This window comes from Amphiprion ocellaris, chromosome 4 (genome assembly GCF_022539595.1).
Source record: "Amphiprion ocellaris isolate individual 3 ecotype Okinawa chromosome 4, ASM2253959v1, whole genome shotgun sequence".
Lineage (NCBI taxonomy): Eukaryota > Metazoa > Chordata > Actinopteri > Pomacentridae > Amphiprion > Amphiprion ocellaris.
The window spans coordinates 26,780,148-26,894,185 of record NC_072769.1 but is presented as its reverse complement, the minus strand read 5'-3'; the positions used below and the strand labels follow the sequence as shown (position 1 = coordinate 26,894,185).

The 114,038-nt window shown below is 39.5% G+C and overlaps 7 protein-coding genes and 2 long non-coding RNA genes across 11 annotated transcripts; 5 read left to right on the top strand and 4 right to left on the bottom strand.

The window, feature by feature from the left end:
• Nucleotides 1–749: 749 nt before the first annotated feature.
• LOC129348682 (uncharacterized) lies at nucleotides 750–5,594 on the bottom strand. 3 transcript variants are annotated; one of them, XR_008601315.1, is made up of 4 exons: nucleotides 5,496–5,594; nucleotides 4,495–4,595; nucleotides 1,398–2,638; nucleotides 750–1,075 (listed from the first exon to the last, which is right to left on the bottom strand). It is a non-coding gene; the product is annotated as an uncharacterized LOC129348682 (long non-coding RNA). The 3 variants fall into 3 exon arrangements; XR_008601314.1 differs by lacking the exon at nucleotides 750–1,075 and adding an exon at nucleotides 1,138–1,334; XR_008601316.1 differs by lacking the exon at nucleotides 750–1,075 and adding an exon at nucleotides 1,139–1,293.
• A 402-nt stretch (nucleotides 5,595–5,996) lies between these two features.
• LOC129348811 (uncharacterized) lies at nucleotides 5,997–7,169 on the top strand. The gene is made up of 2 exons (XR_008601507.1): nucleotides 5,997–6,159; nucleotides 6,326–7,169. It is a non-coding gene; the product is annotated as an uncharacterized LOC129348811 (long non-coding RNA).
• An 8,395-nt stretch (nucleotides 7,170–15,564) lies between these two features.
• On the bottom strand, nucleotides 15,565–54,260 carry dchs2 (dachsous cadherin-related 2). Its single transcript, XM_023293766.3, has 20 exons — nucleotides 52,191–54,260; nucleotides 49,256–49,447; nucleotides 48,903–49,134; nucleotides 46,583–46,819; nucleotides 41,682–42,710; nucleotides 40,451–40,638; nucleotides 39,137–39,236; nucleotides 38,885–39,045; nucleotides 37,877–38,717; nucleotides 36,914–37,153; nucleotides 31,228–31,362; nucleotides 28,108–28,317; nucleotides 26,404–27,264; nucleotides 26,207–26,320; nucleotides 25,182–25,393; nucleotides 24,916–25,067; nucleotides 22,509–22,639; nucleotides 21,817–22,103; nucleotides 20,338–20,479; nucleotides 15,565–19,177 (listed from the first exon to the last, which is right to left on the bottom strand). Exons 1-20 carry the CDS (start codon nucleotides 53,934–53,936, stop codon nucleotides 16,578–16,580), a joined length of 9,810 nt encoding a protein of 3,269 aa, XP_023149534.2. The 5' UTR covers nucleotides 53,937–54,260; the 3' UTR covers nucleotides 15,565–16,577.
• Nucleotides 54,261–55,095: 835 nt separating this feature from the next.
• LOC118469156 (uncharacterized) lies at nucleotides 55,096–58,063 on the top strand. The gene is made up of 5 exons (XM_055009942.1): nucleotides 55,096–55,791; nucleotides 55,859–56,059; nucleotides 56,270–56,475; nucleotides 57,392–57,532; nucleotides 57,706–58,063. The coding sequence occupies exons 1-5, from the start codon at nucleotides 55,655–55,657 to the stop codon at nucleotides 57,912–57,914; spliced, it is 894 nt and encodes a 297-aa protein (XP_054865917.1). The 5' UTR covers nucleotides 55,096–55,654; the 3' UTR covers nucleotides 57,915–58,063.
• Nucleotides 57,544–64,751, bottom strand: plrg1 (pleiotropic regulator 1). Its single transcript, XM_023293590.3, has 15 exons — nucleotides 64,613–64,751; nucleotides 64,294–64,400; nucleotides 61,892–62,028; nucleotides 61,628–61,681; nucleotides 61,450–61,543; nucleotides 61,249–61,339; nucleotides 61,064–61,162; nucleotides 60,871–60,963; nucleotides 60,192–60,341; nucleotides 59,992–60,093; nucleotides 59,499–59,601; nucleotides 59,278–59,386; nucleotides 58,516–58,655; nucleotides 58,204–58,397; nucleotides 57,544–58,117 (listed from the first exon to the last, which is right to left on the bottom strand). Exons 1-15 carry the CDS (start codon nucleotides 64,619–64,621, stop codon nucleotides 58,058–58,060), a joined length of 1,542 nt encoding a protein of 513 aa, XP_023149358.2. The 5' UTR covers nucleotides 64,622–64,751; the 3' UTR covers nucleotides 57,544–58,057.
• Nucleotides 64,752–68,212: 3,461 nt separating this feature from the next.
• fgg (fibrinogen gamma chain) lies at nucleotides 68,213–72,055 on the bottom strand. Its single transcript, XM_023293491.3, has 9 exons — nucleotides 71,916–72,055; nucleotides 71,787–71,834; nucleotides 71,513–71,699; nucleotides 71,308–71,392; nucleotides 70,568–70,698; nucleotides 70,123–70,256; nucleotides 69,517–69,704; nucleotides 68,743–69,020; nucleotides 68,213–68,593 (listed from the first exon to the last, which is right to left on the bottom strand). The coding sequence occupies exons 1-9, from the start codon at nucleotides 71,976–71,978 to the stop codon at nucleotides 68,409–68,411; spliced, it is 1,299 nt and encodes a 432-aa protein (XP_023149259.2). The 5' UTR covers nucleotides 71,979–72,055; the 3' UTR covers nucleotides 68,213–68,408.
• Nucleotides 72,056–86,186: 14,131 nt separating this feature from the next.
• lrata (lecithin retinol acyltransferase a) lies at nucleotides 86,187–88,123 on the top strand. The gene is made up of 2 exons (XM_023291798.3): nucleotides 86,187–86,745; nucleotides 87,593–88,123. Exons 1-2 carry the CDS (start codon nucleotides 86,221–86,223, stop codon nucleotides 87,743–87,745), a joined length of 678 nt encoding a protein of 225 aa, XP_023147566.2. The 5' UTR covers nucleotides 86,187–86,220; the 3' UTR covers nucleotides 87,746–88,123.
• A 642-nt stretch (nucleotides 88,124–88,765) lies between these two features.
• si:dkey-30k22.5 (lecithin retinol acyltransferase family protein) lies at nucleotides 88,766–92,480 on the top strand. The gene is made up of 2 exons (XM_023291804.3): nucleotides 88,766–89,265; nucleotides 91,747–92,480. Exons 1-2 carry the CDS (start codon nucleotides 88,780–88,782, stop codon nucleotides 91,900–91,902), a joined length of 642 nt encoding a protein of 213 aa, XP_023147572.1. The 5' UTR covers nucleotides 88,766–88,779; the 3' UTR covers nucleotides 91,903–92,480.
• Nucleotides 92,481–106,697: 14,217 nt separating this feature from the next.
• npy2r (neuropeptide Y receptor Y2) lies at nucleotides 106,698–111,417 on the top strand. The gene has a single exon (XM_055009529.1). It carries the CDS (start codon nucleotides 107,088–107,090, stop codon nucleotides 108,192–108,194), a length of 1,107 nt encoding a protein of 368 aa, XP_054865504.1. The 5' UTR covers nucleotides 106,698–107,087; the 3' UTR covers nucleotides 108,195–111,417.
• The last annotated feature ends 2,621 nt before the right edge of the window (nucleotides 111,418–114,038 follow it).

The window sequence follows — 114,038 nt, the reverse complement described above, 5'->3', positions numbered from 1 at the left end:
GAATATTCCACCTGAAATGTAGACCTGAGAAGTTGGTTAGGAAGAATATACCATCCTAAACATTCTTAAATGTAGACTAAGACGGTTTGGAAGAAAATTCCACCTAAAATCCTCCAATATAGACCTAAAAGGTGAGTTTAATGGTATATTCCACCTAAAATTCACTACTGTAGACCTTGGAGGTTGGTCTGATGGTATATTCCACCCAACATCCTTTAACATAAACTTAAAAAGTTCGTTCAAAGGAATATTCCACCTAAAATCCTTCAATGTAGACCAAAAAAATCTTGGTGTAAAGGAGTATTCCACCTTAAATGTAGACCTAAAGGATGGTTTGGAGTAATATTCTACTCTAAAATCTTCCAGTGTAGACCTAAAAGGTTGATCTGATGGTATATTGTACTCAACATCCTGGAACATTTACCTAAAAGGTTGGTTTAATGGTATATTCCCAGAAGAACCCTTGAACATCAGGCTTAATGGTATATTCCACCCAAAATATTTGTACACATACCAAGAAGTCAGTGTAAAGGAAATGTAGACCTAAAAGGATTGTTTAAAGGAATATTTAAAGGATTATTTTCATTATTTAATAATCTGTTATCAGTCAGAACCCTGGCAAACTTATGTTCATCAGTTTTTTAGTGGAAGTCACAAATAAAGGAACTCTTGGTTTTTCCCAGCGTTAGTGAGTCAAAAGCTGCTGTTTCAACACAGAACGTTCACATGCTTCCACAAACCTCTCAGCACTCAAACACCCACAGACAGGAGGCCAGCTGGACCGAGGCTCGGCGGCGTCCTCAGACCCACGAGTCGGGGAGTCAGTGAACTTGTTGGTCCGGTTTGAAGGCCTCCATGTGGTCCAGTAGAAGTCCATGTAGTCGGTGTTGGCTTTGAACCGCAGCGACTGGCCACCATCAGGTGGATCGGCTCGTCCTCGTAGGGCTCCTCCTGTAGCCTTGAGGGAACCACAGGAACATTCAGTAGCTGTTGGAGTTCTTCCTGTCAGGCTTGTGGTAGAACGGCTCTGAAGAATCTTGTACTTGTCTTATCTGGAACAATCTAACAGCCTAAACTGTTAACAGCGGTGTAAAGAAGCAAACACACAGGCATAGATTAGGACTCAAACTAGATTTATTTTAGAAAACAAATCAACTTAGAGGCATTTGTTCACACGTGTGGCTGAATAGGAGGCCATCCAATCAGATTTGAGGTCTTCACTCTGTAGGTTGGTTGTTCGGTGAGACTCTTGGACCTCCATCAGCTGACATGGATGTTTGATGATCTTCTTCTCTAGTGCCAGATGATTCATCCATGAATTCAGCAGCTACAGGCTGAAATGAAGCTCATGCTGCAGTTATTGAATTCCTGTTCTAGATCAAATGTTCAGAGCTCACCTTGAATGCAGCCATCTGCTGTCTGATAGTTTTTCTCATTGTAGTCTTCAATAAAGTCTTTTTCCTCATGTCAGGATGTGGTGAGACTCTTTCTCAGTCTCTGCAGACGTCCCTCATTGTGCATCTCCAGAGAAGAAACAGAAAAACTGGTCACTGCTTCAGCATCACAAACGCTCTCCAGCATTGAGAGTGTTTTAGGAATTCATTCATTGTGTTGTGAACTTTGAAGGAGCAGAAACTTTACAGCTGCCAAAGATATGAGCTCCAATTCTGGATGTTTTAGGAAATGAAGTTCATCAAATGAACACTTGATTATTGCTGATAACGCTCATTAAATTACTGAAGAAATCTAACATAAAAACCTGTAAACTCTCAGGCAGCTTTTGTTAAAGTTTGTCTATAATTCTATCATCATGTTCTGGAACCAGGACTCTGCAGAAGTTCCTTCAATCAGATACTTGTGTGTTTCTATTTAAGGCCTCAGGTTTGAACGTACAGCAGAGGATTAGAAAGGAGTGATTTTAATGTTTAAATCAGTATAAATACTTCATGATCAATATCAGGACAGATGTTACAATTCCAGCTGTTGCATTAGACTGCAGTTATTCACAGAGAAATTAAAACATCACATTCCTCATAAAAACTAGATGGGACTTTTATTAAATAAAGTGTTGGTAAATAAACAGTGTAAAAAGTGCAAAGCAGCTCCATTAAATCAGGAGATGTGAGACTTCCACAGCATGGATCACCATCTGCTGTGTTGATTCATAGCTGAATGTCAGAATGAACTGAGATAGAAAAGCTGCTTTGAGCTGCAACATTACGGTCTGACAATCCAACACCATCACAGTTTTCATCTGGTTGTTTTGCTTCAACATGCTGTGAAGTTCAGTTTTTACCTGAATCAATACAGAGATTCTATTTCCAACCAAGACTGGAATAAAAATTAGAATGTTATGAGGTTATTAATGCAAATAAATCCTTTCAGATGGAAGGATTTACTTCTAAGTTCTAATTCAAGTTTCAGTTGGAGCACATTGCATTCACAAAGAAAAACAGCGATACTTTCATAGCAACATTTAATAAACCTAAAGCTTCCCTGTTAGCACATTGGTGGAGTTTGTTACTGAGCATCTGAACCTTAAATCCAGTGAGACGACCATCTTCAGTCGAGGCCAGTCAGAGAACTTCAAGACCTTCCATCAGCTGGACCAGATGTGGCATCATCTCCCTCTGAACATCTGGATGACAGGAGAAAAGACAGAAATCAAACACAGATCACAGAAATACAATTTATTCACTTTCATCATTTTAGAAAAGTAGCATGAACTTTATTAAAACTTGACAACATCAGTAATGGAAGTAAATGTTTTTATCTCGTGTTGAAGCTAAATTTAAAGTCAATTTTAATGACAGTTTATCCTGAGAGGAGTGAGAATGGAGCTTTTCTTTCCTTTTTAGAATATTCCCCTCAAAATATTCAGTTTATTATTGGCTTTAGAAGCATTTTTCTTTACTTATTTATTTTTAGATACCTCAGACTGATACACTTTGCTGGTTTGCAGATAATTTCATGTACAATGACAATAAAGATCTTCTATTATAACATATTTTGCTAAAACAAGAACTGCAAACCTTCTCAACCATCTCTCAGTCTGCAAAATTCCAACTGCGACCAAGAATTATCTGATGTAGTTATTATTATAATCTTTACTGAACCAGCCCTGGAATTAATAAAAATCTGTATATGGATATGATTTTCTCTGATGGGACCACTATGGAAGCTGTAGTAACAATTAACTATCCTTTGAAGGGAAAGATTAGGTCTTCAGGTGGATAAAAAAATGCTCTCCCTTAAAAACCAAAAAAAAAAAAAATGCATCCAATAAAGTAAATCTCTTCTGCACTGCACACATACTACACTTTTGTATAACTCTGGATGTCAGAGTAAAGGCAGACTGATCCACCGATCAGCCACAACATTCTGACCACTGACAGCTGAAGAGAACAACATCCATCATCTTGTTCTAATGCAACGTTCTGCTGGGAAACCTTGACATTCATGTGGATGTTTGACATGTACCACCACCTAAACACTGCAGGACAAACAACCCCCTAGTCTCCATGGCAACAGCAGTCCTTGATGCCAGCTGCCTCCCTCAGCAGGACAAATTAAAACTGCTACTACAGGAGTGGTCCGAGGAACACGACAGAGCTAAGCTGTTCACCTGGGTTCCACACTCCCCACATCCAGATCTGATTGAGCATCTGTGGGATGGTCCAGGATCAGCCTGGTCTAGGTAGGACCCACCCTGCAACCCACAGAATCCACAGAATCCACAGGACATCCCCAGAGGTTCTGATGAACCACTGGGTCAGAGGAGTTTTAGCAGCATAAAGGGACCAACACAGTATTAGTCAGGTGGTTATAATGTTATACTGTTATATTGTCATGCTGATTATATGATCAGTAAATGTTACCATCAATTATAACGTCCACATTGATCAGGAAAAAAACAAACTATCAGTTCATTCAGAAACTGTGGGGTTAAACCTAAAAACACAGACCTCAACAGCAGTTTGTTTCAAAGCAGAACACCAGCTGGTTTTCACTAAAGAAGCTTTCAGAGCAACAATTAAATGACAGCTTTGTTCTCATTAAGTTCAGAGTCAGCCAAAATAATGTACACACATCAGGAAAAGAAAAACTTTTATAAATATTTCATCTGTATAAGTACTTCTATACATATAGATTCCTCTTTCTAAGTTTGATCAAATCACGATAACTCTGTGTCCTGTTGTACGATGTTTTCCCAACAGATGGCATTACCCTCATGAATGGAGCATCAACAAGTGACGTCTACAACACAACAGAAATGTCTGGAAGCCAGTGGCCACCACTTTGAGCACCTCTTGTAATTGTAGAGGCCAAAGATAACTTTTATTAATCTCGTGATGTCTGAATAAATTTGGTATTGAAATATTTATGCTAGTTTTTCTTTTCCTGATGTGTGTGAACAATATTTTGGCTGACTCTGTATAATGGGTTTCTGACAGGTCACCAGGCAACATCTTTTTAGAATAATGACAAACATACCTGCATTCTACAGGAGTGATTTTCCTCATGTGCAGGTAAAGATGTGTGAGGAGCTTAGAGATGACAGGAGCAGGAGTCATCCTCACTAATTCAGCTTCCACCTAGAAACAGAAAGACCACAAACAAACACACTGATATCTTCTCAAATGTTCAACCTCACAGCCTCAAAATATCTGTTTAGGAAGTGTTGTGTTTCTAAATTCTGCTGAAAGCATTGGTAGACATTCTCTTACAAGGTTGTGTAAAAAGCAGCCTGTCCTCTGAGCTACTGAGAAATTTTCCTGAACAAAGTTTCTATGTGTAAATCAGCTCAACAAAAACTAAAGCCTCAGTCAGAGATAACAGGTATTGCAAATTATAAACAACTTTCTTTGTTAACTCAGACTTTCTGCTTCAACCTCACATAAAAAGGGGAGTTTAACTCGTCAGGTGACTGAAAATGAACGGCTTGTGCAGTTCTAGATCCAAAAGTAGGATGTTTCAACTCATGTTTTACTACAAATACATGTAGTAATAAATAAATACAATGGCTGGTTGCTAGTTTATTCACTATTAATGTCATTTTATATACTGGATTGAACTTGAGCAGTGGAAGAGAGAAGGAATTTAAGAATTTAATGAAATTATGGAGATTCAGAGAGGTAATGTTGTGCAATGTTAAGCGCGGTTTAACTCAAACCAGCTGAATGTTAAACTTCAGTGCAGCTCAACAGGTTTCAGTTAACCTTAAAGTAAAATAACTTTTTTAAAAGCTAAAATACACAGCAGAGAAACACAGGTTGAGACGGTCATTCTAATAATGACAGCTGGGGCAGCAACTAACAGGTGTTCAGTGGTAAGTTAGCCACCTGTGTTGATTAGCCCGCTAGCTAACTTAGCCGCTTAGCTAGCTAACGCGTCTGGACCAACTGCTCAAACACGACAAAACACAACTCTTCACAAGTCGCTGACTTAACGTACAACCAAACAACGCTACTGGTTAGAAGTATTTATCTTCTTACCGTGTTTTACTCCAAAAACAAGATCAGCAGCAGCCAGAGATGCTACCAGACGTGCCGACCATAGATACATAGAAGACTAGATACGCTAGCGCGCTGTCTTCTATATCTAGCTATGGTCTGACCAATGACTGCTCTCTGGCTCCGCCCTCTGAGAATCTTGTCGTTTGGCTCCACACTTGCTGATGACCACTTCCGGTCTCAGAAAATGAAAAAAACGGACCTTTTTTCGTTTCTGTCTCTTACTGATTTTACTTTCTTGTTATTCTAAATATAAAACGAAAATCAAAGCATTAAAAAAAAAAAATCGTATATCCCTTTTTGATCATGAAAAGGAAAAAAGCCTTGTATTTCAATTTTAATTTTTGTATTTTAAAACGAAAATCAAATAACCACTCGTTTTTTGTTTTTCAATACTTGTTTCAGAACGGAAAATCCAATTACCAGATCCGTACACGGACCCACCACACACACCTTTGACACACTTCCACACATTAGTTGAGGAGCCGCGAAAACCTGGTCGTGCCAAACTATTTTACATCTGGCGCGAAGCTCTCCAGCAAACTACAGCATCGGATGAAGAGTCCAGCCACTCGTCTGGCCCGGATTCTGCCACTGCCGCGGATGAAGCCGATCTTATCGAAGGAATTGATCATTCCAGTGACATGTAAGTCTGTATTCATGAGAAGTTGTTTGTTTTGAGTTGGAGAAAAGTAAAGAAAGTGTAATATACATGGAACGCCGCCGAAAGCATTCCGCGCAAAATACGCATCATTTTTACAAGTCATGTGCTGCGCACAGCTAACGTACCACGTAACTTTTTCTGTGTGCAGCATTTACAATGTTGGGAAGGAGGAGGAGGAGGAAGAGGAGAGAATGGAGGTCTCCTGCTGTCCTGGTACCCAGCGAGAGGTAGAGGGACAGACCGTCCTCCAGCCAGGAGACGCTGCAGCAGCCGCTCCACCAGCGAGCGCTCCGGGCCAGAGGCGCTCCCTACAGCTGGCTGGAAAACTGAGAAGGAACCTGACAGCTTACCTTCTCTGCCACATTTCCTGCCGAAAAGGAGGCCAGGTGTCCAGCCGCCTCTGTCAGAATATGTGGACAGCCCTTCTCCATCAGACCTGTCCAAGTACTTGGACCAGGAGACCATCAAAATACTGTTTCTGATTCAACTCAGTAAAAACGATTTTCTTTTATTTTCAAATGCACTTTTTATGGTCTGACTATGGTTTTGTACATAAATATGTGTGTTCATAAGTATCTGGCACACTTAGAAATTTGATTGCACTATTGTAAATAATTTGTTTTGATGTTGATGTTGTCTCTGCAAATTTTGCAGTTGTTTATTTTCGTTTTTGTTTTTTTTTTTTAACAGGTTACAAAATTGACCATATCTCAAAAAGTAAATTATGTACAGACTCCACATAAATTTCCTGTGGTTCCAAAGGATATTGTGCAACTTTTTTACATTTACAAATCTGAGGGATACAGCTATGCAATTTCTGTATTTTGAAGTATATGTGAAAAAACAAAAACGATTTTCATTTTTTAAAGGTTTATTGCACTTTTAAGCAATTTTTTGTAGTAGTTAAGACATAAGTCAATACATATTATTAAAATTTGGGATATCAGGGTTATTTTGATGTAAAGCAAATAAAAATACTCCAAAAAATGGCACTACAGCATGTAAAAATGTGAAAATATGTCCTGGCGGACTTGCACAATGGTGGGTCTTAAAGGGTTAAACACACAAATGCGTTATGGTTCTACAATCTGAAGATTATCTGCAAAGTAACGGGATAAAATGAGCTCCACATGGAACATTGTGCTTTCTCCTGCGCGACCACTTTCTTTGGCTTTGGTACCCACAACACACACACACACACACACACACACACACACACACACACACACACACACACACACACACACACACACACACACACACACACACACACAGAGCTTTTCCTTCTGCATCCCACATCTGTGTCTATGGCCCTAATTCTTTAATACCTCTCCCCTTCCAACCTCCCTGTGCAGCCGAGCCACTAATAGGCCCATCAAAAAAACTGCTGGGGCCTCTGACTCCTGCTATGCCGAGCTAACCGGTGGAGACTTTTCTGGTCAGTGGATGAACTCATGCTTCTCCCCACCTGTGTTTATTTCACGTGGTTGTTGTGGCTTGATTGTGTGTGTGATTGTGTACAAAGGAGGGCAAAGTGGTTCAGAGAGCAGCTTTGGCGATACTTGCCTCAGGGGCCTGAAAAAAAGTGTTTGGACATGTGCTCTGTTTGTTTGTTTCAGTCTGTCCTTAATTTATGCATGCTGTTGAGGTTGGACAAGAAATCCTTTAGTTTTGTTCTCCTTTGTTGAGCAGGAGCACAAACCCTCCACTGCCGGGAAGATCAATGCTGGTTTCATTTTTTACCTGTGATGTTGAAAGTCTAACTTGGTGACGCTGAAGGACACTCGGTTTGGAAAAACTTGACCCTGGCATCGTTGGATCCCCTCCATCCTCCTGATGCCCTCAAAGACAAAAATGGACGGACTCTTTTTGGACAAGAAGGGAGGAAAGCTGTCATCGCAGCCATTTGAACCTGAGGTTGGGGCATAAATCTCCACCTTCGGGCCAACCTTGACATTCTTTTCCCAGATGGTGCCTCCCCTGCTGTGGACTCTGCCCCGGAGAGGCCTGGCATCTCAGATAGACCCATCCATCACAGCAGAACCAGGCCCCTTATACTGGGAGCAGAGGCCCCTGTAGGGAGCACCTGCCCTCCTGTTTTCACCTTGTGGCTAAAACAACCCCCAACCGCCCCCCAGCGCTCTTCATCCCCCACCGCTCTCCTGGTAGGTTAGAGGTCATCTGAGGGTGTGAGACGACTCTGCATGTCCAGAGACACTCTTTTAATGTGACATTCACACTCAGGTCTGCGGGTAAATCTATTAGGGCTCATGTTACAGTCAGGTCAGGGGTTGAGATGGTATTAATGTTAACAGAAGGCCACACAGGCTACAGAACAAACAGAAACGTGAAAACAATCAGCGTGGAGTCCAACTTTTTGCACACAAAGATCAAAAACGACAAAACAGAAGGTTTCGGAGAATGAAAGGGAAAGCTGCAAAAGAAAGAAAGCTACCTCTTCACTACAAACAGCTTTTGCACAAAAGAATCGTACTTCTCCTGTTTTCAGTACATCTGTTTTATATATTGCAGCCAAAAAACATCGCTGATTTGATTGGACCCAAATGTGACGCTCGAGGCTCTTTCATACATCCAAAGACTGTTTGACCCTCCTTCTCTTGCCCTCCACCAACAAAGCTCCGTTTCCCCTCGTTCAAGGGGCTCCAGGCCTGACAGTGTGTGTGTGTGTGTGTGTGTGTGTGTGTGTGTGTGTGTGTGTGTGTGTGTGTGTGTGTGTGTGTGTGTGTGTGTGTGTGTGTGTGTGTGTGTTTGCGTGTATATATATTTATCTACTAATCGCTGAGGTTGGTGGTTCAATCTCTGGTCCCTGTGCATGCCCAAGTGTCTTTGGAGAAGACACTTAACCTGACAGCTGGCAGACGTAGTTGCCATTGATGTGCGAGTGGGAAAAAAGCTTCAAGCGCTCCGAGTACCATTGAGGTAGAAAAGTGTTGCATAAGTGCAGAACCTTTAGCTTCGATTTACGGCAACAACAATGGCTGGTGTCAAGTGGAAGACGTGTCTCTAATCATATTTTTGTGTGTTTTTACTGAGAATGAAGAGTTCACAGCCAGCTCTGCGAGGCTCTACTGTACATACAGATTTGGAAATAATTATTAGAGCAATGGTTCCTTCACTGTATCGCTCTTTATTAAACACCAAAATGACTGATCCCTTCTCTTAGGCGTTACTGAGTAATAATTTAGTTAGAATTATTGCACTGACTTTACATATACAACTTCTGCACAAATAACAGTGACTTAAAAATGTCTTCCACCATCAAGCATGACTTTTGAAATGTTTACAGCTTCAATATATCATAATTTATTGCATGTTTTAAACTATTCCAAGAATTTTTCATGTCTTTTAGAAGGTGTTTCCAAAATTTCCAAGTTGAAGCCCTGTTGTGTCAGCTTTGCACAGAAAGCAGGAGGTGGTTTAGCAGTTATTTCCAAAGCTGTAGATGAATTGCGTTCTGAGCTAAATGCTAATATATTGATGAAATGTTGACCAACACAAGTAACACTGAGGATCTTGGGAAAGTCTTCTGTTTTAAAGGTATTTGGTCAAAAATCAAAATAAATTACAAATTAAAACTTAAAGCAAGCCGTCTATAGTTTCAGGTAAAACCTTGCCATCATTACGGTGGCACAAATGTAAACTTTTCAGTCCTTGACCTCCAAAATAACTGCGACTGCGAATGAAATAGTTTTCACATAAATGTAGTGGAGTAAAAGTTATTTTCCCTCAAAGATGAAGTGTAGAAAAAGCATAAAATAGCATAAAATAGATGCACTTTTGAAAATACACTGAGATAAACAGATATAATGCAAGTTGTTTTGGAATTAAAAATCTTTAGACATGAAAAACAAGCCTTGATAAGAGTTTATATAAAAAAGAAACCAAGCAACAAAGCGGGCTCTACATGCTGCATGCTCCCCCTCCTGGGACTCTTGTTCCCAGCTCTGCTCAGTTATCCCACATCATGTCTACATTAATTTCCATCAGAGGCAGGCAGAGCAACACACTCTGGCATATATCGTCCCACACACTTGTCAAACATCTGAAAAGCATAGAAAGGATGTTCCACATGTTTCTGATAAAAACAGAGGTAAGCTATGGTCACAGAGTGCAGTTTACTCACTCTGAGATTAATTCTTCATGTAAATCTCATTGTTATCTCTTTGTTAGGATTCTAAATACCAGTGGGAAAATGGTTGTATTATCAATAAATCCCAAAAATGAGTGCCTATTATTAATAGATCACAATGGTTAACTTTTCTTTCTTCTGCTGACAAATGTGCCCCCTTTTGTTTTACAGAAAAAAAAATGTCGAGAAAAAAGAAAACAGAAAGATTTTGGACTGTTTCCAGCTCACAAATGAAGCATAAAGCATGCTCTCAGTGGGACAATGTTTATATGATCTTTCAGCAACACAGCTTAGACGAACTTACAGATTTATGGAAAAATATCAAGACGCTGCACATATGTTGATTGTCTGAAGTCAAAGGGTCCAGTGGTGATTTATGACGGTGAGGATGATGACTTCTATTTTTGCCACAATCCTCCTGATAAAGTGTAAACACAATCTAAAGAACAAAAACACATACATTACAGCGCGTCTAAGAAACTGTAACTGTTGATTATATTGTAAATACAACAGGGATGAACTCATAAATGTTTGAACGCTTTTTAATCTCGTAAAGCTGTTAGTGATCAGTGTTTTGCTTCAGCGTCAACAGTCCGTTCTTGTCACTTGCTTCTAAAAAAGTTCCCTCCTCAAAGAGTATTTCTATAAAACCAATGTCCTGAGGTATTCAGCTGTACAAACCGCAGTCTCTCCATTGAAGATCCTGCCAGCTGAATGATTATGTTTTTTAAAAATTACTATAATGAGTCGTAAACCACTTGATACTGCATGGCTAAGTGAAATTTACCCACCTCTGGTATAGACGATGGATGGATGGATCTCAACAAGTACTGGACAGATTGCCACAAAATTCAGTACAGACATTAGTGTCGAATCACAATAGCTGTAGAAGTGCATTAACTTTTCATGTATTTCCACCATTAGACCAGTTTTTTAATGTCTCAGATTATTTGGTTTTTGTCCTACATTTTGTGCCCTTTCCTTGAGTGGAATTTGTAAGGAATATCTCAAGCTACAAATCTTCATTACATACACAAGTTTTTTTTGACAACTCTCTGGCACGAAAACATGAACAAGAATCCGTCCGCTATAGATACACTTAATTAGATTTTACATTTGTTTCTGTTAAAACCTCTAAACACAAATGAATCTGCAAGAAATGTGTCTACAAACATTATGCATATTGTCATCTAGTCCATCAAATCACATTTTTTGCCAAGAGGAACAGCTCGTGATCCATCAAAACCTTCACCACTGGATATGAAATCCATTTTAAAAATCATTTATTTAAACACCAGCTGTCGCTCAGACTACACTTTCCTGCTCAGCGACTGTTTTTCTGCCAGTTGAATGGAACCTAAATTCCATCTGTGCATCATATAGCCTCCAGTCTGCTGTGATACAAGCCAGAAACCACAATGCAGAGCTTGTTCTGAGGCCAGTATGTATCTCACTAGACTGCAAATAGAGACACATATGAAATCCAACACAGGATGACAACGCAGCTGTGTTTTATTTATCACAGCGCATCTTCTTCCAATTGACAATCAGACCGGACTATGAGATCTTCTTCTCTTCTTCTGACAAGTGAGGATCTAGTACAGATGACTGTATGTTATGATGGAGGTAGGAGACCATTATTCGCCTTGAGTTAAGTTCCTGGCCCACAAGATTCAAGCTCAAGATTCTTAAAGTCATTCATTTAGAGGAACGCTGCAGAAATTAGTTACATTTTAAAAAGGAGTGTTGCCCTTAAATGAGCAATAAAACTGACTTTGCCTTCAGTCTTAATAAAATCTAAATAAACAGTATTTACCCTTGCAATTAGCTGATCACACACAGATCTTTGACTCAAGGAGACATTATGCATCACATAAAGATTTCATTCAGCGTTTTTTAAATACAGTACCAAATCAAAACAAGTCATCTCAGGGCACTTCCCATATGAAGGTCAACACCCTACAACACTTGCAATATTATAGAGAAATCCACCATTCCCAGAATTAGTACACAATGATGGCAGTTGGGAAGAAAAACTCACTTTTAACAGAAGAAAACCTCCAACAGACTCGGGGTGGGTGGCCGTTTGTTTCGACCTCTTGTAGTTGTTTTTGATCCAACAATGTGCTCTTCATTTAGCCTCCAAACAGCAACAGACCGTCTTACTTTGTACATCAGGGACAGTTTGTACAGAAAACAACTAATACTGCCCTGTAATCTATTTTTGGAAAAGAAAAAAGAAGACAGTCATTCATTTGATTTGATTGTACATTTGACACTGCTGAAGTGTTGCAGATGCAGTTGTTGGAACATAGATCGTACTGGTGAGCTTTGCCTTCTGTCTCATCTCCCTCTTCACTATGGAAGTTCAATCCACAATGTACAACAGCTGTGGATGCTGCCCTGATCCATATGGCCTTTTCACACCCTATTTATCTGTCAGTCTTGCACAAGAATCCGAGATACCTAAACTCTTTAACTTAGGGCAGCATCTCACCTCAGCATAGCCCCCAGCCTCAGATTGGAGAGTCTGACTCTAATCCTGGGCAAACTTTGCTGCAAAAAGTTCTGAAGGTCATGGTCTTTGTCTTAAAACAACCTATTTTTTAAATTAACATGTTGAACACTAACTACCAAACCTAACTTCTGTTGGTTATGGTGGAGGTTAGGCCTCTTTCCAAACACAAAACAACAAATATTACTGGTACAAGTTGACAGGGGTATTTTCACACACCACCACACCACCGGTGTTTTCCAACATAGGCATGTCACTAGTGGGTCACATGACAGACGGTCTACCTTTATGGTACATGTCCACAGGATCTGCAAGTTTAACACTTTCTATTCATTGTCTATCTGAAATGATTCACACTGCATTCTGGTAGTGTTGTGTCGCATTTCGAGCAATGGACATTGTGTTGCCAGCTTGCTGCTCACATCTCATTTGCATAAAACAATCTAGATCTCAGTTTAATGCGAATAAGGAGAGTCGAGCAGAGGTCCAGCACCTCACGAAACTTTCAGAAAACCTCTAAACTAACAGTTGCTGAGGCAGGTTGAAGGCTGAAGGCACTTTAGAGTCCTGTAAGGATGTCAAACCAACACGGCTGCTTGCTCACAAACTTTCTTTTATTATAAAAACAGTTCAGTGTAAAGCATTTCTGAAAACATTTGAGGTGAGAAATAAGCTGCTGAATCTGTCCTCGTTTGAGTTCAAAAACAGCTAGTTTAGAGGTTTTACAAAAGCTTCGCGAGGCGTCAGACCTCCGCTCGATGCACCTCATTTGCATAAAGTTGAGGTCTAGGCTACTTTATGCTAATGAGGTGTAGGCAACGCAACGCTCCCTTGCTCAAAACGCGACTCTACCAGAATGCAGTGTGGAGTGTTCACATAGACCATGAATTGAAAGCTTTAAACTGACGGATCCTGGCAACAGGAACCATCAGACTGAATGCAGAAGCAGTGAAATCATTAGACCATCTCCTTGTCAAAATATAGTTTTTAGATGTTCATTTCAGTATTGTTGAAAATTCCCTAAATTATTTGTATTTGTAGTTGATTAAAATATCACACTAAAACCATCTAATATCTGAGCATATAACATAAACAGTACGGAGTGTGGGAGGATTCATCTGGCCATGTTCAGGACTCCTGATGTTAAGTTGTCTTTAGCATGCATTGAACATAATCCAGAAATCTCTCTTTGTGCAAGTGCTGAACAATCTTATTGTACTGGAGACTTCTTGACCTTTCTTTGCCGATTTACTCGCCCGATTGAGTGACAGGCGGCGTGAATGGATCAGTTTAACAGCTCTTTACACAACTTGTGTCGACTGTGGAGCTCTGTGCTGAGGCACAGAAGCTTGTTTGGTCAGATCACCTGATATGGTGAGAGATCTCTTCCATCACCGGAGCCACTGAAACCACAAATATAGAAGAGTGTGGAGCTTGCCAGAACCCACCGAGGTGAAGAGGAGAGACCGAATTGAGTCAATAAATAATTGCGCAGCTATCAGTGACTACGTACGGGTCACATTTGGCAAGTATGGCTCGAGGCCCGACTGTTTATTATCTTTCATGAAGCTATCTAATAAAGACTTTAGCTCCTCAGCTTCGTCAGCTCCTAAGTTCCCCGAGGGCAACACATTTGGATTAACAGCAGACCAAGTGGAGCCACGTTGGAGCACTTTGGATTTCTTTACTTTTCTTGGAGAAGCAAAATATTCAGATTGCTGTTCTTCTTAAACAAAGGAGGAGAAAATGCAATGATTGCTCACAATCAATGAGATATTTTCTGATCCAACAGTAAGGATTGGGTTGTTAAAAAACTGATGGACACTGGTACCAAATAATCACACTGAGTTTACATTTAACACATACTTCTCTTTTGAATCACTGCAGATGCAGATTCACAGGTTGTAAACCAGAGATCAGCAAACACTCAGGCAGGAATCTGTGATTGTCAATAGCGTTTAAACTTGACAACATCTTTGGACATTGCATTTCTTTCTGGAAACACTGGAGAATGAATGATTTGATTGTATTAGTGCAATCTGAGGAGGCAGCTCATCACTGCTGTTCTAAAGCCAAGCCAAGGAGTTTGGCATCACTACAGATGAAAGTGATGAAAGTGAAATACTGAAAATGCAGTAAAAGGTCTGAAAACTTACAAAGCTCGTCTGGGTCTAGCTCAAAACACTGCTCTTTAACTGACTGGAACTCCTCATTTATACTTCAAAAAACATCCTATTAATGAAAAATGCATGATTATCAAAGTAAAAACATGCACAAAAAAGCTATTTAACACAAAAACAGAAAGCGAGAAGCCCCAGAAAGAGTAATACGGACTGCATTTTGAATTGATTTGAACTTTGGATACTTGTTGAGAAAAACACTTAAAAACATGCCAATTGAAAGCAAAATCTAATTCTTCGAGAGGCACTTCAATTCTGATAATCCCTAGAAACATCGCAGTAAAATGTTTGCCCTTTCTGGTAAAATTCCGTCTAATGATCCCTTTAATCTTATAATTTTTTGGTATAATTTTTATAGCTAGTTCTATCATTGCCCCACTAAAAGAATATTGTCTGTTGTTTACGCATTTTACTTGTCATTTACAGTAAGAAGTCCTGTCTTTGAACATTTCAAAGTACACATGCATGTACATGTAAATAACTCCTCCTGGAAAACAAACATTTTAAATGCTACATGCAAGAAAAATACAGAAGAGAGGTTCTTTATTGCAAATCACTTCTTTGCAAATTTATTAATATTTAAAGTCTTACAATTCTCTGGAAATTGTACATAAAGTGCTGTTTATTAACGGGGTATCCAGTCAGCTGACAGTCAGCACAGACAGAAACAATCATAGAGCAAACAGACCATTTCTGTTCATGAGGATAAAGTACAACAGCCAGAATCTGGAACTGGTTTATGAACAGCGACAGCAAGACAATATAACTCCATTTCTGGAATCTGAACAAAATAACTGTCAGTGAAGAATCCTTTCTCCTTTCTTTTGGTTTTGGATGAAGTCTGCATACATGTACACTTTTTTCTAGCTTTAAAAGACTGAATATGATATTAAATTCAGCCCTAAATCAAAGGAATAAAATAAGTTCTGTATGTCATTGGATTTTATTGACGTTTCATTGGCAGAATACATTAAAGAAGAAGGAGGCAAGAAAGGGCCTGGATTTAAAACACAATTTTTTTTATGATTCCAGGAAGATAGACAAAACCACATAACAATGTTGCCTTTCTTTGGTTATTACAGTTAAACCAACCGTATAAAAGTTTCCATTTAGAAGCTGCAACCAACTGCAATAAAAAAGTGTTTCATTTTCTGCACATATAAACATGTTTACATTAAAATATTCTTTAATTAATTGAAGACTAGAACATCTGCTCTCATTCAAACTGTTGCATTACAAGAATATAATGCAAGACAGGCATCAGTTCAGGCTTTTCCAAGTATTTGTTTAGTTTTATTACAGAAGCGAGTTATGAAATCAAGCTCAACCTAAGTAATTAAATCACTATATTATGTTCATATCACCCCCCTCGAGTTTAGCCTCACAAAACTGTTATGTCTAAAATCATTAAAATGAAAATGTGATAATGATGGAGTCCAGGAGTACATCAGAAATAAATCAAAAAATGAACCGTGCAACGTCCCTTAAAAATCCTTCAGATGGCAAATTAAGGGTGAAATTGAATGTCACAGATAAACTTGGCCAAAGTTGGTGTTTATACCTGTATTTCTGCTTCCAAAAGGCTTGCAGTGAGGGGCCCTGAGTCAAGTCTGATCCCCCCCACCCCGGTCTCTGAGACCACTGGTGAGGCACTGGGGGTCCTGATGGTAAGAGACGACAGTGATGGAGAGAAAGTGGGCGTCATAGCTGATGGGGTGAGTCCTGTGTTTCTGGCTAGAGGGGAATAAGTATACTTGCGGTAAGAGGGCTTCCTGCTCAGCGTTGGCACTCGCCCTGGCTTTCGTGGGGGAACAGTCCTAATGCCAGGCTGAGCCACCCCAGTTATAAGAGGCGGTGGGTACATGAGACAGCTTGACTCTGCTGCTAAGTCCTCACGGCCGCCTTGAAGCTCCTCATCAGGGAGCATCCCGATATCTGTGAATACAGATGCCAGAGTCTGGAAGTGTGGCTCCCAGTCTAAAAGGTAGTCCCAGTTGTAGCTTCCCTGCAGCTGCTCCTCCAGACAAACCAGTGAGGACAGACAATCCTCGGAGGCTTGGGCTTCAGAAAGGGGGGGGTATCCTTTCGTTCTCACGTTCTCCTCCAAATCTCTCACCCTGAGTATTGCAGGAAGTAGTCCCTCACCTCCTCCCTCCTCTTTGAAGTGGTGGAGACTTTCTGTGCTGGGCATCCCTGAGACTAAACATTTAGTGACTGCTAAAATGTGCTCCGGTCCTACATCAATAGAGTGACAGGAGATATTATCTCCAGGCAAGGCAGAGTCCGGGATCTCTGTAGTCTGTTTGCTGGGTTCATCTCGTTTCCGGCAGGGGAACTCATTGATCCACTTAATCTCCTGGTCCTCAGCTGTCTCACCTTCTGCTGATCCACGGCCACTTGAGTCTGACGGATTGTACGGGAGTGCGATGTCCCTCTTGGTTACTAAGAGGCTGGGTCGTGTCATCTCCTGCAGAGATATGTCACTTTGGCCATTGGATCTACTGATGGAGCCTGAGCTGGGGTTCAAGTGTGCAGCAATGGTAGCGGCCTTTTTGATGGCAGCTTCCTTGAGCTTGTACCTGAGAACCAAGCCCACAAAAATAGCAAGGACAAACACGAACATGATTAGTGAGACGCTCAGACTAAGCATGTGTGCATCGAGAGGAACCCCGGTCAGTGCTTCTGCTGAGCTGGAGATGTTGACAAAAACTAGGCATGTTGTGGTCCTGGAGCCCAATCTGGGACTACCTGCAGACACAACCAGTTCCACCACGTCGTCATTGACGTGGCTGCCTCTTCTGCGAAACACAGGACCTGACACAGAGATGGCACCAACCGTTTTGTTAATCGAGAAGAACGGCGACGAATTCACAAGAGAGTACTCCACCAGCCCGTCCACCCCGCCATCATGGTCCATCGCCATCACGTAGCCAACCGTCTCTCCGAGTTTTACGTTTTCTGGCAAGAGGAAGTGGTACTGCTTTTGGGTGAAGATGGGACTGAACTCATCCACTCCCTTGATGACCACCTGTACTCTCACTGTCGCTGCTTTGTCACCTTTGTCCCTGGCCTCCACGACAAAACAGTACTCGCTCTCTCGTTCATAATCAAAAGTTTGTCTGGTGTGAATGTCGCCCGTAAGAGGGTCGATGGCAAAGGCCTCCTTCCTCTCTGGGCTGCCGCTGCCATAGTCCATGAAGCAGGAGGACAGAATAGAGTAGGTGAGCTGGCCATAGGTGCCTAAGTCGTTGTCAACCGCATGGACAGAACATGCGTGGGTGAATGCTGGGAGATTCTCCAGAACAGAACAGTTAACTGTAGGGAACATGAAATATGGAGTGTTGTCGTTCTCATCCAGCACTGTGATGAAGACAACTGTGAAAGCCACCTTATGCTGTTCAGATGACTCGCCACCATCTGATGCTCTGATGGTGAGGGTGTATTTTGAGTCTTCCTCATAGTCCAGCAAGTGGTTGACCACCAAAAGGCCAGACTGAGGGTCAAGCTTGAGATGGCCTTTGTTGTTTCCAGATATAATGTCATATCGCAAAAGGCCGTTGATTCCCAGGTCTGGATCCTGAGCGCTGATCTGAACCAGTTTGGTACCTATCTGGCTGTTCTCACTCACCTGAGTGTGGTACTCAGTGCTGGAAAAGACGGGGGCATTGTCATTGCAGTCCGTCACTGTCACCATGATGATGGCCGAGCTATTCAATGGAGGTGTTCCCCGATCAGACACGCTAACAGTTAGCGCATAGCTCTCCATTGTCTCGCGATCCAAACGCTTGCACAGAACAAGCTTTCCTACATGTTTCATCTGATTCTCAACTGGAATCATCTTCACTTCCAGACAGAATCTTCCCTCCTCATTTCCCCTGACGATGCTGTAGTCCAAATGGGTGTTTTCAGGGCTCCAGTCTTGGTCTTCGGCAGACAGCGTTAGCAGGGTGGTGTCTGTGGGTGTGTCCTCCGGGACGGTGAGCGTGTAGATGTCCTGGTGAAACAAAGGTTCATGATCGTTGATGTCCACGATCAGCACGTCTATGGAAGTGACAGTAGAGCGCACAGGGTCGCCTCCATCTCTAGCCTCAACCAGTAGATGGATCAGGTTGCTGTTTGTGATGGCCTTTAATGCTTTGTTGGTGAAAACAGAACCTGCAAGACAAGAAATGGAGTAAAGAATATCTTATTCTTAAGGAAATATTTGGTATTATATCAAAACCAATACGGAAACACCTAAAATGTGGTCTCACTAGTGTAAAACTACAAGACCTTTCGATGGATTTTACATATGGTTTGAAAAACACCCTGACATGTTTCTCTGAAGAACAAGAGCTGTAAAATATGTCTGCATGTGTGACAATATATCGAGAGTAACATCAAAATTGCCCTGGTCATTAGACACTGCAGTGCAACATCATTTCCCATGTAACTATTCCTAAATGAACTCCATGTGTAGACTGTAAAAGCAATTTTCTTGTTGGATGGCAACAAAGAGTTTGTCCATCCAATTTATTATTCCACTTCACTGCCACTTAAACTTTTCTACAAGATGACTGTATTCATTCTGAGGCTTAAGTTTAAAGAGGCATCATCCACTGTTTGTGACACATATGAGCATGGAAAAACAGAGGCTCTCTACCACAGAAAGCACCACATTAAACTTTCTGGATTATAGTTAGAGTTTTATTCAACAATGATGCAAATTTCCACCGGTGCTCCTCACCGCAAAACGAAGCAAATGCACTTCTCTGATGTTAAATTTGGGGTTCAAACATAATAGAAACTCATAAATCACTCTTGAGTAAAAAAGGCTACTTTGATTTCACGATTTATCTTCTTTCTTGGGTTTAAGGATTTTTTAAAAGGGAGAAAATGGCATAGGCATGGCTCATCTGAAGCACTATATCTCAGTGACTTAATTGCCTTCTCATTCCCCTTGTCCAAGGAACTCACTTGCACAAGAGTTGAAAAACATAAACAGTGGTGAAATAAGCTGCTGCTAGCGGAAAGAAAGCCCCCAGAAACCTTAAATATTGAGTGCTGAGCTGCTCACTACCATGCAAAGACTTTCTCTGTGCCCTTTACTTTGGCATGTGCCCCATTAACTATGCCAGAAAAACTGATTTTAATGGACAGAATAAAATTGATGGATATGAAAATCAAACCACCAGACAATCACAAGTCATAAAACTTGTAAAGCAAGAAGAAATGTCTTTTGCAGGACTATATATTGTTTATAGAACATACATTATACGGTGATGTTTTGCTGTCTGCTGTGTGTCAGAGCTGTTGCACAGTTAAACTGATCTTACCATTGTCTGGATGGATGTAAAAGCCTTGCAGTGGAGATGAAAGCAGTCGGTAGCTGATTTTGCCATTGAGTCCAGAGTCTGTGTCGGTAGCAGACACTGACAGAACGAATGTGTTTGCTGAAACCAGCTCCGACAACTCCACCTTAAACAGGAAATGAATAATGAATCACGTCTTGGTGTATACTCTACATCCAGTCACATACCATTTTCACTTCATGAAGGGTTATAATTGTTTTATAAATGGTTAACAATGATTTAATAATGCCATATGAATAAGAATAACTTTTAGGTCAACTTTTGGCTCATTTATAATCTTCTTTTTTAGAGGGATAACTCCTATAACAGATAGTCTACATGTTTAGGTGGACAAATGAGCTGTAAAATATCTGGAGCAAATTTTATTTTTTACCAATCAAATAAACTAATTTAAATCAAGACGACTTGCTGGATGATTAAAGTGGAAAACATTTTATAAATAATTTACAACCACATACCTGATGGCCCTCCTAGTAACCTCTTACTAAAGGGTCATTCCACTCAACTTTACATCAGGTTCAGTTCAGTTACTCATATTGAGGAGTGTATTCAGCCTGTATGATGCTTCTATAGCTCTGAAAAGAGTTTTCGAAAGTCTGTCTTAACATTAAACCTTTCATGATAGGGATACTTCTGATTTAGGTTGAGACTTCAATTTCTAAACTGAAAAAATAAATTAATTGGATTGGTGGGGATGGAAACTATGACCATTTAAGAAACAAGGTGGGAGACTAATGAAAGACCAGCTGCCGTATGGGAAATGTAGGTTCCAGGGTTTTTTTCTTTTTTTTAAAGATTGACTCATACAGTCAGGTCCATAAATATTTGGACATTTAGGCTCTGTACACCACCACAGTGGATTTGAAATTAAACAATCCAGATGTACTTCAAGTGCAGACTTTCAGCTTTAATTTGAGGGTATTTACATCCAAATCAGGTGAACGGAGCAGGAATTACAACACATTTTAGATGTGCCCTCTACCTTTTTAAGGGACCAAAAGAAATTGGACAACTTGCTGCTCAGCTGTTCCATGGCCAGGTGAGTGTTTTTCCCTCCTTATATCAATTACAAGGAGCAGATAAAAGGTCTACAGTTCATTTCAAGTGTGGTATTTGCATTTGGAATTTGGATCTGACTGTAGTAGGAACTAGAAGCTAGAACGTATAGACTCCTAGATATTTATGGAAGTGACAGATCAAATCACTTGGACGAAATCTTATGTGACTTAATAATAATAATAATAATAATAATAATAATAATAATAATAATAATAATAATAATAATAATAATAATAATAATAATAATAATAATAATAATAATAATAATAATAATAATAATAATAATAATAATAGAAGCTTTCTTGCAGCTCAAAAAATACTAGCCTTATTTTAGAATCTCATGAATCATTTCTGCCTTCAGATTGATCAATACATCATCTGTACCTGGTAGGAGACCTGGCTGAAGACCGGAGCGTTGTCATTGATGTCAAGCACCTGGACTTTAACATCTCCGGTGGTCTGATGCAGGGAATCAGACGCCCACACTGTCAGAGTGTATTCCGACTGTTCCTCGTAGTCCAGAGCTCGAGTCAGAGTGACGACACCGGTGTACCGGTCTATGGCAAAGGGAGCACTGATGCTGCTGTTGTCTGAGAAGCTGTAGGTGATGGTTGAGCTCAGGTCAACGTCGTTTGCAGACACCTGGGTGACCATGTAACCTGCTGGGAGGTCTAGTTAGAGAATAACAAATAACAAAGTTACTTTAAAAGCACTGCACTCCCCTTTAAATCTTGTTCTACAATGAGTCCTAATAATTCCAAGTCAAAGTCAACTTTATTGCACAGGACATAGTCAGAATTAAAATGTCGTTTCTCTTAGACCCCGGTGCAAACATGCAAGGCACAGTAGAAAAACAAAAAGAGACACTAAGAAACAAGTAATGCAATAAAATTGGTAGTGCAGTAGTGTAGTAAAATACTGCTTGGCTGGTGTGCATGCAGATAGATATTTACAGATGGCAGTACAGTATATTTACAGATGCAAAAAGCAGTGCAATATATCGTAATTGCAATGAGAACGTAAAAAGTGTCTATCATTCAGTGAAATGTCAGAGCGGTTAGAGGAGTGAGGCTTACTCTCAGCTATAACCACAGGCTCCATGGGTGGGATGGCAGGACTGTTGTCGTTGACGTCCACCACTTGGACTCTAACGGTGGCGGTGCTGCTGAGCGAAGGTTTCCCCCTGTCTGCTGCCTGCAGAACCAACCTGTAACATCGAGCAGCAACAAAACGATCCTGTTGATCCAAATGCGTATTATGGATGTACTGGATGTCTGTTCTCCCTCTGCTATCCTGCTCCCACCACCACCCTCATCATCGATCTCACCCCAACCGGTCAAGGCAGATGGCCACCTTCCCTGAGCCTGATTAGGTCTGAGTGTTTTTTTCCCCTCCCTATAAAAGTGTTTTCTTTGGTTCCTTCCAAGCGTCGCTGACTGCTTGCTCATTAGGAATTCAAAGGCAAATTTGGATTGTTGGGTTCTCTTTTCCTTGTTTAAAATTTGAAATGTCTGTACCTCACTATGTGAAGTGCTATGAGATGACATATGTTGTGAAATGGTGCTATATAAATAAAACTGCATTGAATTGAATTACAGTTTTTCTCAGTCGCTTTGGTACATTTCTCGAATCATTCTCAACATTTACAAAATAGTAAGTGCATTTCTCAAAACAATTAGTACAAATAGCAAAACACCATGGATTACCTGCAAAAACCAGTCTCTTGTTCAAAATCCTTAGTTCATCTCTCAAAAGTAATTATCTGTGCCAGTGAACATGTCAGTGTCATCAGAATGACAAGTCTTTGTGTCATTGCGTTTGGATAAGACAGTCAGATTGCTTAGTCATGTTGTCATTATAACAGTGTTCTCTGGAGGATGTTCTGATGAAAACTACGGCTAAAATTTTGATGACAACTGTTGTAAATTGTAAGTTCCATCTTAGTGTATGTAGGAGATTGATAGCAAGAGACTGGACAAGATTTACATTTATGCTTTTACTGTTTGTATTGTAATTTGTTGACAGACCACGTCATTGTGATACAGAAAGGAAAACAGCGCTGCATAGCACAAAGAAAAACTAAAGTAGAAATGTGAACATAGGACAGTCTCCTTAGGGAAAACTGTACATGCAGTGCTGTAGGAATTACAGTGCAGTCTTCCTACGCCTCCTGATGTTCCTGTCTGTTGGGACACAAATTCTCATCAACATCATGAACATCTTCTCTTGTGTCTTTGAGTGATTTCAGAAAATCCTAACCCATCACACATTTCCCTTCGTTCAGAAATTCAAGATTCACCTGGGAGCAATTTACCAATTCATGGCCAGATTTAAAAAAGAGTCTAATGGAAATGTATAGAAACATCCTTGACTTATTCTGACAACTTGTTCAACCATTTTGCATGTAAAGACTTGTGTGATGAACTAATGCCTAAATGTTGTGGGGGGTGAGACTATTCAACAGAGACCCCTTATAATACATTTTGATCAACATGACAATTGATAATGTAGGAAACAGCAGAGAATTGTACATAATCATTTGCATGGATGAACCAAAGCATTTGCAACTTGTTCAATAAATGAGAAACTGCTTTTTTGATGTGCACAAGTGACACAATGATGTGAAGATTGAACAAGTAGTTTGGAGAATTTCAATTCTGATCTGAGAAATCTACCAAAGCGACTGAGAAAAACTGCTGCATAATTTAATTCAATTCAATTTGGTAGGAAATGTACAAGATACAAGTAAATATGAAAAACTAAAATGAGCTGTTCCAGACATTTGCACTTTTTTCTAAAATCAGAAACTGTACTTTCAGTTGAGCAGATTTCTGACTGCTGTACCAGGCTACATTGTGCAAAGCAAGAATTACAGAGCAGTCAAGCAGTTTTTCTGATATAGCAACAGCATACCTAGATTACATTTTACTTTCACTGTGTCAATAAATCTGTCCAACAACTTTCTTCTAGGCTAAAATATCAGGATTCTGTCATAATGAAATTACTGGATCAGGATCAGAGGCCCATTTCAGCAAGTTTGCAAAATGCAGGATGTGATCTTTAACATCCTTCTTATCTATTTACATGTGCACAAACATTTTTCTTATTAAACTAGTTCAAATTTATATTCTGCATGAGCTTGCAGAAGCCATATAGAGATAACTAATGTGTTTGTCATTTGCGCATTAACATTCCTGCCAGACACAGTAGGAACTTTTAAACTAGTACAGAAGTCTTGTCTCAAAACAACTGCAACTCCATGCACAAATGCCAAGAAAGTAATTGTGTTATCCTGGATAAAATACTCTCACATTTACAAACAAGTACATTAAAAGATACACTTTTAATCCAGCTGCTGCAGAAGTTAGGACGCAGGATGTTGGCTCTTTATTTTTATAAGTAGAACCGTAAACTGTTATAGTCATCCTTTAAATGCCACACGTGCAATAAAAGTTGAACATTTAATGTAAAGTTTGGGCGTACTTGTACGAGGGAGTGATCTCACGGTCCAGTAAAACGTTGGTAGCCAGGATGCCTCGCACCGAGTCCAAAATGAATGCTTCATTATGGTTACCGGAGAGGATGGAGTATTCAATCTGTCCATTCATACTGCTGTCAGCATCAGATGCAAAGACCTGCCCGAAACATGGGGAGTCATCAGCATCGATGGGATCATTTTACACAAGTTTATCACAATGAATTAAATTATCTACACGCAAAGTTAAAGAGGGCTAAAACACTGAGTTTACCTGCATAATGTAGGTGTTGTGCACTTGTCCCTCCCAGACGGCTGTTCTGTAGCTGCTGTATTCAAACTGTGGTGCGTTGTCGTTGACGTCCTGCAGGCTGATGGAGACTGTGCAGTGAGCCGTCTGCAGCCCACTGTCAGCCAGCACCACAAGCTTTATCTCAGGACTCACCTCAAAGTCCAGAGAGTTGTCTTTCTGCACTCGGATCTCACCTGCATAACACGGAAACATGGTAAACAATCAAACTGCAGCCTGAACAGCGTTAGAGAAAGTGTGGCTCAGTTTATATCAAGGCAAGAGTGGATCTAAGTGTATTTTAAAATGCATTTAATAATATATTTCAAATAATAATAATAAAAGGACCTATATTATGCACACTTACAGGTTTATAATTGTATATGTTTAATACTTTTACATGATTTTTCTCATTTTTCTCTGTCTGAAACATGCTTTTTCAGCCCTCATAAGACGCAAGTTTGCGAACCTTCTATGTATAAAAAGCTAAATAACACACTCAAGTAAAGTGGAAAAAATCTACAATGCATAATATGGGCTCTTAAACATTTGAGAACATGTTCTGCTGTGATTGTGGCCTTTTTCTTTTTGTCCTTGTGATGCCTTGTTTTACCAAATAACGGAAAAGTGAAGGTAGAGTAATGAAAAGACAAACAGAACTTTTGATCTGCTAACAAAAGTGTTGAAAGAGAGTACTTTTAGGTTCAAGTTGTTGTGGTGAACGTTCAGCAGAATACTTTGTATTTGAGTCTGCTCGTTTACTTTATGTAGATAGGAATCCAAAACAAGTAGAATATGATAAAATCAGACAGGCAAAATTATATATCTTAACATAGGGAGATAAACCAGAAATGGCTCGAACTGGTCAAAAAACGTTTTCTGGATATTTCTGTGGAAAATAAAATGGATGAATGAATGAGAATTTGTGCTATTTGCTTAACTTCAGTAAGCAATTCGATAATCCTCACCAGTTAACTGGAGACAAAAGCAAAACTTCATAGGTTTATTACCTGTGTGACGGTTTATTGAAAAAATGTGATTCTCATTGCCACTAAATATGGTGTATGTGACTCTTTGTCTGCTGTTGGTTTGGTCACTGGCCTCCACTTTTGTGATCCAAGTACCTTGAGAAAGAGAAAGTGAAAAGATCGATGAGGTTTTTAATGTTATCAGTGAAAACAACAGTAACAGGCCTGATAAAACGTACCGGATCTGCTGTTCTCCTTGACTGAAGCGTTATACACTTTGTTTGTGAACTGGAGTCCTTCATGTTCTCCCTTCAGATGGATGAAAACCAGGCAGGTGGAGGTCAGAGCAGGATGTCCTCTGTCTGAAACCTCAACCTGCAGCTTCCTCCCAGAGAAACCTGCTCTCACTCGCCTCCTCAGTGAAATCTCTCCTGACTCGCCGTTGATGTCGAACAGATTTTCCTCATCGGACAACGTAAACTGAATTGTCCCATTCTCCCCCTGGTCACTGTCTGTTGCCTCCACTGTGGTAACTATCTGGTTCGGCAGAGTCCTCATGGAAACCCACGCGTTAAAGGGATTCTGGTCACAGACTGGCATGTTGTCATTCACGTCCTCCACCTGTATGGTCACTGATGCCACAGAGCTCAGCGGGCCCTGAGAGCAGCCGTCAGTGGCCACAGCTCTGAGGGTGTACTGAGCTCTGCTCTCTCTGTCCAGAGACCTGGTGGTGAGAATCGCTCCGGTGAAGGCATCTATTGAAAAGGCGCCCTGGCTGCTGTCGTCCGTCAGGGAGTAGGTCACATCCCCGTTGGAGCCCTCGTCAGGATCGAAGGCACCGACCCGCAGGACCTCAGTCCCTGCAGGTAGGCCCTCGCTGATGGAGGCGTGGTAGCTCTTACGGCTGAAGGAGGGGACGTTATCGTTCTGGTCCAGCAGCACCAGCTGCAGCTGAGTGGAGGAGCTGAGTGGAGCAGGGCCATAGTCCCGGGCCTGGATGGTGAGAGTGTAGTTCTGAGCTTCTTCCCGGTCAAGGAGCTGCGTGGTGCTGACGTCTCCTGTGTGGCTGTTGATGGTGAACCGACCTCTGTAGTCCTCACCTGGAGACAATCAGAGATGTGGTCACAAGAGTCGTTTCTGATATCTTGGAACATTTCTGCTACATAGTCCAACACGAGCAGTTAGATGATTGGAAAGTTTTCTAAACACTCACTTCCAGGTAACACCTGAAGTCAGTGCACCTGAGATGCTAGTAATAATCCATATATATGTGCGCAACTATGGAAGTACATTAGTTCAACATCGATCCATGAAGTCACTGATGTTTAGAACAGACAATTTGTGAAAGTCTTTTTCTGTTTGTCTTTGGTTTTCACTCCAGATAAGTCCGGCTAGTCTCAGTTTTTTGCAATGCTGCTGCTACAGTACAAGATCTCAGTAATTATTGTGCAACACTATGATCAACTTAAAAGAAAGCCAGAACCAAGTTGTAACAAAGTGGAAAATGAATAATTTGCTTGAAGTGTTGTCACTTTCATTTCTACAGGACATTTAAAACAACAGTTATTGAGCTAAAGTGTTTTGTAGTAGAGAAATACAATATTAAATACAAATTTAAGTATCAAGGCTAAGACCCTCAGCTGTTATTTACAATGTGAACCCTGGTAATTTAAATATTACACTAAAACCCTACAGAAATACAGTATATACATAAAATACTAATGTATCTGGCTAAATTAAATATAAAGTAACTAAAGTTACGACCCTACAAAAACAAGCACAGGTGCCATAATCCTCTGGCAGAACCAGGCTTAGGGAGGGCAGACATCTGCCTCGACCACTTAGTATGAGAGTAAAGGAACACCAAAAGGACAACAAACAAGAGATGGAGAGAGAGGAAAAAGCACAAACTATGGAGTGAAAACAGCATCTGGGTTCTTCACCTAGTATGGAGTAGTGTATTGTGCCGTTTTCTCCATGGTCGGGGTCGGAGGCCTGAGCAGTGTGGACGACCCCCGGAGGAAGGTTTTCCGGCAGGCTGATGCGGAATGACGACTGCATGAACTCTGGAGGGTTGTCGTTTTCATCCAGCACAGAGCACAGCACTGTGGCGGTGCCGGAAAGAGGCCGAGTGCTGCTGTCGCGAGCCTGAACTGTAAACGGGAATCAGAAGGAATTTACTCTCATGTTTTATCATCTATCTTTTTTTTCTTGCTGGGTCACAACATTTCAAAAACCCTCGAAACTATATATTCCATATTTTGCTGCTTTCTTGTTATGAAGAACAGTTTCTGTCAATCTCTGTCTTTCCCTTAAGATTTTTTTTTTTTTTTTTACCATTTTGCCTCATTCAGTAGAGATTGAACACAGATTCAGTCTCAACCAAAGTGATTGACTGACGTCAAACTATCGGTAAATAGCTCCAAGTGGCTGCAGCCTCTTATTATAATAGCTCAGTCAGCAGCAATTCGTTATTAAAAGCATAAATATCACATGTAACAGGGAATAGAAATTGACAGTTTTTGTCTGTAGTCTAAGTTTCAAAGCACAGCAATGAGACACTTATTGGTTCCATATCTGCTGACCAAAGACTGAGGCCAGATTCAGCTTTTAATAGCGGTACAAATTCTACAAAAGGAAAAAAAATCCTGTCAACATAAAGTATCCAGAGACAGCTTTTAATATGAACCGAAAAGAACTTTCCAAATTCATCTGCAGCCAGAGAAAATTGTCTCCACATACTTCAGTATTTCCCAATAAGCTCTGTGTGACTCTGGCACGACTTCAAGACGTTCAGACTTTCCTGTTATTATATTTTATTATTGGATTTAATTGTTCATCATGCTGGTGACTGAAAAAATATTATGCTAAAACATCTGACAGCATTTTTATCACTAAACACTGCCGAATAAGTTCACTGTAATTAGTGCGTGTACCCATGTGAGAGTAAAAGCAAACACTTCAAAAGAGCGAGGCAGTCAGCAGAGGTTAGATATACTGTAGCTCAGCCTTTTAAAAGTCTACCGTTTCCTTAACATAAATCAATCTGCTGAATAACGCTGCCCTCATGCAAAAGGCAGACCTTGAATTCTTTATGACTTTGGCTGTGAAGCATGACAAGAGGGAGGGCAGAGAATGAGAAACAGAGAGGGGAAGGGAATAAGAGAAATGTCCATGTTTGATAGAGACTGTAAAAGGCTACTTTATGTGTTTGGTTTCAGCTTTTTTTAAGACACTGTTTGATATTTTTGTAACCCTTCAGTCTGACGATCGTGGCCAAGTACTGACGTAAATGTGCAGCTCAGCAGGAACATTGTAAAAAGGAAAGAGAATCCCACAGTTGGTTGTGTTCCTATCATGAATGTAAGGATTTCATTAAGTTTCCCCAGAACATCTGATGATACAGTGATAGAGCTTATCAATACATTTGAACTTGAAGACGGACTCTAAATGTGTCCAGCTGCTGGTTAGAAAACTAGCCTCAGCCTGGCGAGCTGCAGTCACACAAATCTGCACAGATTTCTGATTTTTGGAGCATTTGTCGCTAATATGTTTCCCAGCTTGTAAAAATTCACAAGGTTTTCTTTGGTCCACTGATGCCGCAATATGGTGCTCTGATTAATGGCAGCAAAGCAAAACTACGATGTGATCAATCAGTTACTTGCCCGTTGAACTAAAACAGGCCAATAATGACACACTATAACTTGAATATTCACGTAATTACTTGATGATGGTTAAATAATCTCATTTATAAAATATGTGACCTTAAGAGCCAATAAGGTCACATTTGAGCTCGTGCACAAGACACAGGGAAAGTAATATGAGGAACCAATGCAGGGGGAAAGAGATGGGAAATCTGGTGCTATGCAAATATGCTAGTCTTGCATAGTCAGACCATTCTCTTTTTGCTAACACAACGCTGTGCAGAATGGTCTGACTGCAACTCACTGTCATTCTGCTATAGAGGGAAAACACCTCTGTCGAAATGGAAATTTTCAGCATGTAGGTTTCTGCTCGAAAGTTGATGTTTCTTGTCGTGAAGGGTATGACATAGACAGCAGAACAAGAACAGAAATCCATGTGAAATGTGTTGCAGATAGCAGGCTGATACCTCCAATCTGCATGCAGAAAGTCACAATAAAATATGCTTAATAATGGTATCAACCGATATGGGTTTTCCAGGGCCGATATTGATGTTGCTCACTGGTAATCAAGGAAGAGCAATAACCAATACTTGGAACCGATATGCATTAAATGTAATGTTTTAACAGCATGTGATAGCAGAGAACCTGCCATTCATAACTAGACTTCTTGATTAATAAGTGTGACTGTAACTGAATTTGTAAAATGAAATAGGAGTGACTAAATTTGGACACTGTCGACTGATATTGATCAGTTTGTCTCAGTCTGTTCTTCAATACTTTCTTAATCTTTCACTGTTCTGTCACTTTTATTGTCCACTAAGGTCCAGATCTTAAAGCATTATTAATTATTGTTTTCCAGACTCTGTTTCAGGTTAATCTGTGGCTGCCTTTTAACTTAGCCACTAGCTGTTAGCATAGCATTAGCCACTGTGAGAATTGCTAATTTCTTGGTTTGTGTTTTTTGTTCAGTTTTTGCTGCTTGAGAGACATTTCTGAGACCACAGAGTGATGATACACAGAGAAAGGAGGCTGCATCGGATCTGAAGTTGCACACTTAATTTATCAATAATTGGCCAATAAAAATATTGATACCAATAATTAGAAAAATGCTAAATATTGGCCACAATAAATATCAGGCTGATAATTGGTTTATCCCTACTTGAAAGCTAAACATCCAGTCCACCTTTACAATATATATGTTTATCAAAATTATTTGCAGACATGTTTTATTTCAGCCGAGAACGGGATCATCCACAAGGAAAAATTGTATTTGAATGCCCATATATTCTCTCATCTTAAATATAAAATAATAGACAACCTTTAAAGTGAAACGACAAACAATAAAAATCAGCAAAATAGGATTTGACAACAACAGTGAGTCACTCAGGTGTAACAGGTGTGTGTGCTCATGTGTTGTACCTCTGAGAGTGAAGTGCTGCTGCTGTTCTCTGTCCAGGTAGGAGGTGGTGGTGATCAGACCGGTGTATGGGTTGATGCTGAACAGCTCGTAGCCGGGACCTGGCAGCAGACTGTACCACACCACAGCGTTCTCCTCTGAGGGACAGAAACAGGTGAACACTGTTACCGACCTCAAAGCACATACTGTTCAGAAATCTTCTATTTTCCCATATTTGTTACATTTAACTGTTTCAGATCATCAAACTAATTTTAATATAAGACAAATATAACCCAAGAAAACACAACGTGCAGTTTGTAAATGATGATTTCATTTATTGAAGGAAAAATGCTGTCCAGCCCGTCCTGTCCTATGTGAAAAAGTAATTGCCCCCTTAGCTACCAATCTACCAAATGACCAAATTCATTCATCAGTTGGGTTCAGTTTCACCATCCACACTCACATATGATTACTGCCAGGCTTGTTGAAGTAGCTAAAGGATCTCAAAAAACAGGACATGATGCCACGTTCTAAAGAGATTCAAGAACAGATGAGAAACAAAGTCATTGACATTCATTAGTCTGGAGGGTTACAAAGCCATTGATGAGGCTCTGGGACTCCAGAGAACCACAGTGAGAGACATTATCCACACATGGAGGAACATGGAACAGTGGTGAACCTTCCCAGGAGTGGACCAACGACCAACATTTCTCCAAGAGCATCAACATCTAATCCAGGAGGTCACAGAAGAACCCAGACGAACATCTAAAGATCTGCAGACCTCACTGGCCTCAGTTAAGGTCCATCTACATGATTCCACAATAAGGAAGACTCTGGGAGAAAATGGATCCATGGGAGAGTTGCAAGGATCAAACCACTACTGACCATAAAGAACATAAAGGTTCATCTGGTATTTACAAATTTACAAAAAAAAAAAAAAATATCTGATGAGCTCCAAGACTTTTGGGATAACATCCTGTGGACTGTTTTCTTCATTGAAAAAAATACTTTTCTTTCAAAAATAAGGACATTTCTAAGTGACCCCAAACTTTTGAATGATAGTGTATAACCTCAATAACTCATATGTTGTACAATACTACAGAATGTAGCTCAGAAACAACATGATACTTCATGTTCTCTAGAAAAACTGAGTTTTAGTCTTTATATTTGCAGTTTGTCTGTCAGGTTTCAGTTTAGCACCTCACCAGCTGAGTTCATGTTTATTGCTGCTCCTGGTCAGACTGCCCTTATCAGAAAATCTAATTGGAAACAGAACTATAGGAGGAAAAATGACAGACTCCTGGTTCTTCTATTTACAGGTCGTCTCAAGGTTCTTCTGGTCGGAGCCACACAATCACTAACAAGTTCACATTAGTTTCCCAGCAGCTGCAGCACAATAATTCATCATCCCATTATCAGAAGACGTCTTTAGAAACGGACAAAAATTCAACTGAACAGTGCGACTCTCCCCTGATCTCATAAGTGGCTTCAGTGCTACGAGAGCTCTTTTGCAACAACAGTGCACCATGTGAGGTTGAAAAAACAAAACAAAACAAAAAAAAACCTAAAGAAAAATCTATGTCATGCAGATGTATTTGCTCAGCTATTACTGTCATTTCTGTTTTCTACTAAAGCAATGGCCCCTATAAGAATAGATGGCTCTGTGGAGTTATTACTGCTATAGTGGAGTGCATAGCTTTTGCTTTACAAAGCAAAAAAAAAAAAAAAAAAACCCAAAAAACAGCCATTTCTCTTAAAATGTGAGTGGATTCCTGCTTGTTGGTGTTGTAGGTGGTGGTAATAAAACTTATGTCTGTTTTTTTTTTTTTTTTTTAGCTGGATCAACTCCTGATCCATTAGTCAGAAAAAAGTGCTGAACGACCATTTATAAATGTCAAGATACTCCACAGAGTGCTCAGTTGTGATCCTATGAATCATATTTGCTTGATTTTGAAAATGTAGGTTGTTCTTTTCTTGTAACACCACATTTTATTGACAAATACACTATTGATTTTTAAGTGCATCACTTCATCAGGCTGTTATTTAACCACTGCTTTTTCAATGAAGTTGCTTGTCAGACAGCAGAGAAAAAAAAAAGGTGTCATGGGTCAGATGTGTTTTTCATAAATTAATTTTTGCGACTTGTGAACATTTTGTTTTGTATTTTGTCACTGTAGAAAAGCAACCAATCTCACTGCCTTAAATTCACTGTGTGACACATGAGATCACACTGGATATTCATCAGTTTTTCTGCAAATTTTTTATACTTCTGATTATTAAATCTGGCAAATAATTACAAGTTTTGGCAGAAAAGGAGCCCCAGTCGACAAGAATACATTCATCAAATCTTAACATCATCTACCGTCTACTGTATAAATAAAGAAACTCCATCTGTCTTCTTGTGATTCGACAGACAGCACAGTTACTCATCAAATAAAACCCCTCCGAACATATTAACACTTGTTCAAGAAAGTGGAATCCAGGACGCTTGTTGCTGGACACAGAGACAGGAACAAACTGACGGTCATCTTTGGTGAGAGTTTGCGGCGGGGGAGCAGCACAAATGATAATGAAATAAGACTGGTGGGAGAGCGGGCCAAGCTGCCAGACGAGGCTATCCGAGGAGACAGATGAAAACATGGCGCCTGTTGGCACAGATGGCTTAGATTATGGAAATCATCACGAGAGAGGACCTTTCAAATCTCCCAGAGGAGCCATGTGCTTGCTGTTCTTGGACAATTCTCACCCCCAAGAATGTTAGTTCACATCGAAAACCTCTCCTGTACCCACCTCCAGGATTTAAGGAGACTCCCGCTGTCAACATGATGAGACCAAATGTGATGTCGGAGACCCTGCGCGTTAAAATAAACAGGAGTGATGTGTAGATTTGTGAATATGATTAGAGGGTCAGATTTGGTGGGACGTATGGCGAATGAAGCTCGTGAAAAAAAATCACACAAACTGCACGAGGAAAAGGGGGCAGGGGTTGGATTCAATTAAACTGCTAATGGAGGGAAGAAAAACTAACAGTAACCTTGATCCTAAGCGTAACGAAGTTCAACCAAAACACGGCAGTGCCACACTGGATTTAGTCATGTGGTACTGTGCTGCAAGAATAACAAACACCGACTGTTGCACAGAACAAGTTGTCAGGGAATTTCCTCTTTTTACCACTTTATTACTCGAGAAACTAATCCATTCAATCCTACATTATTATTAAAATATACCACTATTTTGCAGCTTGCCGGCTGTTATTTTATTTTCATGTATCATTGTGGTTTTAAGCCCACTGGATCTCTGGTTTGAGGCTGCCGGGCTTTGAGGACACATGCTAGTGCTGCCATCTAGGCACCTTGGAGGCAAACTGCCACGTCCAAGTCAATAAGAGGAAATTTAAGGCTAAATTTCAACGCTTAAATGATTCTAAATGTAACGTAAGTCAGATTTCTGAGAGAAAAAGATTCCTCGGTTTATTTGTGTTGCCATTTTCCAGGAATTTTCTTTCATTTTTTAGGTAAATTTTATCAGTGCAACCTAAAATCCCACATTTATACAAGACGGCACCATCAATTCTGATTAAAGAATTAAGAAAAAATGCCACAAAATAGGAGAAACAACAGGAAAATCAACAGAATGGCAACATGTGCCATATCTGTGACGTAGAAGTGACTCGTAATCTGTGGATGATGACTTTATGGAATTCATCGTGTTGCCAGGTTCATTCAATTCATATTTTTTTAAAATTTTACTCAACCTACCAATTTTGTCAAAACATACACAGTATATAAATTAGAAAAAAACACTGTATTAGAGAAAATTAAATATGTGATCACCTGTCAAAAAAACACAAATTCACGAACATGATTTGGGAAAATTAGTCCAACTTCAGCTCCAGTTACAAGTTAGTTTCTTTCCCACAGCTTCAAATCTCATCCTACCTCGTGAGTTTAACTGGTTCAGTTCTACTCGCCTAACCTAAATACGAAAATTCAGCTTCAAGTTATAAGCAACCATACTTAGTAAATCCAATAGATTCATGATAAAACGATATTCTCTGATGCAGACCACTAGATGGAGCGGTAACTCAGATTCAAGCCATCTGTGACTCAGCTGCAGGCAGCAGTTACATGAGGAAAACTAGAAAAGCACTCAGAGAGCGCAGTACTCTGCCAAGGCTGCTCAGTTGACGTATCATTTCCAATGGATGAAATCTTTAATAAAAAATTAACTTGCGCTGAGCACAGGCATGTGTTATGCATATGCATGTTATGTATTTATACCGACTTGTGTGTAAATTACTCTTAAAAAGGTGTCTGCTGATCAGTTCATCACTTTTGGCAAGTCTTTGTTTTGCTAGTGTTAAAATAACCTTTCCCTCCATGCTTTTATTTTGAAGACGTATTTTTAATGTTGCGGGCTTTTATTTTGCCACCATTCCAGCGGCACAGGAAGTGTTTATCTAAGAAGCGGTTTTTTGACATGACGAAGACACTGCAGAAAAGTCTGAAAATTCACATAAAGATGAAAGAAAACAGCTCCACGCTGTTGCTGTCTAGCAAAGGATGTCTATAAACTTATAAGCACTTAGCGGGGACAAGGTCTTATGGTGAAGAAATGAGCGAAGGACAGGAAGGTGAATTTGTGTTCAAAATAAGGCTGACGGCTGAACTTAACGTGTCTGGCTGGGGTTTGCTGCATACGTGACCTAAATATGTAGCGGGCGGCAGGAATTGATGGGGCTCAGAAACACTCCACAGTTTAATCATTTGTTCCTTGTATGATTTCCAATAGATAAATCACAGTCAATTTGTAGTAAGATCGCAATCATGTGATCGTCAGCGGGTAACTGACACAGTGTTCACGTCATGGTTACAGCGACGCCATGCTGGCTGCTATATCTGGCAATGGGAAATCCTTAACAAAGCTGTAGATCCAGACTATAAGCCGCATCACTGCCAAAATCTAATCACTTGGTCCTTGTGTCATTTCTGACCTTCCCTGAAAATCTCATCCAATCTATTTGTCCGTTTTTGAGCAATGTTCCACACGGACAGACAGACAGACAGACTGACTCACAGATAAACATACAGTGATCATCACATAACTCCGCCATTCCTTGGCAGAGTAATTAGTTTTTTGTTTTTTGGGGGGGGAACTAGATTGAACTACAGGCAGTGTTTGCACAGAGCAGATATGAGAAGTATGGAAACAAATGAAAAATGCTGAAATGATGATTTGCCTACAGTCACGAATATTGACAGTATCCTTGGTGACACTGAGAAATGCTGTACATGTCAATTCCAGGTGGAAATTCAGCTTTCATTTTTCTCTCTCTTTTTTTTTAAACAATGTTTGACATTTTAACTGTCTTACAGCACAGAAGACATTTTTGAGAGATCTCATTTAGCCATATGTAGGATGCTTCCAGAGAAAAATGAACCCATAGTCACTTAAAATGTGACAGGAACAAAAACACCCAGAATCCGCTTGGAATTCAGAGAAAGAGGAACTAAAATAGAGTGAGAATCTTCAGCTATTATTTTAATAGCATAATAATAATTATTTAACACGAGGAATTGATTGGACAAACCCATGTGGCTCATCATCTTCAGCGTTTTGAAATAGTTAATACTTAAGAAAGTATTTAGTATGAATCAATCAGCAACCAAACAAAAAAAGAATATGATGCTAATTGCTAAAAGTTATTACCTGAGTCCTCGTCGGTGGCGGAGACTCTGACCACAGGTTCTCCAGGGTCTCTGTTCTCGGCCACACTGGCGTTGTAGAGGCTCTGACTGAAGACCGGCGCCTGGTCGTTCACGTCGCCCACCTCCACCGTCAGGGTCTGCGTGGATGACAGCGAGGGGAGGCCATGATCCACCGCTCGGATGGTCAGGCGGTGGAAACGTAGAGTCTCATAGTCCAGAGGGGCTGAGAGGAACAAGAGGCCTAAAGAGGACGGAAAAGTTTAGACATGACGATCTGAAGACACACCAACATGAAAGGGATGAAAATGTTTAAAAAAGAATTTTAGCAAAAAAAAACTCCTGTTCAAACAGTAAATATGGTGGAAATGAAAAGAGAAACTGCTCATAACAAGTAAAAGTACTCCAATAAGTCTATAAGGTCCCTAAAATGGACATTAAATTTTAAAGAATAAGCACATATTCACTTTGAATTTACCAAAGGGGATGATTAAAGTATCTATCTATCTATCTATCTATCTATCTATCTATCTATCTATCTATCTATCTATCTATCTATCTATCTATCTATCTATCTATCTATCTATCTATCTATCTATCTATCTATCTATCTATCTATCTATCTATCAATCCATCCATCCATCCATCCATCCATCCATCCATCCATCCATCCATCCATCCATCCATCCATCCATCCATCCATCCAAATATCAAAAACACCCTATTAATGAAAAATTAAAACCACTGAAGTAAGAATGGGGTGCTTTAGACAGTTAAGGAGCTGTGTTTTGACAGAGTTTGAGCTTTGTAAGGTGTCAGACCTTTTACATGCACAAAAAAGCCATATTACACATTGAAGGAAAGAGAGAAACCCCCATCCATCCATCCATCCATCCATCCATCCATCCATCCATAGTTAAGACAGGGGTCTTATGTAGATTCCCAATGTGCAAAAACCAAACTCTACCTGTTTTCTCCTCCAGTGTGAAGAATCCTTTGTTTCCAGCCATAATGGAGAAGGAGACAACTCCGTTTTCACCTTGATCTCCATCTATGGCCACAAAATGATGCAGCAGACTCCCCACCTCAGCGTCCTCCATCAGCCGAACTGTGTCCGCCGAAACAAACACCGGCCGGTTGTCGTTCACATCCAGCAGGAAGAGCTGAACTGTCACCGACGTCCGTTTTCGCTCATCCCTCTTCTTGGCCTGGTCGGTGGCGATCACCGTGAAGGCAAAGCTGGGGTTGCTCTCTCGGTCTAAAGGCGCCGCCACAGTCAGGCTGCCGGTAAAAGGGTTGATCAGAAAGGGGAAGCGGGACGGCGACCCGCTGACGTCAGGGTCAAAAGTCAGGGAGTACCGGAGGGCGCTGTTTGGAAAAGTCCCATCAGCGTCTCTGGCATGAAAAGCAAACACGAGTGATCCAACAGCAGCATCCTCCCTCAGGCCAAACATCACCAGCTTGTCAGTGAACCAGGGAGTGTGGTCGTTCACATCCTCAACCATCACCGTCACCAGCACAGACACGTTCACGCTGGGAGACGAGCCAACATCCTCAGCTCGAACCACGAGGAAGTACTGCATAGCAGACTCATAGTCCAGCGGCTGGTTGATGTAAATGTCACCAGAGGAGCCGTCGACGCCGAAGTGAACGCTGCCGTCACCCTCGGTGATGGAATAGTGAAACCTGCCTTTATCTGAAACTCTCGCAGAGCCGATGACGGTCGCAGGCTCCGTGTCCTCCCTCACCTGGAAACGTCTCACAATCTGGTGGTGGGAGCGGCCATACAGAGCCTCTAGTCCATGAACCTGCAGGTAGAAAGCACACAGTATCATATTCTGATTCTGGAAACAGGTGAAAACAAAAGGACGACTTTAAAAGATTCAGTAACAGGGACAAACTGTGTAAGAAGTTGCAGCCTTGGTTCTGATTTGGAGAACAATAATTCTCCAAAATCATGGAGGACAGACTGTACCTGGACATGGATGACTGCAGTCTCCTCCTGAGGCGACGCTCCGCTGTCCTTAGCGGTTATTTTCAGACTGTAGTACGGTTCAGCGTTCTGAGAGAAAAGTTCTGTAGTTCTGATGTCTCCACTTTCACTGTCAATCTCAAAGTGTCCAAGATCATCATCCTCTAAACCAGTTGAGAAGAGATGTACAAGGCTCATTATTTAGTGCCACTAAATACACATATTGTACATTTAAAACACACATTTCCAGCTCACCTGCAACCAGCGAATGAGTAACTGTTCCATTCTCTCCTGCATCCAGATCTTTGGCAAACATGTTTGTCACCAGTGATCCTGTTGGTAAACCAGCCCAGATCTACAAAAAAAAGAAGAATTTGCAGAATTCATAAATAAATAGGACAAAAATACCAACCAACATGTTAAAATTATGTCGCTGTGTTTTTGTAAACTGAGTCTAAATTCTTTCTTGCCTTCATAAAACATTTGTGTACATTTATTTTAGGTCATACGGCTGTTAAAATAAACCCACAGACCAGAAATGTGTCCCCAGAATCATTTTGAAGTAATTTTATGAGACAAATCAAATACCAAATCAAAGTAGCTCAGTTTCTCGCATTGATAAGTCACCGTTTATCAGTGCGAGAAACTGTGAAAATAGACAAAACCTTTGCATTTCAATGTTCTGATGGCCATTGAAGTGTTCTCATTTGATGTGCAGTTCTCCAATCTAAGCTTAAAATCGTGAGGTTTCATCAGAATCACTTTATTCTACATGTTTTTTTAATTTAAAAATTCACAAAACAAACTGTTTGCACCAGACTCTAAAAATAAAATAAAATAAATATATGGTTCTCAGTTTGCACCAGACACAAACATAAAAATAAAATTTATTAAAATAAAATTTTATTAAATTTAATTAAATAAATCTATGGTCATCAGTTTGCACCAGACTCTAAAAATAAAACAAAATAAATAAATCCATGATCTTCAGTGCCATGAGTGACTCAGCTGTGTCCAATAACCAAGTCGCAAAAAGCTAATTATTTCTTTGGTAAATTGGGAAAATAAGATTTTTTTTTCTTATCAGCAGCTTCAGGCCTTTTTAGACTTTCATTCTGTATTCTATTATATGAAAAATATATGCATTTTTGCGGCTGTAGAGACAGATAGTCTCAAAGTTGCAGCCTTGAAGATCTTTGGTTCTCTTTGGCAGCATCTCTGGTGACTGCGTCTTTTTAAACCTAATTTCACAGAGATTTAAACTGAGTCACTTGTGTGATGTTGTCAGTCGACTGGTAGTTGGGATTTAGGCCACAAGTCTTGAGCAATTTGAAGTCACCACACAAGAAAGCAAAAAGGGAATCACATAAAGGAAAAACTGTTTCACTGTTCAGTAATAAAGGGAGTCTGTGGTGTTAGCTTGTGATTTTGCACAGTGCTGTTGCAATAGACAAGTTTGTAAGACTGTAAATGCAACGAATTTTATATAGTTTTATTCACCATTGTGTTACCTCATTTGGCTGAAAAGACATTTATCTAGATGTAAACCTTCTTTAAAGTTTTTCTGACCTGCACACTGAGCTCTTTGCTGGCCGGCAGGTGTGTAAACTGTGGAGCGTTGTCGTTGACGTCAGTGATGAGGATGTGAACGGTGGCGGTGGCGTTGAGTCGAGGGTGACCCTGATCCGTTACCATCACCTTCAGACTGTGCTGGCCGTGCTGTTCCCGGTCCAACGCCACCCAGTTCATGATTTCACCTGGATGGGCAGAAAAGGCAGAGAGAAGTTGAATGGTCATTCAGTCCACCTTTTATTAGGAGAGGTCAGGTGCTTGACCATCTCAGAATCTCTTGAAACTTTGTAGGAATGATCTTTGGCATTTGAAACTGACATCTTCCAGTTTTTTAGCTGAAATGCCAACATTTTCATAATTTTTCACCCAATCGAAATTTCCAGTAAATCATTTGCGGGTTGGAAATTGAATGAGATGCCACTTTCAGATGTCCACATCTCTTGAAGTATACTTCCTAGAGTCTTCACATTTTCAGGAGATGTTTAGAAGTTTCTGGTGAATGGAAAGAATGCAGAAAATTCTGGCAAACAAGCCTCAAAAGACAACACAGAAGGATATTGAAGCTTTGTACACAAGTAGATGATACTTCCATCTCTTACTATCCTCAGTTTCAGCAGCCTACGCATGATTGAAGACATCCATCTGGCTATTTGGAAATTAATTACTTTTTTAATGTGTCAACTTTGATTGGCCATAACTCCCATGTCTACTAACATATGGAAGCTTTCTCAATATTGGTAATGTCATTCAGACAGTATTCTCACAATAACATTGATCATGAAAATCGGGACAATGCACTTTTTTTTTGCAATCTTTGAACAAATCCTGAATCTGAGAGGTCTTAAGCACAAAACTGAGGCTTGTTTGCCAGAAATTGCTGCATTCTGTCCAATCACCAGAAACTTCTGAACATCTTCTGAAAATCTAGGAAATATACTTCAAGAGTATGTGGACATCTGAAAGTAGCATCTAGTTCAATTTTCAACTTATGAATGATTTATTGGAAACTGCCACTGGGTAAAAAGTTATGAAAATGTTGGAATTTCAGCTAAAAAAAACGGTCAGATGTCAGTTTCAGATGCCAAAGATGATTCCTACAAAGTTTCAACAGATTCTGAGATGATCAAGCAACCACTGTCGATGAGTTCACACGGAATGACCCTAAAGACTCTCAGCTGCACAACACAGTAAAACACCAAGTAAATCAAAGATGGAGTTGTTGATGTACCTGTTTTTGAATTGATGCGGAAGAATTTCCCATCTGAGAGCAGGATATAGGACAGCTGGCTGTTTTTCCCAGAATCCTTATCGACGGCCTTGACTGTTCCCACCAGGCCCTGTGGCGAAGACCCCTCTGACACAGTAAAGTAGTAAACCTCACTGCTGAACACTGGGGGATTGTCGTTGATGTCCAGAACTAACACTATGACTGAGGCTGTAGCCGTGGTGTTTGCCAGTGAGGCCTCTTTGGTCGTAGCCAACACTTGAAAACGATACCTATACTCCGTCTCGTAGTCGAGGTTTTGGGAGAGATACAACCATCCAGTGTTTGGGTGAATCCGAAAAGGAGCCGGAGGAAACCCAGCTTCAGCCTCCAAAGAGTAAATGAGGCCTGAGTTTGACATGTGAGCTCCCCGAGTCCGGTGTGCTCTCACCTGGATGACCCGAGAGTCTTTCCGGTAGCCTTCACCGATCTCCACCTGGTAGACCAGCGTCTCGAAGGCCAGGCTGTCCTCTGCAGCTGTTCGGTCGACATTCACCGAGAGGGTCAGCGTGGAGCTCAGAGGATGCTCTCCTTCATCTTTAGCCACGATTTCCAGGCTGTAGCTCTGCTGACGGTCCACCTGTAAACTCTGGTTTAACGTAACTGTTCCAAGGTTGTGGTCGACAACAAATGTACCATTTCGGCTGCTCTTCAGGAAATACTGCACCCTCCCATTGGCGCCGCTGTCGTAGTCGTGTGCATGGGCGATGAACAACACTGTACCTGGTGGAGTGTTTTGTGACACTGTGATGGCGTCGCTGCGTTTGGGGAAGATGGGGGCGTTGTCATTGACATCAGCGATGGTGATGTTGACCTGTGTGGTGCTGTAAACAGGAGAGGAGTCGGTGTAGCATTGGAGGACCAGCAGGGCGTTCGGCTGAGACTCGTGGTCCAGAGGTCTGATGTTGCTGATCAGACCGGACTTGGGATGAACGGAGAACAAACTCTGAGGGTCTCCAGAAGATATCCGGTAAGATGCAGATTCCACAGAGTCTGTGAGGACAAACGGTTTCTCATTGAAATGTGAAAACAAAACTAACCTTTAGTGGCTGCATTGAAACATGTACATAGTTTTGGTCTTTTTGTCTCTAGAACTAGAATTAATCCTGTTTTAATAATAGAAACTAGAATTACTGAATTGCAGTTGTTTGTCCAGACTCATATAGTGTATGTTTTGTAGCAGAGACTGATAAACTTAACAGGTGGTTTGCCCAACATTAGTGTCACCATTATATTTACTTATATCTGTTAAATGTGACCTATGATCACAGTCTCTTCTGTTTCTGAGTTATGATGTTGAATATTGGTCAGAAATGGACTTCTGTAGATCTTCTGGGTATGAAAAGCCATTGTTTTATGCTTTTAGACATTTATGTGAAATTGTCATAATTAGTCAATGGATTCTTGAATTATGGCCAAAAAGGTCACAGTGATGTTTGACATTTGAGTTTTAAAATCTAATAATTTTAGCGCTGAGTCTGAGGGAACGTTTGCGCCAAATATAAAGAAACTCCCCCAAAGGTGTTAAAAGGATATCAAGTTCACAAAGAGGTGAAAAATATAAGCAGTGTTTTCAAGTTCACATATGTTACATCACGTTAGATTGTAAAGTTAAAGCAGAACAGACGCTTTGTTAGTGTGCAGCTCAGTGATTTGTTGAGTCAAGTCTAGATACTATATGTTATTTTAAGGATATAGACATTAGGTGTAAACTGGATGGAGAAACACACTGTACACGCTCACACTAAGCTGCATTAAGTAATTACAGTGCAGGTCAGAAAATCCCATTAATCCCCTCTGAGTGTTTGCTGCACTTCAACACTGACAACAAACCACTGAAACAAGCAAAGGGCTTAGTGGAGGCCGACCCCTGTCAAACAATTCCGTTGTTTGCGCTTTAAGTTGAAGCGTTAATCTGTTAATTGATTAGACATCCTTAAATGACTGTCTAGTGTGGCCAGGTGGTTCAGCTGCTGAAGGGAGAAACAAAAGGACTGCGAAGGGATAATCCTAGAAAACTGGAGAGTTGAGGATCCCTCCACAGAGAGAATCAAAAATCTGAAATAATATCTGCACCTCCAATATATAAAATGTTGTCCACTTTTACCTGCCCTTATAAAATCAAATACATAAAATCACACACATTAACAGATATGTTTGTAATAACACTGAAGATAGAAAGAGAAATAAAGCCTACGCTCATTTACGACATGCTTGACTTTTCAGAGAGCAGATAAAATATAGCACAGCTGGCTTGACCCTTTATTATCTGTCATGACTTCATGAGGCTTTAGGAGGATTAAAGATTAAACTGCAGCCTTCTTATTTACTGCCCGTCTCTTCATGTCTGGAAGCAGATTTGAGCAATGACAGAGATCACTCAGTTGTTTTTGTCACCGTCATCTGTCAGGATAAATCCTGTTTTAATGCTGTGTTTGTGCACAATATTACTCACGGTGAAACTAACCACTGCTTAGAATGTTAATCATTGTTTTTGTTTTATAGATTATGAGTTCATTCTACCTTAGCTGGTGCAAATCCCTGCACACAATTTAAAGTTTCTAAACCTGACCTGCATTTCTTTGCTACGTGTGAGCAACAAGACACATTTATTATCATATATTAATTCTCATTATTGATCCCATGTACACTCAGAAGCACAGCTGTGTTTTTATATTGTAGACTCAACAAAAATCTTTTGAATTTCTTCAGTTTTATGCCCTCCTGTCAGACCATACGCTACACAATGAAAACATTTTTTGTTTGAAATAACAACTAAATTAATAACATACAGTAAAATACACAAAAATCATGACATCACAAGAAAATTAAGAGTGATTTTTCATTATTATTTGCTTTTGATGCACTTCTGACACATGGCAAACACATGAAAAAGACACTGTTCTATCAAATGCCAGAAAAAAACTACTTTATTCTTAATTGTGCTGCTTCAGCTAATGTCTTGGTGTTTGACTGCTTGATTGCACTAAAAATAAAGCTGTACTCGGCTCTGTTATACTGCAGTTATCTAGGATCTACTCTTGACCAACTTCTTAGACCTCTGCAGATCTCTAAAATTTAAGTGCAGGTGAAATAATTTGGATAAATATCTTTTACTGTTATCTTAGTGAAGAATATTAATTTTCCCATTGTGCAATAACTTACTGCAATAAATATGCATCTATGTGTAATAACACACTACTTATTACACATTATTTATGACACTTATTTTCTAGTAAAGCACATTTTACATTCATGCTTACACTGTTTCTATTTATGTTTGTATTTTTAGTGTGTATTTTTCTATTTATGTTTATATTTTTAGTTATCATCATAGTTTATACTTAAGTTTGCATTGCTTATATTTCTAATTTTGAATGGGAGCTACTGTAACATAAGAAATTTTCCCTCTGGGATCAATAAATTATTTTTGATTCTGATTCTAAAATTTGGCAAATCTGATAAATACAAGCTCAGTAAACAAGGAGAGGAAACAACGATCCCAACTGGCTCAACATGAGATCCGAGCAAAACTTCAATTTAAATTTCCAATTTTCTTTTAATCAAAACTCCTCAGAATGACTTTTTAAATGAGAAGCCAATTGCAATATCTAACCTCGATGTAATAGGTGATACAGATTTCTGATTCACATCCAGTGTTTCCTGTTTATTCTTTTCTTATTGTTTAAAAAGTGTGTGACTGATGCTATTTTCAGATTATTTTCTAGTTTTTGCAAAATGTAATTTGCATTGTTCCAAAAACAAATGATGTGTATATATATTATAAGGCACTCTACACTCCCTGAGGATCTTGTTTTATCTGATCTTTGGTTACTGTACATGTTCGCCTCTATTGTACATCACTGTGTAAACCACAAAGCGTGTTTCACTATTATCAGCCTCTAATCTCACCCTGTTGTTCTAGATTAGTTTCGATCTGACTGAGGAGATCAAAACAAGGCAAACTAGGTGTTATTTAGCATTCTTTTTCCAATTATTGATATCATGGTTTTATTTATTTATCTATTTTTTTTATAACTGATTCCTGAGAGAATAAATATTTTTTAAATATGCCACTTTGGCCAACTGCCTGTCTCTGTCTGTAGTGCGGTTCTACAAAAATAAGCATAAATCTGGCATTTCATGAGCGAATGGGAACCTAAAGGGCTGAAACATGGACGAGCTGCAGTTCCTCAAATGTCCACTTGAGGCTGACCCCAAAACTTAGTCAGTCCTCATAGACATCCATGTTAAAATGTGCAACTTTACAGCAGAAATGTTTACAATCTGGTACAATAAACAGTTTTGGTCTTTATAGCTCATTTTGTTCATGATGACTGTACAGGAGGTACATTTTTATATAACTCATTTGTGTAAATTGTATTATGGTTTCATATTGTGCATAATTAAGGGCACGGCTGCTTTGAGTGGCCAATGGGAACTTCAAAGGACAGTCAGTGGCCAAAATATGATTGCACGACCCACCTCAAGTCCACTCACATCTAATATTTTTGCGTATTTTTAATTAGCCGGGAGTTAGGATGGTTCAGATGGTAGGAGAAACACCAGAATATGCTTTAAAATGGCTCTTTGGAAAACTTGTGTGGGAGGTCACAGAAGATTTGTCCATCTTTATATACAGCCACTGCTCACAACTAACAGAATATCAACACTGGAGGTGAATCAATGTTGAAAAGAGGTTGTTTTAATCAAATCCGTGTAATATATACATAATAACAAAGTCACCATAGTTAAGTTCATGTTCTTCTAAATTTACATTTCAAACCCAAATATTGTTTTTCTGTAACCTTGATTACTACTAATAATGGGAAAACCATATTGTCGACCCTCTAAAACACACGTACCGGTTGGATTGATGGCCTCCACGGTGCCCACAGACGTGCCCAGCGGTGCGTCTTCAGGCACCGTGAAAGAGTAGCGTGACCTCTCGAACACAGCTGGGGCCTGAACACTGCGTAAAACGTTGACAGTGACATCTGCCGGTCTGGCCGAGGTCAAACCGTCTCCGTCCTGAGCCATTATGGAGAGTTTCACACCGACTGACCCCAGGTGGGTCAGACTGGAGGTCAGGATCAGCATTCCTACAGCGAAGGAAACCAGTTAAAGTTGGTCTTAGCTTCATTTAACTTCAACATTCAGACATTCCAGTTTCTTAACTTCATCTCAGTAGCACCTACTTTACTGAAGGTTTTCCATTCTTTCTTTGTCTTTGTTTAAAAGTTGAGATTGGAACCAAGAATATTAACTCCACAGAAATCCACAAGTGTTATGATTAACAGATCAAGTCAACTAATATTCTTCTTTCTCTGGTTCCAGCATTTTAAAAAGGAGAATTTGCTGATTTCTATTGTTGCATATCAATGTAAGCTGAAAATCTGGAGGTGTTGAACAGCTGTTGTTATAATACAACACCTTAGGTTCTGGAAAAATATACTGGGCATTTTTTAACTAATTAAATTTCATTCATAAAATACATAAAAAACAATGAGGAAATGTGTTATTTTACAACCCTTTTCAGCCATTTTCCAATATGACTGTACTTTAAATTGTTTTGTTCAAAGCCAAATTGGTAACAGAAAACATCAGTAACAAATAAATCCATTAGTTAAGTGTTATTTGTAAACAGACAGCTGTGTGATCACAGATGGAACTAATTTTTGTCACCTAAATTTACCGTGAAATCTCACAGCAGTAAACATTAAGCTTGTAGAAGCTCCGATTTTCAAGTCAAGGGAATCAAAACGACTCCTGATTTCATATATTTAGTTGGAAAAGCATCTGTTTGCAGATAGAAACACCATTAAACCTTAAAAGCTTTTAATGAATTTCCGTGTTTTAAATGTTTCCACTGAGTGTAAATCGTATCTGACCCTCGGCCACATGGTCATCTAAAGCTTTCGGGCTTTCTGCATCGCCCCTGCTGAGCGGTGACACTGACAATCATATCACATGGACTTACATGAAGTAAGTCGTTGTTTATCCCCGAATACTGGAGACGCCAGTCAGAAGTTACTTAAAGACTAGTGAGTGGATTTACAGTGCCGTGAAAAAGCATTTGTCCCTCTACAGCAATCTTCTATTTTTGTATATTTCTAACATGTTTCAGGTCATCAAACTAATTTCAGTATAAGACAAAGATAACCCCAGAAAACACAAAATGCAGTTTTAAAATGGTGATTTAGGTTTTTGAAGGAAAAATGCTGTCCAGTCCATCTTGCTCTATGTGACAAAGTATTTGCCCCCTTACCTACCAATCTATCAAAAGACGAAATTCATTCATCAGCTGGGTTCAGTTTCACCATCTACACTCACATATGATTACTACCAGGCTTGTTGAATCTAAACATCACTAAATAGAACCTGTCTTGCATTGTGAAGCAGCTAAAGGGTCTGAAAATGCAGCACATGATGCCACGTTCTAAAGAGATTCAAGAACAGATGAGAAACAAAGTCATTGACATTCATCAGTCTGGAGGGTTACAAAGCCATTGCTGAGGCTCTGGGACTCCAGAGAACCACAGTGAGAGACATTATCCACACATGGAGAAACATGGAACAGTGGTGAACTTTCCCAGGAGTGGATCAACGACCAACATTTCTCCAAGAGCACCAACATCTAATCCAGGAGGTCACAGAAGAACCCAGACAAACATCTAAAGATCTGCAGACCTCACTGGCCTCAGTTAAGGTCCATCTACATGATTCTACAATAAGGAAGATTCTGGGAGAAAATGGATCCATGGGAGAGTTGCAAGGATCAAACCACTACTGACCATAAAGAACATAAAGGTTCGTCTGTTATTTACAAAAAATATCTGGATGAGCTCCAAGACTTTTGGGATAACATCCTGTGGACGGATGAGTCAAAGGTGGAACCTTTAGGAAGACATGAGTCCTGTCAAACTAAAACTGTATTTTGTGTTTTGTGTGTTATCTCTGTCTAATATTCAATTAATATAAATGTAGTTTGATGATCTGGAACATTTAAGTGTGAGAAATATACAAAAAATAGAAGATTTCTATTTCTATTTAAATACAGTTTGAAACTCCAGTTGATGCCAAAATTAAGACTGTAACAACTTTCTGCTACTTGGAAAACAAACAAGCAAAAAAACTGTCTCATTTGCAATCTTACATGTATACCTACATTTCTTACACCCCCACCTGTTTGTCTGTCCAGTGCAAACAAGCCGGACATGTCTCCAGGGAGGAGATCGTAGGTGACCTGCCCAAACCGGCCAGAATCTCGGTCCGTAGCGATGACGTTGACGATTTCTGTTCCCGGCCGTGCGTGACTGCTGACGCTGACGGTGTACTCTTCAGGGTTGAACACCGGGATGTTATCATTCAAGTCCTCGATCTCAATGTGCACGTAGGTTTGAGCACTCAGGCCTCCCTGAATTGGAGTGAAGAGAATTTTATTAGGAACCAGGATGAAGAGAAGCTGTAATTTGTGAGGCCGACTTGATTTGCATTAGTGCGTCAGAGGTAACTGGTCATGATAAAAGCCCACTCACTGGATCTTCAGCTTTGATCAGAATGTCGTGCACCGTCTGTCCAGCATCTCGATCGATATCCTGCGACACACACAGCTCTCCTGTGTTTGGGTGGATTTGGAAGAGAGGATGTTTGTCTTGTTGGTCAAAGCCGTCAGACAGAGAGTAGAGCAAAGCACCAAACTCAGGGCTGTCTGCATCTGTGGCAACAACCTGAAAACAAGAGAAACACACGGATGAAGCTTAGATAGAGCACGTATGAGCGTTTATTCATCTAGAACAGGGGTATCAAACATATGGCCTGCCGGAGGACTTTGCAAAGGGTAAAAATTACAGAGAAGACATTAACTGCAAATTGTAAATTTGTAAAACTGTAAATTTAAAATAATCTCTAGATCTTGACAAGTTGTTTTGACCACAAAGTAAAATACTGTATCGTTTAGTTCCAGATATCTGTGACTGAATGTTTTGTGCCTTGGTAGATACTCTGTGATCTGTAAGTTGTAATATGTAATTGATAAACTGAGGCATAACATTGTTGAAATTTAACCTTTTTTTCAGGTTGTTTATGATGTTTCGTAAAATAAATAAATAAATAAATAAATTGTTCATTAAATGTGAACATTTTCAGAATGTACTTTTTTGCACTAAAACAAAGAGAAACATTTGGAGTTGTGGTTATTTATAGGTTTTTATGCTGTGATTTTACTGGTCAGGCCTACTTGAGATCAAATTGGGCTGAACATGGCCCCTGAACTAATCTTTTTCACACATCTATGAGGAAAAAAATGGAGAAAAATACAACTGGAGATTTTATATCATTTTTTTTTGTTAGTGAAAAGTGATCTAATCATGCATGTGTATAGATAAATGTAGTAATAATAATATTAAATTAAATGTCTGACAAGGGTCATTATACTACAAAATATACCATATAGCTGGAACCTTGACTAATCGCTTCAATTCTCAAAATAACTAACTGCCAGTTTAATCTGTTGATTAATCATTTGAGCTCTGCAGTTCCATCCATATGTAAATGTTTGAACTAATATTTTATTTTTGTCTCTGTCACTCACACTGACTATACATATTCTTCACTAAAACAAACAGTTTTTGCAGTTTTTCGTGTACATTTATCACATGATTCCTTGCAACCGAGCTGTGGTGACACATTGAAGTAACTGTCAGTTTGTAACCTTTGTAGTACCCATGAATCATAATGCTGGTCTTGTTCTGTCACAGAAGGTCAACATAATAAAAGTGTAAAAATTCCCCACAATCAAAGGGCGAGGATTATCACCTACGTGGAAAACGTCGGAGTAAAAACACGCCTTACATCCGGCGGAGGTCCTTTCATGTTCGACTGACAAGAGGCACATTTGACAGATAGAGCGCTCACTTTCCAGTCATAAAGATGATATGATCTCAGAGTTTATAACCTTTGATCACAGGAAGTTTTAGAGCTGCGGGTCAAGGTCTGGTTAGACATGTAGCACAGCCAACGTGTTTCTGAACTAATTCTGGGAAAACAGTACATCTATTTAAAATAAACATGAAAGTAAGACGGGTTTGTCATCTGTCTCCATGTCGAGACTTTCTCAGTTAGTCATATCACTTCTCTACCTCCTGATTCTTACATATTAGCATCTATTGTGGCTGATTTCTTCACTTTACTGAAGCTGCTTTGAATTTGCAGAGAGCTGACTTGACAGCGACAGGCTGTTGCTCCTCTGGTGATTAGGATAAACTTTTAGTTCTTGGTAAATATCAAGAATGTTTGCAGAAAACGCACCGTTGAAAAGGCTTCTCTTGTGGTGAGCTGGTGCCAGGCTGCAGCAGTGCCGTACCAGGCATCACAACTGTCATACTAAAGCCTCAGTACTGAAATGAAGGCTCCATGTAGTGCGTGTTCGGGAGGAACACTGATGCCTTTGTGCAAACAGACTGAAGCTACTTTTGTGTTATGAGATTGCAAGTCAGAGAGTATGAGGCGGTGGACTTTCACAGTGAGGACTCCTTTAACTGAGCAGCATCTTTTTAGTAAACGACAGTTGATCTATAACTGAGAAGAGTCACTGGATTGTGGGTGAATGTGTCAGTGCCTACTTGTGTTCTTGTAAAGTGCATATGTAAATGTTTTTATCGCTTCCCAGACTGTTATATTTTAACCTTTATACCTGCATTTCACATAAGGTTGGAAAGGTTGAAGAATCAGAGGAAATAAACTCTGACTTGTGTGGCTACTACAAAATACATAACATATTTTTAAATTTGAAAACATCCAATCAACGTGTTTTTTATATTATATATAAAATGAGATGCCTATTTTGCCACCTTACATCATCCACTACTTCAAGCTAAAGGACAAAATGTGATACAAATTTAGGAATATTCTCATTCAAAAACATCATTTTCAACAAAGGATTTTTTATTTTTTTTATCTTGTGTCAGGCCGAAAACACCTGCATTCCAGTGGCTCTGAGGTGGGCATCACTTTAACATTTCCTCAAAGCATCTTCATATTCTTTCGTGGAAAAAATGGTTTTTTGTTTGTTTGTTTTTTAAAAAGGTAAACTTTTCCAGGACAGTTTATCTAGGTGTGTGTGTGCGTGAATTCAGGTTTGGGTAGGGTTAGCGCAGGTTTTCTCAAGAAAAACAAAATAAAACTAAAAAATATGTAACGTAGTAGTGCTTTGGAATGGTACACATGGTATTTGGTGGGAAGCATCATGGCAGCATTACAGCTTCAGACTAACTGTTGATTGGTTCGAGTTGATTGTGCATTTCCTGTCAGCACTCGACTTCATAGTAACTAAAAGACAAAGTTTGCACCAAATGGCAGGTGCAGATTTCTCCCACACCTGGACCAACTGACTTTACCAGTAAGAATAGATGAGAAAAACAATTTTTGTAGTTTCTTGAGCCAACCCTTGGTACTAAATATTTTCCAACATACTTGTAAAAAGCAGCTTCCGATGTCGCTGTGTTCTGCTATGGAGACGTTGTACAGCTGCTGCTGGAACATCGGCTCGTTGTCGTTGACGTCCTCCACCAGCAGCGTGACTGTAGCTGTGGACGACAGGGCCGGTTCCCCTCCATCCACTGCCACCACCAGGAACCACACCTCCATCTGTGTCTCCCTGTCCAGAGCTGCAGCAGTGGTGACCAAGCCCGACTCTGGGTCGATGCCGATCAGGCCGTCCTGGTTGGACTTCAGGATGGAATATCTGATGTCCGAGTTGACGCCTTCGTCTGCGTCTCGGGCCTGAAGCCGGATGAGGGAGCTGCCCTGAGGAGCATCCTCAACGATGCTCACGATGTGCACGTCCTTCTCAAAGACCGGGTGGCAGTCATTTGTGTCAGAGACCTTCAGGAGGAAAACCATCTCACTGCTCAGAGGAGGGCTTCCAGAGTCTGATGCTTGGACCTTCAGTTCATACAGATCCTGCTCTTCCCTGTCTAGCTCAGAGTTCACACACAAAGCATACAGAAAATCATCCGTCTGCTTCAGGCTAAACTTCCCATCTCCTCCCTCCAGCGTGACGGTGACCTTCTCCCCCTCAAGGTCAGGGTCCGACACCGAAATCCGAGCAACATAGTCCCCAATCGCTGCTGCCTCTGAAACCACGGCGTCTCCTGTCTCACTTAGAAACAACACACTGATGCTGGGACTATTATCATTGATGTTAAGCACCTTGACGCTCACAAAGGTGCTGCTGTGCTCTGGCTGAGCTCCGTTGTCTCTCGCACTGATGATCAACTCATGAAAGGCCTGTGCCTCAAAGTCGAGCGGCTTGTTGAGGTAAACCACTCCAGTGGTTTCATTGATGGAGAAAACTTCATTCGGGTCGCTCTGCCTCCTATTGATCTCATAGGTGATTCTGCCGTTGTCACCCAAGTCGAGGTCGGTGGCCTGAACCTGACACACAGCGGACATGATGGGAGCATCCTCTCGTACTGAGGTGTGGTACTCAGTCTGGTTGAACACAGGAGGGTGGTCGTTCTCATCCAGGATGTGGATGTTCACCTGGAGAGTCCCAGTCCTGGCCGGGATCCCACCATCAAAGGCCTCAATGGTCAGGGAGTAGAAGTCTTGTGTTTCTCTGTCTAGTTTGCTACTCAGGACCAAATCCAGGCTGAGGTGGTTCTCTGATCCACTGCGATAATCCAAGTGGAACAACTCGGCCATCTCACTCTCTCTGATCATGTATCCCTGAGTGCCAAACTCTCCTTCATCCTGATCTTTGGCACCTTCCAGCTGAAACCGGCTCCCTGGTGGGCTTAACTCTGATATGTCCAACTCCACCTGCCCTGAGGGGAACACAGGTGAATGGTCGTTCACATCTTTCACCTCTATTTTCACTTTGATCATCTCTCCAGTGAGCGTGGCTGCCACGAATTCATACTTATCTCTGCTCTCTCTGTCCAGGATCACAGCCGTGGAGATGATCCCGGTGTCGGCGTCTATTTCCAGGTCTCTAAACACGTACGAGTCTCTACTCTCTGAGATGAAGAATCCAGTGCTTGGCCTGCTTAACCCCGCACCCAGATCCCCGACGATGGTTTTAGCAGGCAGACCCTCTTTAACAGACAGCGTCAGGTTGAACACCTGTCCGAGCGACTGCGCGCAAAGCAGCGACAGGACGAGCGTCCGCAGAAGCACAGCTGACGCATGCTTGCGACCCATTCCTCCTCTATACATGGCTCTGAGCTCTTTGCAAATCCAAGCTGGACTACATATTTCCCCCCGTGTCAAAGTGAAACTCCAAAATCACGTTTTAGAGCACTCTTCCAGACAAAAACGTGCCAGACGCGTGGTACATCTTTGCGCGCAGGAAAGCAGCCAGCAGTCGTTCTCCATCACAGTATTTCAGCAGCCTGTTGCGTGATTGTGGAGACTAGAAATCCAAACATCTTGCTGCGTAAATCCGCCGGACTCCTTCACACTACACGACACCTCAGAGTGACCGCACTGTGCGCACTGAACACACCTCCTGGCAGGCGGCGCGTCCCACGCTGATCGGCTCCATCTGTGGCTCTGATTGTTTAAGATTGAATTAGGCCGACAGATTACCTCCAGAGCTGCCAGGTGGCGCACTGAGTCTAACCTGTTCAAGATCCTAAAATGAGCTGGAAGTAGGAGGAAATTAAAATATAACGCGTTTTAAGACTGCACATTGAGTTTGGATAATTTGGCACTTAGTATTTCTGACTGTGGTGAAATGATTAAGAATAAATCACACATAAAGTGGTTTAATAAAGTTTTGGTCAAAGTGCACAGCGTTGATGTGGCTCCATCTGCTGGTAAAAATGAGAATTTGAACAGCACAAGATTAAGTTTATCCTGAGTTATGAGCACTGTAAATCATTTGCTTCATGTCAAAGTGAAAACAGATTTCTACAAAGTAATGCCAGTTAATTAAAAAATATAAAGCATAAAATAAGTGATTGCATAAGTATTCACATCCTTCAATGTTACTCACCTAATTTAAAACACACCAGCCAACTGGTGCTAGAAGTCAGTTAGTGAAATGGAGATCAAGAAAACTCACTGAATATCCTTTTTAGCAGTGTTAAATCTATCATTAAGAGATGGAAGACATCTGGCATGTGTAAAAACTTAGTGACTGTAAGAAAGAGAGTGAAGTATGGTGGTGGCAGCATCATGATGTGAAACATGGTGGTGGCAGCATCATGATGTGAAGCACGGTGGTGGCGGTATCATGATGTGAAACATGGTGGTGGCAGTATCATGATGTGAAACACGGTGGTGGCGGTATCATGATGTGAAACACGGTGGTGGCAGCATCATAATGTGAAGCACGGTGGTGGCGGTATCATGATGTGAAACATGGTGGTGGCAGTATCATGATGTGAAACACGGTGGTGGCGGTATCATGATGTGAAACACGGTGGTGGCAGCATCATGATGTGAAGCACGGTGGTGGCGGCATCATGCTGTGGGAAAGCTTCTCAACAGCAAGCCAAAGAAGGAGTGTGTTTTATCATTAATTTTAATTTTACATACAGTGCTACTGTAACATATAGAATCATTATATATATATATTTTTAAATAATTTAAATAAGTCCAGTAAATGTTTTTTTTAACAAAGTTTTCAAGATCAATCCAAGTTATTCTGCAATAAATACAAATAAAGGTTAGTTGGGAGACACAAAAATTAGACTAAAAACTTCTTCCTTTACATTTTTAGGGGACAAAGTATAGAGACCTTGTTATTATGGACCTTTTGTTGGTTCTGCATGACTGGTGCAAGCAGACAATGTAACCAAGCAACCAGTGTTACCTGAGCTGCACACCTGAGTAAACAAGCAGTACAGCAACCAACTCTCCCTTTTCTGGGTTAGTTTGCTCAGGGTCACAGGAATATTTTGTCATCCATTTATAAGTTAAAAAAAAAAATGTCATCTCACATTATGCTCTCCTACCAGTGGGATGATCAGGCTCTTGTGAAAAAGATATACGACCGTCTGAAAGATGACGGCCTGCCAGTGTGGATGGATATCGAAGGAGGGGTGACGGGGAACATCAACGACGCGTGAGTACAAACTTATCTCCCGTTATAACTGACAGGATAAAAACTGAAGCTGTTGGTGTGTCGTCAGGATGGCTGCAGGGGTGGAGGAGGCTGCCGTGATTTGCCCGTTCATGACTCCGGCTTACCAAGCCTCCCGCAGCTGTAAGAAGGAGCTCAGCTATGCAGACACCAGGGAGGTGGTTATTGTGCCGGTCATGCTGACCAACAACTGGGAAGCCAGCGAGTGGCTGGGGCTGATCACTGCAGGCCTGCTGTGGGTGGACTTCAGGTGAGGAGACCTTTAAAAGAGGTCACAGTTTTAAACCAGTTCATGTCCTTGGATGTCTAGAGGAATATATTCCTCAATCTCAGTATTCTGGGTGACTTTCTTCGGTCTGTAAGAAAAAGAACAGGGTTGTCAGATGTTCTTGTTGCCCGATACAGAAACTCACTTTAAACGTGTCAGTTTAACTTACGGTGGTGTCGTTATCTCGTCTAGAAATGCAGAAGAAGATGAAGAGCAGTTTGAGACGTGTCTCCGGTCTCTGGAGGAGGAGATCATGTTTAATGCCGGTCACCTCCTGGCAGATGAAGAACCTCCAACAGAGGCGGTGGACCAACCACAACCAGCAAAACCCAGTCTGAAGAAGAAACCTGGCCGAGGCTTTCGTCACGCTCTGTCAAAGCTCTACATCCAGGACTCAGGTAGACGCAGATGCAAAACACTAAGAACCAAATTACCACTGACCCATTTCACTTTAATAAACTGTCCATTTAACCAAATTTTAAAACATCTTTCTCACTTGACAGTTGTGAAGATTTGGACTGAGGGTCCTTGAAGACATTTAATGGTTATGAAAGAATAAATATCAGCTGTAAAGAGAAACTAAATTTGGTTTGGTTTGATGAGAAAAACCTAAAATGGTGCATTTTTGTCAAGAATAGAGAACAAGAAACTTTAAGAGCAATAGTAGTGGAGGAAGCATCACAGAAAACACTGTTAATAGAATCTGTTAAAAGTACAAATCCTGCTTTGACTTAAATAAAAGTCTGTATGTATGCTCACAAAAATTTACTCAATGCAGATTAAAAAAAATCCCTTGTGACTTCAGTGCGTTTAGTTATTTACATTCAAATGCATTAGAGTAAATAGTAAATCACTACAGTACTATTACTCTTTTTAACCAATGTATCAATTTAAAAGCAGGATTGTACTGGTGTGATTGATTCAGGTGGAGCTTGTTTTGGAAAAAAAAAAAATCATATCATGTATGTAGTTTCCATTGTCAGCCAAATAGTATGGTGGTGATTTTAAAAAAAGACATTTTTAGTAAAACTTTTACTGGAATCTTTGTCAAAAATAGGCTCAAAAATTAAACCAGATCTTCCAAACAATATGCTGGCAAATGTCTTCATGGACTTTTTGCTTGGTTGAAACTCGAAGCACTGGAGCAATATTTGTCAGGTGTTTTGGTAAAGTCTGTCTTCTCTCTGCAAATCTTTTAAACTCAAAGCACTCCTGATATTTGCGCACTGAAACCTAGCTGTTGTTAACAATTAGCTTTAGCTTAAACTTGTGTATAACAGCAACAGGATCAAGTTTCTTGTGTTCAACTCTCAGGTGAGCAGACAATAGAGCCAACTGGTGACAGCAGAAACACAGTGGAGCTCAGTGAGACGGCTGGAGATCAGAGCTACTGGGAGGAGATTAAAGGTGACGGCTGTAAGTACTACAGGAGCATCGTCACCAACAGATACCTCGGTAAGCAAATATGTGAAAAGTGTGGTCTTTATTAAAATGGAGCAAAATAAAGGTCACATTCCAGGCCAGAAACAAGTTTGTTTTCATGTCTGTACTACTGGCAATTCTATGGAGTCCTTACAAAAGAATCTTTTGAAATTATTTCTTGACGTACTTTGTCTCTCCTGCTGCAGGGTTTGATCCCAGCAGCAACCAGGTCCACTCTGAAGGTCGTCCTTCTCCAAATGAAGAGTGGCTTCTGCTGGTGGACCAGACAGAGCAGAACCACCAGAGAGCCGTCGTCATCAAGCACAAACGCTCCGGGAGCTTCCTGGCAGTCCAAAACGGCAGCTTTACTGGACTAACGTTGTACAACGAGGGCTGCAAATGGTTTTTGGAGTAAAGCAGACAAACAAGATGTGGGCGCTTCTGCCAAAGATAGTTGAGGGAAAGTTTGCTTGATAAAAAAGCACGAGCAAGAAGTTGGTAGAAATAAAATTCAAGATTGGTACTGTGACAAGAGGAAAATAATAAAAAGAAAAGTCTTCAGAATCTTTTTCTCTTGAGGATTTCTGGTTTCCAGTTGACTGGGTGACTTTCTTCGGTCTGTAAGAAAAAGAGAACAGGGTTGTCAAATGATGTTTTTGCTGCCTGATACAGAAACTCACTTTAAATGTGACAGTTTAACCCACAGCGGTGTCGTCCTCTTTGTAAACTTTAATGGTCTTGTCAGCCTCTGTGGTGATCAGTCGGCTTTCTGAATGGTCGAACACGCAGGAGAAGATTCCTGACTCACTGTCCAGAGATCCAGGCTGAACAGCTGCATGGATTCTCTGGAAGTTGTAGCCCGTCCTCCAGTCCCACATGTGGATGGTTCCGTTGTCAGCTACAGAGTGAGAAAATAACACGAATGATGAACCAGTGTCTGAGCTCAACGTGCTTCTAATCTTATAAAGGTGAACATACACCTTAATAAAAATAATACACAAATTGGACATTATTACCTCCAGACACCAACACGCCATCAGAGTTAACAGCCAGAGTGTTGATAATGGCGTTGTGACCTGACAGATTCTGGATGAAGTTGCCATCTGGAAACATCCACTGCTTGATGTTATCAGCAGATCCAGAAGCAAATGTGTATCTGGAAAACACACAGTACAAGAACAACATCTCATGAATTAAGGCCACATTTTTTATTTGTAGTAATACTTACAGCAGTATTATAACCCCTAGGCTCAGACGTAACCCTATTTCTAATAAATACTATTATTATTAACTTTTACTTAACGACGAGAAATCCCATTGAGATTAAAAAAAAAATGCTTTTTCAAGGAAGTACACAGGTTAAACACAATTAAAATATTAGCAAAAAACAAATAATAAAGACTCAATTTACAAGCAAATCAAGAAAAACAAGTGCATGTTGTGGGCTCTACTGCTCAACTACTGACACCTAAGTAAGAACAAATGCATTTATCTGCATTATCAACTTAACATCAAATGTTTTTGGTTAATCTATAGAAGTCCAAAAAAAGCCAAATGCCTATCCCAGTTTTCCAGAGTCCATGATGTCTTCACAGTGCTTACATTGCCATAATAACTTTCTACACAATTCTAATTTGCATCCTAGTTTTAAGCTTAATAGTGCTTAAACTTAGTGCATTAGCAAAACATTCAGGCAGTAAGCAAGTCATAAAATTTATTTTTTGGAAGATAAATTTATTTTTAGCTGTCAGTACTGTGTTTTATGAAACACTACATACTGTCTGGGGTGCAGCACCAGAGTCCGGACAGACTTCTTGTGGTTGGTCAGAGTTGCTCTGGTTTTTCCAGCGATCAGATCCCACAGCCTGATGGTTGAATCGTGACTGCCTATGAAAATAAATTAGAGTAGAAAGATAACTACCAGGCTACAACTTCACAGTAAGCACAGCCATATTCAGGGATTCTGCCCAGTATTTTGATGAAATTAAAATATCTTTACCGGTGATAATCTGTGGTTCTGCTGCCTGACATCTCACTGTGGCCACAGTGTTGGTGTGACCAGTTAGCGTGTGCACATTAGCTTTGGTCCTGATGTCCCACACCTGCATGAACAGGGAGGAAAACTAGTTAGTCTAATTTAAGTATTCAACATCTGGCAGACAGATCGTCCCTCCATATGACATATAACATCATACCTTATTGCTTGTAGAGATTAAACTAAACAAGCTACTTGGTTGAAGACACCTCCACAGTTCCTCTTTCTTAGACTGGGAGATACTAATGCTATTTAAACTTGAATGCACACTGCATAAACCAACAACAGTTTAAATCCTTATGGCCTTATTTCAAATGCTTGGTCCATTCATACAACAGCAGCAGGTCTCAAACTGGATAAAACTATAAAAATATGACAGAAATTGTTGATGTCGACAATGAAAAAAAGTTGACCTATTATGACATCTCTACATTTGACATATAGACTACGAGCTTACCCTTGCTGTGGCGTCCCTGCTGCACGTCACCAACACATCGATGGTTGGATGTAGATCCAAATCATACACAGCACTGAGATGTCCATGGTAGTGCCTGATTACCTAAAACACAGAATTCCAAAATACCACAACTGAAAAAAATCGCCCTCTGTGACGCCCTCTCAATAACCTCCACTAACAAACTCATGTAGATGACATACCTTGTTGTACTCCAGATCCCAACATTTGACCTGCTTGTCTTCCCCACAGGAGAAGAGGTAAGGGCTGCGGCTGCTGACTGCCACACCACGCACTGTACTGATGTGTCCGGTCAGAGAGAGTTTCAGCTTTCCACTGGCCAGGTCCCAGATCTGTCAAGACAATCAGCCTTCAAGTCACATTAAGATCATTATGCAATACTCCCAGAAATAGTCTCTCCAGGGTGCCACCTTGAGGTGAAAGTTACAGCTGTAGATAATGAAAAAATAACCTAAAATATCTGATATGTGACCGTTAACATCAGTGTATTAAAGTTGCTATCAACCACTCTTGCATGTGTGAACCTACACAGAACACACTGGAGTAAATGGATTAAACAAAAGCAGGGTGAGATCAAGAAAAGTCCTAATCAGAGACTTAAGGTTGTTAACATTTAAACAAAGATCACTGCATGTCAGATGAGCCAACTTCAAATGCTGATGAAGACTGTTTGATGCAGCTTAAAGCTCTGGAGATTAAAAGTAATTCTAAAAACTAGTTAACTGCACAAATATCAAACACACATCAATATAATCAAAGAAAAATGCCTCTTTATAGCAATTATTTTGCTACTAAATAGACAGAATAATTAATCCATGATGTTACTGAGATATAAAACTGTTATTTATTAGCTTGACTCACCTTTATAGTTCTATCAGCTGACCCTGTGACAAACCACTGATTTCCAGGCTCCACAGCGATGGACCTCACCCAGCCAAGATGACCACTGATGACCTATCAGACAAAACACACCACAGTTATTAATAACACCAGACATTTCCCAAATGCATCCCTCCTGTACAACAGAGGAGAAGTTAAAATGAAGTGTTGTTACCCGAAATAGTTTCCACGGTGGATGCCACTGAGGTTTGGGCATTGTTGGTGCTCTCCTCATTAGTGCCGAATTTCTGGTCCCACCTCCTTCCATGAGTGACTGGAATAAACACATTAATTATGAGGACTGCAGCTTTTCCAGGCAATTATCAGCATGAATTAACGTGGAAATACACTGCGACCTACCACTACAGACGACTGAGGGTGAACTCTCTCTGCTCCTCCTGCATGTCGATGGATGTCAGCAACACTGGCTGCAGTGCGACTGGCTTCCTGCCTAAAAATGCAAAACAGAGCAGGCATGGTTTAAATGTGAATAAATTGTATTATTCGCTTTGGACTACCAATAACTTCATCAACTTCGACCACGTGTGGGGAAAAGTTTACCGAGCTTGTGAGGGTGGTAAAGCCAACGCCATGGAGTGCACTCCTCCCTCGCTGGGATTCCTGTGCAGCTTTGTGTCAGCAGTCAATGCCACTCCTGTTGAGTGAAAGTTACTGGTGTCAACACAGGAACAGAGAAAAAGGCTACAATCATAAATCTGGCGTGATGAACAATAATTACCAGGTCCAGAGGGGTAAGCATGTGTCCCGGCGATCAAGTATTCTGGGTCTTCACCTAAAAGACATTATAAAAAAGACAAACACCTCAAACAGGGCAGTCTTGGAAGCTAAGTATTGAGGTAAACACAGAATCTATCTTTAAATGAGTCTAGCTGAAGAGCAACACATTTGTGGAGGCATACAAACACATTTCACATTTTTTTGCTCTTCTATTCAGCGAGTTTTAGCAGACTAATGTTGACATGCAGTGTCAGTTTCCTCCTACCTGGCTGTATGTAGCCCTGGTGGCCCTGCATGCCACCTGGAAGCTGTGAGACTCTGTCTTTTCCTTCCTTCAGGACGGGCATGTGTAAAACTGCACCGTACTCCGTTTTCAGTTTCACGCCCATCTTCACCTGGTGGCTGCAAATAAAGAAGAAAACAAAGCATTTCCCTTTAAAAATCCATAATGTACTAATTCTATCAGGTGACTGAGCTTCATATAATGATGATATGAGCTGGTCAGGTTGTTTTCTACAAAACAAAACAAAAAATGAAATAGGTTCTTGTTGTACATGTACAGAGTTTTGTACAAGCAAGATAACATTTTCTCTCGTGGAATTTGTAACTTATCATTAAAATACTAATGTAAATTCAAATTAAGATTCCATTTTATGCGTTACTCAGCTTGTCTGTTTGTGGTTATATAAATTCAATGTCTGACAAATGAATGTATTTCAGAGCAGCAATCAACAGAAAATTAACCTTCAGCTATTATTCATCATTTCAGTGATTTAAAAGTTACAGCTTTATAAACATATTTTATGCTGATACTTTTTTACACACGATAGTAAACTTAGAATCTCTGGACTGTTGGAGACAGACAAAAGAAATACAAGGGTCCTGTAATAAATCCTCTGTCGATGGAGGTTAGATTGTCCAGTGTTTGCTCAGTTGTAGAGAAGTGCAGATTCCACTGTGTGCGGATTTTGGAGGCTGTAGTTTATAGTGAAATTATTTCTGTTTAGCCCACAGTTGGTGAAATAACTTATAATATTAGTGCTATATGATATATCAAATCGGTATTGACACAACAATGTGCAACTGTGATATCATAGGAAGTGCAATACAATGTTTTTGCTGCTTGATACAAAAAGAAAAGTTGCACAGTTCTCATTTTGTATATCTAATCCACAAAAAAAGTCTGTCTGATGGAACATAGTTTACTCTGATTTAATGATTCTTGGACACACTGATTTTTAACCTCATTTACAAGACATAGTTTGTTGACATGCAGGCTCCACATGTGCACAGCAAAATGAGAGGAGCAGTAAACCACTGAAGAGAAAGATTTGGTTAAAAAAAGAAAAGCGACATCAGTTATACGGAAATGTTTTGGCTACAGAAAGAATGATGCTGACCAGAAACAGGTGGTCTGTCGGTAGCGTCTTGTATTTGATGCCACCACACGAGGCAACAGGACTAATTTGTTTGACCATTTAAATTAGGACCACAAATATTTCTGATGATTTTGCCCGTGTTACACCATATGCAAAAGGTCCTAGACAGCAGAGTGAAGTCACCGATACAATAAGTTTGTATCTCACAAAAGTCAGGATACCAGAAGGTTTTAAAATTTGGATCAAGTGGTCATTCACCTATTTTACGCAAGTTGACATTCGAGAGCTGTGTGAAAAATCCAAGCCACAAAAAAAAAAAACAAAAAAAAAAACAAAAAAAAAAACGGGGCTGTCACAAAGAGAATATTATGCAGCGACAACGGACTTGTGGTCCTGCCAGACAAAAGAGCTTCATGTGTGCCTCATCAACAACAAGATTAATGAAGGTTAACAACTGAAAAGTCGTCGTCTGCAAATGACATTTTCGCGCGAACGGTTGCAGCCCCAAACAACTGGACCAGGCTCCAGGGTTTTGCTCAGATTGCATCTTGCAGTTGGTAAGTTATACTCAAGGTACAGTACTACACATTTTTCCAAATCGCAATACATGTACCTAAAAAAAACATACTAATGCAACGTCAGATGTCTCCAATATCATGCATCCATTGTCAGTATAATGCAAAACAAGTCCACAGCACTACAAACAGCCGACAAAGTGATTCATTAGTTTAATTACAAACTGAACATCATCATCACCTTTATGAAATTTATCATAAGGCGGAAATAGTCACAGCAAAAGATACCTAATAAACTGGCACATAAAAGCATGTCATCGTTTGACTGTCCTCATCCATGCTGTCATAACTATTTTTAAGGATATCGCTCTGCTTTTTTTTTTCCAAAAAGAATACCCTTATCAGCTAGTTATCTTGCAAGCATAATCACTCTTTCATCATTTGATCATAAATTACAAATAAATACGCAGTAATGTCCAGAGAGCATTGACCAAATTATGTTGAATACTTCTCTGTACATTCCTCTTTATTGCAGGACTTGAAAACCCCAATCTGCTACTAGATATATCTCTATAGCCTATTTGAGTAACTTGTTAATAGTCATGAAAACAGAAATACAGACATATTTACTGCTTCTCTGACCACACAATGGAACCCACAGCTAACAAGATCTGGTCTGGATTAACACTGAACACCTGGCGCTAGTAATCCTTGCATGTTTTAGTAAATACATGGGACAAAAAAGCTGTGGTTTAGGTAATAATGTGAGTTACCTTTCATCATCCAGTGAGACGGACTTGGCGTGGTCGGACACAAACATATCATGAGTCCTTTTCAAAGACCTGAAGACCAAAGTGTGGACCGAATGCTTCTGGACTTCCTGTAAAAGAGAATAGTCAAGTTTAAAAACATGGAATTTAATTGATAAAAAGACAACAGCTGATCTTATTCTTCAATGTGAGATATACAAACAACAAAATGCTAAACGTATATGGTTCCAGTAATTAGCCTGGCCCGGCAGTGTGATCGTTAAGCTAGCGTCTGAGCGGGAGTGAAGAAAAGAAACCCAAAAGACTTCAAACATCGCCTTACCTCCGTCATTGTTTTGGTGAATATTGATTTTCTGCCGAATGTGAAGAAATGTATGTGTTTTAAGTGAATATAGCTTCGGACTGGACAAAATATCACACATGCAAACACATTCCCACCGCTACAAATTAGCGACCGGAAACCCCGGAAGTAAACAGGACAGAAAGCAGTTGGTGATTTGTTAGTACCTCCTAGCGGCCAGGAGGGGTACAGCATTTTTTTTTTTTTACATTTATTTTTCACTAATATCATATGAACACAGCATGTAATTAATTTTTTCCATTGGTTTTTTTGCAACATAAAGCAATAAACTATTCCAATACCACTTATCTCTACAAGAGAAGATACTTCGAAATATTCAAAGACAGGATTTCTTATTGTAAATGACAACAAGTAAAACGTATAAATAACAAAGACAATATTCTTTCAGTGGGGCAATGATAGAACTAGTTATTAAATGAAACAAAATATAATAACATTTAAAGGATCATTAGATGCAATTTTACCAGAAAGGGCAAAGGCTTTACTTCAGTGTTTTCTAGAGGATATCAGAATTGAAGTGCCTCTCTTTAAAAATCATTGAAGAATTTGATTTTGTTTTCAGTTTTTTGAAGTGTTTTTCTCAGCAAGTATCCAAAGTTCAAATCAATTCAAAAAACAGTGCATATTATTCTTTCTGGGGTTTCTTGTTTTCTTTTTTTTGTGTTAAATAGCTTTTTTGTGCATGTTTTTACTTCATCAATCGTGCGTTTTTCATTGATAGGATGCTTTTTGACAGATAGATAGATAGATAGATAGATAGATAGATAGATAGATAGATAGATAGATAGATAGATAGATAGATAGATAGATAGATAGATAGATAGATAGATAGATAGATAGATAGATAGATAGATAGATAGATAGATAGATAGATAGATTAGATAGATAGATAGATAGATAGATAGATAGATAGATAGATAGATTTAAAAAAAATATTCAATTTAGGTTCCTGTGTAATTGCATTAAACCTTTAAAAATACTAAAGCAACAGAATATATGCATCTTTGGTAAGGTATTAAAATAATGAACTGTTTTAAAGATAACATAACTGCTCTGTAAGTATACATCCGTTGGGCTATTATTTATTTATTTTTAGTCTTTATTTTACCAGGTAAGATTAGTTGAGAACAATTTTTCATTTACCACGATGACCTGGCAAGAGGCCCCAGCATTCTATTGTTCTACTGGTCTATTGTAAATGTATAAAGCAATTTAAATAATCGCTGGTCAAAATAGGTGTCTGTGTACGAATCACACTATCAGACTGGGATGTGGATTAACTCGGCAGTCGAGGTTTTCTCCCCAGTTGAACAGCTAAAAATGTTTTTGTGTACATTTAACTAAATTGAACCCTTTCCTAACTCTAACTCAGATTAGAGCTTCAGTAGAAATCAACTAGGCTTCTCTTCCTTATTTGATTCTGATTTCTACTGAAGTTCCAACAATTACCAAGACCTAGACGACCGAGAATCTACAGACATAACAATAGATACAAAATTTTATCAGTTTTTCGTTAGGTAGGTAGGTACTTTATTGATCCTGAGGGAAATTGAAGAAACCAGCAACATATTAAATATACAGATTGTACAAAAATAAAACATAAGATCAGTGCACACAGCAGGTATAAAAATATAAGAAAATATAGAGGCATAATTATGTACAGAATGTATATACTAAAGCTAAAAGACTGTGTAGATGGTGACAGACAAATAGAAATCAAATAAGAACAGTGGAATTAGTAATGTGCAAATAACAAGAAGTGTCCATTTAACCAACATTGTCAAATAAAGGGCAGACATAAATGTTTAGCAGCTGAAACACACTGTTCTATTCTATTCTATTCTATTCTATTCTATTCTATTCTATTCTATTCTATTCTATTCTATTCTATTCTATTCTATTCTATTCTATTCTATTCTATTCTATTCTATTCTATTCTATTCTATTCTATTCTATTCTATGTGAGGAGGAGTTGAAGAGCCACATGGCCTCAGAAAAGAAACCAGTTTGCATGCTGTGTTTGTATTTTTGTTCAGCATCACTATTTTGAATGTTTTCATACAGTAATGAACTTAAAGGGATGTAATTTGCAGTGAGTACAAGCCAAGGTTTGGTTGTCTGACCTCACCAGATCATGTTTGCCCAGTGGAGAACATTGATTAATGGTTATCCAATCCAAAAGCAGACTCAGTTGGTAAGATGAAAATGTTCCCTGCAAATTTTACTGAAATTATTATGAGACTGATCGCAAAAAACATCTTGTGCCTTTGAGGACTCTAAGAAGAGTTGGTGGCTGTACATGGCAGGGCTTTTGCCCTATTATACCTAATATCAAGTCGAGGCATTTGTTCTTTGGCACAACCATTGACCATGAGCCAGGTGGAGTTTGGACTCCATGGGATTGGAGGCGAGAGTGATGTTGCATGGGAACAAGCACTACTAGTACACAATGCAGAGTAAACAAACCGTGGACGCAAATAAACATGTCAAGCGTGACCTTCTGATAACTCAGACAAAATGAATCTCAGAAGTGATTTTAATGTTCTGAACATCCCACAGAGAATTCTTCGTACTGACAGGGTTTATCTGGGCTACTGTGTGAAAAGTGAGCATGTTTAAAACAAGTCAAAATTAGAAAGCGAGAAAAGATAGTTTAAAGTGGGAAATGTTGAAATATATATCTTATCTCGGTGATGGTCACACACATGCACTAAATATTAAAATATTTGGCTGCAAGACTAAAATATGCATCAATCTCATACAATGTTGACACCTCTTTTGTGGAGTTAAACAATGAGAACAAATGCAGACAAAAAAAAGGAAAAAAATGAAATGTATATCTTATAATTAATTCTTTAGAAATAACTGAAAGAGGCCAATGAATGTTAATATACGATTAATATATATTTATAAAGCATTTTTAAAGCTGCTACAACCACTATGAGTAATGAAAACAGCCCCTAAAAAGCACCTTTAGTTTAACTAATTGGATCACACTTTGAAAGAGGATCAAACTGAAATTCCTATTGGAATGCTTTTCCTTCAGTAGAGCTGTATGGATCCCTGCCCAGGTCAGAATTTTTTTAATGTATTTACTTCACAAAAGTGAAATATTGACCATGTTTTATTTTTGCTTGTTTGTTATTTTTAAATCTTGGCATTTCATTTCTTTAAGAGGTCCTTGATGTAGCCAGATCTGTCATTTTATTCAATTTTCCATTTTGTGCATCTGAAAGAATACAAGGATGACCTAGAAATGCAACTGAATGAGAAGCTGAGAAAACTTTGATAGTTCTACAAGTTGTTGGTGCTGAAGGATTATATTATACAGAATGCACATAAAGGGAAGATGTTGACTACTAAGATTTATTTTGGTGTTATGATAAAATGCTTGCTTTGTTAATTTTTTCCATTCAGATGTGTCATGGTCAAGCTATCTTACCTATTTCTTTTTTTATACCAGGTGCTTTGCCTCATAAAAGAGCTGCTTTATGAAGTTGCTGTGCAGGCTGGAAGCAACTGAGTGCAACGAATCTCCAATGAAGTAATGTCCAAACATGATTATTAGAGAAAAGACATTTATTAGTGCTTAAAACAACAGTAGAGAAGGAAACATCAGTGTCCTGCTGGGTCAGACGACTGGGACACGCAAACATCACAGAAAGACAAATCATAATAATCAGAAATTTTCCAGGGAGGCATTTTATTTGATGTAAAGTGGTTTCATGGTTGAACACAACGAGTGCACGTCTGATGTTTAAGATCCCAGTCCACCGAACTGTTTGACGCCGGCCTGCTGCCCACCTCCTGCTGTGAGGCGGCTGAGGGGGATGATCTTCATGGTGGTCTCTTTCAGGGAGTACCAGCGGTTGTGCCAGGTGACCCAAATAATGCCGTTGTCATAGCCAAACTCCCCTGCATCCTTCTCTGTGTACCTGCCACCTGGATAAACACAAAACACACGGCTTAGATTGTGTCTTTGTGCATGTGGAGTTGTCAAAAGCATAATTACAGTGCTTTAAACTGCACTAATTACGTAAATGGCCCCACAATTAGAAGATCTGGCAGCGGTTTTGGCCTCCGAGTCTTACCCTGGTAGTATTTTCCATTCAAATGTGCGGCATGACATCTGTTCATCCACCAGCCAGAGCCGTCCTGCAGAGCACAGTTGCCGTCGTACTTGTCGTTGTCCTTGTCGAAAGTGCTGAACTGCATGCCGTTGTGCGATGTGTAGAACTTGTCACTGGGGTCGTCTCCAAAGTCGAAGCCACTGAAAGCGTCTCCTGCGTCACCGCCAAAGTAGAAACCGTAGGTCAGACGGTACATATCGGCCTCCGACCCGATTCTGAACATGTTGTAGTCGGCGTACCTGAGCAGAGGAGGAGATTTCATGTTGGTTTTTGCCATTTTTTCCCCCCTAACCTCACTATTGGTAGGCCATGTTTGCTTTGCCCCATCGGTTCTCCCCTTACATAATCATGTTATCACGTGTGTGCTTATGCATGTGCATTGATCAGTTGCAGTGCCTTTTTTTCTCTGCCTGTAGAGCCAGTCAGGACTTTCTTTCTCTTGATTCCTAAAGGAATAAAACCAGCCATCCATTCAGAATTCCAGTTAGGAAATCAGGATATCTTGCTTGAAAGATGGGGATGCTATTCCAAACACTGTGGGGCTGGAATGGATCAGCTTACACTGTGCAAAAGGACATGACTTGTGGGGCGCAAAGGTGATATATTCTGTATATAATGCTGCTTTGTTATGATATTGGAGGACAGGTCTTTCTTGGGAATGAGACCCCGTGTCTCAATGAGATTACCTGTATAAATAAAGGTGAAATAAGATAAAATAAAATAAAAAAAATGTACCTCTTGTTGCCGTCCCAGTCAACAAGCTCTATCCTCAGCACAGTTGGGATGGTGCTGGAGGTGGCAGTCAGCAGGTGGATCTTCTCGTTGCCAAGCCAGAACTCCGTGGTGTCATCTGGGGAGAGATAACCGAAGCCCTCCTTGTACTGGATCCAGTCCTTGTGGAAGTCCACGCTGCCGTCACGTCTCTGTGAAGTGATCAGAATTCATTTGGTTTGTTTCTGCACAAACAAAATGTTTGCCAGATCCTGAAACACTTAAATGCCCTCTTCAAAAGCAACTTAGCTTTCCAATCTTCACTTTAATAACTGACCGCCTTAGCATGATGTATTTATCGTTTATCATTTAAATAAATGTTTTAGTAAGAGAAGTATAACATTTTTAAGTCGTAGCATTGCCTTAAATTTTAAATCATTATTATATATATTTTTTAAGACATTTCAGGTCAACCAAAATTCTAATCTCACTAGAGAAGGCCAAACCTGAACACAAGTTCAGTACCTCACCCAGCCCTAACTGATTAACTTACACGCTGTTTATCCACTTCATTTACAAAATAATATACAGGACAAGAGCCATTTTCATTTTTATTAGTGTGACACGTACCCTTTGTATTACTGTGAAGCCACGTCCAAAGCTGTCAATCTCACAGTAAACCAGGAATTGCTCTGTTGCCTTCTCTGGCCTCACATAGTAAAGACCGCTGGTGGTGGCACCTTTGTTTGCAATGTCCTGGCAGTCTAATTAGGAAAAAAAATATTAATTTGGAGTTACTGACTTGCTGTTTACAATAAATCCAGACATAAGCAGTCAGAATAATGTTAAAATTCAGTCTGAATCACATATTACATAACTATGTCCTCAGAAAATGTAGGTTATCATCTAAAATAAATATATTTACTCTGGCCTGGTGCAGCATATTGATTTTAGTCTCTAACTAAACACTGAACAAGGACAAGTGATGTTCAAATGAGGCAAGATTGAGAAACTCCTGGTGAAATGGGAATAACCTGAGGGTCACACTGGGTTCTTTTTTTTGTTTGTTTTTTACCTGTTCCTGTGGTGGTTTGGATCTCGACGGTGTCTTTGCAGGGCTCGTTGCATTTCTGCTGCAGCTGAATGGACAGCTGTTTCAGGTCGGCCATTCTTCGCTCATTGGATGCCAATAAGTTCTGAAGTTCACTGGAAGGCAGGGAAACAAATGCGACTTGTATAAGCTACACAGGTTGCGTACTGCAGATATTGGATCACAAGAATGAGAAGATGTGAAAAAGCAAAAAGAAAATCTAGAAAAATACATAATTGATTATGTGAAGTGTATGGTTCTGTAGAGCAAAGATGTGTGGGTGGAAATTCAAATCACTCCATGTTCTGAGTTCAGTTGTGAGTGTGTGGGCGAAGAGGTAAGATTACATTGAACTGAAGGTGTAGGAGGCACCAAAGCTGCTTTGTGAAAAAAGTTCCATTTCACATAAAAACCTTGTATTCCGGTTATTAAAAGTCTCAGAAATTAAAGCATTCCACAGCTTCTTAAAGAGAATCATATTCAAGGTAGGAAGCATTTAAACCTGCAGAGCTCATTGCATCTGTAACAACACACCATGACGTACAAGCTATTCATACGTTGTTAACAGAAAGAATCTGCAAAAAAAAAGAACATGTTAAACAGGTATACAGAAGTAAAACCCATGCAGTGTAAGTGGATCAAAATGAAAGTCCTTTCTCCACCCCTGGATGTTAATTGTGACACTACAAGCAAAACATTTAAAGCACAACTTGGGTAAAACTTACAATATTTGCTGTTCCTGTGCAATGATGGTTTTTTCAAATCGAAGAACATCATCCAGCATATTTGTTGACTTTTTGAAGTATGGGTCTGAAATGAAAAGGCGGCCGAGTTTGATGGATTAGGGTTAGGGTGCGATTATTCAGTCATTTGAATATTCTGGAGAACTTCAAGTGTGTAAAGATAGGTGTTAATGTTGTTTCATTTTACCTGGCTGGGCTGATTTTTGAGCTGAAGTAGTCGAATCTTTCATGTAGGTAATCGTGCTTTCTGCTCCTTGAGTCAAATTGGCAATAGTTTCCAGCTGACTTTGCATATCGTCCAAATCATTCTCCACTCCTGGCATATACCTCAGCAAATAATCAGCCACTCCACATGTAGTAGGGCAGTACTTTCCCTAAATATGCACAGAACAGGCAAAAAGCATTTAAAACAGCAAAGATGCAAAAACATGTCAGGTTCAGATTTGTAACTGCAAACTTACAAAGCCATCATTTGGGTTACATGTTGCCACATTGTCTCCTCGGATTTGCTGCACGCAAACAGACAAAAAAGTTAGATTTTTGAGCTTTAGAAAAGAGCGAAAAATTGAAATCTAAATCGGGTGACTTACTGCTGACGAGAAGGAGAAAAGTAACACAAGTCCTCCTGCTGCTGCTAGAAGTGATGGAGCCATGTTGCCGTGGCCACTGGTTGCGGTTTCGTCTTGTTGTAGAGTGAAGAGCTGCTCGGCTCGGTGGGATATTTATCTGTACAAGGTCCTCTCTCCAGCCTTTGATAAGGGGTTCAAAGACAAACATCATCCCACTCACTTTGTTGTGAAAACTCTGTGACTCAAACATGGATCATTTCCCAGATGTGTCAGCCTTTGGAACCGAGTTCAGCTACCAGAACACAGCTGTACGAGCTTGCCACAGCATATATTTATATTTGTGTACATCCCAGTGGTGGTAATGATGACACAACTAGTTTATAAAAGAAATGATGACTGAACTTCTGTACCAAAGAGCTGATGGCATTTTGCTTGTATTGGATTTAGACTGCCAGCCAACCTGAGCTGACCTGCTCTGTAATACAGTTCATTTACAATTCTTACTCATCATCTGATAAAGAATTAAACACAAATCGCAGCATGCAACGTTTGTTAAAGGTACATTGCGCCATCAACCAAGACCTGCAAAAGATATGGACTGTAACACAAGAATGTGGAAATGGGAAATTTTAATTTTAGATTGGGTATCAAGCAGAACAAACAAAAAACAGCTACTATGAGTTATGTACAAATGCTCAGATTAAACCAAACCATATACAGGACTCCTTTGAGTTATTAAATCAATATGGTGATTGAGTATTTCATTATGATGATTTATTAACTTAAAAAGTCAAAACTATGATTTACTGCTGCAAAATTTGGATTTGCATGATTGGAACTGTGCTCAATATGAATTTTATTTCACCGTGACCACAAGTTTCCCCCCCTAACCTCAACAAACAGACATTTGTAGTGTTTTGGCATCAGAATATCAGAAAATGCTTTGGCTGTGTGTGAATATTTTCAACCAAAACATGTCGTTTAGGCCTCTAGGATGGCAATATTCTACCTGTGCAACATTGTCAGCATTAGAACCATCTAATCCTGTATCTCGTAGGCTGAATTATTGTAATTCCTTATTATCACGGCGTCCAATAACTATGTAAAAAAAAAAAAAAAAAAAAAAAAAAACAAAACTTGCAGTGACAATTCTGACAGAGAGCTGAATTAGTTTCTGTTCATTGGCAGAAGAGAATTTAAAATCCACTTCTTCACATACAAAACCCCAAAGAATTAATCTCCATTGTATCTTAAAGACCTTATTGCACCACATTATCCCAACGGAGACCTTTGCTCTCAGACTCCAGGCTTACTTTCAGTTTCTGGAATTTCCAAAAAGCAGAATGGGAGGCAGAACTTTCAGTTTCCAGGCTCCTCTGTTGTGAAATCAGTTCTGGAGACAGACTCCTTTCTGCTGTGAGGATTTGATGTAAAACCTTCATTTTAGGGCCACTCAGCCACCCAGAACCATCCCTTAGTTCTGCTGCTATTGGCTTAAACTGCTGGGGGACTTTTCCTTTATCTCTCCATACATTTATATGCCACCATGCTATTAACTTTGTGTCTTCTCTCTCTTGTAGTTTGTGTTTTCTCCTCACTGCAGGTATCTCTGGCTGCAGAGCTGCATGTTTGTAGTCCACGGTTACTGACCTCACCAACCTCCTTACCGTTTGTTCTTCTCTTATCGTTGTTTGTCTGCTTTCTCGCTGCTACCTTATTCTCTCTCTGGCAGATGGCTGCCCTGAGCCTGGAGGTTTCTTCCTAATCCAGAGGCGTTTTATCTTCCAACTGCTGCCAAAGAGCCACTTCAAAGGGAATCTTGGGAAAAGGGGAATCTAAAAGTGAACTGAATTAAAGATGTCATTCAAAGTTTATTTTAAACTCATTGCTTAATCTAGAGGAAACACTGCATATCTTTTTTCTGTAGAAACATACATTTTAGCCAGCTCTTATTTTGAAGGTTACCTGCACTTGTGTGTAAAACCACTAGTGGGAGTGGAACCATGATAAACAAGAAATACAACCACTGAACACACCTTCAAAATGCAGACTTGATCAGCTTATAGAGTCTAAAAGTGAATTTAACGAAGATGTTTTGTCAAAAGGTCTCTTTGTCAGTGTTAAACTGTATGAAATAGGAGTAAAAATTATCCACTGGTTGAGCTGTCTTTGTATGGAAATCAAAATCAATGCTTTGACACTTTGCAATCTGTATTCCAGATGAGTATTTCTGATTTTCTTCCTCTACTCTTCAAGGAAAATGAAATTTTCTGAGAACATGAAAGAGCATGAAGGTTTATTCTGCAGAAAACATGCGTGCAGCTGACTTACTGTTGATTGAAGTGGAGCCAAATGCTGATTCAAGACAGATCAAGAAAGCAGAGAAAGAAAAGCCTCCTTAAATAAATGAATAAAGCCCTAAAATTGTCAGATAAAGCAGAATAAACTCAAAGGGGTTGATTCTGGATTCCACATTCTCAAAAGTGCAAAATCGTACAACTGAGAACGAGCAGTCGCATTTTTGCAGTAATCATTTGTACATTTTGAGTATTTGAAGGTGTTTTTTGTCCTTTAATTTAAAGCAACATTCAGTCACTCTCAGTTCATCTGGAGAAACCTCATTAAGAATGTTACATTTATCTGCAAGCAGAGGAAGTTCTTGCAAATTATGTTTTGCAGATGATTTTAGAGATGATGCTTCCACAATGAAAAACTAATCATAACAATTCTTTTATTCAGGACACTGAGTTCATGTTTTCTTTGTTGTTGAGGGAATCTAAGTTGTTGAGCAAGCCCAAGGCAGTTTACATAAAGTTAAACTAACTCATTGTGTCCGCCATGTCTTTAGACTATTTCAGTCAATGTATGAACATGGGATTCAGGAGTCCCTCAGCATGACTTATGGCAGAAGGCTTTGAGACACTATTTTGACCGTGTTGGGAAATAACAGCTGACTGAATGAGAAAGCAGTCAGAAACTTTATTGGGTGTTTGGTCCAAATTGTTTTGGGGTTTTGTGGCCTATCAGGAGAAATTATGCATTCATATTGCCAAAGAAAGACTTATCAGAGCAGCAAATGATGTCTCCAAGCAAACAACAACAAAGAGAAGACTTGAAAATTAAATAATTAAAATAGGAATGATATCAACATCATCATCAGTATCATCCAATAAATATTTGGAAATTAAATACTAGCATCAACCCAAAATGAAAACTGACAGGCAAATAATGCCTTTAAAGGTAAAACTTTGCACTTTTATTGTGAAAATGTGACATAAATATAGATATGGCCATGACAAAGTATTTGCCTCCCAACAGAAATCTTCTATTTTTGCACATTTTTCACATATAAATGTTTCAGATCATCAAATTAATTTTAAAATAAGACAAAGATAACCCAAGAAAACACAAAATGCAGTTTTTAGGGGATGATTTTTTTTGAGGGGGGGAATGCTGTCCAGCCCATCTAGCTCTATGTGAAAAAGTAATTGCCCACTTAGCTAACAATCTACCAAATTACCAAATTCATTCAGCAGTTGGGTTCAGTTCCACAATCCACACCCACAAGAAGAACATGATGCCAGCAGTGAAACATGGTGGTGGTAGTGTGATGGTTTGAGGACCTGGATGACTTGTTATCGCTGATGGAGCCATGAATTCTGCTCTCTATCAGAAAATCCTCCTGGAGAAAATCCACCATCAGTTCATGACCTAAAGCTCAACACAAATGGTTTATGCAGCAAGACAAAGACCAAAAAGCACACCAACAAGTCCACCTCTGAGTGGCTCAAAGAGAACTAAATGAAGGTTCTGGAGTGGCCAAGTCAAAGTCTGGACTTGAATCCAGTTGAGATTCAAGACCTTAAAAGGACAGTTCACACTAGAAAACCATCTAACGTGTCCAAATTAAAACTATTCTGCAAAAAGAGTGGACCAGATGTCCTCCATGGTGATGTAAAAGACTAATTAACAAACATTTTACTGCAGTTTTTGCTACCAAGGGACCAACCGGTTATTAGGGCAATTACTTTTTCATAGGGATGTTATACAAAACCCAAAACCAGTGAAGTTAGCACGTTGTGTAAATTGTAAATAAAAACAGAATACAATGATTTGCAAATCCCTTTCAACCTATAATCAGTTGAATATACTGCAAAGACAAGATACTTAATGTTCGAACTGGTAAACTTTGCTATTTTTTGCAAATATTAGCTCATTTGGAATTTGATGCCTGCAACATGTTTCAAAAAAGCTGGCACAAGTGACAAAAAAGACTGAGAAAGTTGAGGAATGCTCATCAAACACTTATTTGGAACATCCCACAGGTTAACAGGCTGATTGGGAACAGGTGGGTGCCATGATTGGGTATAAAAGCAGCTTCCCTGAAATGCTCAGTCATTCACAAACAAGGATGGGGTGAGGGTCACCACTTTGTAAACAAATGCGTGAGCAAATTGCCGAACAGTTTAAGAACAACATTTCTCAACGAGCTATTGCAAGGAATTTAGGGATTTCATCATCTACGGTCCGTAATATCATCAAAAGGTTCAGAGAATCAGGAGAAATCACTGCACGTAAGCGGCAAGGCCGAAAACCAACATTGAATGCCCGTGACCTTCAATCCCTCAGGCGGTACTGCATCAAAAACCGACATCAGTGTATAAAGGATATCACCACATGGGCTCAGGAACACTTCAAAAAACCACTGTCAGTAACTACAGTTCGTCGCTACATCTGTAAGTGCAAGTTAAAACTACTATGCAAAGAAAAAGCCATTTATCAACAACACCCAGAAACGCCACCGGGTTCGCTGGGCCCGAGCTCATCTAAGATGGACTGATGCAAAGTGGAAAAGTGTTCTGTGGTCTGACGAGTCCACATTTCAAATTGTTTTTGGAAACTGTGGACGTCGTGTCCTCCGGACCAAATAGGAAAAGAACCACCCGAACTGTTATAGGCGCAAAGTTCAAAAGCCAGCATCTGTGATGGTATGGGGGTGTATTAGTGGCCAAGGCATGGGTAACTTGCACATCTGTGAAGGCACCATTGATGCTGAAAGGTACATACAGGTTTTGGAGCAACATATGCTGCCATCCAAGCAACGTCTTTTTCATGGACGCCCCTGCTTATTTCAGCAAGACAATGCCAAGCCACATTCTACACGTGTTACAACAGCGTGTGCGGGTACTAGACTGGCCTGCCTGTAGTCCAGACCTGTCTCCCATTGAAAACGTGTGGCGCATTATGAAGCGTAAAATACGACAATGGAGACCCCGGACTGTTGACCAACTTAAGCTGTACATCAAGCAAGAATGGGAAAGAATTCCACCTGAAAAGCTTCAAAAATTGGTCTCCTCAGTTTCCAAACGTTTACTGAGTGTTATTAAAAGGAAAGGTGATGTAACACAGTGGTAATAATGCCCCTGTGCCAACTTTTTTTTGCCATGTGTTGCTGCCATTAAATTCTAAGTTAATGATTATTTGCAAAAAAAAAAGTTTCTCAGTCTGAACATTAAATATCTTGTCTTTGCAGTGTATTCAGTTGAATATAAATTGAAAAGGATTTGCAAATCATTGTATTCTGTTTTTATTTACGATTTACACAACGTGCCAACTTCACTGGTTTTGGGTTTTGTAGGTTTTTAATAAATCATCACGTAAAATCACATTTTGTGTTTTGTGGGTTATCTCTGTCTCATATTGAATATATATAAATATTAGTTTGATGATCTGGAACATTTAAGGGTGAGAAATATGCAAAACTAGAAGATTTCTGAAATACTTCTTCTCAGCATTGTATGTTCTGTGTAAGATGAAGTAGCTTTCTTCTTTTGCATAATTAACTTGAACTTTTGGTAAACATTGCACTTTATGTCTCAACCTGCCAGTGGGCCAGTAGGAGAAAAGTAGGCAGAAGAAAATGTTACTTCTACTACGAAAGAGAGCTGAAGCAAAAGCAATGTGTACTTTTTTTTTTATTAGAAGCATCATTTGATGGAAATCAAGCATAAATCGATGAATAAGTCAGTTTGTATTTTGCACCTGTTGAATTTCACGCAAAAGTCGAAATATAGTCTCAGTTTAAAACACAATTTATTTGTTATTTGGTGTGTTAAACAAAACTACAGTTAATTTTCAGCAAGTGATTTTCATGATGCCATTATGTGCCTCATACTACATGATCACACAGCTACACCCACCACCCACCCTCCTCAGCTACAGTTTATATCATGATCTCAGGCATTTCTAAAATCCAATCTCTTACCCAGAATTAGGGCTGAATACTAAATGCATCATTTGCTTCAATCACTTTCCAAATGACAATGCAACAGTCAAACATGCAGCTTGATGGATTTTATACGACGGTTTCAATTCTTACGACGTACGCTTGCAGTCAGTCGCTGTTGAAGACAACGGATGCTGCACTTCCTGATTAGTTGATCTATGTCATGTTCAAAGATATTAGAGTCTATGTACATCTAGAGGACGGTATGAAGGCCCATTTACCTCTTGTCTCAATCGTTTTTGGCTCTTCACATGGCTCCTGCTTTTTGCTGCTGGGCGTCTTTCAGTGACAGCTGATGGAAATGCATTCTTTTTTTATTGTGGTAAATGAGTTTTATCAGAACAAAAGGGAAAAGTCAACAAAAGGCTTGTCCACTGCAACGAGAAAATATGCTATGCTTTAAGTAAATTTGATTGTGTGCAGTTAGTTTCCTTCTATTTAAAGCGCTGCACTTGTCTTTCTAATGCTGTGTTTGCTGTATAGTTTTAAACAGATGTAGTTGCTGGTAACGGTTATTCCAAGCCTTTTCTTCACGATGCTGCAGGCAAACACACCTTTTTATTACATTAAAACAAATAGTGACAATACATGTGATAAAATAAAGCGCAATAACAGTTCATCTGTGGGCCCGTTGTTGACACTGGATGATAAATCTTACCTTAACTACCTCTGTGTGACCTGGTTTTATTATGTGGAAAAAAACAGGCCCAGGACAGACGTAAAGCCCCGCTGACCTGAGAATGAACTGTCAGGTCCATGAACCTAAACAGAGCTGAACTTTAGCTGAACTACTCTCTTTGCATGGAAACACCAGATGGAAAGTGTCTCTTTTTCTCTCTAAGTGCCATGAAGACATGGGCACTCGTCCTGAACACCGTGTCCAGGATGTTAAGATGTGTTTTGGTCTGTTGCTGCTGATGCATTCAGACACTTACGCCAGGCTGACATTCTTCCATTGTGTGTATAGCACCTCATCAGGATGCAAAGCAGCAGAAAACTAATACAGAGGGGCAGCTGCAATTCCCTGACAATCACCCTGTAAATCAAACCAATGGAATATGACGCTGAATCATTGTATTTTCTGAAAAACAGTCACGTCTAAGGGAAATAGATTGACCTCTTAGTAATCAACTTAATTCTCAAGGTTGAAAAACAAAGTCGGCAAAGTTTCCAGGTGGTGCGAACAGGAATTCGATTTAAAGAGCCTTGCTCGGGTCTTCCATCGCCCACAACTCTGAGCCGTTTGACCACGCTGTAAATCTCCCCAGGACCGAGGGCAAAGGTTTGCCGTAATGCTGCATCTGGGTTCAACCTGCGGCCACAGACGGTGTAAGTCCACTCAGCTGAATGTGGTGTGATCTGAGGTAAACCGTGCAAAGAGACTGACACTTTATTGTCCACGTAGAATGGAGAACTTTGGTGAAATAAGGCATCATCTCACTCATTTATTTAGGTTTTCAGTGACTGTAGTAGTAGTTAGTAGTGTTTAATTTTCTTGCACTTATCATGGGGTTCATTTGGTAACTTTAAGTGACTGAACTTTAAAAAAACACTAACGCAAAATTTTTAGCAAAAGGTCAAGGACAATTCATGTTAAGTAATTCACTTACAGTTCAGTTTATTTTGCCATTGGTGGCATGCCTACTTTACAAACAGTGATATGGGAGAATGATCCTCTTCATGTCTTGTATAATGCTATATGCTCATTTATCACACTCACACACACTTCCTCAAAAGTATGGTATGCTTTGTGGGTCAAACTAGCTTTCTCAGGAAAAAAGCAGCTAAGTTACATACCAGCAATCATTTACCCCTTTTGCAAGGATTTTATCGAATGTAGGTCAAAAATTGTACGGAAACAAATGAGCCAATGACACAAGATCAAAAAGGCTGCAGTGTTTCTCTGAGTATTTGGGTTAAATGATGAGTGTGGAGCTGAAGTCTACAGGATTAAGGTAATCTGGTGGAAGGAATGTTTTATCTCATCATATGGTTCCTCTGGGAAAGTGCAGACCGTCAAACACAACTTGTTTTCGGCGAGACTGACTCTGGATTGATTTTTGGGTCAGGAAAGACTGCCCACTGGGAGTCAACAAAATCCATTCTGTCTGGACAATAAACAGTCTAAGCGTCTAATTAAAAATTGTACATCAAAACCACTATTAACAGGACAATGATCAATTGAGCAAAGTGAAAAACAGCTTGACTGAGAGCAAAGATTTTACTTCTATCAATTTTTCACTTTAATATATATATATATATATATATATATATATATATATATATATATATATATATATATATATATATATATATATATATATATATATATATATATATATATATATATATATACACTTCACTGCTTTGGTTTGTCATGAAGCAATTAACCCAAGTTTGAACCTGTGTTTTGACCTTGTACAGATGCGAAAAGACATTACATTTAGTTGATAGTATTTCAGCAATGGTGGAAATATATGGCACTGATATTTTCTTCTTTTTAAAAAAAAAACATATGAGGAAAAAGCATTTCCTTCAGTTTCTGCAAGCTTCATGACTTACGTTTATCAGTTCATCTATCTACAAAATGAAATGTCAACAGTGATCCACTTGTTGCTCTATTTAGCCCTTTGATGCACAACATGGGTCAAAAGTGACCCACCTCCTGACCCACACTGCACATCAAAGGGTTAAGTGAGTTTGTTGCCATGAGGTTGAGTCCAGAATTCCTCTACAATAAAATATTGACCTTACTATTCTGAACTGATTTCTTGTACATATTTCTGAAACCTACAATTAATATGTACCGCCAGCATCTGAAAAGGCCAGTAAAGAAAAGACTCTCTCAGTGTACTGCTGCTTTACAGATACAAGTCAGTACAGAACATCCTGTGGCTAGAATAGTTGCTTCATTAAAATCTGCAGCTGCAACAGATAAGGTCGCAAGGAAGAGATCAGCGTCTACACAACATACATCAAGTTACATTTTCCATAATTTCCCCGTTTATCCTATGGATAATCTCAAAATATACAATTATTTACAAATATTATACAGTAATGTGACTTCACCTAGTCATCACTTCTTTCGTTTGTCAATGAAAAGATCATTCTCATCATCACTTCAGTCTATCCCAGCTGACTTGGGGTGAAGGCAGGGGACACCCTGAACAGGTCGGCAGTCTGTCGCAGGACTACATGTACAGACAAACAATCACTCACACATTCACACCTACAGGCAATTTAGAATAATCAATAAACCTCATCATATTTTTGGACTGTGGGAGGAAGCCAGAGAACCTGGCCAAAACCCACACATGCACAGGGAGAACATGCAAACTATGCAGAAAGATCCTGGGAAAGCCGGGACGCGAACCAGGGATCTTCTAGCTGCAAGGTGAAAGTGCTAACCACTACACCACTGTGCAGGCCCCTGTGGAACATGTTGAAGCAAATACATATATATTTGAGTTTCTAAATTTGTAAAATCCTATTAGACAAGAATTGTTGAGCAATAGAAGTTGATCAGAGTCAACAACCTAACCACCAGTCCTCCTCCAGTCATCAGTGACAGTCTTTTCCATAGATAGATAGATAGATACTAAAGTGCATATTATTCTTTCTGGGGTTTCTTGTTTTCTTTTTTTGTGTTAAATAGCTTTTTTGTGCATATTTTTACTTCATTAATCACGCATTTATCATTGATAGGATGCTTTTTGACAGATAAATAGATAGATAGATTACAAAAGAGCATGCAATTGGCATACAAACTGTGCTGGTTGAACAAATAGCAATAAAATGCCCAAAATGCTAGTATTTACAGAAACGTGCAAAAAATTCTTCGTATTTACTATAAGGTGTAAATTGGTGGCATTTATCATAAAACAGAGTGTTTTGAGAGTACAGAAGGAGAGAGAGAGGGCTGCATAAATTAAATTGTTCAAAGTTAATCAAATCCAGATTTATACTGATTGAACACTAAGGACAGATAATGAAGGTAATAGCAAACACGTCTCTAAGTTTATAATCATCTGGCACGCCTCGCCCACACCATCCATCCAGATGGTGCCAGCTCTATCTGGGCAATAGGATCAATGTCATCATCAGTTAGGGACTGACGATTTCTTGAGGTTTTTGGCTGATTTACCTGCTCGTGGAATTAGCAGAAAAGGTTGCACAAGCATAGTTGTAGCACAGATATCTGACCAGGCGACAGGCACTGAGAGACGCAAATTTGTCACATTTCCACAAACTCACCAAATATCTGCTACTGCATACAATTGAGTCCCATTAAGCCCTAGAAAAATCCAAGAAAACTCCCCTATATCTCATGTTCATGGCTCCTCCCTGCTAGCTACAGCTCTTACTATTGTCACTCTACGTCTCTGAGTTAGGTTGGAGTCTTCACTGAATTTGAGATGTGTGTCCCTGCCACTAATGCCACTAGAAGAGGACAACAATTCCTTTTAACACTGAGTCACAGAGTCTTTCTGCTATCGTTAGAGCAGTAGGTGTGGTCAGAGGAACTTGATATGGTCTGTGAATACCAGTGTTTCCTTCTGATGATCTTGATCAATACCCAACCTCCTGGCTGGATCTCAGGTTGGCTGGTTGCCTGTGTAGATGGACAGAGAACACTGGCAGTATAATCGTGTAATCTATTACTTGATCCTCTGCTGTAAGTACTGGATCTATGTGTAGTCAACCATACTGCATCTCAAGCAGTGAAGACCCCTAGAGCTCGGTGCTCAGTGTTCCTAATGGGAGACATTAGACCCATGTTCTCCCTGTTTCTGCCACAGCTTTCCTCAGCTTGGACTTAATCCTGTCATTCGTTCCTTCCACACTAACCCTGCTGATTGAGGTTGAGAACTGCAATGATTCTAGATACTGCAATTTTATGCCATTGTTCTTTGAAAAACTTCTCATATCTGTTAGGTTGCACAGGTATCTTGGGTCTACCTATAAATTTTCACTTGGATTGAGGTCTGGACTTTAACTTGATGCCAAGTCCAAAACATTCACCTTTCTGGGGTTTGTTTTTTATACCTTAAATCATTTCTATGCTGCTTTGGCTGTTTGCATTGCTCATTGTTGGAAAATAAATCTTTCCCAAGTCGCAGTTCTCTCACAGACTACTTCAGGTTGTCTTCCAGGATTTCTCTATACTTTGGTGCACTGACTGTCAAGTGTTCTCCCACTTTCAATGACGCGTGAATATCATTGATGATTTTTAAGGGTGTGTGTGCAGTTTCCCCACTTGAAAAAGGATGTTTCATCTACCCAGGTTATGAGCTGGGCTCCACTTATGAGTCAGACAGTTGCTTTCTTTTTCTTCCTCTTTTATTTTGCAATGATTGCAAGGTCATGGAATACAATGATGGCAACTTAGGTGATAGGTTTAGTTGATAGGTTTAGGTGAAAAACCTTTAAACAAAACACAAAAGAACAATGTTCACAATATTGCATTTGGCAGATAGTAACAGCCATTTGCCATTTTGCAATTTCACCTCATTAGTAAATGCTGCTCAATTTATGTTTGTTAACCTCAACATCAAATAACTGAAGCAACAAACCATGGCATGACCAATTTTCAACAAATCCTATGCCACACATGAATTTCCCTGCATTTTAAAGAGTTGATTTTGATCACATTTTAACAAATTTTACTCTTTACATTTCTATCAGACTTTTAAAACTATTTTTATACTTTTTCATATTTTTAAAATTATTTAAAGTGCATAAAGTGGCTTTTAAAGTGCATTCCGTTCCAGATCCAATAAATAAACAAATAGAATAAAGTGCATAGTATAAACCCACCATTACAAACAGAATGAATTAACTGTTTTTTTTAACCTTAACTGGAAAACCTCTAATTAGCACCAATTAGCCTGCAATCTTATTTTCAACTGAGCAATTACAAACACACAGCAATAAATGGCATACAGATATAAGAAAGTTATCAACCAGCCGCTCGTGGCTGACGCCGATCTCCGTGGCTAATGCTAATGCTAACACGTTTTGCAGCGGCTCACATCGGCAGGTTAAACAGTCTCCGAGATCTTTCATGATTCTGCTCTTACCGGCTGCTACCCGGATTTTTGTAGATGAAGCAGTCCTGCACAGTTTGCAGCAGATCCTCACGCTCACAGCCACTTTGTTTGAGGAGGTCATTCATTCTCAGTGCTGCGTGTGTCCCTTTTCATGCTGCAGGTAGCAAACCTGCAGCCGCAGATTGGTTCCGCCCCAGCTGAGTGTAGCACCTGTGTGAATGCTTCTTCTTTCTATGAGGTTTCAGCTTCTCCCAGTTTGACTTGACATTGACTGTATTTCACACTCTACCTTTACACGCCTTCCTGGACCTGCTGCTGAGAAATGTCCACACATCAGGATGCTGCCACCAACCTTCACATCATGATGCCGCCATTATTGTGTTTCACATCATACTGCTGCCACCACCGTGCTTCACATCAAGATGCTGCCACCACCATGCTTCACATCATGATGCTGCCACCACCGTGCTTCACATCAAGATGCTGCCACCACCGTGCTTCACATCATAACGCTGCCACCACCGCGCTTCACATCATGATGCCGCCATTATTGTGTTTCACATCATACTGCTGCCACCACCGTGCTTCACATCATGATGCTGCCACCACCGTGCTTCACATCATGATGCTGCCACCACCGTGCTTCACATCAAGATGCTGCCACCACCGTGCTTCACATCATAACGCTGCCACCACCGCGCTTCACATCATGATGCTGCCACCACCGTGCTTCATATCATGATGCTGCCACCACCGTGCTTCACAGTGGGGATGGTGTATGGCATATTTGTGATGACATGCAGTGTTTTGGCAATTTTGGTCTTACCAGACCAAAGAATTTTCTTTGAGTTGATGTCAGTTTTCCACATGCCTTCTAGTAAACTTGAGTGATTCTTGAGTCAACATTTAATAAGAGTTTATTTTTCACTGTGGCTTTGACTGGTGAAGAATCCAGGCAATAGCTGTTGTTTGCACAGTTTCCCTCGCTGAAGCCTGTAACTCTTTCAGAGGAGTCATAGGTGTCTTGGTGGCCTTCTGACCCAAACAAGTCTTTTTTATATATGATCATTCCGTTTAACTAACTGCGTGGCATCTAGCATGAATTAGCTGCTCCTGTGTTGAACTAAGTGACTCACTTTCAAGAATACATATGCAATTATGTCATTTACAATTTGTTAATTAACAACAGTTTGTGGAAATCTATTTTCAATTTCATATGAATAAATCTTTGATTGTAGATTGTTGTCACAAAAGCCAAAATAAACTAACCTTGACTCATTGTTGAACAGCAGTAAGAGTATATTAAAACAATAATCTTTATAGGCACCATAGCAATAAGGCCTTTTGGACACTGAAACAAACTTTTATCAATATATTTTCACAACATCAGTTTAATTTTCTTCGACAACCTTTGTCGTTTGTCTTTTTTGGTCATTTGTCATTGGCTGGGGTTACAAATAAAAAATTAGACAGTCAAAAACAAGAAAGGGAGAAAAAAGATTTATACTTAAAACTGCCATTAGTTCAGAATCAGTTACAGGATTAAAGGTCTTTATAAAGGATAACCTATGAAAGAGTGGAACCCTAAGTTTTGAGTTAGAATTTATTTTGTGTGTTCAACTATATCTTTAAACCTTTCCGTCTCTCTCTGTATATTAATCACATTTATTTAATCTCACTTAACTCTTTAGACTTTCTAAATGAAATGTCTACTTTATTGTAATTGTCGTGTTTTGTGCATTTTATGCGAAGGGGTTTTGTCATGAACAAATGCACATCTGTGAACCAAAGGAAAAGAATGCAGCAGTTAATAAATGCAAGATGCTGAGGAGGTGAAGAAATAAAGTGAAATTTGCACGTGCACAAGGTCGCTCGTGGCCAATCATGTCCTTAGGATTTCCTCTCAGCTTATTCTCCTCCTCGTGCCACTGAGGATAAAAAGCTCATTTCACTGCAGCACGTTCCAATATTTCCCTCTGAGACTCTCACGATGCTGCAGCTGCTGACGTTCCTGGTGGAGAAGTTCTCTCTTCTCTCCAACTTCAAACTTTTCGAGTCCAGCTGGTTGGACGGTGAGTGTCCCGCGCAGCGCGCTCCAGCGCCGCCGCTCCGGAGAGGAGACCTTCTGGAGGTCCCCAGAACCATCTTCACTCACTTTGGCATCTATTTAGGCGACAATAAAGTCGCCCACCTGATCCCTGACATCCTCCCTGTGTTTACCAACAATAACAAGCTCATCAGCTCCGTCATCACCAACAACAGACTCATCCTCGGCTGCATATACAAGCGCGCCACGGTGCGCGTTGACACTTTGGAGGACTTTGCGTATGGCTCCAACATACTGGTTAACCGCATGGATAAGATGATGAAGACGCATCCGTTTCCCAACGAGACAGTCGCCAAGAGAGCTGAGAAACTCCTCGGGGCTTTCCCGTACAGTCTGCTGTGGAATAACTGTGAGCACTTCGGGACTTACTGCAGATATGGAACTTCAGCCAGTCGGCAAACAGAAAAGGTATAGATCCGGCATCATCTTCGCAGAAGCAAATGCCAGACTTATTAACTGTTGTTGCACGTCTGTAAAATCTACCTAACTGCATCATTGAGGTTAAAAAAACTGCATTGCATTCTGCATGTGACATCAGTACAGGCTGTGATCAAATGCACTGTCACGTTTTAAAGTCTGTTGCAGTTAGTTGAGCCATGGCTTTATTAGAGGGGTCCTTAAGACATAAACAACCAGGCCTTACATTCCAACAGGAGTAAAACTTGGACACAGGTTTTCTGTTTGACAATTAGAGTGGAATAGTTTCAAAACACAACTTTATTTGGGAAAAAAGCATCATATAAACACATTGCCTGAAACTTTGACATTCATCCATCTAACCATTGTGGACACATCTACAAGGCAGATCAACAACTTTAGCTAAAAAAAACAGGGTTTCTCACAGGATATAGCTCAGCCAAAATGGTAATTCACGTGCTCAATTTGTAATTACGTGCCTTGTTGATGGTATATACAATACCCACACCCATGTATTTAATCTGTTGTATGCAGCTTCTGGTGCAGCCTCCCGAAAAAATGTGCAAATCGCACCACTGCAAGCAAACAACAAGCAGTGAACTTGGGTTTTCAGGGGCCTCTGGGAGTCTTGCAGCCGGCTAATCCAGCTCAGCCTAAAGTTGATCCAAGGCTGCATGCAGTGGCTATTTCACCACATGTTGTTGTTATCGCTCAGCAGTTAATCTTTGAAAGTGGATCTCAGAGTCACTTTCAAGGCGATAACCAATTATTCCAATCATGCAATGTTCATATTTAGCAGAAAACACAACATAATTCTTCTCTTTTCTTTCCCCTGCAGTTGTGTCAGTGCCTGAAGTCCATCATCAGAGACCAGCGCAGCGTCATCGTTTCATGGCTGCTTGGAATCGTCTCCATCGTCTGCTTTGGAATGGCCCCTTCAACTATTTTACCCACAGTTCTTGTTCCCTTCACTCTGTGGATGGCTGGTTAAAAGAAGCCACCTCAAGGAACCTGTAAAGAAACTGAACTTTTACTTGGTACAGAAGACAGACTGGAAACCTCCCCGTAATACATGCTCTCTCGTCATGCAATTCTGCTTTTTAGTTTTCCTGTCCAGACAGATTTGACTTTTTTGTGTTGTAACATGCATCAATCATTTCTTTTTGTATTCCCAAAAAAGTCTGAGGAAACACACATCTCTGATATAAGATTACATTGCTAATCTAAATTGTTATGTTTGAGTTGTCACAAAACTGAGCAGTGAACTAAATCTAAAACATGATGTAAAGATGCTTATAGGGGTTATTTTATAGTTTGCTAAATATGAAGCTGTGAATATGACAATTGCTTAATAAACAATTTATTTTTATTTCTGTCTTTTGTGTGCCTGACTCTTTATACATCTGCAAACATCCAATGAACACATAATCAGTCATAATAGCAGATATGTGGGTATAGCTGTGAAAGCATCCTACACAATAATATAGATTGTGTGTGTATTTGCCATATAAGCTCTGGAAAAGAAAATTAAATAATAATTATTAAACTTTAATGTAGCTGCATCATCAAACTTCATGGTCATTTCTTCTATAAATTCTTATATTTGACTTTATATTGTAAATAATTTAGATGAAATATGTTCCTAGATTTGTGAAATATGCAGAAGTTTCAGTCAGAAAGTGCTGAATAACGATGAGACAAATACAAACCAGTCTTGCTTTGCAAATAACAAAGGCTGTTTAATTGGGAATGATGGCCCAATATCTGTGACCTTTTAAATCAGGATTTCACTTGTTGCCAGGTAAGTCTTCTTAATGAGCAGCGTTGACCTTAATACACCACAAACAAGGCCCAAGTTTCAAAATCCAGCCACACAGCAAAGTGATTAGAGAAAGCTCCTTTATTCCTGTCAAAATCGTACTGAAACGTTGGCCAATTCTCAAACCTCTTAACCCCACCGACTCCTCCCACGTCCATCATAGATAAAATGCTCAGGCGGCAGGTTGTTTGCTTCACACTGCCATCATGTTTCTCTACCAGCTGCTCAGCTTTTTCTTTGCGTCTTCCAAAAAGGAAGAGGAATCCAGTTATGACCTGTCTCTGTACAAGCGTGGCGATTTGTTAGAAGTGCCCAGGACGTTGTTTACTCATTTCGGCATCTACCTGGGTGACAACCGTGTGGCCCATCTCATCCCAGACATCCTACCTGTGATCTCCAAGGACAAAGCCTCTATTGCCAAGATGGTGACAAACAACCGCCTGCTGCTCGGGGTCATCACCAAGGTGGCCAGCGTTAGGGTGGACTCAGTGGCGGACTTTGCTTACGGCTCAGAGATTCTGATCAACCACATGGATAAAGTGTGCAGCCAGCCTCCCCTGGATGGGGACGAGGTGGCACGAAGGGCTGAGAAGCTCCTGGGATCTGTCACCTACAGCTTGCTGTGGTACAACTGCGAACACTACGTCATGTACTGCAGATATGGGATGGCCATCAGCTACCAGACATACCAGGTTTGTCAAATCTGTCTTTAAACATCATGCCAAGGAGGCCATAGAAATAATGCTTGATTACTGCAGTTGACTCCCGCATGAAAATATTCTGTCCTAATGCCTCACAAAAAAGGAATATTGCATCAAAAATAATGATGATTTTTAATGAGGCATTTTATTTGGCTACGTCTGACATCTGAAGGTTCATATTAGCTTTAATTGAATTTTGAAAAGCAGTAAAACCTAGTGTTAAATCTAACAATTAACCCTAACACTTTAGCTGAAAATGTACAGAATGAGGACCAGATTTAGTTTCTCGTCACTTCATTTAAATTACATTGGGAAGGAATCTGTTTATATCCAGTGTGGACAGCCTGAATAATTCAATTTTGTGCATATTATTTTAAGGTAGATTGGCATTATACAAACTTTTCCCATAAAGTCGCCCTCTGTCTACTATCAGTTGGTCATTGAGGTATGTCCACAAAAAGAATCTGTAAAAAATAGTAAAATGTGAAAATAGTTCCAGAAAAACCACATTAAATAATAGTGTAACACCATAAGGTTAAAATAAACAAACTGAAAAGGTGAAAATAGTGCCAAATATCTGTAGAATAATATTTTTTAGTGAATTAAAACAGGGTCATTTTACAGCAACACAGTGTAAAAAAAAACTAATTATTTAGAAAAATGCAAAATTTTTAAAGTGGTCATTATTTACAGTTTTTGCCATTTTTTTGTATTATTTTTTATAGTCAACATGTAAATTATTACTCTTTTTTTATTGTTACGCTTATCTGCAATTTCATAAAACAGGGAGTATCTGTAGAAAAACAGCTTACATTTTTTTTAAATCTCAATTTTCAAGAGTTGTTCAAATAATGGCAGCTATCTGTAAACAACAATATTTTTGCTGATTTAAATTTAGTAAAAATTGGTGTAATTTTAAATTTAAACACTGCAAAAAAAAACAATTAATATTAGTAAAAATCTAGATGTTTGATGTCAACATTATTGACAGTTTTGGCCATTTTTTTTAAATAGTTGGCATGTAATTTTTTTTCTTATCTGTAATTGCACAAAACAAGGAATATTTGTAGAAGACTTTGAAAAGATAATTTCCTAATTTTCAATATTTATTTATTATTTATTTCAATATTATGCTTTTCAAATAAGATATCTGTTAAATAATGATATTTTCTGATATTTTAAGCGCAGTAAAAATCGGTGTCATTTTAAAATGAAACATGCAATTACATTTAGTAAAAATACAGATTTTTGTCATGGACATTATTTACAGTTTGGCTTGCTTGACAGTTAACATGAAAAGTATTAATAAAAAAAATTAAACAAAGACAACCTATATAAATAATTACAGTAAGTTGTAGAAAAAAAACTAAATAAAAATTGTTTAAAAAAACCCACAATTTTCACCGTGTATAAGGCATTTAATACTAAACAATTAAAAAAAAAAATTGTATTCATACCCACTGCCTACTTTTTTAGGTACACATGTGAAATCCAATGCAATCCAGTATCACAGATAATACCAGGAAGAATACTGGGAACACTTTAACATGTGATGCAGTCGCCACCATCAACCACTATGAGCTCGTTAATAAACAGAAAGTCAACACTTGTTGGACGACATCAACAAAACCTGAAAACCACATGAAAGTTGCATTCTGTTAGATTTCATAGGTACATAGCAAATAAAGTTGTTAAAAAGATTTCTGTGGAAAGGCAGATTCATCTTTTCAATCCATTATACACTACCGTTCAAAAGTTTTCTTAGAAATGTCCTGATTTTTGAAAGAAAAGCAGTTTTTTCAATGAAGATAACATTAAATGAATCAAAAATCCAGTGTAGACATTTTTAATGTGGTAAATGACTATTCTAGCTGGAAACGGCTGGTTTTTAATGGAATATCTCCATAGGGGTACAGAGGAACATTTCCAGCAACCATCACTCCTGTGTTCTAATGCTACATTGTGTTAGCTAATGGTGTTGAAAAGCTAATTGATGATTAGAAAACCCTTGTGCAATTATTTTAGCACATGTATAAAAGTTTGAGTTTTCATGGAAAACATGAAATTGTCTGGATGACCCCAAACTTTTGAACGGTAGTGTAAGTGTTTTTGTCTTTCCATCCTGGAGACTGTTGCATTAGAAAAGTCACATGCAACAAAATTCATTGCACGTGCAGCATTTGCAACCCAGAGAAAAGCCGAGTTAAGGTAAATGTTCTGAGTAGGGTGTGAGACCAAAGAAAACAGCATTATTTCACAATAAGCGGCCACTTTAATGCGCATATGTAGATTATTCTGACACGTGCTCATGTTCGGGTGTTTGCCTCAGCCCACAGTAATGAACATGAACTTTCATTTATCCATGAGGCGAGCAGCTCCATCTAGTGTTAATTTGGGCCCAAATTTGCTGCCACCTTTCACAGCAGATTCACTCCACACTTTGTAAAACCGTCCGATTCTGCTCTTTTTCAGTTCTGCACAATTGTCCGGAAGATTGTGTGCAGCCAGATGAGCGCCTACATGACGGCGCTGTGTGGAGTGTGTACCATGCTGTATCTGGGCTGCATGACGCCGCTGACGCTTTTACCCACCCTGCTCGTCTCATTCACCATCTGGATGGCGGCCTAATGTCCTCTGGCGAGAAAAAGACTCAAACAAAGTCCTGTGGTTTTGCTGTGTGTCTAAAGGCATTGGGATACATATATATATGTGTGTGTGTGTGTGTATGTATGTATATACATATAGAAATGCCTGTGTTTTATTTTTCAGGCTGTTTGTGTATTTTTTATCCATGAACTGCAACTGTTTAATTAATCAATCTGCTCCTAATTGTGATGATGCTGTAAGCCTTTTTATTGGTGAGATGTTTAATTTTGCCTGTTTTTCATCATTAATGCTCACGATGCGCTGATATTCAACATTATTCTCAATGCAGCTGGTTGTAAATGAATTTAGACTCAGTACAGTTACTTTTGTGTGGTGGTGGGTGTATATTGCTTTTGGTCTCATATAAAATTGAAAGGATGCTTTAATCTCCTTTACAATGACTGAAAAAAAAAAACAGTCAGATTCCACTCTTACATAATGCTGTAGCTTAATTGCTGGCTCGGACAAAGTGCAATAATTTTCTCCTCTTGTGATGTAATTGTGACAATTTAGTCATGTTTGCATTTGTCAGTGCATTAACACTGTATTTCTACCTTCTCCTTACTGCGTCTCTTGTTGTTTTTGAACAGCCCTGAACTTTGCGACATAAAAGCAAGATTTAAAATATATAAAAAAAGATCTTTAGAAAATACTGTTGCATACAAGCTTGGACAAAAACAGCCACAAACAGAGTTCAGTGTTTCAGTGTAAACAAAGTGGAAATGCGAATTAATCAAATTTCATGATGATCAAGAAGAATTAATTAAACAATCTGAATCGTGAATTATTAATCCTGCTTCTAGCCAAAGGAACTACATTAAAAATAGTGTCTTGATGCACTCAGTGGTAAGAAAAATTATCATAAATCATTAATAAGTCAATAAGTCTTTATTATAGTTTGTTTCAGATGATCTGTCTGTTTAGAAAGCTTTTAGATTTATTTAAGTACTTAATGGACTTCAAACTGAACTAAAGTCAGTTTCCAGATTTAGAATATTAGATAATATTCTTGCAGTTGTGTGAAGAATCAAGAGATCAGTATGAGGAAATGCATAGTAAATATAAACAAACTTTACTGTGTCACTATTTGGTTGTAGACAGGCAATTAGAGCAGGCATCTGCATCAACGTCCAATGCGGCAAAAGATGAGACAAAAAAGCCCAAAAAGTATCCAAAAGAGCAAAACAGTCAGGAAACAGAAAATTTGGAACAGTGAGTAGTTGTTCTATACACTGCCCATCCCAAAAAAAAAAGTCGCACACTAATAATTCATTTAACTGCCTTTTGCTCTGACAATGACACACATTCGCCATGGCATCGTTTCAATAAGCTTCTGCAATGTCACAGCATTTATTTCTGTCCAGAGATGCATTCATTATATTCAGGTTGTCAGCTGACCTCATCCTTTGGGAACATAATGTTGCTGAACCTGACCAACCCCAGATCATAACCATAACCTCCACATGCTTGTAGGCACTAGCCATGATGAGTGCATCACTTCATCCTCCTCTCTTCTTACCCTGATGCCCCCATCACTTTGGAACAGGGTAAATCTGGACTCATCAGACCACATGACCTTCTTCCATTGCTCCAGAGTCCAATCTTTATGCCACGTAGCAAACTGAAGCCTTTTGTTTCTGATTAGCCTCACTGATCAGTGGTTTTCTTAGAGCAACACAGCTGTTTTGAGTTCACTTTGCATTGTGTGTGGTAATGCTCTTACTTTCACTATTAAACATACCTGTGAGTTCTACTGTTGGTTTCTTACGATCATCTAAGAGTTCGTTTCGACCACATTTGTTCCTCGAAGATGATGGTTCACCACTATCCTTCAGGTTTTAATAATGCGCTGGATGGTTCTTAACCTGATTTTAGTAGTTTCAGAAATCTCCTTAGTTGTTTTCTTTGCTTGATACAGGCCAATAATTTGACCCTTGTGAAACAGATTAACATCCTTTCCATGACCTCAGGTTATGTCTTCTAACATGGTTGTTTAAGAAATGAGAAGCTCCTCACAGCATCAACTAAGGTTAAATAAGTTGTTGCAGCTGAGACATATTCATAACTGCAGTAATTATCCACTGGAAGGCTCTTACCTATTTGCTTAGTTAAATCCAGGTGGTGACTTTTTTTTTCCAGGACAGGCAGTGTATATTGTGGAGCTGAGGAGTTAATTGGCAGCACACTGATAATCATTCACACAGAACAAGTACGATTTTAAAAATACACAATTAATTAGTGCGCTTTCTTGCTCTCAGACAGCTTCTGTGCACTCAAAACTTTGTTTTTGTGCTCTTGTGCTCGGTTCTTTGTGTTGCTGTAACCGTATTGTCATGGGAGTATTCCCACGGCAAGAATAAATGTAAAGACAATTGAGAGTCTTAATTTGGGTGATCCATGTTGGCAGTGATTTGCTGAAGCTGATTAAAGCTCAAGAGATTGAAAAACAAAACAAATGGACTTACAGTGCTGTGAAAAGTATCTGCCCCCCTACAGAAATCTTCTATATTTGCATATTTGTCACACTTAAATGTTTCAGATCATAATTTTAACATTAAATGAAGATAACCCAAGAAAACACAAAATGCAGTTTTTAGATGATGATTGTCCAGCTCATATTTCCCCTATGTGAAAAAGTTATTTTCCCCTTAGCTAACAATCTAACAAATGACCAAAATTCCCCCATGATGATGTAAAAAAACTGATCACAAGCTGTAGCAAACATTTAAGTGCAGTCGTTGCCGCCAAGGGAACAACTGGTTATTAGGTTCATGGGTGCAATTACTTTTTCTGAAACAGGTTTTTGCTAAATCTTTAATAAATCATCATTTACAAACTTTACCCCATTTGTCCAATCTCAATCTGAAATTACTTTTTCACAGGAGCAAATCATTTAAAAACTGCATTTTGTGGGTTTTCTCTGTCTAATATTCAATGAATATAAATATTAGTTTGATAATCTGGAACATTTAAGTGTGAGAAATATGCAAAAAATAGAAGATTTCTGTCAGGGGGCAAATATTTTTTCACGGCGCTGTACTTTTGCTGCCTAATGAGGCGACAGGAAGCTAATGTGCTATGGGGCTGCTAACATTTTTCACTGTTGGATCCACTGTAAACACAATGTAAACACAGGTCAATGCATTAACTCCAAATCTCTGCAGCGTATGAACCGGGTTGCACCATAAGTGACGCTGTAAGAAGCAAAGCGAGCGTTCTTGTAAGGAGCCAGAGAGGATTTTACTGGCCAACATCTGGCATTCTTTTGGTTGGGGACTTTTGACAGGATTGTTTTGCACAGATCTGACTAAGAGATCACAAATCTGAGGATAGACGAACAGTTTTGAGTAGGAAAACAGAAGATTTGCACATGAGTTTGGGTAGGGTTTTAAGGGAAGGCATTACGAAATGTGAATGTAAAGTGAAGGAATAATGCTCTCGAATTGAAGATAGGAAAATAACTTCTGAACATACAAAACAGCAAAGATGTAAAAAGTCTCTTTTGGTCAAACTCAACTAACACAAGTAAATACTAGTGCTGATCATCGCCTTGCCATCACACTTAGTTATTAAACCTGCAGAGAAGCATTATGTATTGATTGAAGGGAGGCTGATGTGATGGGCTGAACCCTTCAAGTTCCATTAAGTGGAGTGCAGCTGCACAGTCCCTGCTGAGACTGAGGAGTAACTGGATTTAGTCGCCTCTAAAATCGACATCTTTCAAGTTTCAGGTTGGTTCAACTGAGTGAAACCTGATTCTCAGTTCTGTATTCCCACATGGTGTTGTGTGTCTCCCTTATTTAGCCATACTAAATCTGTCAAAAACATACATCACATGGCTGCTTCTGTTTCTGTGAGAACAAATCTATACTGAGAACACAAACAGTCTGTTTACAGGATGAAGCTGGATCTGCTCCGGGCTAAAAACATGCTCACAGGGTCACAGGAGAAAGATGGTATCACTGATGACTTAGTTGTGATGTTTTTTTTTAACCCAAAATAAATGTTTTTGGTAGTGCTTAATAGATATTTTATCATTTGACATTTAAGACTGTGTGTTCTGCAGGATTAAACATCATTTATTGTTATTTTCTGACAGCTTTTCCTGCGCAGCCTTGAGGGATGCTTTGGTCTGAACATTCCAACTGTCAAATGGTTCCAACGCCACTGAAAAATCAATTACTTTGTCAGTTACAGTGCTGTGAAAGAGTATTTGCCCCAGACAGAAATCTTCTGTTTTTGCATATTTGTCACACTTAAATGTTTCAGATCATCAAATTATTTCAATATTAGACAAAGATAACCCAAGAAATCACAAAATGCAGTTTTTAGATGATGATTTCATTAAGTGAAGGAAAAATACTGTTCACCCCTACCTTGCTCTATGTGAAAAAGTAAATTGCTCACTTAGCTACCAATCTACCAAATTCATTCAACAGTTGGGTTCAGTTTAACCATCCACACTCACAAGAAGAACATGATACCAGCAGTGAAACATGGTGGTGGTAGTGTGATGGTTGGAGGACCTGGATGACTTGTCATCACTGATGGAGCCATGAATTCTGCTCTCTATCAGAAAATCCTCCTGGAGAAAATCCACCATCAGTTCAAGACCTAAAGCTCAACACAAATGGTTTATGCAGCAAGACAAAGAGCCAAAAGCACACAAACAAGTCCACCTCTGAGTGGCTCAAAAAGAACTAAATGAAGGTTCTTTTCTCTGGACTTGAATCCAACTGAGATTTGTGACAAGACCTTAAAAGGACAGTTCATGCTGGAAAATCACCAAATATGACTGAATTAAAACTATTGTGCAGAGAAGAGTGGACCAGAATTCCTCCATGGTGATGTAAAAGACTGATCACAAGCTGGAACAAACGAACTGCAGTTGTTGCAGCCAAGGGACCAACCAGTTATTAGGTTCAGTGCGGCAAATATTTTTTCTAATACAGGTTTTTAATAAATCTTTAATAAATCATCATTTATAAACTATGCCTCATTCTTGCAATCTCAGTCTGATTTGAATTCAGCAGATAAAACAGTTGATCACAGCTGTATTAGCTTGTGTACAGAATGTTTTACCTACAAGTCTACAAGTTACACAACAGTAAAATACACATTGGTGAAATTACAACTCTTCTGACAATCCTAACTCTGTTTCCTAGAAATGCTGTTAACATATTTCCAACAGAAAATATGATCTGAGGGAAATCAAAACCAGGTTATATTGTCTATATAATGAGGAACGCTGTATCAGAAATACATAAATAAAGTGTTATATTACTGTTTACCTGTAGTTAGAAATTAAAATATGTTTTTCCTCATACTTTCATTCTTACATTGGCCAATTTAGTGAATTTATTCCCTCATTCTTTTACGCTTTATTGATGCCATAGGACAGTTATGCCCATCGCTGTCTATTATTCAGAATTATCCAGTTCAGCGAGCTGGTAAGTGGATCTGACAGCATCAGCACAGACAGCATTGAGGTATGTTACATGGCTGAGGTAAACCTGAACACCCACAGGAGTTTCTGTGGCTTGTATCTGTAGAGGACAACGGTGCATTTATCATTCTGAACAGCAGAGACATTAATATGCTAATATGTTCAGGGTCCTTATGCCAGGGATAATTAATCATAACCTCTTAAACACCATCATCAACCAAATGTCACTTATTCAGAGCTGCAGTTCAGCTGATATGAAGATGCACAGACCAAATGTCGGTTTGTAGAACAAGAAAAACTTCACTACATTTGCTGTATTTTACTGTGAAACAGAGTCATCACTGATGTAAATGATTTAAAAAAGGCATCCACATGTTTGTTTGTTTGTGTAATGCTGTTGCTGCGTTGCTTTAATTAGCCTGTTTTGTCGTACTTCACGAAGATACTGCGAACAACAGCTATTTTCTATCAACAAAGGCTCTTTTTACAGCTAGCTCTGGGTTTGGTTTGACAGTGAGATTGAAATGTTGAAGGACGTCATACGACAAAGGACCTGAGCTTGACTCAAAACTAGGACATCATAAGTCCATTGACATCCTTTCTAAAGATGGGATTATGTGACATATTTTTAGTCTAATTTGCAATGGTAAAGTGACAGCATGCTCTCTACACAGCGAAGCAGGTCTCACTTCGAAGGCCACATCTTTTACTTCAGTCTGTATCTGAAGCAGATGGAGGGACACCAGATGAATCTAAATAAGGCGATCACAATCCAACTTCAGTCGTGCGTATATTCATTCAGCAAACAATAAAACGCAGAAACAGGGCTTCTAGTATGTATATGCAGTCAATTTACACTAGTATTACTGCAGCGCTCCACCACAGACAGGCTTATAGTCCTTCTGCCTGCTGATCGACTACTTCTCTGCCTCAGGATTCGTCATAATTACTAAAGCTGCTGCTGTGCCATATTTACCCTGAGAGACTAATGAAGCAGTGAGAAACAACAACTGCACAGTCTCTGTTCTCAGCTTCACACCAGTTCAACCACCTGTAATGATCATCAATCAATTTAACATCAACAATCAATTCAACAGAGGATGATTTTTCATTTTACTTGTGTGTTGTCAGAGACAATAAAAAGCTAATTGAGCTCCGTCTGGAAGATGAAGGTTCTTGAAATTCTGCTTGAACAAGTTCGAGAATGTAGTGAAAACCCCCCAAACATGATTTTCACTGCACTGGAACGTTATTGCGATTAAACCACGTTAGGTGATAGTACTGTTGTAGAATTATGCTAACTTTAAATACTGTCTTATTCATTATCCATGGAATAACTTCATGGAGCATCATTTTTCTGTGCATAGTTTTTATTTGTTTAGTAAATCTCAGTAGAAACTGAGAATAATACATTTTGGCAGTGTTTACAGTTTTTCTCAGTCGCTTCGGTACATTTCTCAAATCATCCTCAACATTTGCAGTAAGTGCATTTCTCAAAACAATTCATACAAAATAGCAAAACACCATGGATTACCTGCAAAAGCCAGTCTCTTGTTCAAAATCCTTAGTTCATCTCTCAAAAGTAAATATCTGTGTCAGTGAACATGTCAGTGTCATCAGAATGACAAGTCTTTGTGTTATTGTGTGGATAAGACAGTCAGACTGCTTAGTCATGTTGTCATTTTAAGTGTGTTACATTACATAGTGTTCTCTGGAGGATGTTCTGGTGTAAACTATGGCTGAAGTTTTGATGACAGCTATTGTAAATTGTAGGTTACACCTACTCAATCAGTCTCCCACAGTGTATGTGGGAGACTGATTGCAAGAGACTGGACAAGATTCACATTTATGCTTTTACTGTTTGTACTGTAATTTGTTGACAGACCACGTCATTGCGATACAGAAAGGAAAACAGCGCTGCATAGCACAAAGAAAAAAACAAAAAAACAAAAGTAGAAATGTGAACATAGGACAGTCTCCTTAGGGAAAACTGTACATGCAGTGCTGTAGGAATTACAGTGCAGTCTTCCTACACCTCCTGATGTTCCTGTCTGTTGGGACACAAATTCTCATCTACATCATAAATATCTTCTCTTGTGTCTTTGAGCAGTTTCAGAAAATCCTAACCCTTCACACATTTCCCTTCGTACAGAAATTCAAGATTCATCTGGGAGCAATTTACCAATTCAGGCCAGATTTAGAAAAAAAAAAGTGTAATGGAAATGTATAGAAAACATCCTTGACATATTATGACAATTTGTTCAACCATTTTGCATGTAAAGACTTTGCTTTTGTTGTTGTGTTGCTTTCTTTTACTGTGCAAATAAAAAAATGAAATGCAGAAAAAGAATGCAGACATGTTCTGTAATGTCCACTCGTTCACAGAGATGCAACACAAGAAAAATACATTAAAACTTCTTTGAATGATATTTTAATATTATTACGACTACATGAATGTGAAAGGTGTTGCCTGTATTGTAACAATAAATACACATAAAACCTGCCTCTGTAGGTGTAATGTGATTTTTAATCAATTTAAGTTAATTGTTTTTTCCAGAAATTTTTATATTTTACTCTAATTACTCTTGTCAAGTTAATATCCAACTGGATTCCAGTTGTCTGTTCAGATCTTGTCAAATGTGTACAGGAAAAGACTAACTGGTATTATTTGGTACCTGCCCTTCATTTTTAACCTTTTAATAATCGTGTTGCCACCTTGCATTAGTTAGTTCTTTCAGTCTTCAGGCTAATCAGCCAGTTTCCGCTGTGCTTCCTCAGTTAATCCTCTACCACTTTTATATTTGAAGCCTCATCCCGGTAAAGTGCACTAGCCAAAATGGACTTTTCCTCTTCCTGTATATCTTCCAGGTGCCATTTCTTCATTGCCAAGAAATTAAGTTGTAGTTCAAACTGCCTTTTTTCCCCTTCAAAGGGTTGTTTTCTGTTGAGATTGAATTAATTCTTGTTGACACCTGACGGTCATCTTCCAAATGTATCTACTTTTAATAGGGCGATACTGTACGCAGAAATTAGTTTTATACTTTATTTTCACTCCCTACAAACTGACAAAAAATGACTAAAGCAAGCATAAAGGCGCAGACACAGAGAGACTGGCAGCAATGTGAATTTAAAAAAAGGCTTTAATTACACCAGAGAACTAACACAATACATAGACGGAGAACTGAACTGGGAGGAAACAAAACTAAACCAAACCACTACTAACAAACACGATGAAAAAACAGAAGATCACTAAGCTAGGACTACACGGAGGAGGGGTACTTACAAGATGGGGGGAACTACCAACAGAAGGGGATGGGAAGCAGGCTCAGGGAATCCAGGGGGAGAGGAGCAGAGTCCATGGGGGATGAGGCACTCGAGAGGTAGCAGGGTTCAGTGGAGAGAACAGGATCCAAAAAGGGGAGCAAAATCCCTGGAGGGATGTGATTCTATGATCCAGCAGGGAGTGAATGAAAGGACAGAGCTTAAATGGGTGGAGAACAGGTGAATGGTGTGAACTAATTACTGCAGGTGAAACTCATTGCAGTAATCAGCAAAACAGAGTGCAGGCAGGTGAAGCAGGGAGAGAGAGACATGAGGAAGAGGTGACAGACAGAGTGAACCAAAGAGACAGGACAAAACAGAAACAGATCAGGACCCAGGGGAGAAAGGAGGAAAAATGGGGAAGAAGGGGAAAGAAGGGCAGAAACTGGAGCAGGATCATAACATTTTCTTAAGAAATTTCAGGTTGTTCATAATGTTTTGTGAAGAGATAGTTCATTAAATGTGAACATTTTCAGAATTGTACTTTTTTGCATTACAACAAAGGAGAATTGTGGAGTTGTGGTTATTTTTAGGTTATTATGCTGTAATTTTACCGGTTCGTCCAGCTGAAGATCAAATTGGGCTGAATGTGGCCTCTGAACTAAAACGAGTTTGACGTCCCTGGTTTAGGGCATTCTTACTGTGTCATACTGCACGGAAGACATTTTTTTTTTTTAGTTCTCTGTACTTCTAGTTGTGATTGTGTTGTTTCTGTAGAGGTGCAGGACTTTAGATCGCACGATATTGCAGTGAGTAAAAACCCACAGTGACAGAAGCAAAAAAACAAAACAAAAAAACCCAGAAAAGAGTGGAGATGCCGCAACTGAACGTAAAGTTAATCCAACTATTTAGTCTAGTTTTAGAATTCAGGGATTTCATTTGAATGACTGTTTAAAGTTGACTTTCTGAAGGAAGTCGCAGCCCTATATGCTGAGAATTGTAACTTTTCAACAGTCCAAAATAACCAAATCTAAGCTCAAACTCATTATATTTCTTCATAATCATTTTATTACGTGTCGTTTTGCTGAACTGTGAACTCCAAAACCTGCCAACAGGTTTAAAATTCATCTTAACTTTGCAAAAATCGCCCAAATTAAACCATTTACCAGCTAGAACATGTAAAAACAGAAAGAACTGTTGGATTTTTAACTTTTCAGTGGTCAGTTCTATAACTAATCATGTGTGATGTGCTGTTCTGCTGAGAAAAATAACCTTAAAACTGTGATGTCTCCCCAATATTGTGTGATTCTATGTGTAATTTTTAAATTAACCAAAAATAAGATGTTTGCTTTGAGTAAATTCTGCAAAAAATAAAAAAATCAAAAAATCCTGTGCCCCACAATGCAATCGAAAAACTATAACTGAGTCAAACTTAGTGAATCCATCTTACACATCGTGCTTTAGCACAATAAAACATACCACAAAATGTGACAAAATATATTTTCTGATGATGTTTTTATCTGAAGCACCAACAGCAACACATGCAGCTGAGGTGAGCTGGCTGCAGATGTGAATATGAACAGTTGTCAGACTGTCAGGCAGACTGGAAGCTACTGGACTGGGCTCCACTCTGCACACCACTGGGAATAGACAATAAATGGATGGCTGCTAGTGTTCGCTTCAGTTTGGACTCACTGCTCGCAAAGTTGGAAAGGAAACAAATGCATGCTCATATATATGCAGAGATTCGAGTCTTTAGGTTGCATTTTATAATCAGAATTTGAGTCGGAATCAGTTTAATGGTCATTATACATTGTATAATGACACTGGGCATGACTTCTCTCCTTATATTCAAATAACAGACTGGATATAAAAACAAGGAAAACAGACAGACAGACAGACAGACAGACAGACAGACAGACAGACAGACAGACAGACAGACAGACAGACAGACAGACAGACAGACACACACACACACACACACACACACACACACACACACACACACACACACACACACACACACATAATGCAACAAGACAAAACAGACAAATACCAGAAAATGTGTCTGCAGATTTTTAACCAGATGTGCCACATTTACAAGGTTATGAAGTGGAAAAACTCCAACATCTAGTGGTTGTCTTTGATGTTAATTTTAAGTCATGTTTAAGTTGCAGCCTGAGACTTCTGAAGGAATTTGTTTAGTTTCATAGAATGAAAAGTAAATTGATTTTTCCTTCCCCCCCAGAAATATGATCCAGCTCTAGACCCTTTGCAAAATCTTGCCTCTAAGCCAAGATTTATTGTCTGCTCTTCACTGAGGAACTGGTCTGCAGAGGCACAGCCAGAGTTGAGATACTGGCAAATAAGAAAAGGCAGATAATCACATTGTTGTGGACTCTATTCATGTTATTTTGTACTTGGAACATTTCTTAATTTGATTGCATTTATTGTGTAATCTTAATGCTCCATCTACACTGTGCATTATTTTCTTTTTCATCTGCTTCTCTGCACATATTTGCTTTTCCATACGTCAGATTAAAGTAGATTAAAGCGACTTATCGTGAGGAAAAGAGGCATTATAACGTTGTGGAAGACGTGTTTCCTCTCTGTTACTCAACCGCCTCATCCTTTGCTCTCACAGGGCAGTAAACGCACCTCAGTGCCAAACAGACTGCAGTGCGCGCCAGCAAATGTTGCGCGCACTTTGGATGAAGAAGACTATTCAGCTGCTGTTCTGATAATCGCCTCGTTTGGTTTGTTTGGAGAACACTGAAAAGTGAGAGAAGAGAAGAAGCGCGTCAAAACTTCACTGGAGGCGCAAACGATGGAAGGAATCTAAAAATCTCACTGTGCAGATGGAGGTGAGTGGGTCGTGATCCGGCGCACATTGCGTCTTTTTCTTGATTAAGATCCGCCACAAGTCGCCTCAGGGCTCATTGGGCGGACAGAGGTGCAGTTGTGGATGCTTGTAGTGAGGAGGAGTAAGACCAGGATGGTCCCAGAGCTCCGGGAAAGCTTAATTCAACAGTTCCTGCAATGAAAGATTTCCCAAAGTCCTGCAGCTGAGCAGGAATCAGTCGTCAGATTCAGGTGAGTTCTGTTTGTAGATACATCAAGTGCTGATATTTTAAATGGAGAACATGTGGCTGTGGTTCGTGCTTTCATTGTAATATGTCAAGATCTTTTAAAGGAAAATCCATCCTCTAACAAAGTTGTTCTGTTTGGCAGTACAAATCAAAAAATAAAAATCACACATAGTGGTTCACCTGTGCCTCTGAACACAAAGCATCAAGAAGTGATTTTGGTTACAGCTGTACTATACAATAAGTTGTACTTATTATGTCTTGCTTTTTACCATTGGAATATGGGCAGTTTAATTTGGCTTTTAGGACAAAAAAAGATTCTTTTATGTCTAAGAAAAAATAGATTTATGTAAAGTAATGTGAATATATGTAAAATAAGTGATTGCATCAGTATTCACCACCTCTGAGTCACTACTGGATGTACCTTAAAGCATTGAGCCTGCAGATGTCAGCCTCAATGTCTAGATGCTGCAGTTTCACCCCACTCTGTCCACTGATTACAAGTAAACAGCCCTTTTCAAGTCCAGCCACAAACTCTCATTTTGATTGAGGTCTGGACTCGGCCACTCGAGAGCATTCATCTAGTTGTCTTTAAATCATTCCTTTGTCTTTGGCTTCGCTTGCTGGAAAATAAAAATTCACTCATGTCACAGCTCTTGTGCAGACCATATCAGGTTGACCTCCAGGATTTATCTAGATTTTGTTGCATTTATTTTAGATTCTACCTTTACAAGCCCTCAAGGATTTGCTGCCAAAAAGACATCATGATGCTGCCACCACCATGCTTCACATCATGATGCTGCCACCACCGTGCTTCACATCATGATGCTGCCACCACCATGCTTCACAGCATGATGCTGCCACCACCATGCTTCTTGTCATAATGCTGCCACTACCATGCTTCACATCATGATGCTGCCACCACCATGCTTCACATTGTGATGCTGCCACCACTATGCTTCACATCATGATGCTGCCACCACCATGCTTCACATCATGATGCTGCCACCACCGTGCTTCACAGCATGATGCTGCCACCACCGTGCTTCACATCATGATGCTGCCACCACCATGCTTCACAGCATGATGCTGCCACCACCATGCTTCTTGTCATAATGCTGCCACTACCATGCTTCACATCATGATGCTGCCACCACCATGCTTCACATTGTGATGCTGCCACCACCATGCTTCACATCATGATGCTGCCACCACCATGCTTCACATCATGATGCTGCCACCACCGTGCTTCACAGCATGATGCTGCCACCACCATGCTTCACAGCATGATGCTGCCACCACCATGCTTCACATCATGATGCTGCCACCACCATGCTTCACATTATAATGCTGCCACCATCATACTTTACATCACAATGATGCCACCACCATGCTTCACATCATGATGATGCCACTACCATGCTTCACATTATAAAGCTGCCATCGTGATGATGTGTTTGTGACAATATGTAGTATTTGGTGTCCCCCAAACATCTAGTCTGAAGGCAAAAAACCTAAATTTTCATCTCATCAGACCAGGACCGTCTTACAGTTGACTTCACAGTATCCCATGTGCTGTCTGGTGATCTCAGTTCTGGATTTAATATGATTTTGTTTTTGAATAGTGCAACTTTCTCATAATGATTTGACTGGTGAAGAATCTGGGCACCATTTGTTGCATCTTCTAGCTTCTATAGAGAAGTCATAAGTGTCTTAGTGGCCTTTCTCTCTGATCTATTCTTCCAAGGCCATTCAGTTTTTGAGGAAGACCTTCTCTAGACAGATTTATGTGTGTGCCGTAGCTCTTCTATTTCTGAAAAGTGGATTTACCTTTACTCCAAAGAATATTTAGTGACTTGGAAATCTTGTATACATCCCCTGACACACTGATGTATCTTTACACAACAGTCACTTAAGACACTCAGATAATCTCAGTTTTGCTAAATGTGTGACGTCTCGCTCAAGCTGATTACACCTTTGTGGAATTACTTGAGTAAGTTTTAAGGGGGTGAATAATATGCAGTCAGTACATTTTTAATATTTTTGTGAACATTTGTGCCCGAGTTGGTTCTCACCAGGTGCTCCGGCTTCCTCCCACAGTTCAAAAACATGCTGAGGTTAATTGGTGATTCTAAACTGTCTGTATGTTTGAATGTGAATATGTTTGGTTTTCTGTCTCCATGTGGCCCTGTGACAGACTGCTTACCTGTCAAGGTGAACCTTGTCTTCACCAGAGGATTAAGCGGTATATAGCTAATGGATGGATTTTAAACAGCAGTATAGGCATTACTTCATTTTGAAATGAAAGAGGATTTTTAAAAAAAACAATTCTTGTCCATAAAGCTCAGTTAAGTTGACCACAATTACTAATACTGAACAGCAGTAAAAGGGGAAAACTTCGAAGGGTGCTAGATGATTTTAATTGGCACTGTATGCAAACTGTAGTCTGTGATGGATTATTTAATTTCAGATTCAGATTTAGAATCTGAAATTAAATAATCCACCGTAGACCACAGTTTGCATACAGTGCAAACTGTATTTAAGGTTATAGATACTAAAATATTTTCCATACAACGATCTCATCTTACAGAGCTTGAACACATGACTTTGAATGTAAATCATAGTGGAACTACAAGTTAGTTTTTAAGCTGGCACCAGCGCAATCAAATGTGAAAAAATTACTTGACATAAAAAAACTTTTCTGAGCAAACTGTTTTGGTTCAAGGACCAAAACAAAAGCCCAGATGACTTCAACTGAAACATTTAGTACTTCCATCATATTTATATTTAGCCAAATTTCCACCTATTAGCATAAAAATGAATAAAGTGCCTGAGTCAAAACGTGTGCACCAATCAGCCACTGCATTAAAATCGCCTAATGCCCAACATTGTGTACGTCCCCCTTGTGCCACAAAGCTCTGACCTCATGGACCTCTGAAGGTGTCCTGTGGTGTCTGGCTCTGGGCCGTTGGCAGTGGATGATTAGGGGCCTGTGTATTGTTTGGTTGCTTCCTCTGTGGATTGGGCTTGTTGAAGAATGACCCTTATACTCGATCAGATTGGGATCTGGGGAGTTTAGAGGAGGAGTCAATGCTTTGGGTTCTTTGTCAAGTCCTTTAAGTCATTCCCAACTTAATTTTGTGGTTTGCACTGTCCTGCTGTAGGAGCTAGCTAGCATTGGGGAGTGTAGCTGCCATGTGGGGGCTACAGTTGGTTTGCACCCATGTTCAGATGGCTGTGAAAGTAACACTGCATTATAACAAGATGATCAATGTTCACTTCTGTGATTTTCGTGTTCTGGCTGATCGGTGTGTGTCCATCCTTCAAACTAACGTCCATTTTTTTCACAGATTGACTTATGGGGACTGTTAGCCATGGATACAGCAGACCAGCTGAACATGACTCAAGTGGAAGATTTGCAACGTGACTTTACATCTTACAACTGCTGCTCATTTACAGGCATATTAAATGAGGACTTTTTGGAGCTGGATGACAGCACAAAGCTGGTCGGAGTTCAAGTTATCCTCATCCTTGCTTACTGCACTATCATCCTGTTTGGAGTCACTGGAAACTCTTTAGTGATATACGTCGTGTACAGGTTTAGAAATTTACGGACTGTGACCAACTTCTTTATTGTAAACTTAGCCGTTGCTGACTTGCTGGTGAACATGCTGTGTTTGCCTTTCACCCTTGCGTACACTCTGTACGGCGAGTGGATGTTCGGTCAGGTGTTCTGCTTCATGCTGCCCTACGCTCAAGGATTGGCCGTGCACGTGTCCACCATCACGCTGAACATCATCGCCCTGGACCGCCACAGGAGCATCGTCTACCACATGGAGACCAAGATGTCCAAAGACATGTGCGCTGTGGTCATTGTCATCACGTGGGCCGTCAGTGCCTTGTTGGCCAGTCCGCTCGCCATTTTCAGAGAGTACGGGACATTCGATTTTTCACCCAACAAGTCTATTCAGGTGTGTGCAGAGAAGTGGCCGGAAAGCAGCATGAACGGAAGCATCTACAGCATATCGATGCTGCTGGTTCAATACGGTTTACCTTTGGCCATCAACTCTGTCGCCTACATCCGCATCTGGAAAAAACTGAAGAATCACATGACGTACGGTAGAAACGACCGCCATCAGCGCAGGAGGAAGACCACCAAGATGCTGCTGACCATGGTGGTGGTCTTTGCTGTGTTCTGGTTGCCTTTCCACGCCTTCCAGTTGGCCGCGGACATCGACAGCGCTGTGCTGTCCATGAAGGACTTCAAACTTCTTTACACCGTGTTCCATATTGTGGCGATGTGCTCGACGTTCGTCAACCCCATCCTGTACGGATGGATGAACAGCAACTACAGATCAGCCTTCATGTCAGTGTTTGAGTATTACAGGCCCTCCAATGTAACGTCAAGATGCTCCAAAAGCAGAGAGACACAGAATGAGGAAGATAGGGTTTGTACTGATTGCAAATCATCAAATGTCTGAGACGCACAATCAAAGACAGATAACTGATAATCATTTGCTGAAATGTGAAGTGTGTATTGTTTGTTTTTTCTTGTTTACTTTTATTTTTGATGATGTTGAACGTTTTTTAAAAGGGCTTGGAAGAGTCATACGAGCTCTCACTTAATGAAGTACTTTCCAACTTTACTGTTTCTGATTCAAACTATAATGAGTGTGTTTGTTTCACATGCGTCGTAATGAAGTTTCAGACAGTTCGTATTAGTTTATGAAAAGATTTGTATCTTAATTCAGATGACTCAACTGGTGGAGCTTGATTAGTGCTTTTTCTTTTAAGAAAGAAAATTATAGCTGTGGTTTTATGAAAACCCTTTCTCCACATGGTAAAAATAATCTATTTAATAAAAAGGTGAAAAAAAATAGCCATGCAGTCTTTTTATACCAGAATAATTGAAAAAAAATTTCACTCGGAACAAATATGAAGAATACATACTGATCCTCTCCTTGCTGATAATTTATATACAGTCCCTTATTAGGAAAAGAGATTTAGTCATATTGGTGCTACGCTGTGAGGTCAAACTGATTATTTATTGGCATATTTATTGACAAATGTTAGTGTAATTCAGCATAATGAGGCGCATTTTTGTCAGTGTTATATAGAAATAGATAAACAGGTCAAATAGGGATATTTTACATTTTGTCCGTTTCTATGATTCTCTAGCCAAAATTCTTCAACTTTGCTCAGTGAATAATTCTTCAGAGGTGAAGATCTCTTTTTTTGTTTTGTAATACAACAATGACATAATTGTTAATCCCCAATCTAATAATTTTGGTGTTTTTAATCACTTAATTGTATGCAAGGCCATCGCATTGTTGTAAAATGTATTTATGCTGTTAACATTCAGTGTACAGAAGCCAACAATCAGAAGACAGGCCTGTAGAGAAAATTCCTCTTTCTCCTGAACTCACCTTTCAGTCCATTTGAAATCATCTGTATAGTCGTGACCAAGACATTAGATGTTACAAGCATCGACACTTGAGCTGAATTCAAAACATTTTTTTTGTCCTTTTGCCCTTTATTTGTTACACATTTGTTGACCTTTTTTTTTTTTTACCTCAGTCTTTAGACCTGAGGTCAAATGCAGCTGTTTTTATTCATTTCTGAAAAACTGTACTGTAGGAAGAAATTTAATTTGTTGCCTTCAATAAATAATAGCCTAACACAAAGATGAAGAACTGCCACCATTGTACATCAGCGCTCAAACATTCAGGAATGTTACAGAACACCCAGTGTGAGTCGGCATTAAAAGCTTCTCTAACCTTCACGTTTGCAAAAGTTTCTTATGTATTGATTTTATTCAGTGCTTTGAAGCATGTAAAAATGCTTTGAAACTATGACAATGATAAGTGGCAAAGATTATCAGTTCAAGAAAAGCAGTTCACATCTTACAAATCATGTCTTTTACAGTAAACTTTACAAGTTTTTTTCAAGTGGATGAACTTTCACTGAAGTTTTTTCTCCTTTCGTTGTTAAAGAAAGTCAAGAGTCCATTTCAATCATGTGTGCTTTTTTGAAACTTGAATAAGGTCCCAATGATGTAGGCCGCTCTCAGCATTTTCACCCCACGTGGTCCAATATACACTGCCTGTCCAAAAAAAAATCGCTACTTGGATTTAACTAAGCAAATAGGTAAGAGCCTTCCATTGGATAATTACTGCAGTGATGAATATGTTTCAGCTGCAACAACTTATTTAATCTGAGCTGATGCAGTGAGGAGCTTCTGATTTCTTAAACAACCATGTTGGAAGACATATCCTGTGGTCGTGGAAAGGATGTTAATCTGTCTCAGAATTGTCAAATTACTGGCCTGCATCAAGCAAAGAAAACAACTAAGGAGATTTCTGAAACTGCTATAATCAGGTTAAGAACCCATTATTAAAATCTGAAGGATAATGGTGGATCATCGTCTTCAAGGAGCAAATGTGGTCGGAACAAACTCTTAGATGGTTGTAGGAAATCAACAGTAGAACTCAGGGCTATGTTTAATAGTGAAAGTAAGAGCATTTCCACACGCACAATGCGAAGATAACTCAAAGGATTGGGACTAAACAGCTGTGTAGCCCCAAGAAAACCACTGATCAGTGAGGATAATCAGAAAAAAAGGCTTCAGTTTGCTAGGTAGTATAAAGATTGGATTCTGGAGCAATGGAAGAAGGTCATGTGGTCTGATGAGTCCAGATTTACCCTGTTCCAAAGTGATGGGGGCATCAGAGTAAGAAGAGAGGCAGATGAAGTAATGCACTCATCATGCCTAGTGTCTACCATCCTATGGGGGTTATGGTTATGATCTGGGGTTGGTCAGGTTCAGCAACATTATGTTCCCAAAGAATGAGGTCAGCTGACTACCTGAATGTGCTGAATGACCAGGTCTTTCCATCAATGGAGTTTTTCTTCCCTGATGACATGGACATGTTCCAAGATGATGATGCCAGGATTCATAGGGCTCACATTGTGAATGAGTGGATCAGGGAGCATGAGACGTCATTTTCACACATGGATTGGCCTCCACAGAGTCCAGACCTCAGCCCCACTGAGAATCTTTGAGACGTGCTGGAGAAGACTTTGCGCAGCGGTTCGACTCTCCCATCATCAATATATAATCTTGTTAGAAAATGAATGCAACTCTGGGCAGAAATAAATGTGGTGACATTGCAGAAGTTTATCAAAATAATGCCACAGTGAATGTGTGTCGTTCTCAGAGCTAAAGGCGGTCCGATGAAATGTTAAAGTGTGCGACTTTTTTTTTTGGACGGGCAGTGTATCTTTGGTTTTACTTTTTAGGGTTTATCATCATTTGTTTCAGTGAAGTCTCAGTATTATGTGCATCTCTACTTATCACCTCAAGGCTAGAAACTACTGAAAAGAAATGTCAGTGCTGTTTTGCAAGATGAGCTCCTGTATATTTGCCTTAAATGTATTTTTCTTGCTGTATCCGTAATGTTTTACTGCATGTTTTTCATACTTGTGTTATCACCTGATTGCAATAGAATGTCCTTTAAGTAAGGTATGCTGCTCTTGACCATCAGGAATTTACTGCATTTATTAAAAGGACCTTTGTCTAATTAATTCTAAATCAAACCACTCGTTCATTTATTGTACAATCTCCTGCAGAGACCAGAAATAAAAATGTAAAAACTTCTTGTGTTTGAAAAGAGACTGCCTTGAATTCATATGTGTGTTTTTGCTTGTTTGTTAATGACCTCATGACGTGTTCTTAATAACTCCAAATGACATCTTCATTAATTGAGTGCTTTAAAATGAACATACATAAATGAAATTAGCTTTTTCCCATTTCAGCTGCATTAAGGGATCTCTGACAAACAATTATCTATTATGATTTTAATTGGCTTATTAAATGCTTCAGGCTAAGAAATGTGTAAAGTGATGCTAAAGTGAAAAGGAAAATTTGACCAGTTTTAATCTTTTGCAGAGAGAGAGAATATTAAATCATGATTTGAGTGATATTTGGTTTCTGCTTCTCAGATCTGTTGAAGGTTTCGCACCGTTGGTTGGATACAGGAAACTATCCAAGGATGTTCTTCACTATTTTAGACTGTATGAATTCATTGAAAGAATAATCTGCAGGTTAATTAATGTAATTAATGTAATTCTCTTCAATATGAAACATCGTCTGATGATCTGATTCACCTTTAATGCCAAACCTTTAATACTACACCTTCAAGCAATACATCTTGCACTCTTTTACACTTTACTGCTGGATTATCTTCACAAGCCTCTTGTTTATTTTGGCTCTTAGTAACTGGAGATAGTTTTGCACAAAGAAGCGAATATTCAGGCTTATATGGACAGAGAAAAATGGTGTGTTGCTGCTTAATGGACACAGTTTTTTCTGGTCTTGATACACATAATTTTGTGTTTTTTTTGGTCTTTCTATACTTCATTTTGTTCATTTTTGGTCCTGATAAACATAATTTTGTTCTTTTTTGGTCTTTCTTTTACTTGTTTTGTTCATTTTTGTTCCTGATACACATAATTTTGTTGTATCTTTGGTCTTTCTAATACTCATTTTGTTCTTTTTTGGTCCTGATACACATAATTTTGTTGTTCTTTTGGTCTTTCTATACCTCATTTTGTTGTTTTTGGTCCTGATACACGTCATTTTAGTCTTTTTTGGTCTTCCTGTGCCTCATTTTGTTCATTTTTGGCCATGTTACATACAATTTTGCCCATTTCTGGCCAATTACAGATATTAAAGCAGGTGAACATCATCTAACAGAACCCAAAAATACGATTATAAACCTGGAAATGTGCAGAATGTGGACTAAGGCTTTAAAGAAGAACCTAAAATGGAATATTTAAGACCTAAAGACCTGACCATTGTGCATAGTGTGTGTAGTAGAGCATAATCTTTTTCTGCATACTAAAATACACTAATAAACAAAATAAATGAACGTATGTCAAATACATGTGGATTCATGACGTGCATTGAGACACTTGCACGTGAAGTAAATACCATGAATCAATTGTTTCAGCCTTGAGGTTTATTGAGCTCTTTGTTATGGAGTCTGAGCTGCAGCCGCAGGGGGGATGCACATGTTTGCATTATGTTTGTGTTCTGGGTTTAGCCGGAAACTGAACCAGGCTTTGTCATTAGCAGAAGAAAAGGAGTTCCTCTCCCTCTCCCTCCCCTGGTCTGTCTTTGTTTACAGTGAGCATCGTAATTACCACTATTTGCTTTTACTGTGATTACACCGGCGCTCAGGTTTTGAGGAGCTCTTCCTGTTGACCATATCCTCACTGATTTACTTTGTGTGGACGTGAGGAGCTGAGGGACAGACATGTTAGCTCCGGGTCTCCTTTTTTAGTACGCTCTTCATGCTGTATCGAGCATTAAATCAATAATTGTTTCTTTAGCTGTCTGAAGTTACTGACAGCTGCTGTAGCTCCAGGATGAGGACACCTGCTAATACTTTACAATGAAGAATAGCTTTGAAATTAATTTCATTTACCCCCGTTCACTGGAGGTCGTGTCTTTTGGCTTTCATACAAGAAAGCACTCGAGCCACTGTCTGTCTTTCGGCTTTCCATCCATGTATTTGTTTGATTAATGGCATTTTTTTCAGTGGTGGGAGTATCGATTTTGTCAATTATCTGTGTTTCTATTGTGAATTAATTGAGTGGAGCTGGTAATAAAACTCAGTATGACAGGTTATTCATCAGAGAAAAAGAACTTAGAGTCTTATTGGTTAATGGAGGTTCAGTGGGTTCTTTAGCCACTTACAATAAGTGGGATGCTGTTATCATATATAATGTTTAAAATGGGAATCATTTATTCATTTAGGCAGAACATTCGCCATGCAACCTGACATTAAGCAAATCTACCCAACAGTTTCAAATAATAGCAATAATTAAAAAAGCCTAAACCTAAAAGACTTTTTAACGCTATTTTGAGTTGGATTTCTTTGGATAATTAAAAAACAAAACATCATATTTTAAATGTAATTTAAATTTCTGGATTTATTACAGTCTGACAGACACATAACTGTGGTGAAATTCTGACACGTAAAATGTTTACTCTGTAAATCTCAAATCATGTATGAAGCAAAATCTGTTCACAGCTGTCAACATGACAAACATACATGTAACCTTGACTTCTTTTTTTATGTGAAGACAAAAGCGAAATTTGTTCAAGTTTAATTAAGACATATGTTGAGCACTTAGCATATATCTTATTAAATTTATATAAAAAAAGTGAAGTTGTTTTGTGGCTGTTTTCTGATGCAAAATATCCATAAGTACTGGTACTAACAACAGTATTGTACATGCCAGTGGTATTACACAGATTC

What these genes read in the sequence shown, in the direction of transcription:
- fgg (XM_023293491.3), bottom strand. Translation starts at nt 71,978, where the DNA reads ATGGCTCCATCACTTCTAGCAGCAGCAGGAGGACTTGTGTTACTTTTC. An exon ending in TTTTCTCCTTCTCGTCAGCA is followed by an intron (nt 71,835 to 71,915) that starts GTAAGTCACCCG and finishes GTTTGCGTGCAG; the next exon opens with CAAATCCGAGGAGACAATGT. An exon ending in TCAAAAATCAGCCCAGCCAG is followed by an intron (nt 71,393 to 71,512) that starts GTAAAATGAAAC and finishes TTTTCATTTCAG; the next exon opens with ACCCATACTTCAAAAAGTCA.
- plrg1 (XM_023293590.3), bottom strand. An exon ending in GGGATCTGGAGTACAACAAG is followed by an intron (nt 60,094 to 60,191) that starts GTATGTCATCTA and finishes TCTGTGTTTTAG; the next exon opens with GTAATCAGGCACTACCATGG. An exon ending in GCAGGGACGCCACAGCAAGG is followed by an intron (nt 59,602 to 59,991) that starts GTAAGCTCGTAG and finishes CTGTTCATGCAG; the next exon opens with GTGTGGGACATCAGGACCAA.
- dchs2 (XM_023293766.3), bottom strand. Translation starts at nt 53,936, where the DNA reads ATGTATAGAGGAGGAATGGGTCGCAAGCATGCGTCAGCTGTGCTTCTG. An exon ending in TGCACTGGACAGACAAACAG is followed by an intron (nt 46,820 to 48,902) that starts GTGGGGGTGTAA and finishes CCTTCGCTGTAG; the next exon opens with GAATGCTGATCCTGACCTCC. An exon ending in GCCTGTGGTTATAGCTGAGA is followed by an intron (nt 22,104 to 22,508) that starts GTAAGCCTCACT and finishes TTCTCTAACTAG; the next exon opens with ACCTCCCAGCAGGTTACATG.
- npy2r (XM_055009529.1), top strand. Translation starts at nt 107,088, where the DNA reads ATGGATACAGCAGACCAGCTGAACATGACTCAAGTGGAAGATTTGCAA.
- lrata (XM_023291798.3), top strand. Translation starts at nt 86,221, where the DNA reads ATGCTGCAGCTGCTGACGTTCCTGGTGGAGAAGTTCTCTCTTCTCTCC. An exon ending in CCAGTCGGCAAACAGAAAAG is followed by an intron (nt 86,746 to 87,592) that starts GTATAGATCCGG and finishes TTTCCCCTGCAG; the next exon opens with TTGTGTCAGTGCCTGAAGTC.
- LOC118469156 (XM_055009942.1), top strand. Translation starts at nt 55,655, where the DNA reads ATGTCATCTCACATTATGCTCTCCTACCAGTGGGATGATCAGGCTCTT. An exon ending in ACGGGGAACATCAACGACGC is followed by an intron (nt 55,792 to 55,858) that starts GTGAGTACAAAC and finishes GTGTGTCGTCAG; the next exon opens with GATGGCTGCAGGGGTGGAGG. An exon ending in CGTCACCAACAGATACCTCG is followed by an intron (nt 57,533 to 57,705) that starts GTAAGCAAATAT and finishes CTCCTGCTGCAG; the next exon opens with GGTTTGATCCCAGCAGCAAC.
- si:dkey-30k22.5 (XM_023291804.3), top strand. Translation starts at nt 88,780, where the DNA reads ATGTTTCTCTACCAGCTGCTCAGCTTTTTCTTTGCGTCTTCCAAAAAG. An exon ending in TCAGCTACCAGACATACCAG is followed by an intron (nt 89,266 to 91,746) that starts GTTTGTCAAATC and finishes GCTCTTTTTCAG; the next exon opens with TTCTGCACAATTGTCCGGAA.